Source organism: Macaca mulatta, chromosome 19 (genome assembly GCF_049350105.2).
Source record: "Macaca mulatta isolate MMU2019108-1 chromosome 19, T2T-MMU8v2.0, whole genome shotgun sequence".
Lineage (NCBI taxonomy): Eukaryota > Metazoa > Chordata > Mammalia > Primates > Cercopithecidae > Macaca > Macaca mulatta.
The window spans coordinates 45,982,523-46,115,443 of NC_133424.1; the positions used below are offsets into that span (position 1 = coordinate 45,982,523).

Here is a 132,921-nt window from a genome sequence, read left to right on the forward strand (position 1 = left end):
GGCCCCGAGGCTGCAGCACAGGATTCCTGTCTGGCCCTGGACGTGCCCTGGGCCCTGCTCTCTGCCACACCTCACAGGACAAACCCAAACAATTACTGTCCTCCCTCTGAAATGGTGGGTGTAGTGAAGGCCTTGCAACCCTCCTGTGCCTAGGCCCCTCACCCCCACACTCTGGCTGGCTGCATCTGCTGCCCAGAGCCCTTGCTCAGAAGGCGTGCAGCCCAGACCACGGTGATGGCAAGGGAGGCCCTTCCTAAACCTAGAGATGGTCTAAACCTTCATGGAACTGCTGGTGCCAGCCAGAGTCCCAGGTGAGGCTGAGATGGCTCAAAGTGGTGCATGGGAGATGTCTGATATCAACCCTCTCCTGGAGGTAGATGATGTCTCCAGCCTGGTGACTTCCCTGGCCTCCAGCTATCACCACCCCCAGTGTCCCTAAGGCTGAAGGTGCAAGCCTGCCCTGGCCCTAGCATAGAAAGTGCACGACCTGGTCATGTCGTGCAGGTGATGATACCTGTGTGCCAGGTAACTTCAGGTGGGCATGGTGGCGCATGTGGGGCAGTCCTGTAACCTGCAGTGTGGTGGGTGGGACGGATGTGTGTGACACAGGCAGGAACTTCCCCTGACGGCAGCTGAGGACCCACATGTGTATTGGGTGGGCGCCGATGGGAGTGGCTGGGCACGGGCAGGTGAATGAGTGACAGTTACACAAACTCCACCACTGAGCACGTCACTCCCAGGGCAAAGCACATCACAGCCACAGGCCCAGTCCTGGGAGGCCCAGAGGGGCCTGAGGTCCCCAGGAAGCCTCCTGGCCCTCTTTACCCTAGGAGGACCCCCACTCCTTCTAAAGAACCCCCGCCCCCGCAAGCCGGCTCCACCTGTAGCTGTGGGCATGGGAGGGGCACAGAGTGCTCTGTGGGCCAGAGAAGGAAGGAAGATGGACGGAGGGCGGACCTCTGCTCCCTGACTCTGCTGCTGGGCCCTCTGCGGCCCTCCTGGAGCCCACACCTTTCAGCTGCAGTCTCCCAGCCTTTGTCCCCAGGACGAAGCCCACTAGGCCAGTGCTCTTCCACTGCAGCTTTATGTTCCCCTTGGGGAGGGTTCCCAGATTGTGCAAAGTGAGGAAGGGTCCCCTATCCCTGTCCCCCAGGGCCCCCACTCCAGGCCTCCCCTATCTCTCCCTGTCTCTCTCAGAGGCAGAGGCAGCATTAAATTAAAATTTAATTTAAATATTAAAAAGAAAGTAAAAAATTCAAATATACACCAACAGTAGACTGCTCTGGCTTGCATACAAAGAGGTCCATTGCCCCTTTGGGTGGGCCGGGCAAGGTCAGGGTCTAAGAAGCGCCTCTGGTGAGAGAGGGGGTCAGGCTCGATGGCTGCGGGAGGAGTGACTCCTCCCAGGATGAGGGTCTGTGTCCTCCCAGCGCTCTCTCAAGTTCCGTATTTCCAAGTCCTTCCACGGAGCTTAACGCACATGAGAACGCCCATTTGTGTCACAGATACGTGGCCGCATGCATTTCCAAGAAATGTCCTTGGCGAACTACAGCTGGCACAGTCCAGCCCAGGGCGTTCTGTGAGCTGTAGTCTCCGGCAAGTGCATTCCAAAAAAACCTCAAATACCACAGAAGCTGGACAGCGTAGCAGCAGGGTTTGGCAAGAGAGGAGCTCTTTTGCTAGCAAAGGCGAGAGCTCGCGCGGTACCAGTAAGGTCTCCCCACGCCCCCGGAAAGAAATATTGGTGTGAGCCCACGCTGACCCAGAAAGAGTTTGCCATGGCCGCACGGTTTTCTGGGAAGTGTAGTTTCTTGGTCCTGGCGCTATTGTCCTCAAAAGTAGAGGGTAGCCCTTGGTTCCGAGGTGTATCTTTCACCACAGGATGACTGTGTGCCCCAGGACACTTTGCGCATGGTCCTAACTGGCCGGTTCTGGGACAACAGTCCCAGGCGGTTTAGTTTCTTAGGAAACCTAGACCGGTTTGCCCGCGGCGCGCCAGGTCCGCGCGGCCGCAGAGACTCCTGGGAAGCGTGGTCTTCCGGTGCCGGCGGTTCGCGGATGATTCTGGGAAATGTCGATCGGCTGTGGGCTGCGCACTGGGTCCGTCCCGCGGTAGCCTCAGGCCTGACGGCGACTCCTAGGCTCAGGGACGATTCTGGGCAGTGTCGTTCCCGGAGGTCGGCGGCCGTTGCCCGTTCACCAGCGACGCGGGGCGTCAGGTCCGCAGAGGTGCGGGCTCGGGGCGCCTGCGGGGACGGTGAGGCCCCGCTGAGGACTCCGGCTAGTGTGAGTCCCGGGGGCGGCGGCGGGGCTCAGGCCCTGGGTCTGCCCCGCGGTGTGACCCCGGCCGGTGCCTTGGCTTTTCCTGGCCGCCTTGTCCTCCTGTGTAAACGCGGGGTGATGACGGCGCCGACATCTTGGCGCTGTTGTGAGAGCGAAGTGGGCGCGTGAGCAGACGCCAGCCACAGTTGTCTTTGGGTTATGTCGTCATGAAGCCGGCGCTTTGCAGTTGTGTAACCTTGAACAAATGGGTTCGGTATCTTGGAATTTCAGTTTTGTCATTGTTTAAAAAGAAATCTGGAATAATGTGAATGCCGACCATGCATAGTAATGAAGATCGAACGAGCTGATAGTTGTTACCGTTGTTTTATGAGGCTTTTATGTACAGAATAATTGATTTTCCCCGCAGGTGGCACCTGGTAAACGGTTAGCCCTTGCGGAGAAACAACCTGTTAGTTCCCAGGGAGAGATTGACGCCCTGGAGAGTGATTACCAGTGTGCTTTTCCATTATGGTGTGTCACAGGTGCCGCAAGATAAACCTGATTTTTCATGACTGCTTTTCCCTGCCCTTCTGTGCCCTCAGGACACTGCCCATCTCTAAGATAAGAGCCTGGCAAGAGGACTCTGTTGGCTGTTGGGAAATTGCAGAGTAATGTCTCAGGTAAGTCAGTGTGTCCCCAAATCTTCCTGAAACACTTTATCAGGACTGTGTGTTTGCTTCTCCTGCCTGTTCCCACCTAATTAAGTCTATTTAAGGGATTGAATCTATGGTTCCATCCATATATATAGGAAAGATGGAGCCCACAAGGTATTGTCCTCCTCACCCAGTGGTCCTCTATTCTACAGTTTTCTGCTAGAAGACTTTCTAGTCTTGCCAACGTTTTAAAACTACAATTCACAATGCAGCTTTGGAATGTAAGGTTATTTGCTTTATGATTGTCAAAACTGTACCATGTAGTCTCAAGTGAAGAGATGTTTGCCGACATCCTTGATTCTCCCTTTGACTTATAACTCTCAGATCCTCTAGTTGGAACTAAGTTATACGCTGTATACAGAATCTGACCCTTAGTTACCCCATCACTACCACCACCACTACCACCCCGGTAGTGCTAGCGATAAAGCCACCTGGATTATTGCGGAATCCTAGCTGGATTCCCTCCATCTGCCCTTAACCCTCATCGGTCTGTTCTTAGTACAGCTGTTATTGTGACCCTACTGTTATATCAATTCCTATCATTCCTCAACCTAAAAGTTTTCAGTGGCTCTGAGTTACTTCTGCAATGACCTGTTTGTACAATTAGGCCATTACCTCTCTGATCCCACCTTCCTTCTCTGCTTCCTCATTCCTGTGAGCTCCAGCCACTGTCACCAGTTGCTGTGCCATCCACGTGGAATATTCTTCCCCGACATAGGCACAAGCTTGCATTCTTATCTTCTTCCTGTGTTTGCTCCGTGGTTACTTTCTCAGAAAAGCGTCCCTGAACGCCTATTTGCAATTGCGGTCATCTTCTCTCGCCTAGCACTTCCACTTCTCCATCACTGCTTTGTTGTTTTCCACGGCACGTGTCACTCACTAGCTGATGTACTGTATATTCAGTATACGCACATGCTCATTGTTTGCCTCTTCCTGGTGGGAGAAATGTTTTTTCTTTTTTGTTGTCTGTTATAGCTTCAGTACCCAGAGTGGTACCTGGCACCAAATAGATGCTTAGTAAGTAATTGTTGAGTGAATAAGATGAGTAATGAAGAACTGATGGGGCAGAATCATGGCATGGAACGTGAAGCTTGCACAGGAGAGAACATGAATAGCAGATGTACATGTTGGGTGAAGTCTGTTTTCTTGGAGAAATTAGATAATTAGAATCGAAAAACTGGTGTGGTGGCACATGCCTCTTTTTCCAGCTATTCGAGAGGCCGATGAGTTGAGAAAATTTCTTGAACCCTGTGGTATGAGGCTTCATGAACTATGTTTATGTCACTGCACTCCAGCCTGGCGACAGCAAGAAAAAAGTAACAGCTAAAGTGAACTCATGCCAAAATTATTAATTGGTTCATCTTCTAAACACTTGTGAAGTACCTGTTAGGAAAAGTTGTAGATGAATTTCGGTGTACACCGACACACAGGACTTCATGTTCTAATACAGTATTGTCTAAGAGAACTTTTTGCAGTGGTGGAAGTGTTCTGCACATGTGCTGGTCAGTACGGTAGCCACCAGCCCTGTATGACTATTGAGTCCTTGAACTGTGGCTTAAGCAACTGAGGAACTGAATTTTAAATTTTATTTATTTTATTTTTACATTTTAATTAATTTAAATGTATGTAGCCAAATTGCCTAGTGGCTACTGTATTGAGGATTGCAGCACTGGTAGAAAAGTAAGAAAGCATAAGAAGTTAAAATAAGTGCTAGGATAGATATCCTATGTTCTTTTGGGGACAGAGATGAGTGAACACCCCAGGCTGCCCAGGCAACTGAAGGGGAAGAACTTGTAATCCCTGGCTCTAACTTGTAATAACCTGTTCATCATAAAGCTATGATAAATGTTTTTTTGATTTGGGATAAAGGGAATTAACTAACACAGTGGCAACTACAATTAACAGATGAATTTAGGATAAATTATGTGTAGCAAATTGAACTGTCAGGTCTTACTTGATTATTTGGAAAATGTATGTATTGGATTGTATCTGCTTGGCTATAAAAAAGATGAGATTTCTTCCTGTCCTTTTAATCTCATTAGTGGATTGCCTGTGAAGTACATCACAATTGATTTAATGCTTATTAAGTAATAAAACTGTGTTTTTTTCTACATTTGTGGAGAGGATTTTCTGCCATTGGCAGGAGATTTGAATTTTAATTATTTTCCCAACACCTGGGAAAAGTAAATTCTGCCTTTAAAACCAAAGACCAGTATCACTGGTGAATATGCATGCAAAATATCCAAATAATGTAATACAATACTGAATTAACTGTCAGACCTAAAAAATTACCACAGGCAAGCAATTTGTTTCACAAATCAAAGACAGTAATAATGCTGTATTAAATGGATATATTTTTTGTACATAATATAATTTAACTAGCCAATAAACTACTATTGAATATTGAAGCTTCCAAAGTTTTACTATTTTAAGTAATATTGTGAAATGAGTACTATTGAAAGGAATTTCTAAGCACATCTGTGAGCATTTCCTTAGAGTATTTTCTTTGAAATGTACCCTTTTATTTTTTTCCCTTTCCTTTCAGGTCCTATTTAAGGACTATCTAAGACAGTGGTCCCCAACCTTTTTGGCACCAGAGATCAGTTTTGTGGAAGACAGTTTTCCCACAGAAGTGGGAGGTGGTGTTCTGAGGATAAAACTGTTCCACCTCAGATCATCAGGCATTAGTTTAGTTCACATAAGGGGTGTGAATTGATCCCTTGCACGCGCAATTCACAGTAGCGATTGTGCTCCTATGAGAGTCTAATGCCATAGCTGATCTGACAGGAGGTGGAGCTCAGGTGATAATAGTCATTTGCCTCCCAATCATCTCCTGCTCTATGGCCCAATTCCTAACAGGCCACAGACCGGTACCAGTCTGTGGCCCAGGGGGTTAGAGACACCTGATCTATGATATGAAACCATCCTTCAGTCTTTTCACTCAGAGGTCTCATATTTTAATTATTAAATGTCTGTCAGTACAAAGTTTAAGTATACACCATAAATATATTTTTCTTTTTTGTTTATGAATCAGTTATATGTATGTTTTAGTCCATTGGTGCTGCTGTAACAGAATACCACAGACTGAGCAATTTATGAACAATAGAAATTGACCTCTCATGGTTTTGTAGCCTGGGAAGTCCAAGATCAAGGGGCAGGCATCTGGCAAGGGCCTTCTTGCTGTGTCCTTTTATGGTGGAAGGGTGAAGAGAAGAGAGAGAACCAAAAAGGGGCTCAAATGCATTTATTAAATAAGCCAGTCCTAATGATGATGACATTAATCCATTCATGAGGGCAAAGCCCTCAAGGCATAATCATCTCCTAAGGTCTTACCTCTCAAAACTGTTACAATGGCGATTAAGTTCAATACATGCTTTTTGGGGGTCACAATCAAACCATAACAGTGTATGTCTATCAGTCTTTAATATAAAGATTTTTTTTTATTTTTGAGACAGAGTCTTGCTCTGTTACCCAGGCTGGAGTGCAGTGGCACAACCTCCGTCTCTTGAGTTCAAGCCATTCTCCTGCCTCAGCCTCCTAAGTAGTTGGGATTACAGGTGTGAGCCACCACACCTGGTTGCCCATTTTTTGTGAGCCTTAGTGGATCATCCTGAGTATCCCATTTGAGAGACAATCGCTTTAGCCTCATTTTTTAAATTACTTACCTAGCACTTAAGCTGTAAAAGATATAACTAAATACTTGACCCTGTGCTGTCAAATGTCAAATACTGATTTTTAAAAATTCGTGTATTTCTGTAACTTTTAGCAAAATTAACTCTCCTGAAGCAAAGCTCTCATATTTGTTTCTCACCCTTATTGTATAATAATTCTAATCACATACCTGTCCCCCTTATGGTTTAGTAATTCCAACTACATACTGTCCTATTATTACTTAACTGAGATCACATTCCCAATCATTGCCACAATTCCTGAATCTTATTCCATTTCTCCCACAACCAGGCTAATTTTACCCTTTCTTCAGTGACAGAAGAGGCCTGGGCTATGCATGAGCCTAAATATATTTGCTATTTCAGGTGACATTTAGTGATGTGGCTATAGACTTCTCTCATGAAGAGTGGGGATGGCTCGATTCTGCTCAGAGGGACTTATACAAGGATGTGATGGTCCAGAATTATGAGAACCTGGTCTCTGTAGGTAAGGATATCACCCCTTCCACTCCATTAGGGGCTCTTTTGCCACTCTGAATTGCTGGAGATCCTCCTAAGTAAATGGCTGAATTTCTGTAGCATGTTCCCAAAGAAATGTGCGGCTCTGTTGTGCCCCTGAAGCTTATCTTTCCATTTCAGTGAACACCCTTCATCCCTTCCTGTGGTCCCTCATGTGATGCCTCTCATAATAGAGGACCACAGCTTAAACAATTCTATATTCTTCCTGTAAGCAGGTCTTTCCGTAACTAAGCCATATGTGATCATGTTATTGGAGGATGGAAAAGAGCCCTGGATGGTGGAGAAAAAACTGTCAAAAGGTATGATTCCAGGTGAGTCATGGTGAACGAGACTAAGGAAGATTTTGTTAAAGATGTTTATAGAGAGTGTGGAAGCATTTTAGGGATACTGTCTTCAAAGATCTCAGATAGAAATGAAAAATTGAGGGATATTTAGCTTAGATTTTCAAAACAATTGTTCCTCTATCCCAAATTATTATCTGTGTTACTCATGTCATCTAATCAGGGTTAGAGGTTTTTGCCATCATAATAATTCAATTGTTACTCTGTTCATGACAAAGTAAGGCAAATTATTCTTTCTTAAATCTACTTAAAGAAAAACCTACTGATAGTTTTAGGCTAAGAAAAGCTGTCAATTAGATGAGAAATCACTTTTCTAAAGCTGAGCCTTATAGATGAAATATGAACATATTAGAGGAAAAAACGAACATATATAAAGATGTTTCTAGGAATAATATTTTCTAATGTCCGGTAAATGACATGATTCACACAGTTTCTTCATAACCTCGGAAAGCCTAAATCTTTGTCACATATAAAGAGCATTTAGATTATTTTGTTTTTACTGAAACTGTTTAAAGTAGAAATATCAATTCTGTATTTTAAGTGTGTTAATCTGGCAGCAAATTGAGATTAATTGAATGTTGGAGAAAAAGGCTATGAGACAAAATGCAGTCTTTCACACATGAATATAGGCACAAAATGATGGCTTGGAATCCAGAATGCCTTCCACATTTTATTTTGATAATTTCCTTTTTTTCCATACTATTTCATTCATTACATGTATTTTTCCCATTTCTGTTATCACACTCTGTTCCTACTTCTGTGAACTTTGTATTCTCTGCTCCATTTGAGCATTGTTCAGAAATCATTGAAATATTTGAGTTGTCAGAGCTATGTGTTTTGTGGGGGCTTCATTTCTAATCCAGTTCTCCTAATTCCACTATAGAAGTTACTTTTCAAGAAGTAAAAAAAAAAAAAAAAAAAAAAAAAAAGCAGTGCTTTACTTTCTTGATGTATTTCAGATTGGGAATCAAGATGGGAAAGCAAGGAATTATCAACAAAGAAGGATATTTATGATGAAGATTCACCCCAAACAGTAATAATAGAAAAAGTTGTAAAACAAAGTTATGAATTTTCAAATTCTAAGAAGAATTTGGAATATATAGAGAAGTTGGAAGGGAAGCATGGAAGTCAGGTAGAGCATTTCAGACCAGCAACTCTCACCTTTAGAGAAAGCCCCACTCCAGACAGTATTTACACCTTTCATTCAAAGTCTACTCTTTTTGAAACACAAAAAATTTCTGCTGAAGGGAATTCACACAAATATGCTATATTAAAGAAGAACTTACCAAAAAAGTCAGTTGTAAAAAATGAGAAAATCAGTGGTGGAAAGAAACTTTTGAATTCTAGTATAAGTGGGGCAGCCTTCCACCAGAGCAAATCTCTTACCCTTCACCAAACTTGTAATAGAGAGAAAATCTATATATGCAGTGAATGTGGGAAAGCCTTTGGCAAACAGTCAATCCTCAATCGCCATTGGAGAATTCACACAGGAGAGAAGCCCTATGAATGTCGTGAATGTGGGAAGACTTTTAGCCATGGCTCATCCCTTACACGACATCTGATAAGCCATAGTGGAGAGAAACCTTACAAATGTGTTGAATGTGGGAAGGCCTTTAGCCATGTGTCATCACTTACTAACCATCAGAGCACTCACACTGGAGAGAAACCATACGAATGTATGAACTGTGGAAAGTCTTTTAGTCGTGTGTCGCATCTTATTGAACATCTAAGAATTCATACGCAAGAAAAACTCTATGAGTGTCGTATATGTGGAAAGGCCTTCATTCATAGGTCATCTCTCATTCACCATCAGAAAATCCATACTGGAGAGAAGCCTTATGAATGTAGAGAATGTGGGAAAGCTTTTTGCTGTAGCTCACACCTTACTCGACATCAAAGAATTCACACTATGGAGAAACAATATGAATGCAACAAATGTCTCAAAGTCTTTAGTAGCCTCTCATTTCTTGTTCAGCATCAGAGTATTCATACTGAAGAAAAACCCTTTGAATGTCAGAAATGCAGGAAATCCTTCAACCAGCTTGAATCACTGAATATGCATTTGAGAAATCACATTAGATTGAAACCCTATGAATGCAGTATATGTGGGAAAGCCTTCAGTCATAGGTCATCCCTGCTTCAACATCACAGAATTCATACTGGAGAGAAACCCTATGAATGTATTAAATGTGGGAAAACCTTCAGCTGTAGTTCAAACCTTACTGTACATCAGAGAATTCATACTGGAGAAAAGCCATATAAATGTAATGAGTGTGGGAAAGCTTTTAGCAAAGGCTCAAATCTTACTGCCCATCAAAGAGTACATAATGGAGGGAAACCCAATAATGTGGTAAGTGTGGAAAAGCCTTTAGACCATATGAATCACTATACATGTGAGAAACCTTACAGAAGAGAAACCATATGAAGCAGTGTTTATCATGGTAATTTTCATTCCTAGATTCTCCCTTATTTAACATTAGAAAAATTTATACTGGGGAAAGTCGTATGAATGTGGTGACTGTAGGAAGACTTTTTAGCAAAGATGTAGGCCTGTTTGTTTATCAGACGTTATACTGTAGGGAAATCATATGAAGACCATACATGTGGGAAAATCTTTGTCAGTGTTAATCCCTTAATTGACATAAGTGTACTTACACTAGGAAAAAAACCCTGTACATGTAGCAAATGTGGGAAAGACTAGGCAATAGGAATCTTTTACAAACTCCTACAGGAGAGAAGCTGTATGAATGTAGAAAATTTAGAAATTGAGGGAAGTCTTCAGTTCCAAGTGTATCCCTTATTCTACAGCAGAGAACTCAAAATGGAGAGAAATCTCATTTAAGAGATGTAGCAAAGTGTTCACTAAGAGTGTTTTATCTTGCTACACATCAGAAGATTAATGGTAGAACAACCTGAAGGATTTAGGAATTATGTGTAAATCTTTGCAGTCATGCTATTTGTAAACTGGATTCTACAGGAGAGCAAATAAACATTATAATATGCATTTCTTAGAGCAGTAGCTTTCAGTTTCAGTTGAGTTATACTTAGAAATTCTTTTTAGCTAGTGGACATGTGAAGATATTTAGTCACCCAGAGGAGCCAGTGTTATAATGTTGAAAATTAAAGCTGCAAAAGAAATAAAGTGATGTTAATAAAAGTTTTGGCATCTAATAAAATCATTTTGTATACCACAAACTCTTTTACTGTGACTATTTCTTGTAAAAAAATTTCACTAAGATTAGCCTTAGCATAGCCTTTAGTTGGAGACTAGCAAACCTAGAGAAAAATCACCTGCTCTTTGTACTAAGAATAGCAGTATTTTGGGCCGGGCGCGGTGGCTCAAGCCTGTAATCCCAGCACTTTGGGAGGCCGAGACGGGCGGATCACGAGGTCAGGAGATCGAGACCATCCTGGCTAATATGGTGAAACCCCGTCTCTACTAAAAATACAAAAAACTAGCCGGGCGAGGTGGTGGGCGCCTGTAGTCCCAGCTACTGGGGAGGCTGAGGCAGGAGAATGGCGTAAACCCGGGAGGCAGAGCTTGCAGTGAGCTGAGATCCGGCCACTGCACTCCAGCCTGGGCAACAGAGCAAGACTCCATCTCAAAAAAAAAAAAATAGTATTTTGATGAGGATAATTCAGAGTCAATTTCCAGTAGGCTTAATTAAATACATTTCAAGAAAATTTACTGAGCATCACTCATGTGTATTACACAGGGATGGAATACAGGAATTCAGTAGTTCTGAGCTTAGTGATGTGTCAAAATCACTAGGAGGGTTTATTAAAGCACAGATTGCTAAGTCTGAATCTTAGAGTTTCTGTATGAGTTGATTTGAATTTGCATTTTTCATGTGTTCTCGCCGTCCAGAAAGCACATTTTGATAAGCATTGTAATAATGAACAAAACAAATGTGATATTTTTCTCACAGGGATGTTATCTGACAAGAAAGATGGATAGCAAGTAAATTTGAAATAATTGTTTACAAGTGCTATGAGGACATAACCAAGAAACAACATACTATAAGAGATCAGAGCAGGCTTAGCTGGATGTGATTTTTGAAATGAATCCTAAATGATGAACACTAATTATGTAATGAGTACTACTCATGTAGCTATGTGCATCCCTGCTTGTGCCTTTGCATGTGTGTATGTGGTGTACTGGGTGTTATTCTAGGTAAAGTGGACAGTCGAGTTCTGTCATGCTTGCTGCAGCTGGACTCCATGTTCCCATGTCTAGTTTCAGATTCTGTGGCTTTGAGGTAGTACTGCTGGCAGCATCATTGGTTTCAGCAACCATTATTTCTCTATCCCTGGATCATAGTTATGGGAGTTTACGTTGAAGTCACTAGTCCAGAAGTGTTCTCATTACTTTTACAGCCTACCTACCAATTTTGAAAGCACTAATTTACAGCAATATATGCCTTGAAATAGTTAAGAGAGTTTTTGTTCTGTGCACTGAACCTTGACAGACAATTATGGTTTGTAAGGAGGGAGGATGGCTTCAGATATTCTAACTTCTAGATAAGAAATGGAACAGTCTCACTGGCCCTGTGATTAGAATCCTATCTTGTGATTAAAAAGGTAATACAGATCAATTTGATTTGGAGTGTATGGACACTGATGCAAGTGAAGGGCTGTGATATGGATTGTGCTTCAGATTTTGTTCTATATCTTGGGTGAGTAGTAAGATACGTTGTTGTTTTAAAAAGGAACATTATAGATATAATTCTGGTGTGGAATGAGTGATAAGGTTTCTGACTTGCAACAAAATATATCTCCTCTGATATATGTGCGACCTTAACTGAAAGCCAAAGCACAGAGGCATATCCCAATAGCAATTTGCAACAGAAAGTAGGTTTGGAATGGGGTGGTAAATTTTTACTATTTTGCAGGGATTTTATCTTTCATTTGATTTATTTTTAATCGTGAAATTTATATTGAAATTCTGTGGAACATTGAAGGATCTTTGGAAGATTTATAATTAAGGAAGGGCCAGATGTAGTGGCTCATGTCTGTATTCCCAGCACTTTGGGAGGCAGAGGCAAGAGGATTGCTTGAGGCCAGGAGTTCGAGACCAGCCTGGGCAACACAGCAAAACTCATTAGTCTGTTTAAAAAAAAAAAAAAAAAATTACCCAGGTGTAGGCACACACCTGCAGTCCTAGCTATTCAGGAGGCTGAGTGGGGAGGGACTGCTTGAGTACAGGAGTTTTAAGGTCACAGTGAGCTGTCATCACACCACTGCTTTCCAGCCTGGACCGAAGAACAACACAAGAAGAACAACGTCATGCTTAAGGAAGCATGACGTGGTATCAAACAGTTGTGTATGGATAGACTGGCTACCACATATATACTTATGGGATAATGAGAGTAGCTTTCTTTTCTCCCATTCTGTGTCCTTTCTCTGCTCTCCCAAGCAACTGGTACCACAAAGATGAAGTAGCCCTATAATGCCCAGATTTTGTTTCCACTACACGTAGTTTACTGCTACCATGTCACTTTGTTATGAGAGGATTCATCGAAATACCTGTGCTTTGTCATTTAAAAAGCATGAGCATACATATGATAATGCTTTACATTTCTGGATTTAAAGTGCCTTCACAATACAGAACTAGGAAAAAGAAGGCCATCTTTTTAAATGAAGATGGTTTTAAGAAAGCAATAAGAGACTTACTTTGCTATGATAGAAAGTTTGGCTGATGTCATGATGATGTTATGATGTCGCTGACATTGTTTCCTCAGTTATACCTATTAACCATTTCTTGAGCATCCACTGTGGGCCTAATAGATAAGAAACACTCCATATCCTTTAAGAGCCCCAAGGTGTGTGTGTGTGTGAAGAGCATTAAGCTTTGGAGTCATGCTACCTGGGTTTAAATCCAAGTTGCGTGTATACTGGCTTTGTGTGACCTTGGACAAACTATTTCACTGTGTCATGCCTCAGTTTCTCCATCTGTAAAATGGTAATAAAGCTATCTCACAGCATTATTATGAAGATTAAATGTATCAATTGGTGCAAAGTGTTTATAACAATGCCTGGCCTCTCAATAGCATTCAATATGTATTAGCTGTTGATTTCATCATCATTGTCTTCTCATGGTTGCTTCATCATTCTGGTCTCAAATGTCACATCTAATCACTTGTCATTCTTACATGTTTGCTGTTTAACATTTTTAGGGGAGAGCTCTTACAAAACCCCCTGGTTTCCTTCCAACAAATTCTTGAGTATCTGAGCCATTTTGAGGGAGAGAATGTTTCTTGCCCTAAATAATCTGAGGAGAAACAAAGAGACCAGGTAGGAGATGAGATGGGAACCTAGCAGGTCTATGGGAAGGAAGGAGGGTGCCCTACAGATTTGGAAAATGGGCCGAGTGAAGGAGGCATCAGGCTTCCACATGAAGGAAAGGGGAGGCTTTACCGAGAGACCAGAAGCCTACAGTTCTTTATCATCATCTCTCAATACAGAGTCCTGTGGGCTGGGTGCCACTGTTCTCACTCTTCCTAAATGGAGGTTACAGCCTGTCATTGAAGGTCACTGATGCCTGGAAAGTCAAACAGTTTCCTTGTTAGCCTTGGGCCAGTCAGATGTGATTAGAGCTCAGTTGTTGGTAAACACCTAGAAAGAAGCAAGGCACATATCACTGAGCACTTCCTGGGAACTTAATTTTTTGCTGCTGAGGGGGAGTCAGTCTTTAAACAAATTGCAATTGTGTTAGAGAAAAAAGCTTTATATGCAGAAGTAATTGATGCAAGAAATAAGACAATGACAAGGCCATATGGCCTGAGAGGTGCAGAGTGTAAGCACTCTGGCATGAAAGATAAATAGGGAAAAATTAAAATGATCATAACACAATATTGTTAATAGCAGCATAAACTGAGCATTGTGTTTGCACTATGTGCTGCATTGAGACAATTAAATGTTCTCAGCTCTGGACCCAAATTCCTAAGTGTATTGGGACTGTCACTTGCTTACTCTATAAACTTGGGAAAGTCACTTCATTTCCTGATTTTTCCATCAAAACAAAAATAATTCCCATCTTACCAGGTGGTTGTGAGAATTAAAAGACTTACAAAGCAAGCAACAAAGTGCCTCTACATGGAAGTTTGTTGCTGTGGTTTTCCTGCTTTTAATAGTCTTCCCATATACTGTAAAGTAAATGCTGTAATTATGTTCATGCTAGTGACCTGAGCTCAGAGTCACACATCTTAGGAATATAGGCTAAATTTGAACATTCAGTAAAAGACCACACCATACTGCCCTCCTAGGACAGATCTCAGAAACGGGTTTCTTTTGGCAAATAAACAGGCTCTCTTGCCTCCTTGAACAAAAAATGTTGCCTTTGGCCATGCTGTTCCTTCTGCCTAGAATATGTCCCATACCCCATTTATTACCATGCTTGCCTGCCGAGGGAGGCCTGCCGACCTTGCAAAGCTCACTAGGTGTGTCAAAGATGAACAAAGCTGGACATTAATGACGGTGGTGAGAACAGACTTTAATTGGTAGTAACTATTGCAATGGGGAAAGGAATTTGGCATGAACTGAACCCAGCTTTGATTTGTACAGAGGTGAATGAGTATGTTAAAGGGAGGGTGAGGAAATAGGGAGGGAGTGGAGAACGGGCTCAGTAGAGTAAGAAAACTGAAAAATTACAAAACACAGGAAGGGAGGTGGCTGATCTGTGTGCAGTCTATCTGGGTTTGCTACTGGCACTTTGAGGCTCCTATCCTCCCACAGAGGCTGGGAGACAAGGGCCTTATCTTCAGTGTTGGCTGGAAGAAATTCTGTGGACAGCTTTGAGTTTTTCAGGCTGGCACTTTAACAGTCATTAGAAAGTGTTAGTGTTGTTCAAGTCTTAATAGGCAAAAGTTGACAGGCCTATTGAAGAAGGCTCAGAGGGGCCTGGCTAGAGTTTGGTCAAAGAAAGAGAAATCTTTGTCAGGTGTCACCTTAGGCTTCCCCAACCCACTGAGGAAGAATGGAGGTGAAGAAGAAAGAACATAGCCTCAAGGGATCAACATACAGGGTGTGAGTTTCTGCCAAGAGTTGTGTGACCCTGAGAAGGTAACTTAAGTTATCCAAACCTCAGGTTCCTTTTCTGTAAAGCAGGAATAATAGAACCTAACTCTGAGGAAACTGGGATTAAATGAACTGTTACATAACCAGGTACCCTCAGAGCTCAATAAATGTAGCTATTATTATTATTTAGCCTCTTTGCTTCCACACCACCCTGGAAAACCCAAACAAGTCCTGATCTCTACTTTTGTAAGTGTGTCACATTCCCTGCACAAAGATTCCAGAAGATGAGAAATACTTAATCTAGAACTAGCAAGGCCAAAGGGGGAGGAGGGGGAAGACTCTCCTAGTAGGTGACATTTGTGCAGAACAGGGAAGGATGCAAGGGAGGAGAGGAGAGGGAGAGGCACTGCGGTGATCTGGACTCAGTGTCACAGGCAGAGAGAAACCCTGGGAAGTGGGAAGGAGCTTAGAATGATCAGCACAGCTTGGCAGGAGAGCAGTAAGCAAAGGAAGATGGAGTAGAGGACAGATTTATAGGCCTAAGGATGTATCTCCCTAGAAATAGCATCTAGAGGGATGTTCCTTGCACAATGTTGGGCACTGGGAACACACATCACACATTTAGCCATCTCTGATACTCTCATCTAGAATTAAGATGGTTAATATTTCCCCTTTAAGCCTTCCTTGAGGAAAATGGAGGTGAAGGGTAGCAAGGTAGCTTGCACAAGGCCACAGCCCTGAGATAGGGCACAGCATGATCCAATCATGTCTCTGGATTCTGTAGGCCATGCTCTCCTGAGGATCTGCACATGCCACTGTACATGAATGGGGGATACTAAGAAGTTATAGTTCATACTTCTCCACTACATACCACCGATTGCCAGAAAGAGGAACTTTCTCTTGTAATACCTCATGTAAGTCTAGGACTCTGGACTGAGAGTGACCCTATCAGCAGGAAGAGAAGGCCTGAAGAATCCCAGGATGCCACGATCCTCCATGTCAGTGTGCCACAGCCATGTGGCTGAGGGTCCAAGAATATGAGAGTAGTTAACACACCTGTGCTAGGACGGAGGTGATGGCATCAGTACTTCAGACTCAGCTGAACTCTCTCGCAGGCCCTACAAAGGTGTCTAGATGGATCCTATCCTCCTTACTGGCCTTCCTAGCTTGGTCCCAAAGAGCCACCTGCTCCCCCAGGGTGGTGTGGTCAGACAGGTCATGTGACAAATGAAAGTCCACCATAGCAGTGCCAATAATGCAACCCATAATAATGCAGGCTGCAGGAAGCACTTCTGTCCTAGGGTCTCACTTGGGCATATGAAGCACATCCTTCTAGGTAATGTAGCTTTTCACATTCTTTGAGGCAATGGCTAAGTAGCACCCAGAAGACCACTAGGAAGGAGCATCAAAAGACTCATGAAGAGAGCGGTACTTCATTTCTTAAAGGTGAGTACCCAGTTTTCCATATTTTACTGTCTGCAACAGATCACATAAATATTTAGAGAGAGATTATTTCAGATACTATGAAATACTACAAAACCAAATATGTGGAGTATGATTTCAGGGAAAATGACCAAATAGAAAGTGCTACAAATCTGCTACTATACCTGAAAAACTATTCTGGCATCTCTCTGAAGTGACAATTTTGGAACTCCAGAGTTTCTTTGAATGCTTGTAATTTCCAGCTTGCCTAATAAATTACAATTTGTGTTGATTGCAGCCATCAGAGTGGTATTGTCTACACATTCCTCACTCCCAGCTCCATGGCAAGCAGCTTTGTGGATGGGAATGTCATTCTGGTGCAGATTTCTGGAGCCAGGGTGGGCAATAAGTACCTTATCCCACAGGTACTGAGGTTCTGTGTTCTTACTGTGGATTGGTGCTTCTGATCTTGTGGGCTTGTAGGCTAGTCATCATTGTTTCAACCCCTACTGGATGAAGTGACTCTCACGAGATATAAAAGAATTGCACCTATTTTTTTGTGTCTGTTCAAAAATAACTACATATATGGAAGAATTCAGAAAGCCACCTCACATGCCCAAGGAAAGATACAAGCACTGAAGAGACTTTCTTCAGCTTTCACTTTAGGCTGATCTCTGGCACATAGTTATCCCATAATAATAAAAACAAAGGCAAAAATGCAGCAAATCCAGGGAAAGGTGGGGGGAAATATTATTTCCAGAGTTATCACATGGTAAGATTCAAATGTCCAGTTTTCTACAACAACAAAAAAAAACCTGAAGGCATGCCAAAAAACAGAAAAGTATGGCCCAATTAAAGGAACAAAATGAATGGAGACAAAAAATACTTGAGGAAACCCAGATGTCAGTCTCACTAGAAAAAGACAACTGTCTTAAAGATGCTTAAAAAGCTAAAGACATGAACAAAGGAAAAAGATGTATGAGCAAACTAAGGATAGAACTAAAGAGAGAAAATTATTTTAAAAAAAACTAAAAAGAAATTCTGGATCAAAATTTACAGTAATGGAAACAAAAAATATGAATACAACAAAGGGATTAAAAAGACATGCAATCAGAGGAGAGATTCAGCAAACTTAAAAATAGGAAAATATAAATTATCAATATAAAAAAGAATGAGGAAGAGTGAACATAGCTTATTGGAACTTAACACAACAACAATTTGGGAATCCCTGAAGGGGAAGAGAAAGAAAGAGGCAGAGAAAATATTTGAAGACATAATGGCTGAAAAATCTCCAGATTTGATAAAAGACATGAATTTGCAAATCCAGCAAGAGCTCACCATGAATGAACTCTAAGTAGGAGAATTGCAAAGAGACCCACACTGAGATACATCATCAAATGTCAAAAGCCAAAGACAGATAATCTTGAAAATAGGAAGAGAGAAGCAACTCCTCTCATACAGGGGATCCTCAAGACTATTAACCAGTGTCTCATCAGACCTTGGAAGCTAGAAGGAAGTGGGTCAATAAACGTAAAGGGTGAAGAAAAAAAAGCTGTCAATAGAGAAGTTTATATTCAGCAAAATGTTCTTGAAAAAATATGTAGAAATTCACATATTTCCAGATAAACAAAAGTGGAAGGAGTTATCACTAGACCTGCTCTGCAAAAAAAAAAAAAAAAAAAAAAAAGTAAAGGAAGTCTATCAGGTTGAAATTAAAAGAAGCTAAAATGTACCCAATGACAAAACTCCATGGACATAATCAGTACTGGAGTTCAAATTACATTTATACTGGGGGATCCCATTAAATTTAAGCATTGTGCCTCTCCTATAATCTTGAAGTCACTATATATAAAATAGAGAAAAAGTAGCAATGCCTCACTTTAAATGTAGCCTTGCCTATATTTCCCAAGTCATAATACCCATTGCCCTAAAATATCCCATATTGGAGCATAGATGCTCTAACATAAATAATAAATTAAGGTAGGTCTTTTACAAACTGGCTTGATAAAATGGGACCCCATGAATACCCAGTTAAAATAGTTAATCTGGTCCAATATAGGGTACAACAGGGCCTTCAAGAGTTAAAACCTAATTAATAAAAAGGCAGTTACCCCAACTGCTTTTCTATTTGATATCCCAATCTTGCCAGTTAAACCTGGGGGATAAAAAAGGTAAAGTGCCTCATGGTGTATTACTACAACCTTAATGTGTTCCCACCAATTAGGCTCCCCATATAAAATAGCTAATATTATTAAAATTACTGATTCTATTAAATCAATAACCAGCTCTTATAGATTTGGAGAATGTGTTCTGTTCCAGGCCTATTTCAATAGTCTGTCAACTACAGTTCACCTTCATTTCTGAAGGGACATAATCCTCCTGTTTCAGGCTACCTGTGGGGTACTTCAGCAGCTCTGCCATCACACACATTCTTTGCAAGATAGATCATAGCTGCATCCATTTTTCTCCAGGAGCACGGGGCGGAAGGCTGGATTGAGGGTGCTTATTTCCCTTGGACTCAGTGACCATAGAGACTGTCCCATGGTTCAGGCAGCTACTCATCTGCTATGGCACCCATTTGAGCCTAGACTTCCACAAAGAAAAACAGAAGATCTGTTAAGTGCACTGCACACCATTCTGGTAACTATTGGTCTCCTTACTGCTGGTTGGGATGATTCACTGGTTTTCAATTCAGAGGTCTAAACTCCCCAAATAAGCCTCAACCAAACATGGCAAATGCTGAGTTGCACATCACCCTGACAGGGTACCCATTTAAAAAGGACACCCAAGTTCCATATCTCAGATGATTTCACCCTTGCCCAGAAGCTCACTGCTGGAGATGACATTGTCCCAGCCCATGTCTTTGCCATTGTAGATGACTTTACCTCTTGTGCCAGGGACAGCTTCACCCCAGATATGAAAACCTCTGTCCCCGTGGTGCCTATGGAGTGCCTCTCCTAAGGCATGCATTAAACATGGGATATTTATGCTTTTCTCCCTTGGATGTTAAAGGTTCTACTATGTTTCTGAACTTGCTGTCTGTCTAACCTGTGATTCTGGTATATTCCTTGCTCTCTGCCAAAATGTACACCCTACACTTCCATGTCTAACAGTAAATCTAGTAGAGGTTACTACTATCTATGCCATTCTAAAAATTAGTGGAAATTATTACTTTCCTCAGGAGGCATCTGCCTCAAATCAGTCAACCCCTTCTCCCCCTAGAAAGAGTACAGTTTACTCCCCGATGCCTTTTCCTACTCTCGCCCTGTATCTCCTACTATGATCACTCTTTCCCCTTGATCACACACAAATACCACTAACCTTTACATATACCTTACTATCATTTCATACCCTCCAACATTACAACTGCCAAACCTGTCACTTTGACCTGAACGTGTTTCTAATGCACTTAAAACACTACCAAGATATTGTTAGTGACCCTAAAGATTTCAGAACTACTGTCTTGAATAATGCCATATAAATAAATAAACTCCCAAAGCGCTATTTGCTTAAATCCACCACCTGCCTTCATCCTCACCAGGGATGACTACATGTTATGACCAAGTCAACCTATGGGCTTACTATTTGTGCCCAGGAGCCAGCCACCAGTGGCCAATTCCCTACCCTGAGGCCTTCACCCTCCTTACAGTATTCTCATGGGTACAGTACACTCTGAATAATGGCACATTTGGGTTTTTTGGTGCCTCGAAATCACAGGCACAGCACCTTATGTATTTTTCCTTGCCAATCACCCTGCATGTTTTCCCTGATAAAATCTGGTAAACAGTGGTTACACTGGGGATTGCCATGGTTCAAAGACACAAGGCAAAATGGGCAGTGTTTATCCCTATCTTAATAGGACTTGCCATAGGCACAGGACCCACCATTGCTGACACCAATACAGCAGCCTTTGTCGAATAAGATCATAACTGCCAAGCAGCATCATTAGGTGGCCCTTTCAGATCATATTCAAAGGCTGTACAAAGTACTGTCCTTAATACAACAAGCCTATTAGTCTCTAGCTCAAATGGCAATAGATAACAGGCTGGCTCTTGACTATTAGCCAGGGAAGGAGGAGTTTGTGCCATTCAGGATACCTCCTACTGTATGTACATTAATAACTCTGGACAGGTACAGGCCAACTATGAGGAATAGGTCAAGAGGTAAAGGTTTTTCATGACTTAGCCAAATATTCCAACAGATTCCCTTAATCCAAGGGTGCCTGGCCTGTTCTCTTGGCTTTCTTCCACAAAGTGGGATGCCTCGTTACAAACTGGATACCAAACCCTCATCATATGCCTAATAGAACTCTTCTGAACTGTTACTTTTATTAAAGTTCACCTTCAGTGGCTAAGTCATGTTGTCCCGGGCACCTTTAACATCTCCGCAACCCACGTGGCAAGTGTTATCCATCTGATTAGTATTGTAATGATGTTGAGGGACCACAGGGCAAACTGTAATGTAAATTTTAAAGCACTGTACTTTCCTGCTGCCTTGGTATTCCCATAAACAGGCTGTGAGCCCCCAGCCAGCTATACCAGTGTGATTAGGCTGGCCCTGCCACAAGTTCTGTTGTGCTGTTTGTGTACTCCATCCTGGCTGCCAATAAAGGCACTTCCGCATAGGTCTTCATTCTCTTGGCTCCCTAACAGCTCAGTTTAGCCAGCCTCCCTGATGCTGTCTGTGCCCCCTTGGTTCCCTTGGTGTGCAATGACTGTCTCTCTAGGACCTGTTAGTATTATAAACTTTGTTCTTTGACAACCCTCTCATGTGTTTCCTCCTTTGCCTACACCTGACTGACAGTCCTATGAGCACACAATTTAAATAGTTCTAACAACACAGGAATCATGCAAAATATTCAATCCAAAGGCAGGAGTGGGGTCAGGGGAGAAAATAAAGAGTACAGATTAAACAAAGAGAAAAACCAATAGCAAAATGATAAATTGAAACCCAGCAATCACACTAAATTAAATGAGCTAATTAAAAGGCAGAGATGTTCAAAGTAGATAAAATGCAAGATCCAATAATGTTTCATACAAGAAAACATTTTCAATATAATGACAAAAATTATTTAAAACTGAAAGGACATGGTTGGGCATGGTGGCTCATGCCTGTAATTCCAGCACTTTGGGAGGCCAAGACAGGCGGATCACCTGAGGTCGGGAGTTCAAGACCAGCCTGACCAACATGGAGCAACCCTATCTCTACTAAAAATATAAAATTAGCTGGGTGTAGTGATGGGCACCCATAATCCCAGGTACTTGGGAGGCTGAGGCAGGAGAATCGCTTGAACCTGGGAGGTGGAGGTTGCGGTGAGCCGAGATTGTGCCATTGCACTCCAGCCTGGGCAACAAAAGCAAAACTCCATCTCAAAAAAAAAAAAAAAAAAATCAAAGGACACAGATACACCATTGTAATAGTAAGCAAAAGAGCACTAGAGAGGCTGTATTAATATCACACACAGTTAACTTCAGAACAAAGACTATTACCTAAATATTTATATACCTAATAAAAGAACTTAAAAATGATAGATATGCAAAGAGAAATAGACAAATCCATAATTACAGTAGTTTTTTTTTTTAAAAAAAGAAAACACCATTCTCTACATAAGTGACAGAACAAGTAGAAAATCAGGACTCAGAAGACATGAGCAACACTCTCAACTATTTGACTTACTTGACATTTATAGAAGACTCCACCCAACAAGATCAGAATGCACATTATTTTCAGTAATAATGTGTAAACATTCCTCCAAGATAGACCACATTCTGGATCATAAAACAAACCTCAATAAATAGAAAAGGGTTCAAGTCATGCAACGTATGTTCTCAGACCATAATCAAACTTCATAGATCAAAAAAGAAAAGGGAAATTAAAAATTATTAGAACTGATTGAAAATTATGTCAGAATTTATGGAATGCTACTAAACCATATTTGGAGTGAAATTTATAGCATTAAAGGCCTATATTAGAAAAAGAATGAAAGGTCTCAAATGAATGACTTCAGCTTTAGAAGGTTGAGAAATTCTGACCCAAGTGTAAAACATACAACTGTTAAATTTTTAGAAAAAAGGAAAAAAAAATATTTTGTGTATCTGCTAAAATTGTCCCATGACTTCACATAACAATTAGAATTAAATCAAAATTTCATGGTGCCCTGTCTGTGCATATGGCCTGCTACTCCACTCCATCATTAATTTCTATTCTCCCTGTCAAGCCACACTACCATCGAGCTGTATCCTCAAGCTCTTGCCACCCTTGAGGTCTTAGATATGTGGTTCTCTCTTCTGGGCTCCTGCATGCTTCCTGGGTCTGCATATCACCTAACATACTGTACATTCATTTTCCCATGTGTTTAATGTCCACCTTCCTTCTCTTACAGAGAGTAACACAGCTCCACGGAGAAGTGCATGACCAAGGTCACCCAATGGGTCATGAAAACACCGAATGATCTGAAATTACAATCTATCATCTAGGCTCTTAGCCACCAGGTCACTTTGCGGGAGGATGAGGTCTTCAGCTCTTTCCAGTGAGTACAAAACTAAACTGCTGTCTGTATATATGAATGTGAATTCTGTATTTGAGAACTCACCTACTGAAATTTTGTTATAACTCTCAAATCAATACTTTGAGGTTTTTGCATTTTTGCAGTCATTTGCAGATTATGTGCAGAGTGATGAAAAAAATGATTCATCAAGCCTGCATGTCACCAGCTGAGGTCAAAGGTGATGCTTACTTTCTTGTTTTGGCATTCATAATATAGTGTCATTTTCAGTCATTTAGTGCACAATGGCTCACGCCTGTAATCCCAGCACTTTGGGAGGCTGAGGTGGGTGAATCACTTGAGGTCAGGAGTTTGAGACCAACCACATGGTGAAACCCCGTGTCTACTAAAAATACAAAAATTAGCCAGGTGTGGTCGCAGGCACCTGTAATCCCAGGTACTTGGGAAGCTGAGGCAGCAGAATCGCTTGAATGGGTGGAGGTTGCAGTGAGCCAAGATCACACCATTGCACTCAGCCTGGGCAAGAACAGTGAAACTCTGTTTCAAAAAAAAAAAAAAAGATTCATTCAGTCATGAGTTATATGCTGTTGTCTGTGAGTTCAATGTTTACAAATCAACAATACAATACAACCAGAAATAGGAGGAAATTCACCTGTCTGTACATGAGGCAGCTCCTAGAAGTATAAAAAGGAACATCTAAAATGCATGATGAAGTTATAGAAAACATGAAAAAAAGGCTAAATTTATGGGTGAATCAGATGATGACCAATAAAAAATAGAGGACAGCATTATTATGAGGCTTAAAGCCAAAGAAATTTATGGTCATGACACCTAAGTAAGGAAAATGCTAACCCTGCTTAGCTAGTGCTGGCTACTCACACATTTCCAAAGGCACTACAACATAAAAGGTATTAAACTTGCAGGCAAATTCTTCTGAGGGCTGTAGAAGAATTTAAATAATATCCACTAAATGTTATCCAGGAAAAGGGTTATGAGAAAAGACAGGTTTCAACACTGATGAGAGTGGCTTGTTTTAGAAGGCAATGAATCTATATAGCACAAATGGCCTCCAAAGTCCCTTACTTTAAATCAAAGATCCTGCAACCTTGCTACTGTGCATCAGTACCAATGGTAACTATAAGTGCAAACCACTAATGGTGTACAGAACCCCAAATCCATAGGAACTTAAAGAGAAAAACCTGAGCCATATTCCAGTCCACTGTAGGTGGAAAGAAAAGCATGGGTGACTTCCGAAATATTCTGGGATTGGTTTTACAACTGCTTCATCCAAGAAGTTGAATGCTATCTCCAAGGCAAAAACTTTGCCTTCTAAGTTTAATTACTTTGAAATAATGCTCCAGTTCATTGCCATAAAGAACCTGAAAATTCCCACTGCAACCTAGATATAATTTTTATGGCCACTAACACATCTGTCATACAACCCTTCAATCAGAGCGTACTTAAAAGCTTTCAAGGTGCACAACATGAAGGACCTTTATAGCAAGGCTTGTGAGGCTCTCAACAAGGAAACCACGATTTTGGACTACTGGAAGCCAGTCACTGTAAGCAACGTTATTGAGGCATCAAAGTCAGTGATGATTAAAGATTGTGATGAAGGTCAGCCTAAGATTCCAAGAATTGTCCTTACAGCAGCAAAAATATCAAACTGAAATCCTGCCTTGGAAACATTTTCAATTACATGGAAGAATATGACCCTATACCCGAATGTAGCCTCAAATTTAAGCCCCTAACCTCCACTGCACTCCTTTATACTGGGACACTCAGGTGGGGCCGGGCACAGTGGCTCATGCCTGTAATCCCAACACTTTGGAGGCTGAGGAAGGAGGATCACTTGAGTCCAGGAGTTTGAGACCACCCTGCGCAATATAGTGAAACCCCCACCTCTACAAAAAACAAATGAGCTGGGCATTATGGCACATACCTGTGATCCCAGCTACTCAGGAAGCTCAGTTGGGAGGATTGCTTCAGCCCAGGAGGCAAGGCTGCAGTCAGCTGTGATCACTCCACTGCACTCTAGCCTGGGCAACAGAGTGAGACCCTGTCTCAAAAAAAGATAAAAACACTTTAGGTGAAAAGCCAGACAAGGCTGATGCAATTTTTCATGCCAGTTCAGGAGGGAAAACTGCTGATGCTGTCAACAAGTGGCAAAAGTCAAACTCCTGAAGTAAAAATTGCCAGATGTTGATATGGCACCCTCAGAAATACCTTCCTCTTCTGCAGAGTAAGTTGCATCAACCTCTTCCTTAGTTTTCTGGGGGTAAGTCAAAGTCAAGAAGTTTAACCATACAGTGTGCTGTCCCATCTTGCAGCTCCATCAAAAGTACATTTTTAATCTTTTTTTTAATCTTTAATGTTTTTCCCCCAGGACTATCTTTATTGGCATGACTGTACTGTATCATATAGGTGTTCACAGTACCATTTACCATATGAGTACTGTACAGTTTACTATGTTTATTGTATATGAATACTGTATATGTGTACTGTGTGTACATAATTAAGAGGTAAGGCAGTATAATATACTGAGTACATTACACAAACATGCTATAATTAAAATATTTTTATTATAAAGAATAGTAATTATAATTATTCAAGAAACACTGATAAGGTGTCTTTAAACAAACAGACAAACAAACAAACAAATACCCATAGAAGAAAGTTATATGTTGACTGCTTGATAAAAATGTTTGGATCCAAGGCTTATAGAAGCTAATCCTGTATTTCCTCTAGCAACAATCATTCAGCATTCACTAATTCAGTGTGCACAGAAAATTCACAGAACCTAACTACCACGAGTAACAATTCACTGCATATATATATATAAATGAATGTGTGTACATGTGCACATGTGTTACATATTTCATGACTCAAGCCTTTATATTTCTCACAAAGACTTACACTCCCTCAAGGGTAGAGATGGCAGTTTTGGAACAATGAATACTTCTAATAAATGTTGGCAGAGCTGCCCTCAATGGTCCAATTCTCCTTAGAGAGAGATATATATATATCAGACATATAAAGGGGATGAGACTTTTTCAATGTCTTATTCCCTGTTCCATCCCCCAACCCGCCAAATGACAAACTGTCATAAACAGGGAAATTGGAAACAAGTTATGCACGTCTTTTTCTTTTCTCTTCTAGATTGTTTCTTCCATCTCTCATTATTTTAAAATATGCTTGAGATGGATTTATAGTATTAATAAGAGGAAAGTTGTTGCTGACATTTTACCTAAATGCATGTTAACCACCAGGTCTCTCCTCTCTATTATTCTCAGGTACAGTGTAAGGCTCTAAACTGGGTCAATCTTTAATATAATTCTTTGGATGATAAGTGATTACCTGCCATAAAAAGATTTCACAGGGACAATTTTGTTTCTCGTTAGTATAAATTCTCAGATACTAAGACATTTCTCTAGCCAAAAGATTTCCCTCAATAGTTACATTCAAAAGGAAAGGTATGTCACCACTATGAGTTCACTAAAGGCGAACACACTTGTAAAAGTCCTTCCTGTATCTTTTAAACTCTGGTATGAATCTTTCGATGGTGAGTGAACGATGAACTGTGGCTGAAGGTCTTTCCACATTCATTGCACTCAAAGGGTTTCTCTCCAGTATGAGTTCTCATGTGCTGAGTTAAAGCAAAGTTGTCACAGAAGGCTTTCTCACATTCTTTGCATTCAAAGGGTTTTTCTCCAGTGTGGATCCTCTTATGCCGAACAAAATTTGCAGGTTGGGTAAAAGCCTTCCCACATTCTCTACAAACATAGGGTTTCTCTCCAGTGTGAATCCTCATGTGTCGAGTGAAGGAAGAGCTATAGTAAAAGGCTTTTGCACATTCTTTGCACTCCAAGGGTTTTTGTCCACTGTGGGTCCTGTTGTGTCGAATAAAAACAGAATGGTGTGTAAAGGCCTTTCCACATTTACTGCACTCATAAGGCTTCTCACCAGTGTGAATCCTCATGTGTTGAATTAAGGAAGAGCTGTCACAAAAGGCCTTCCCACATTCTTTGCACTCAAAGGGCTTCTCTCCGGTATGGGTCCTCTTATGTCGGATGAAAGTGGAGCGATGAGTAAAGGCCTTTCCACATTCACTGCACTCATAGGGTTTCTCTCCAGTGTGAATCCTCATGTGCTGAGTGAAGGATGAGTTGAGGCAAAAGGCTTTTCCACATTCTTTACATAAAAATGGTTTTTCTCCCGTGTGGGTCATATTGTGCTGGATAAATGTGGAGCGGTGCGTGAAGGCCTTTCCACATTTACTGCACTCATAGAGTTTCTTTCCAGTATGAATCCTCATGTGTTGAGCAAATGAGGAACTGTAGTAAAAAGCTTTCCCACATTCTTTGCATAAAAAGGGTTTTTCTCGAGTGTGAGTCATATTATGCTGGATAAAAGAAGAGCGGTGGGTGAATGCTTTGCCACATTCTTTGCACTCATAGGGCTTATCTCCGGTGTGAATACGCTGGTGCTCTGTGAGGTGAAACCTGCGTTTGAAGGCTTTCCCACACTCAATACACTTATATGGCTTTTCCCCAGTATGAAGCCTCATATGTCGAATGACATCAGCCATATAACGACAGGCTTTCCCACACTCATTGCACTCATAGGGCTTCACTCCAGCATGAATCTGTTGATGCCGAACAAGGGCCCACTTCTTGCTAAAGCCTTTCCCACATTCCATGCATGTGTAAGGGTTATTCCTTGCATCAATTATGGGGTCTTTTTCTGGTCGTTGAGAGTCATGTTCATGGACAGCATCTTGTGGAGTGACTCGTTCCTGTAAAACCCTTAAGCCCAGACTATCATCTGGCTCCAAATCGTCATGTTTATAGCTCAACTTCCCAGGGCATATCTCTTTGTGCGGGTTTGTTCCTGGCCTCAAGTTCCCTTCCTGAATTTCTATTAGCTTTTCCTCATCTCTAGCTTGCCCAAACCTGGAATCTCTTGAGGATCTCTGTGCCAGAAATTCCTGGAAAGAGAATTCCTCAGAGAAGGCCAGCTGAGAAACAGTAGGCTCTGTAGTCTTGGGTTTTGCTTTTTCACCTGAAGGAAATCCAATATAAAAAAAACATTAGTGATGTCAACATAGAACAAACAAAATCACTATTTTAGCAGAAGAATGAAGGTGACAACAGTGTCTCTGATGTCTACTGCATTTTTTTTTTTTGAGTCTCGTTCTGTCGCTCAGGCTCGAGTGCCGTGGCACGATCTTGGCTCACTGCAAGCTCTGCCTCACGGGTTCACACCATTCTCCTGCCTCAGCCTCCAGAGTAGCTGGGACTACAGGCGCCTGCCACCACACCCAGCTAATTTTTTTATTTGTAGTAGAGATGGGGTTTCACCATGTTAGCCAGGATGGTCTCGATCTCCTGACCTTGTGATCCGCCCACCTTGGCCTCCCAAAGTGCTGGGATTACAGGCGTAAGCCACCACACCTGGCCGCCTACTGCATTTTTACATCTCTCAAAACCAGGCTTGCAAATTCTTTCTTAATTCTTGGACTCTTGAGATCTTTAAAAGGAAACCCAAAGGAAAAGCAAGGGCAGAGGACAGAGAATCTGGAATGGAGACAGCTCCTCACTCTCCCAAATGAGGGAGATTGGGCAGACTAATAATTACAATGTGTGTGATGAATGTGCTCTGACAGAGGCAGTCTCATGGCACTATGGCAATGCAGGGAAGGTATACTTAACATGGCCCAGAAGAGAGACAGAGAGGGATCAGAGGATGTCTTGGATCACAGCACCAAGAAAAGGTGCTATGTGAGCTTTCTTTAAAAAGAGGAGTAGGAGTTCCCAGACAGAGGAATTAGGAGGGAAACTTTGGCAGATGAAAACAGAATGTACAAGGGTTGAAAGTCTTGAGAGAATGCTGATTGCTGAATAATGTAAATGGAATGAGATGATGGAGATGAGGATGGAAAGGCAGGCAGAGACAGAGAAGAAACATATTCTCAGGATCCTTGCCTGTAAAAGTGAGGAGGGTGAGAAGCATCTGGATGAACATAATGAGTCCACAATGTCTGAGTAAAGACTAAGTGAACATACACAAAATAGGTAAGATCTACATGAAGAAAATTATAAAACTTAATGCACTAAAGATCTATATGAAAAGAGATTAATCAATATAAAGTTGTCACTTCTCCCTAAATTCACTTCTAAATTCAGTACAACATCAGATAAAATCTCAATAGGGTTTTTCATAGATATTGACAAGCTGACTGTGGATAGAGACCAGTCAGCTAATACAGAGACTAGGATAACTCTGAAGAATAAAGCAGGGGACTTATCCTATGAGGAATTAGTATTATGATGAAACTATATGCATTCAGGCAGTGTGGTTAGGCATAGATATAAGACAAACGGTGAAAGGGAAAAATGAAATGGAGAACTCAGAAATGTATATATGTAACTTTGATATATGATAGAAGCAGCAGAGAAGGCCATTGGGAAAAGGAGGAACCATTCAATAAATGGATTTAGAACAATTATTTGCCACATGGAGAAAAATGAAATAATATTCCTACCTCATACCACATACAGAATTACCTCCAGAGTGATTAAGATCCAACTGTCAGAAGCTAAACATTAAACACAAAATAAAAATGAGTATCTTTTGAGAAAGATTTCTAGAACAAGATATAAAAGCATTAATCATAAATGAAAAATTTGACTACAGTAAATATAATAAACAAAAAAGCAAACAAACAAAAAAGGTAACGTTAGTATCAGATAGCAAAGACCTAAGAAAATGAGACAAAGAGGGGCATCACAAGATAAAGAGAAGACCATGGCACTAGGAAGACAAAATCATCTTAAATCTGTATGCACCAAACACCAGAGCCTCAAAATACATGAACCAAAAACTGAGTTGAAAGGGGAAATAAACTCACAATTATGGTTGGGAACTTCACTCCACCCCAAAATGAAAAATGAACATATTATGCACTGATATTCCACAGAAGATATACATTGACCAATCAACATGTGTTCAACTTTCTTGGTAATGGGGGAAAAACAAATTAGGACCACAATGAGATGCCCCATTTTATACTCACTAGGTTGAAAAAACTAAAGGACCTGACAGCATCAACTATTGAAGAGTATGGTGTTCTATGAAATCGTTCAGATACGGCAAGGGAAGTGAAATGGGTATAACCATTTTAGGAAACAACAGAGCATTATCTAGTAAAATTCTTCTTTTGCTTATCTTATAATCCAGAAATGCCAGTCCAAGGAACTTTACTAAGAGAAACTCCTATAGATGTGTCTGAGGTCACATATATGAATTTATGGCAGCATTGTTTATGAGAACAAAAAACAATAAGCAAACATTTTTAAGCTCTCCCTGAAAATGAATACATTGTGTTATATTCATGCAACTGACTATAGCAGGAAAAAAATGAGTGAACTACAGCTATATGCATCATGAATGTTAGTAACTTACTGTTGAGTAAGAGTGAAAACCCTAGAAGACAATATAAACCACAATACACTTTTTATAATGTTCAAAAAAAGCAAAATACACACACACAAGAATACAATGTAACAACCTTTTATTTTTTTAGAAGGTTTATCAGTTTTAAATGGCATTATAAAAAGATATATAGATATGTTAAATTTATTTTTCTGACTTTTATTGTGATAAAATATAAAATTCACCATTTTGAGATGAAACAATCTTAAAAAGTAATGGGAAGACAAAGATAAAGTGGGCAAATATTTTAAATCACTCAAATTACCAAAACTGACAAGCAAAATCAGAATATCTGAATAGCCTATATTTATGGAAAAAACCTGAATTTTCCTACAGAATAAGCAATGGAATAACAAATCTTAAATTGGCCATGTATGCAAGGGAGGCAGCACAGGAATGGGAAAGGAAAGAAACACATCAACAGATGCAGGAAGCAGGTAATGTTCTTGTACTTGGCGAAAGTTTGTAGGTGTTCATTGCGATCTTTTTAAAGGAGGATGAATAAATAATAAAATGCAATGAAAGAAAATAAAACAAAAAACCAGGACACGCATTGACTAATGACCACAATGTGTCATAAATCACTATTTATCATTTTTCTAATTCTGCACACCTAGGGACAATTATGAAAGTCAGAGGGGGGTCCAGGTGTGGTAGCTCATGCCTGTAATCCCAGCACTTTGGAAGGCCAAGACAGGCAGATCACTGAAGGTCGGGAGTTCGAGACCAGCCTGGCCAACATGGTAAACCTCTTGTAAGAAGAGACACTAGAGAGCTTCCACTGTGTGTGAAGGCACCGAGGGAAGGCCATGTGAGCACAAAGTGAGAAGACAGCTGTCTGCAAGCTGGGAAGACAAACCTTATCAGAACTCAACCATGCTGGTACCTTGCCCTTAGACTTGCGGCCTCTAGACCTGAGAGAAAATACATTTCTGCTATATAAGCCATGCAGTCTATAGTATTTTATTACAGCAGCCAGAGCAGACTAACATACTTTTCTAAGACTCACTTTCCTCATCTGAAAAACTGGGATGTTCTGTTCCTGCCTACAAGCTGTTAGGAGAAAAAGCATATAAAACATTTGTTTGTGGCTGGGTGTGGGGGCTCACACCTGTAATCCCAGTGCTTTGGGAGGCTGAGGCAGGAAGATCACTTGAGGCCAGGAATTACCAGCCTGGCCAACATAGCAAAACCCCATCTCTACTAAAAATACAAAAAAATCAGCCAAGTGTGGTGGTGTATGCCTGTAATCGCAATTAGGAGGCTGAGGCACAAGAATCACTTGAACCCAAGAGGCAGAGGCTGCAATGAGCTGAGATTGTGCCACTGCACACTAGCCTAGGCGACAGAGTGAGACCCTGTCTGAAAAAAAAACAAAAACCAAACCAAAGTTCATTTGCGTGACAAAGGGTAAATGTTTGGTAAACTGTAGACCACTGTCTATTATCATTATTATAGTTGAATTTAGCAATCAGGATGGCAACAGTGACCTGGGTAAGAACATATTAAGTGCTGTGGTGCTGAGCAACACCACTACCAGGCATCAAGGAATAAAGGGAAAGACACCAACTGCTCAGGCGTATGTGGAACAATGAAGGCTCTCATACATGGCTGGTGGAAATGTGAAATGGTGAGTTACTCTGAAACTGGTGGTTTCGATTAAAGCTAATCTATGCCCACACTTGATCTGGCCAGTCCACTTGTATGTATATTCCCCACAGAAATATGAGTTTATATCCAACAAAAAATAAAATCAAGAATATTCGTAAGAGTAGTCTTCATAATATTCCAAAAATGGAGACCAAATCAAATGTCCATCAATAGGAAAATGGGTCTATGTAGTCTATTCATTCAATGATGGTAATGAACTAACTCCAACGATATGCAACCACATGAATGAATCTGAGTCATAAAGATTATCGAAAGAAGTCAGGACAGAGTATATACTGGAAGGTTCTACGTATATGCCTTCAAAACTAATGTATGGTGATAGAGTGTAAACACTGGCTACTTTTGTAGAAGGGGATACTGACAAAGAATGAGCACAAGGAGCCTGTTAAGTGCTGAAAACACTGTATTTCTTGAACTGTGAGGTGGTTTCTCTGACTTGTACATATATAAAATTTTAAAGAAATGAAACTTTATGATTTGTACACTTATTATGTATAAATTGCACCTCAGTACAAACATAAGGGAAAAAATAAAGGAAGGTCTTGTGTAGATGTCTCTTCAAAGAATGAGAAGACTCCTCCAACAAGCTTGGCTATTCAGGTGAAATAGAGTCAGCAATATTTAGATGCTGCTGGAGACGTAAGAGCATTAAAAAAAAAAGTTTCCCCCAGGTATCAGAAACATCATCATTTTTTTAAATGTTGAGTACAGCGGGGATGAAAATATAGAAGAGGCAGGAAATAAGTGAAGAAGCATGTTCCCTGATGCAGCAGAGAGATTCATGTATGGCTTCTCATGATCCCCAAGTCATGGTGTTCACACCCTTTTGTAGTCCCCCTTTAGAATATTGGCAGGACCTCAATTTGCTTCTAAAGAATAGAATATGGCAAAGATGATGGAATGTGCATGATAAAATATATGTAATTTTATAAGACTGAAGCATCAGTTTTGCTGGAGTCTCACATAGTGGCTTGATTTGAAGAAGTGAGCTGACTGTGATGAGCTATGAGCTGCCTATGACAGTCCTGAGAGGACCTGGCTAAGCTGTGCCCGGACTCCCAATCCATAGGTGGGAGATAATAAATGAGTGATGTTTCCAGCTGCAGGGTTTGTGGTAATATTGTTACATATGAATAGCAGTAGATGGCTAATACACCTGAGAAGGCAGAAAGTGTAATCTAGATTATGCTGGAGAAATTAGCCATGGCTAGGATGAGAACTCTTCCACGGAAGTGAGAAGGAAGTTGCAGGATGAGTCAGATGCACGTGACTCAGTAAGTGTCAAAAAACAAGAAAATCAAGTGTGTAGGCTTTATTCATAAAGTAGGTCAGATGCTCTGACATCAGTGGCAAGGGAGGCGGTGATACATGGAATATGTGAGTGGATGCAGATATAACACACAGGGCTGACCAGAGGCACAGAGCACATGTGGGGAAAACAGTGAGGAATATGGCAGCATTATGCAGGCAAGAGATAATCACTTGGCCTAGAGTACTAATGCTGGAGCTGATGGAACTGGTGAAGGTGAGGGATTCAGGAGACATGGATGATGTAAAGCGGTCAAGATTCGGGGATGGCTGGATATTGGGTATGAGGGAGATGGAGGTATTGAGGGGTTGTCCACGTTTGTTTTTAGCCTTCTCCACTCACTGAAAGGGGCATTAGCTGAAAATGGGGAGATCATGAGGTCCTTTTGAAGCATGATGAGTGTGAGGTGTCTCTGAGACATTCAAGTGAAGATGTGGAACTGGGGAGAGGGGTGAAAGCTGGCTGAGCAGGCAAGAAGGACATTAGAGGGGCGAGATGGTGAATCTGCAGTGTCACAAATCCAGCTGCTTGATGGCTCCAGCTCCCTTTGGCAGCCCAGATGTGGGACTGACAAAGGCAATCATCACCTTGAGGTTTTAGAAGACAGGAGGGCCAGAAAACAATAGGGCTAGGGAGTGCTTCTGGGTATCTGATACACAAATGAAAGGATGGATGGATGGATGGATCAATAAATGACGGGCTGGAGAAGGTGAAAAATGGTGGGATGCAGAGTGTAGTTTGAAATAGTAATCTGCAGGAAAAGAAAGGACTGTCTTCTGAATGCAGAAGAACGTCCGAGCTATCACTATTCCTTATGACTAACACTACATGAATATTACTAACAGGTAACTTCTGTTGAGCCACTCTGGGTCAGGCAGTGTGTTAGGCAGTTTCCTGTTATGCAGTCACATTCCCAAACAACCCAGTCATGCAGAAACTATCATCACTATCTTTCAAATGTAGGCTAAGTTTATCAGATAAGTGTATGTTCACTATACCCATGGGCTCTTCTCCTTGGGCATAAAAAAGCTAAACCACATTTCCCAGCCTGATAAAACGTGTATCCTAATACCTAGTTCTTGTCAATGAAATGTGAATGGAAGTGATGTGTGTGTGCAAGTGGAAGTGACTACTGCCCACCTCTCCCATTCCTCTTGGCCGGGGCAACCTTAAAGCTGCATATTGACAACAGAATGCATGTGATCCCTAAATAAATACAGGTACACGGCTTTCCCGCTGACCCACACTGGACTATGGCATGGATGAAAAAACTAAACTAAACTAAATCTGTTGAGTCGCCAGGATTTTGGAGTTTATTTTTCAGAGAAGGTAAATAACTCAGCCTAACTTATATACCAAAGGCACAGTGACATCACACAACTTCTCCAGAGTCATGAGGCTAGTGAGTGGCAAATCATTAAAGCCTAGAATCTGTCTCCTACTGAGCATATTCCAACCTGAATAAAGATGAAGAGTGTGTGATGGAGTGGGAAGATGGGGAACCATGGGGTCAAGGGCTCCATGACCACTCAAGACCACAAAATAGCTGCCCATGGCATTTCAGACACAGTGATGCCTGGGTGGTCTGCAAGCTGCCCTGATACTCGCTGCCAGACTCTCAAAGTCACCAACCTGCACAAGTGCTTTGGGAGAGGCCTCTCTTCACTGTCCACAGGTCCTGTCCATGTTCCAGTAGGTAGATCAGCTCTGGTTTGGGAACAGGATGCCCTGTGCATGGAGAAACAACTGGAGTATGGTATATAGGTAAAGACAAAAAGAAAAGTCTGAGGTGGAAAGGAGTATATACATTTAACATACTGCAACGAAACCCCAGAAGGGGCCCTCCCCCACCTCACCAAAACTATTTCCTAATTAACCTAAGCTAGTAGGATTCAACCACCCTGTGCATCAAAACTACCTAGCAACACCCAGTTCCAAAAACAGAATAAATTAAAACAACTCTCTGAGCAGAAGGACTGAGCACTGGTAGTTTTTAAAGCTCCCCAGGTGATTTTGGTGCCCATGATGGTTGAAAAACACAGGACTAAATCGCCTGATGAATGGCATCTATTGATAGTTGTGTAAGGCAGGCCAGGGACTGAAGCTGAACATGGAGGCCTACTGCCCCACAAGGGTACTGGCCAGGGCCCTAGACTGAGGAGAGAAAGCAGATAGAGAACTGGGTTAGCATGGATTGGCATCGACCAAGCCAGGAGCCAGCAGCACCTCAGGGCTTCTCATCAGGTGAAGTAATAAATTATTTTCAGGGTGAAACTGGCAGGAGGTGGTCTTCTTCCACATGCAGCCACACACATTTTGCCAACTGGGAAGGCTAAAAGACAGAAGACTCTGGAGAGAAGTCAGTGACTGACGCACCAGGACCCAGAAGCATCAACTGGAAAATCTTGTCCTGGCATGCATCCAGCTGTCACTTAGCAAATGTTCACCACAGGATTATGCACACTTCCATGCCACACGCACACTCAGCAAACGTTCTGCCATATGCCTGGCACTGAGCTGGGTGATGAGCAGTGTTAAAGGGGAATCAGGCCTGCCTTCATCTCTGTTAAGGAATCAAGCACCCTGCTCCCACACGGATGCTGCTCATGTCGGTCCCTCCTCCTGGAATGCTGTTCCCCATACATCTCCTTTTCACAGCTAATCACAGTTGTCATAAAATAACACCGCGTTTACTTCATTAATGACTCATCCCTTGTGGGGACGCAGGGCTGGGAGAGCCCAGTGACGGTAACCATTTGAACATCTGAACGAAGCGAGACCTTGGGCCTCCATTAATTTCTACTCAGACCAACTTCTGGGCAAACTGGCTATTAGACGTTTAGGTGGCAGAGCATTTGGTATTTATTAATTTGTTAAATGTAGCAAACACATGTGGAAGTTATTTTGTTTCCAGCTCTATTCTAAGCACTTTATGGGTATTAGTTAACTTGCTGTGACAGGTTACTATAAAAATGGCAAAATCAAAACGGTATCAGGTCCCAGCAAGTTCCTGCTGCCTGCTCGAGGCTGGGAGTTTGAGGCTACTCTTTCTACTGAGGAAGAAATTCACCAACAGCTACCGGAGTGTTAAAGATTCAGCCCTAAGCCAACACTCAACATTCAAGAGGCAGGAAAGAGAAAAGAAACAAAGAACAGCTTTCTCAGATAGCATACACCCATGCCATTTGAGAATGTGTCTATGCCCCCTTTACATAATCATCTGTAGCAGCAGAGGAGCAAGGCACAGGCCTTAGGAAGTAAGGGTTACCTGTGCAGGTGCCAGGGGCCAAATAGACTTTTCAGCTGAGACTGTGTTGCTGAGAAAGATACCAGCAGCACTGATAACAAGCACCTTCTTAGTACCTGTGTCAATCACCCACTGCTTGCAGAACTTCCCATTATCCACAGGTCCTGCTAACTGGGCTGTGAGGACATTTGACTCAACCAAGCTGGGCCAATTACCTTTTGTGGCAGTCTGGGATAAGCATATCAGACTGAGGCCAGCTGTGTTAGACAGCGGGATGAAAGTGTTGAGGAGGACTATGTTCCTTACACAACAATCTTTGATGGAGACGAAAGGAAACCCAGGAAGAGGAGGTCAGACCACAACGTGCGGAGGCTGCAGGGATCAGGGAAGGGTGTGTCCTGAGGCTTCCAGACCAGCCAGGCCTAGAAAGGGTGGATTCAAAGAGGCTGTGGGTCCCCGACATGGGAAGGTAATGAGATCTTACCCAGTGAGACTAGGAGCCTGCAGGTCTCCAGCATCACCTCCTGGTACAGGGTCCTCTGGGCCAGGTCCAGGTGCCCCCATTCCTCTCCAGTGAAGGTCACAACCACGTCTTCAAATGATACTAATGCCTGGGAAGTCAAACAGAGGTGACAGGTGGCTGTGGAGCTATTAGGTGAAATTACAGCCCATTTCTTGGTTACTGGCAAAGGGTCCAGAGGCCCTGAATCACTGAGCAACTCCTGAGAAGCACTGAGCTCTGTGGAGGAAGATGGTGCCGCTGACAGAATACAAAGATGTGGGAGAGAAAAGCCTCCTAGGTTGGAAACCACTGGAAAATGATACAAGACAATGATAATCCCATATGACTGTGAAGAGCAGACAGTAACATCCTAGGACGTTAGAAGAATGGGGAAAAATAAGAATTCAAACAATAATCACAGCAGCAGTAGCTGAGCCTCACTGGTCTGCACCATTTGCCTGCACCCGAGGGCTTTACATGCTGTGTTCAAGCAACTAAATGTCTCCAGGTCTGGAATCAGGCTCCTGAAGTTTAGATCCAGCCTCTTGAACCAACCCATGCCAGATGTGTGACCTTGGAGAAGTCTCTTAATTTCTTGGAGCCCCAGTTTCCACATCAATACATTAATAGTTCCCACTTCAACAGACTGCTGTGAGAATTAATGAGAAAACATTCTAAAGCAAACATGGCAGTGCCCAGCACGTGTTACAATGTGTTTGTCAATTTCAGTAATCATCCTATAGCCCATGATGTAAATGCCATCATCATCTCCATTTCACAATCAGCAAATTGAGGCTCAGAGTCAAGTCACTCAGAGGTGTATGTCTAATAAGCAGAAGCAGGATTTGAAGCCACATCTCTCAGGTCCAGGATCTATGAGTGTGACCCCTGTACTCCTCCATCACCACAGTGAATCCACAGTGACAAGTGCTAAAAATATTTCCTATAATTTTTACAATGAAAACAATTTCAGCCACTCCTGAAAATACTTCCATAGATATGGAAGGAAGAGCAGAGCCTTTCTTTGCCTCATAGAAGAGGTACCTGAAGAGGTGCCAGCTGCCTAGGGCTTAGGAGGGCTCAAACAAGGTTTCCCTGCCTTCAGGCAGCTGGGGCTTGCAGACTCCCTGGAATATCCCACAATGAGCAGCAACCTGTTCTTTTTCTTCCTGAGCCACGATTAGCACATTTCCCTTAGGTACCAGGTAACACTAGTGGCCAAGGGCAATGCAGGCTGTGGCTCTAAGAACCTGGGCAGTTGCCTTAAGCACCTTGTCTGTCCTGGGTGAGAATGAGATGTTGGCACGATGATCATGAGATGATCACACAAGATACATGTCAGCAGGTGACAAGCCCTGGTGTCATTCTACGTCTCCTCATGCCTCTGCCTTTGTCCATACAGTTCCCCTTGCCAGAAAGGTTCCCCTAAGACCCCTTCATTCCAATGCCCACCTACTAGAGAGAGGCCTGCACCTTCCCCTTGCAAAGTGTACTTTAGCTGTCGCCCCAAGGGATCTCCAATCCACTGTGGGTGAAATACTGGTTAAAAATGTAAGCTTTGGCAGGGCGCGGTGGCTCAAGCCTGTAATCCCAGCACTTTGGGAGGCCGAGACGGGCGGATCACGAGGTCAGGAGATCGAGACCATCCTGGCTAACACGGTGAAACCCCGTCTCTACTAAAAAAATACAAAAAAAATAAGCCGGGCGAGGTGGCGGGCGCCTGTAGTCCCAGCTGCTCGGGAGGCTGAGGCAGGAGAATTGCGCGAACCTGGGAGGCGGAGCTTGCAGTGAGCGGAGATCTGGCCACTACACTCCAGCCTGGGCGACAGAGCAAGACTCCGTCTCAAAAAAAAAAAAAAAAAAAAAAATGTAAGCTTTTGGCTGGGCACGTTGACTCATGCCAGTAAGTACTTTGAGAGGCCAAAGTGGGAGGATTGTTTGAGTTCAGGAGTTCGAAGACAGCCTGGGCAACACAGTGAGCCCCTGTCTCTACAAAAAAAATTAAAAAATTAGCTGGGTGTAGTGGCACACACGGGTAATCCTAGCTACTCGGGAGGCTTAGTGGGGAGGACTGCTAGTGAGCTGTGATGCGGCCACTGCACTCCAGCCTGAGCAACAGAGCTAGACCCTCTTTCAAAAAATAAATAAATAAATAAATAATGTAGGCCTTTGTGCTCGACATACTGGATTGTTTCTGTTACTTGTGACCTATGCAACCTTCGGTAGTTAATCTGAGTCTCCAGTTCCTCTTCTGTAAAGAAAGGAAAATGAAAGAATTTTACTCTGACAAGAAGGGCATTAAATAAGATAATACGCAGAAACTGCCTCTCAGCACATAATGAGTGTGCTCAGTGAAGACCAGCTATTATTTGTTGCTGTTAGTATTTTTCCTATTTGCTCCGGTAGCACCCTAGGAGAGATCAATGCAGCACACATCCAGGAGAAGGCTTGCAGAGATCTGGGGACAATGTGACAGGGAAAATTGTACGAGCTTGGCATGTGCAGGAGAGAAGAATGGGAGGGCAAGTGTCCTGGTGGACTGGGCAGTGACTCTGCAGCCATGGTGGGGTGTGGGGTGGGGTTGGGTTAGATTAAATCTAAGTAGGATGGGAGCCCCAGAGGGTAGAATCTCATTCATTAATCACTTATGGACTAAGTGGTACAGGCCCAGAACAGAACAGTTTTGGGGCTGGGGATGGAAAACAGAAGCTCACCTTCCGGGGTTAGGGGACAGATCCTCAGCAATAAAGCAATAAATTTATCCTCAAAAATAAAATCAAGATAAAGTCAGAAGACTCTAGAAAACAACACAAGAGTGAGAAGACCACAAAGACTGGGAGTGATGATGAAACCAGGGAAGCTCTCTCTGAAGAGACCCTGGAACAAGGTTAGATTGAGGTTAGAGAACAGGCCAGGTGAGGAAAAATGAATAGACAACTCTTGAAGGTGATCAGTTATGAGGAGTAAACAGTGTGACATGCTGGAGAGTAACTTGGGGCCTGTTATGTGCTCACATTCCAAGAGACACACATTCACGTACACTGTCATTAATGAATATTGAACTGGATTTGCTTTTTAAATACAAGAGCATGTGTTAAACAGGAGCACGGATTCACTGCTGTTAGGCGGCATGCCAGATTCATTTGTAATAAACAAAGCATCCACAAAGACAAATCCAATGAGCTTCTTGCCTTCTAGCCTCCTGCCAAAAATGCTGCTCCCGCCTCACCTCTTGCCCTCGAGGCTCTCATTCCCTCTCCTAGCTTTTGGTAGGGCCAGACTTCCGCTGGAATGATTCCCTAAAACAACAGCAGGACCTGGGAAGTCCTTCTTCAAAGACGGCACCTAGAGTGATGCTCTCCGAGCACTGAAAGGGGACCACGTCACAAGCGTACCAGCTCCAGTTCCCTCCACAGAGAAAATTATTGAGACTCGCATTTTAGACCCGAGGGAATGGAGGCCGAGGGCAGCGAGGCGACAGCTCAAGGTTAGAGCCAGAAACAGGGACCTGTCCTTCCAACTCCTGTCCTGGATTCAGGACCCTGGGTAGGAAGTGATTAGACCTGCCCTCTCACTTCACCCTCTCCCGGGATCTCCATATACTAGGGCATCAAAAGCGAGAAGCGCAGAGTCCCGAAATCCGCCGTATTACAGAGGATAGGTGCGTGCGGGCGGTGACTCCAGCGCGCGCGGGCTGCGGAACCCTCCACTCACCAACGCCGGCGCCGCCATAGGCCCAGGGGGCGGGGTGAGGCCGTGAGAGTCGGCGAGGAAGCCGGTCCTGCTGGCTCGGCCGACCCCGGGCTCCGGCTCTGGGCTGCGAGGGACCTCAGTCCTCGCCGCCGTGTAAAATGCGCACAAGGTTCGCGGCGCCGCCTCTGCGCGCCGTGGGGACACAGGGCTGGCGCCAAGGCCCCAGGAAGCGTTTTGCAGACACTTGTGGGGGTGAGATCGCGGCTGACATAAAAGCGTGTAAGTGGGTCCTATCCTCCTCACTGTCCGTCTCTACTTGGTCTCGAAAAGTGACCCCTGTCTGGCGTTGTGGCCGGTGTAGCGTCGGTAACAACAGCATCCTCAACCTCACGGCGTCACGCCGGAAGTCCCGCCCACGCCGCTACGGGAAACGCCCCTCTGCGCTTTCCGTCTATGGCTTGGGGTTGGCTTCCGTCCCTTGTAGCACTGCCTTCTGGGTAATGTAGTTTGACAGAATCCGAGTGGTACCTGGAGCGCACTCTGTTCTCGGTGACGCGGCTTCTCAAGGTTCCCAAGAAAGGGATTGGCTTCACCTCCTCGTAAAGGATAGGCACACAGATTTCCGTGGAAATCATCTGGAAATTATCTGAGGCAATGACCCACTCTCATTGGGTAGCCCTGCTCTGCAGAGGCAGTCACAGAGCTGTAACACTGCCTTTTCAATAAAGCTGTTTTCTTCTACCACCGGCTTGCCCTTGAATCCTTTCCTGGGTAAAGCCAAGAACCTTCACAGGCTGAGCCCCACTTTGGGACTCACCTGTCCTGCATCAGTTTTATATTTTATACTTCAGTCTGTGATCCACTTTGAGTTAACTTTTGTAAAAGATATTAGGTCTAGGTGGGGGTTGTTTTGTTTGGTAGAATAGGACGAATGTGTAAATATAATAATTACAAACAGCTATAAATTATCCTACTAATAATCTGAGGAATTTGGTTAGTTGTGATTTCCTGTTTTGCAATCATTTATTAGAATCACAGGAATGGCAGTGAATTAATCAATAGAAACAACGTCTGCCTTGCTAATTAGGTTATACAACTTCAGAACTTTTTTTTTTTTTTTTTTTTTTTTTTAGTTTTTGAAGAGATGAGGATCTCGTTGTGTTGTCCAGGCTGGTCTCGAACTTCCAGCCTTAAGCAATCCTCCTGCCTTGGCCTCCCTAACTGCTGGGATAACAGGTGTGAGCCACCGTGCCCAGCCTAGACCTTTTCCCATATTCACTACACTCATGAGAACTTTTATCCGAGTGAACTCTCTGATGTTTACTGAGGTTGGGGCTTTGGATAATTTCTCATATTTGCTGTACTCATAAGGTTTTTCTGTGGTGTGAACTCTTTGGTGTTGAAAGAGATCAGAGTAGTAGCTGTCAAATTTAACCACTGCTCCAGATGGAAAGTCAGGATCTCCAACTCACATCTCTTAGGAGATGCACTCATAAGACCTTTCTCCACCGTGGATTTGCTGATGTTGAATAAATCTCACTTGCTGTTGAAAGGGTTTAATTTTCTCTCAGACTTTTCTTTAGTGTGAACTCAGATGCATATTGAGAGTAGAGGCTTGTCTAAAGAATTCCCCATATTCTCTACACCCATAAGGCCTTTCCCCAGTGTGGACTCTCTGGTGCTATACAACTGTGAAATTGTGGCTGAAGGCATTTCCAAGTTGACTGTATTGGTAATGCCTTTGCACAATGAGAAAGGCCGCTGCACATGGTATGCTCTTGTGTGGCTCCCCCATTCTAGGAGTGACCTGATGCTGGAGAAAGCCTGCTGTGGCTAGAAAGTCCCCATCCTCCCTGCGTGGGAAAGGCTCTTCTGATGTGTGGTTGCTTCGAGTCTTCACAAGCAAGGTCCTCCCCTACTCCTTTCTGATGGACTTCTCTATATTCTCTGCACCTGTTGCTGGGGAAGGTTTACACTCACTCAGAATCTTCTCCACATACCACATGTGTATGATGATTTCTGCCCTGGGTGTGTTACTTGGTATCCAGCCAGGTGCAAAGTGTCTTTCAAGAGTAGACCACATGGCCAGGTGCAGTGGCTTATGCCTGTAATTCCAGCACTTTGGGAGGCTGAGGTGGGAGAATTACTTCAGGCCAGGAGTTTGAGACTAGTCTGGGCAACATGGTGAGACCCTGTCTCTAAAAAAAATTTTTTTAAATAAGCTAGGTGTGGTGGTGTGCACTTGTAGTCTCAGCTACTTGGGAGGCTGAGGTGGGAGGATTGCTTGAGCCCAAGAGGTTGAGGCTGCAGCTGTACCAATGTACTCCAGCCTTGGTGACAGAGTGACACCCTGTGCAAGAAAGAGAAGAGAAGAGAAGAAATTAAGGAAGGAAAGAAGGAAGGAGAGGGACAGACAGAAAGAAAGAAAGAAAGAAAGAAAGAAAGAAAGAAAGAAAGAGAGAAAGAGAGAGAAAGAAAGAGAAAGAAAGAGAAAGAAAGAGAAAGAAAGAAAAAGAAAGAAAGGAAGGAAGGAGAAAAAAACAGGGAAAAAGAAAAGAAAAAAGAAAAAGAGGAAGGAAGGGGAAAGAAGGAAGGGAGAGAAAGAGAAAGAAAGAAAAATAAAGAAAAGAAAGAAAAAAGAAAGAAAGGAAAGAAGGAAATGAAAGAAAAGAGAGAAAGAGAAACGAAGGAAGGGAGAGAAAGAAAGAAAGAGAAAGGAAGGAAGGAAACGAAAGAAAAGACAGAAAGAGAAAGGCAGAAAGAAGGAAAGAGAAAGAAAGAAAAGAAAGAGAAAGAAAGAAAGAAAAAGAGAAGGAAGGAAGGAGAAAAAGAAAAAATAAAACCACACACATGGCAGGTGTAGGTTCTGGGTGAAAGGACTTGCCTGGGATTCTTGACACGTGACACTTTCTCAACATTATGGTCAGAGAGAGAGCTCTTCCTTACCTTCCAATCCATGCCAAAAAGCTGAAAGCAATGAAATGCTGGTACAATTCTTGTTAGCTTTAGTGGGAGAAAACAGCCCCATCACAAAGTCTGACCCAGGAATGAGCCTGTGGAATTGTCAGTAAGACAAAAGTGCTGAGGAAGCGGGAGGAACCATCTGCTGGGCAGTAGTAAGACTCTCAAGGTGACAGAATAGAGGAGGCTTTAACAGTACCACGATCTTCCCAGAGCCAAGAATACCAGGATGCAGTGCAGACGTGATAGAGGCAGGGTCTCCAGCTCACTTCTCCATAAGCACCCTCCAGCAGGGCTTTGGCTGCTGGTAAAACATGAGCCCTAAAGGTGTGTCCAGGCCCAAGAAAAATGCAACTGCACCTGAGTTGCTGGTGTTGAGGGACTGTTAATGGAAACGCACATCTCACAACCCATGAATTGTAGGCCAGTGTTGGAGAGCACTCCAGAGTGAGCAGTGGAGAGGGTGAGACGTGGAGACCAGGATGTGGGGGGCATCCTGGGGCCCAGTGTCAGAATAGAAATGACAAGTGGATAAAGTTTCAAGAATGGGGAAGGAGTGATATGGATGAGGTATGGCCATTAGCTTTGGAACCCAAACAATGGTGAACAGGGACAGGTTACTGATAATGTGAACCTAGTCCTGATGTCACACTCTCCTCTTCCTACTTCCCAAGGCCAAGACCCCTCTAACCACCTCTTGTCATGGTTGTCACGGTGTCTGCTCTGTTCAGGCACCCAGGCCTATTCCTCCATCTCCAGTTGGGCAACTAAATGGTTGAGGCCACAGGTTCCGCATCCATGGATTCGACTAACTGTGGATTAAAAATACTTGGAAAAAAATGGTTGCCTTTGTACTAAATAAGCATAGGCCTTTTTTTCTTATTATTCCCTGAACAATACAGCAGCACAACTATTTACACAGCACTTACATTGTCCTGGGTATTGTAAGGAAGCTAGAGATGAGTTAAAATATATGGGAGGAGTCAATGTGTAGGCTATATGCAAATTCTATGGCACTTTATATTAGGGACTTGAGCATCTGTGGATGCAGTATCTGTGCAGGATCCTGGAACCAATGCCCCATGGATCCCAAAGGGCGACTGTGTATGATTTCTCCTCCACACTCAATACTCTCACCTCCTCTTTTATGTGACAATCCCATCCAGTCACTGTCCCCATCTCAATGTTAGAATTTTGGTTCATATCCTAACCTAAGATCTGAAGGCTATGAACAAAATGGTAAGTTATTTGTCACCACTCACTCCCAAAATATAATTGTGACAAACAGGATACCAAGTGAAAGACCCTAGACAAAAAGCCATGCACACCATGTGAATCCATACATGTAACCTTCAAGAAGAGGCCAATCCAATGTATGGGGAAGGAAATCAGAACAGTGATGCCTTTTGGGGGAACTGACTGGGAGATGCAGAGGGAACCTGCTAGGGATTGAGAATGCCTGATAGCTTGATCTAGTGGAAGTTACTATAAGTGGGGACACAGATTAAATATGAATTGAAATGAACACTTAGGACTGAACATTTTGCTGAGGTATGCCTTATGGTATACCTCAAATTAACAAGCATATTAAAACAATAAGTCATGCTCAAAAATGTTATTGTTCTCTTTGGGCAGCAGCTTCCTAGAGGGAAGCCAATTGGGTCTAGAGTCAGCAGCTTTGGGGAAAAGTCCACACTTTACCAGGGATGTTGTGAGGACTATCAGTGGAGCAGGGAGAGTGCCTGGAACAGGGCCTGGCACAGGGTCAGTGCTCAGGGGACGTTGGCTGTGACCATTCGTATAAACTGCTATTCTTTAAGTTGACATGCATTTTGTTTACTTAAATTGATTTCTTCATAAAGGGAATCTTGTATTACTTATAAAAGAAAAAACTAGTTTCACTTTTCACAAATCAGTTTCCATCAAAATACAACATTGAAATAAAAAGAGTGCTGTAAGTTCTGGTAAGCTTATGTGGCCTACCTTGTGCATCTGATGTAGGTGAACCTCAAAATTGGGGCTCAGCCCAGGAGGGTTCTTGGTTTTGCTCTGGAAAGAATTCAAGAGCAAGCTGACAGAGCAAAGTGAAAGCAAGTTTATTGGGGCCACAGAGGGCAGGAAAATGGCTGCTCCGTAGTAGAGTAGTAACAGGAGCCCACGTGGATCACTGGCTAGCTATATTTACGGCTATTCCTGCATTGTATGCTAAATAAGAGCTGGGTTATTCACGAGTTTTCTGAAAAAGGGATGGAGGTTCCAGTAACTGAGGGTTCCTCCCTTTTTAAAATCATATGTATTAGTCAGTTTTCACGCTGCAGATAAAGACATATCCAAGACCAGGCAATTTACAAAAGAAAGAGGCTTATTGGACTTACAGTTCCACATGACTGGGGAGGCCTCACAATCATGGCAGAAGGCAAGGAGGGGCAAGTCACATCGTATGTGGATGGCAGCAGGCAAAAAGGGAGCTTGTGCTGAGAAACTCCCGTTTTTAAAACCATCAGATCTTGTGAGACCCATTCACTATCACAAGGAACACAGGAAAGACCCCTCCCCACCGCCCCATGATTCAGTCATCTCCTACTGGGCCCCTCCCACAACATGTGGGAATTATAGGAGCTACAAGATGAGATGTAGGTAGGGACACAGAGCCAAACCATATCACCACATAAGGTGGCTTCTGGGAGTTGCATGGCATTTGTAAACTGTCACGGCACTGGTGGGAGTTTCTTTTAGCATGTTAATGAGTTATAATTAATGTATAATGAGCAATGAGGGCAACATCTTGGTTTTAGCTGGCTTTGGCCAGTCTCTTTGCTACATCCTGTTTTGCTCAGATCCTGTTTTGATCAGCGGGGCCTTGTGACAGGTGCTCAGAAAACAAGTCCCACTGATCTTCACCTCATTCCTCCCTCAGAGATTATATACTCCTCCTTAATCTTTTTTTTCTTTTCTTTTTTTCTTTTTTTTTGAGGCAGAGTCTTGCTGTGTCACCCAGGCTGGAGTGCAGTGGTGCAATCTTGGCTCACTGCAACCTCCGCCTCCTGGGTTCAAGCGATCCTCCTACCTCAGCCTCCCAAGTAGCTGGGATTATTACAAGTATATGCCACCATGCCTGGCTAATTTTTATATTTTTAGTAGAGACAGAATCTCACCATGTTGGCCAGGCTAGTCTCAAACTCCTGATCTCAAGTGAGCTGCCTGCTTCAGCCTCCCAAAGTACTGAAATTACAGGTGTGAGCCACCGTGCCCAATCTTTCCAAGTTTTTAAGAGGGCTAAATATCTTGGGTGAACAGGGGAGCCATTCTTTTCCTCTGTGGGAAAGGGTAATACTTTATTTCCTTATTCTTGGAGAGCTTTTTGAACCTGGCCCAAGTTGATAGTAGGAGTAAGCATTTTATGCCTCCTCATCAAACAGGAGGTCTGAAGTTAAAAAGGACCTCCCATAGGTCATATCAAATGGGCTAAGATTTAAGGTTCCCTTTGGAACTATCATATGCACAAAATGGCTATGGGTAGGAGAGGACCCCAGGGTCTCTGGACAAAGTTTTGCTAGTGTCCTTCTGAAAACATGGTTGGCTTTTTCTACCTTACCAGAGGATTGAGGCCTCTAGGAGGAGGGAAGGTGATAGCTAATGCCTAAGGCTGAGGAAACCTACTGAGTTGCCTTAGCTGTGGAGAAAATCCATTATCACTTAGCAAACTTTTTTGTAATCCAAACTTTGGGAGGATTTCTTTAAGTAAGAATCTGACTTGGCAGGCTGAGGCAGAAGGATCACCTGAGCCCAGGAAGTTGAGGCTGCAGCAAGCCATGACTGCATCACTGCCCTCCAGCCTGGCCAACAGAGCAAGACTCTTTTCTACCTGGTGATAGTTCCTATAAGTACTAGCAAATATTTGAGTCCCCTCTAAAATGGCATCTGGGTGCAATCTGTTTGCCAGTCTTCCCCAGAGTATGTTCCTTGGTGTTGTACAGGTTTGAGGAGGAGAGAGGTACAGGGTTGCTCCCTGGATCATCTTGGGCACAGAGTTCACAGGCCCTGGTGACCCTTTTACAGTCTGGGACAGTCGCTTCCTTAAGAATATTTGGGAAACCGATTTGAAGAGAGACTGTCACCCAAATGTGAGAAGTCATGGAAATGCCAAATTGTTTTCCATGGCTCAGTCTTGGGGAGAAAGTTTGTTGTTTCCTAGTAACTGCCCTGAGGGGTTCTTTTTCAAGCCTTTTTTATTCAGCCCATTTATTATAATTTCCTTAGCTGTATAGTATGGGACCACTGACGTGGGTGGAGCATTAGATATTAGTGTAGTGGCCTGTAGTATCCATCTTCCTTTAGCTGTGGCCTTGTTGTTCTGTCTGCCAGGGCATTTCCCTTAATAATGGAGGGGTCTCCCTTTAGGTATCCCCTGCAATGATTAACCACTATTTCCTTTGAGAGTTGATCATCTTTACATAAAGCCAAATCTGACATAGAAAAAGGCACATGTACTCTGATTGTCCCCCATCTCTGTCTGCTGCCTAATGGACATAGGTTTGAATTTAGGGGCTGCTGTGGGGTCCCAATCCTGGCAGTACTGATAAGGCTTACTTCCTCAGGCAGCAGGGATATAGGTGGATAATGGGGAGGGATGCCTGATGACCATGAGGAGGGATTTCGCACTGGAGAACTGGTGGGAGTCCCTCCCAGATCAGAGCTGGGGCACTGAGGAAGCTCTGGGGGTGGGGAGGTAAGGCCTCCTAGGGCGATTAGCTTGGAGGGGTCATCTAGGGTGTCTGGAGTGGCTTCTTGGTGCCTTAAAGTGACATGACCCAGGCACATTCTATAACTATCCCTTAAGTCAGGATCCTCATAGAGGGCCATGAAAGCCTATACATAGGGGATTTCTCCCCATTTTCCTTCCCTTTTACAGAATAAATACAATTGTAACAGTATTATAGTGCAAAGAACCATTTTTAGAGAGACTAAAATGGTCTCTCTAGACCTAGAAATTTTGGGGGAGAACAATTTTCTTGGTCTCCCAATTTGTGTTGGTCCCAAATGGTGTTGCAATATAAAATTAATTTCCTTTCTTTAAGCTGTCTAATTTGAATTTGCTCCAATTGCCTAAAAAGCACCCTGGCATCAAGTCCTCCAGGAGTCCTCTGTAGAGGAAAACTACAGACAGAAGTTTTTCTAAGTCTAGCGAGAGCCCAGTTATTTTTTTTCTTTCAAATTCTCATCTCCCTTTTTCCTCAAGAAAGGGCAATTGCCACCAATCCCTTCAAAGAGGGCACGATTACAGTCAGCAAGGGTGCCGCAAAGCTGAATTGTGAGATATGGGTGGGCAGCAGAGTGATGACTGTATCCACTAGTAAATGGATGCGACGAGGTGTTTTCACAGGCAAGAAGTAGAGAAGGAGAAGGGAGAAGTGAAAACAGGGTGACAGAATTCTAGTACTCTGAATTCCACAAAAAGTTAAGAAATCATCTTGGTTTTGGGCAAAAGAAGGATTAGAAGAGGTTACCCAAAACGGGCGGTATGACAAAGGCTAACAAGGTGCCAAAAGCCAAAACCCCGGAGCATCTGGGTATTGGTCAATGAGAATGCCTCCAAACCAAATGCCAAAAACCCCCAGAGCATCTAGAGGGTGACCAACAGTGAACTCCAAAGGCACAAGATCGAACACAATTAGGACCACAGAACAATGTGACTCTCGTGTCCCAGAGTCAGCACAATGGGAGAACCTCTTAAAATAACAACAAAAAAGAAAGAATTCATAACAAACAAGGAAAGTGTCCTGCCGTACACAGAATAGAAACAATTGCCCAAATAAATAGCCAAGGCAAAAACTACAAATGCAACCACAAAATAAATGTCAGCATGCATTTTGGCACTAAAAGTGGAAAAGAAAAATGGCCAGTCCTTAGAAAGTAAAGAGAAAAGGTCTGAGAGAAAGGGCAGCAAGGCAGGTTACAAAAGACATGGCTGGCCAGGCATGCTGTCATCTGAGACCCCATTCCCATTTCCTGGTCCACTCTAAAAGGTAAAGGGAGAGAGAAGAGAGTGAAAGGGAAAGTAAATCAGTTAAAGGAAAGAGCATGATATTGAGGGGAAACAAAGGGGACATTCACCCATCTGTGGAGGCCAAATGGTGCCCGTTGGTCTTTAATTTGGGGTCTGGGTGAAAACCTCCCTCAGGTCCCTTCAGTTTGTTAGTCCCTTTGTGGTCACCAGGAAGGATGATGCAGGTGAACCCCAGAGCTGGAGCTCAGTCCAGTAAGGTTCCTGGCTTCACACTGGAAACAATTCAAGAGCAAGCTGCTGGAGCAAAGCGAAAGAAGTTTATTAGTCCCACAGAGGGCAGGAAAATGGATGCTTCATAGCAGCATAGTAGCAGCAGCTCTCATGGAATTTTGGCTTGCTATATTTATGGCTGTTCCTGGATGATATGCTAAATAAAGGGCAGGTTATTAATGAGTTTTCTGAAAAAGGGGTGGGAGTTCCTGGGAATAAGGGTTTCTCCCCATTTTAAACCATATAAGGTAACTTCCAGGAGTTGCCATGGCATTTGCAAAGTGTCATGGCACTGGCAGGAGTTTCTTTTGGCACGCTGATGCATTACAATTAATGTATAATGAGCAATGAAGGCAGCCAGAGGTCATTTTCATCATGGTCTTGGTTCTAGTTTTTTTTTTTTTGTTTTTTTTTTTCTGCATTCTGTTTTGATCAGATCCTGTTTTGATCAGCAGGGTCCAGTGCTTGGAGAACAAGTCCTACCTTACTATGAGTTGGGGACTACTCGCTCTGCTTAAAAGTGAAATTTTTAAAATTAGGAGAGGTTGCCTGTAATCCCAGCACTTTGGGAGACTGAGGCAGGCAGATCACGAGGTCAGGAGATCGAGACCATCCTGGCTAACATGGTGAAACCTCGTCTCTACTAAAAATACAAAAACTTAGCTGGGCATGGTGGTGGGCGCCTGTAGTCCCAGCTACTCGGGAGGCTGAGGCAGGAGAATGGCGTTAAACTAGGAGGCAGAGCTTAAAGTAAGCCGAGATCATGCCACTGCACTCCAGCCTGGGCAACAGAACGAGACTCCGTCTAATTAAAAAAAAAAAAAAATTAGGAGAGGCATCAAAGACTCATCAAACCAAGACTGACAACAAGCAGAAAGCAGGAAAGGGAAGGAAAAAAGGAATTGCTTTCTCAGGATATCCATTCAATATAATGTCCTGTCCCATGGGGGATTGTGACCCTGGCTTTATGAAGCAAGGGATGATGCGTAGGTATTGGGGAAAAAATAAGCCTTTTAATGGAGACTGGGTAGTATAGAAAGTTGCCAGATGGCCTGTTTGACTCATGGATTTTTTAGAGAATGGCCTATCATTCACAGCCCCTGCTAACTGGGTTGTAGGAACACCTAATTCATCAAATCTTAACCATTAAGATTTTATCTGGGAATAAGGAACTGACATTGAAGCCAGCCTGTGCTAGGTATTAAAATGAGAGTGTGGGCTTGGTTTAATTCTTGGCTTAGTTCTTGAATTCAGTTCCTGTATTTGGACCCTCATGGTGCCTGGCTAGACACATGGAGACCAGGAAAGAGGAAGTAAGACAGAATCACAGAGGGAATTATGGGTAGAAGTCAGGGTGGTATCCAGAGGCCTTCTCTATCAGTGAGACCTGGAGTGAGAGGGTAAAAGAAGGCTCTCCCCACATGAGAGAGAGGTGAGCCTTACTCAGTGAGACCAGGAGCCCACAGGTCTCCACAAATATCTCCCCATACAGGGTCTTCTGGGCCTCATCAAGTTGCTCCCTTTCCTCCCAGGTTGCAATCATGGCCAAGTACTTGAGGATCAACAACACCTGGAAAATCAAACAGAGATGGACACATTAGCCTTGTGGTTGTTGGATGAGATTAGAGCCTGCAGCCTGGTCACTGGTAAAGATGCAGAGATACCCAAGGCCTGAATCACCTAAGTGATTACTGAGCACCTCTAGTAAGCTGAGTTCTGTGCTGTGCTCATTATAGAGGCAGATGTTGCCTTTAGAACTAGTACAATTGATCCAAAGAGAAAAGCCTTCAATGGGGAAGACACTGGAGAATGACACACGGTTAGAACAAGCCCATAGGCACTGCAAGGTGTAGACAGTCAGTGCTCTAGTATGCCAGAGAATGGGGAAATAATGATTAAATTTCCAACAATAATAGCAGCAGTAGCATCTCAGCCTAACTGGTCCTCATTATGTGTTGGCACCTTGCTGAGGGCTTCACGGGTTGTGGTTAAGTGTTTGAAAGTCCTAGCTCTGGATCCAAACCTCCAGGCTTCAGTCCAGCTTCTAGAAACTCAGACCTGCAGAGTGCATGATCTTGGGGAGGTCACTTCATTCCTTTTAGCGTCAGCTTCCCCACTGATACAATAATAGTTCCTACTTCACCAGGTTGTTGTGAGAATTAAAATGTTTCAAAAGCAAACACTGGAGTGACTGGCTTATGTAAGGACTGTGTGTGTGTGTGTGTGTGTGTGTGTGTGTTGTGTTGTGGTGTGTGTGTTTCTCTTATTTGTAATCAGAAGACATTTTTTAGAACAGTTTCAGATTTACAGAGGAATTCAGCAAACACAGAGTTCACGTATTAGCACCCTCCCACACATACAGTATCACCCATTATTATTAATAGCTTACATTAGTATGGTACATTTGTTACAACTAATGAGCCAATCCTGATACATTATTAACAATTAAAGTCCATAGTTTATTCATATTTTCTTTGTATTTATCTTATGCAATTTTTCTATTTTATGATCCCATCTGGGATACCACAGTGAATTAATTACATCTTCATAGGATGATTTTAGCTGTGATGGTTTCCCAGACTTAGCTTATTTTTTTTAAGATTTATTATATATACTTAAGTTGTACAACATGATCTTTTGATATATTGATACATATAGATAGTGAAATGTTATCTATTCTTTTGCTACTTTTTCTTTTGCTTACTATAGTCAAGCAAATTAAAATATCCATCATTGCACATAGTTGCCCTTTCATTGTGTGTGGCAAGAGTATCTAAAATCCATACTTTTAGCAAAAATCCCAAAACACAACACGGTATTAACTATAGTCCTCATGTTGTACATTAGATCTCTAGACTTCTTCATCCTACATATCTTCTACTTTATATTCTTTGACTTACATCTCCCCATTTTCTTCTTTACTGAATTCAACATAGACTGGGGCAGCTACTGTGGAAAGCAGTTTGGAAGAAATTAAAAATAGAACTACCATAGGACCCAGCAATTCCTCTTCTGGGTATTTAGCCAAAGAAACGAAACCACCACCTTGTAAAGATCTCTACACTCCCATGTTCATATGCAAACAACTAAATTGTCTGTTGATGGACAAATAAACTGTGGTTTACACACACACACACACACACACACACACACACACACAGAGAGAGAGAGAGAGAGACAGAGAGAAATATTACTCAATCTTAAAAAGAAAATCCTTCCATTTGCCACAACGTGGATGAACCTGAAGGACATTATGCTAAGTGAAATAAGCCAGGCACAGCAAGAAAAGTACTCCAAGATATCACTTAAATGTGGACTCTAAAAGAGGTAAGTCAAATAGAGAATAAAACAGAGATAGAGAATAAAACAGTGGTTACCAAGGGTGAAGCGTGGACATGGGGATATGTGGTGTTTGCTTGTTTTTGATGATCTTAACAGTTTTGAAGAGTATTGATCAGGGATATTGTAGGATGCCTTCTACTGGAACTTGTTAACGGTTTTTCCTCATGATTATAGGTTTTTCTCATGGGGTTATGGGTTCAGGAGAGGTAGTTGAGAGAAGAAGAATAGAGTACCATTTTCATCACATGATATTAAGGGTACATACCATCAACATGATTTATGACTACTGATGTTGAATGATCACCTGGTTGAAGCAGTGTTTGTCAGACTTCTCCACTGTAAAGTTAGTCTTTTCCCCAATTATCCATATTGTGCTCTTGGAAAGGAAGTCACTATGCGCAGTCCACATTTAAGGAGTGTGAGGTATACTCCTATCTACCTAATTTACTTGGAATTCTTCAGCACAGAAGACTTGTCTCTTCTTCCCCACTGATTAACTTATTTGATCATTTATTTTTATCAGTATGTACTCATATACTTTTATATTTTATACTTTGGATTATAATGCAATACATATGTTAATATACTTTGGCTCTGTGTCCCCACCCAAATCTCATCTCAAATTGTAATCCCCACGTGTTGCGGGGAAGGGCTTGGTGGAAGGTAATTGAATCATGGGGCAAACTTCCCCCTTGCTATTCTCGTGACAGTGAGTGACTTCTGATGAAATCTGGTTGTTTGAAAGAGTGTGGCTCTTCTCCCTACGCTCTCTCTCTCCTGCCAACATGTAAACCATGCTTTGCTTCCCTTTTGCCTTCCACCATGATTTTAAGTTACCTGAGGCCTCCCCAACCATGTGGAACTATGAGTCAGTTAAACCTCTTGTCTTTATAAATTACCAATCTCAGGTAGTTCTTTATAGCAGTGTGAAAATGGACTAATACAATGTATAGATACATACTTATGTATCTATACATTATACTATACACACAAACACACATTTATTTTTCTCAAACGACTCTATTTTTGGCCATTGGGAGCCCTTTCGGTTGGCTCCTGTGTCCCTTTGATATGCCCCCATCATTGTGGTTTTCTTTATTTATTTGCAGCACTTCCTTATTTTCTGGCATTACTAGTTGCTCCAAGCTCATGTTGTGTATTTTCTTTCCCAGTCCTAGAATAGCAATTTCTCCAAGGGACCCTGGTTTATTTTATATTGTGGGATCTGGCCAGGAGCTCGCAATGCAATGGGGCTCTTTGTTTGTTCCCAGGTGGATCAGCAGGTCAAGAAATAAAAGGCACACACAAGATAGTGAAAGCTGGGTCCAGGGGATCACCACCTTCTGGTCCTGCGATGCCACCAATGCACTGGATATACCAGCATTTATTATTAAGTTTAGTCAGGGTGGGGGTAGGTTAGTGAGGAATTTAGGATCATTTGATTATGAGGTGAGATGGTCACATGGGGATGAACATAACATAATGTCGGTATGCAGAAGTACAGTATACAGAGATAAGAATTTACAATATAGTGTGTGCATCAGCAATTTCTAACAGAGCCTTAAAACAGAAACACAGTCTATCCATAACCTATGTTTAGTAAGATACTAATCAGTAGTAATAATTGCAGCAAAAGCTGGTTGCAAACAATCAACAGAAGCAGGATGTGAAACCAGACAACCAGTTAGACCACACATTCTCAGAAGGGAGTATGTCTTAACCCTAAAGAGTCCTAGAAGAGCCATGGCAAGATAAGGGTGTTTATAGCCGTATCTCATCCATATGAACAGGTGCCCCTCATGCATCTGTTTATAGGCTCTCCACAAGGGTCACATCTCATTCCCAGAGCTATGAACATCTGCTTTGCTGGAATAGGAATCTTGGTGATGTGAAACCTCCCTGACTCCACGTCCATTTTTAGGCTCTCTGCAGGGGGAAGCACATCACATGCTGTTGGCTAATTCTGGCAGCCCAACCTTGCATTGTCTTTACACAATCCTGCATGCAATTTTGTTTTTACAATAATCAGGAGCATTTCATCTTTTATTCCGTAGCAATAGTTTCAGTGGGTCTCCCTACAATTTTATTAGATAAATGCATTACAATCAAGATTTAGGCATCAGATGTGCTCATTGCTACTGGGGTACAATTTCTTTGAGGTCTTCTCGGCGACAGAGCAAAGAAATGTATGTGTATATACTAACCATGTATATGCCATCTGTAGCTATATTAACTTAAACATGTATTCTTACTGATGATTCCAACTCTAATCTGGTACCACATAGATCATTCTAGCATCCTCCCCTTGCTAATCTGTAAATTCCTACTCCAACAGTGAAAACCTGGCTCCCACTGTCCAGCATCCATTTATTTAATAGTTCAATTCCAGTATACATGTATAGCAGTATCAGAATTGTTAATCTGTACCCTCATTTGAAAAACTTTATCAACTAGTGTACACTGCATATTTGTAATTTATTTTGCCTTTAGTCTTACAGACTCCATTCATTTCTAAAGTTACTTAGGTCAGCACCTTTCCCTCTACTCCCTCTGTGAAGTTGCCTCATACATTTGTAATACAGATAGATTCTCGTGTGACAGCCTAAATTATTTTCTGGGATCCCCTCAACGTCTGAATTTATTACATTAATTTGCATGCATTAAGATTCACTCTGTGTTGGGCAGGTCTATGAGTTCTGACAAATGCAAACAGTATCATAGGGAGTAGCCTCATGGTGATAAAAATTCCTTGAATTTCACCCATTCAACCCTCCCCCAAACTCCTGGCAACTATTGATCTTCTTACTGTATCTACAGTTTGTCTTTTCCAGAATGTCACATAATTGGAATCATAGCACTATACATAGCACTATTTTTTTTTGGAACAGGGTCTCACTCTGTCACCCAGGCTGGAGTTGCAGTGGCATGATCTCAGCTCACTGCAACCTCCACCTCCCAGGCTCAAGTGATCCTCCGACCTCAGCCTCCTGAGTAGCTGGGACCACAGGCATGCACCACCCCATCCTCCTAATTTTTGTGTTTTTGGTAGAGACGGGGTTTTGCCACGTTGCCCAGGCCAGTCTTGAAGTCCAGAGCCCCAGTGATCCTCTCACAGAGCTCAAGTGATCCTCTCGCTTCCGCTTCCCAAAGTGCTGGGATTACCAGTGTGAGCCACCATGCCCAGCCTCATACTATACATAGCATTTTCAGACTGGCTTATTTCACTTAGCAATATGTGTGTAAGAATTCTCTGTCTTTTGGTGCCTTGATAGCCCATTTTGTTTTATCGCTGAATTATATTCCATTGTGTGGATGTGCAGCCAGTTTTTATTTCCTTTTTATCCTTTTATCCATTCACATACAGAATGACATTTTGGTTGCTTTCAGTTTGGGGAAATTATGAATAAATTGGCAATCATCATCCATATGCAAGTTTCTCCGTGATCTTAAGTTCAAAATACAAAGCCCTAATCCCAATGTGACTATATTTGGAGAAAGGGCCTTTAAGGAGCTAATTAAGGTTAAATGAAATCATAAGTGTGGTGTTCTAACCTGCTAGGACTCATGTCCATATAAGAAAAGGAAGAGACATCAAAGATTGAGGCCTACCCGTTTACTTTCTCTTCCCTGTCTACCCTACAGAACCATGTGAAGTCACAGCAAGAAGGCAACTATCTGCAAGCCAGAAAAAGAGGATGGAGGGCCAAAAGAACAGAGCCACTGTTATCTACTGAACTGGGGGAGACACAATTCAGTTGGTAACAATGGCTATACTACTTTGCATTCCCAGTATCAATTATAGAGTTCCTTCACTCTACATACTTGTCAGCATTTGGTATTGTCAATTTTTAAGATTTTAGCCACTTTAATAGATGTGTAGGCTAATGTCTTGTTAATGTCTTCATTGTATTCCCTAATGACATATGATGTGCATCTTTACATATTTATTTGCCCTTTGTACATCTTCTCTGGTATTTGTTCAGATCTTTTGACCACGCCTTGGGTTGTTTTGTTTTCTCACTGGTGAGTTTAAGTGTTCACTTCACATATTTTGATGCTCTGTTATGTACATAAACATTAAGGATTATTATATCTTCTTGGAGAATTGACCACTTTATCATTATGTACTGCCCCTCTTTACCCCTGAAATTTTCCTTGCTCTGAAGTCTGATACTAATATAGTTACTCTTGCTTTAGTTTTTATTTTTATTTTTTGAGACAGAGTATCACTCTGTCACCCAGGCTGGTTGTGCAGTGGCACAATCTCAGCTCACTGCAAGCTCCTCCTCCCAGGTTCACGCCATTCTCCTGCCTCAGCCTCCCCAGCAGCTAGGAATATAGATGCATGCCGCTACGCCTGGCTAATTTTTTTTTTTTTTTGTATTTTTAGTAGAAATGGGGTTTCAACATGATAGCCACGATGGTCTTGATCTCCTGACCTTGTGATCCACCCACCTCGACCTCCCAAAGTGCTGGGATTGCAGGTGTGAGCCACCGCACCCGGCCTACTCCTGCTTTTTTTTTTTGATTAATGTTAGCAAGGCATATCTTTCTCTGCCCCTTAACTTTTAACCTACCAGTATCTTTATATTTAAAGTGAATTTCTTGAAGATTGTTGGGTCTTATTTTTTATTCAATCTGATAGTTCATATCTTTAATTTGTACTAAGTTTCTACTTACATATCTTCAAGCTCATTGATTCTTTTCTCCACTATCTCCAGTCTACTGATGAGCCTTTCAAAGGCATTCATTTATGTTAACAATGTTTTTTATTTCTAGCATTTCCTTTTTTTTTTTTTTTTTTTTTTTTTTGAGACAGAGTGTTGCTCTGTCACCCAGACCGCAGTGCAGTGGCACGATCTTGGCTCACTGCAAACTCTGTCTCCCAGGTCCAAGCAATTCTCCTGCCTCAGCCTCCGGAGCAGCTGGGATGACAGGCATGCACTACTGCGCCCTACTAATTTTGCGCTTTTAGTAGAGATGGGGTTGGCCAGGCTGGTCTTGCACTCCTGACCTCAAGTGATCTGCCTGCCTCAGCCTCCTAAAGTGCTGGGATTACAGGCATAAGCCACCACACACCTGGCTTCTAGCATTTCCTTTTGAGCTTTTCTTAGCAGTTCTACTTATATTACCCACCTGTTCTTAAATGTTGTTTACCTTTTTCCAGTAGAGCCCTAAATAGAGCACTTGATGTATATTAATCAGTTATTTTGACCCAATGTGTTTTTGCTACTTTTATCAATCCTTCCACATCTGTGCGGTAAACATGAGCACCTTCTCCATATCACAGTCAGTGATCTGAGGACGTTGTTGTTGTCCAGAGTATCTTAATCTAACAAGCAGGGGCAGGATTTGAACGCAGGTCTCTCTGGTCCATGGTTTATGTGGGTAAACCTCATACCCTTCCACTATCACAGTAACAAGGATGTGAAGCATTTCTAATATCTGTTGCTCCTAAATTCATTTAATCCATCCCTGAATATACTTCTGTGTCCATGGACAAAGAATTTTCCATTTTTGCTGCATTCATAAGGCCTTTCTTTGTTGTTCAGTAAAACTGGAACTTTGGCTAAAGGATTTCCCGTGTTCCCTGCACTAATAAGGTCTTTCTCCAATGTGAATTGACTGGTGAGGAACGAGTCCATATTTGCGGCTGAAGGTTTTCCCTACATTCACAGAACTCATAAGTCCTTTCCCCGATGTGGACTCTTTGGTGTTTGACAAGTAAGGGTTTGTATTTGATAGCTTTCACATATGTCATACACTCATAAAGCCCTTCTCCACTGTGGACTCTTTGGTGCTGAACAAGTGTGTGTTTGCAGTTCATGGATTTCCTGAATTCGCTGCACTTCTCATGACTTTTTCACTGTGAATGGCTGCCCCACACTCAGTGGTGCTGTGTGGCTTTTCCTGTTATGTGTGGCCTGGTGCTGGAGAAGTCCTGAGCCAACCAGAAAGTACCTTCCAACCTTCTCAAAGTAAAGGACTTCTTTGGCACAAGAAATCTGCAGCCGTTCACGAACAAGCTCCTATCTACATCTCTTTACTGAAAGGATCATCTCCCACATGCCCCTAAGTGTACGATTTCTTCCTGGGATATTTTCCCCTGTCCTCAGCAAAAGGCAAAATGTCTTTCAAGATCAAGACATACATATCACAGAAGTGGGCTTTCTGAGGAAAGGGCCTCGGGGTGCTCTGACCTGTGACAATTCTTTTACAGAAAATATCAGCCGAGAAGGTGCTTCCTCATCTTTCACTTCACGCCAATAACCTGAAAGCAATGACATGCCAGTGAAGTGCACATGGACTTTGGTGAGAAGGGGCACTGCCATCACAAATGTGTATCTGCACACCAATGCATGAGTCTGTGTGAGTTCCCAGGACTGTTTTCAGGAGGAGAGAGTTTGGGTCGGATTGAGGAAGCAGCTGTTATGAACTCATAGTTTTCAAAAGGTCACAGCATGGGGGAAGCCTCACTAGGCAAAGGACACAAGGATGAGGTGCAGCACAAAGAGGAGAGGTGGGGTCTACAACTCCCCCCTCTGCCAATGGTTTTTGGTACTTATCTTTGCTGATGACACGAGAGGTGTGCAGAAAGGTATGTCCAGGCCCAAGAAAATCCAACTGCAACAGAGTGGCTCACGTTCAAAGACTACTTAAGAATATGTGTGCATCTCATAACACAGTATATGTGGGCCAGTGTTGGAGAACACTTTGAGAGGGAGCAGTGGACAGGACTGGGTAAAATGTGCAATACAGAGATTTGGGGATTAGCCCTGGGACAAAAGTCTGACTAGAAATGGCAAGCTGCTAGTGTCAAGAATGGGAAAAGAAAGGTAGAAATGAGGTGTGACCACTGGCATTGGCGCCAAAATAGTAGTGGGAACAGGCCTGGTTCATGGTATGATTTGAACACAGCTCTGATGTCATGCCCTCTCACCTGCCACTTAATAGGGCCCCAGCTGAGAACAGTACTCTTCCCCCAGCTGAGAATAGTACCTGGATGATGCAAGAACTAAAGGAAAAGACTGAAGAAGGGAGGAGCCAGCACTGGCCCAGGGCAACTTGGAGCAACAGACTACAGGTAAGAAAACCAAATGTCACAAAAACAACCTCAGAGGAGGACATAAATAGTGACCGTGTCAGTAACTGCAATTCCTGGCATAGGAAGACATGGGGATATATTAACTAGAGAAAGAGGGGAGAACCTGGGGCAGAGACGTCACCTGGCCAGGGAAAGGGAAAAGTGGGCTTAAAACGGCTGACGGTAAGACTCCTGATCCCCTTCCAAGTAAGGCTTTGGGGCAGCAGGTATTGAGGCTGGTTGGGAAGAGGATAGGACAGTACAATGGCTCAGCCCCACCAACCAGTGAACCTACCCAGGAAACTGAGGAAAGAAGTAGAGTCCATTGTCCTAATGTGAGAAGGATGGATCCGTCCTTGGGGAAAAGGAAAGGCAGAGTCTAGTCTAAAGCATCTGGGTGGGTGTGAGGGTCTCACCTATAGAAGTGAAAAGTTCTCCAGCATCACATTGCAGTATAGGACTTTCTGAACATCATCAAGGAGACTCCATTCCTCCCAGGAGAAGTGCACGGCCACTTCCTCAAAGGTCACACTGCTCTGCTATGATAGGGATGGATGAAACCATAAACAGCCTCTCTCTTGAGGACCCCCAGTGCATCTTTCTATAAATCCACCCCATATTCATACTCCTCCCAAGCTCCACAACCCAGAGGATATATCAGACCTTGGTGTCATTTGTGCTTGCTCCCTCCTATCACCCATTAATCGCTGTGTCTGTGCTCAACAAGAAGAAGCAGGTGGGCAGATAGACACCATTTAAGTTCCAGGCCTGCCACACCGGGCCCCACACCCTCTTGCCAAGAAATTACCAGGAAGTCCCCTAGATGGTACCTTCCAAATACAACCAAACTTGGGCTCACTCTTCATCCTTAAGTCCCCAATACCAAGGCCCTAGGGCACACTCCCTCTCCATGTGCACATCATTCTTTAGGCTGTACCTCTCTCATATCTCCAGATCCCATGGATATTGCTATCTTCCTGTCCCAAACTATAGATCCCTCCCTAGCCTCCCCACATGCTACTCACCACATGGCAACAAGAACGTGCCTGGCAATTCAAACAGAATCTAGTACTTCCCCAGACCTCCAATGGCTTTCACCGCCAGGGGCAACCCTTAATCCTGCTATGAAAGCTCTTCTGGCTCTGTTTCATTAATCTCAGTCATCCAGAAAAATATGCAGGTTTTAGATACCTCCCCGCAAACCGCTGCCCTCCTAGTGCCTCTACCAGACAACTACATTTGCCCCTGTACTAATCCACTAGCTTGGTGAGTCTGTAGAGCTGTGAAGTAAAGGCCCTGGCCTCAGTATCATCTTTCTTCAATTACTCCTATGCTTCTGTATCCACATGAATGTCTATTCTTCCCTTAGAAGCCCTGGCCTCCTGCCAGACCCTCATTTCCCCAAACCTGCCCTTCAGGCTCAGTTCTCTCCCTTCAGATGTGCCTGTGATGCCCATAACACCCAACCAGGTGCTCAAGCAAGAGATCTAGTCCTCGGCCCTCACTCTCTCCTTCTTGGCCAGCTGAAAGCTGAAGATCATGACCTGAATATTTCTTCTTCTAAATGTGATGCACAGCTTCACCTCAAGTCTACAAAGTGGCCACCACCTTCTGGAGGTCTCTATTCTGAATGACTCCCTAGAGTTTCAGACCTTTGTGTCTACGAGTCCACTTGATGTCTTCACTCAGTGTTCTCTGAAATATCTCACTCTTCACATGGCCAAAACAAAACTCACATATACCCACTGAAAATTACTTTTACTACTAACTTCCCCTTCATTCCTGTGGAGTCTTAATTAGGCAAAAGGAGTCAGGCTGGTGGGACTAGGAGAAACCAAAAAGAGAAAGCAGATAAGCTCTAAGTCTACCTTTCTTCATGGTCCAGGACACACAGCCCTCCTGCACAAATAACTCACAATCTTCCGTGCCCAACTATCACCAAACACTTGCATGCTAGCTCACTGCAACCATAGCGTTATCAGTATTACACAAAACCTTCTTCAGCACACAGCATAAACACTATCCTATAGAATCTCAAGCAAACCTTTGTTTCTTGGCAGTCAGCTTCTCTTCTGCTGATCCTGCCTATTCCCTCCCTGGCAACGTATCTTCCTACTTTCTCTAATAAATCTGCCTTTATTTACCTACAACTGTCTTGGTAAGTTCTTTTACTCCCACACCACTGGCCCAGATAGTCACTGCTCACCTATGACACTTCCTTCCAAAACTCTGGAGTAATCCCTAAGTGCTACCTTTTTCTTTTTCTTTTCTTTTTTTTTTTTTTTTTTTGAGATAGGAGTCTCAATCTGTTGCCAGGCTGGACTGCAGCGGCACAATCTCGGCCCGCTGCAACCTCTGCCTCCTGGGTTCAAGCAATTCTCCTGCCTCAGCCTCCCGAGTACCTGGGACTACAGGCATGTGCCACCACACCCAGCTAATTTTTATGTTTAGTAGAGACAGGGTTTCACCATGTTGGCCAGGATGGCCTCAATCTCTTGACCTTGTGATCCACCTGCCTTGGCCTCCCAAAGTTCTAGAACTACAGGCATGAACTACCGTGTCTAGCTGCTGCCTTTTTTTCTCTCACCCTCAACATTAGAAAATCCGGCATTCAGCCCTATTTTAAAAAAAGATCTGGAATCCGGATACCACCAACACTTACCTAGACTATTGCAGTAGCCTCATCCCTGATCTTTCTGCTTCCTCCCTCACTCTCAAAATGTGTTCAGTCTGCAGCCAGAGGGAGCCTATTAAGACCTGAGTCATGTCACCTCATTGTTCCCATGCCATTGCTCCCATCATCTCCAGAAACCACCCAACTTCCCAGATTGCCATTCCAGATCTGGCCCCTACTCTCCTGCTAGCGACAAAGAGAGGAGATCTGTGATTTTCTGAACACTCCCTTCTAATCCTTACCTTCAAGCATTTGGAGATGGTGGTACCTGTGCTTAGGATAACCTTCCACACCTCATTCTATCAGTTGCTAGATATACACAAGGAACTATTATGTATACTCCCTCTGGCCCAGGACCCTGGGCTTGGGGTTTCTCAAGCATCCCCAGGCTCAAGGGCTAGAAGAGTCACACACAGGCTGAGTCTCAAGGCACCACAATCCCATAGACACGTGGATGGAAGGTTGGGACCAGTGAGGGCTCACTCACCTGTGTATGATCCATAAGCACTTCTGTGGCCACAGGAACCTGTGGGAAGAGGTAGACCTCGAGAAGCAGGCAACTATGGGAGGGCTCCATGGGCTTAGGCCTCTCTTGAACATCCGCCCAGTGGTGGAAACACTGGACTGACGGTACAATCTCTGTATTTTAGTCCTCAATAATGCCTTTTACCTGTTTTTAACTTTGAACAAGTACTCAATCTCCCTGTACCTCACTGTCCTCCTTGCGCCTCATCCAGTCTTCTTCCTCCAAGCAACTTTTGGGAAACTTTAAAACCCTTAACTTAGACTGTGTTCCTCCTCTGTTCGCAACCCTGCATGGCTCCAAGCACCATCAGAAAGTGAAACCGTGCCCCAGGGGTAGAGAATTGGTTAACCAGCAAAATTTCCTGAGCTTGTTTTGCAGAACAGTGGAGAAGTAAATCATTTGTTACAGTCCCCTCTGTTTGCAATAAAGTTGGCTGATGAGCTGAGACTGCCTGGGACCAATATGGCTGACTGGAGTCCGCACAGAATAGACTTACTCATCAGATGAGTGACCTTTTGAGGTTAGAGGACTGAAAACACCTCCAGATCATGCTACCACCATTTTCTGAACATATGACCCGTAAAGCAGCATGTAGGGGCAACAGTGCATGCCCAAGGGACTCTCCAAACCTCTTTTTCTTCCAGCCAATCACTGTCCAGCCCAAAACCCCACCGCAAAATCTCTCCCTCATGTGTATGGCGGCCAAGCTAGTACGAGGAGACAGACTGGCCTCCTGTCTCCTTGACTCTTAATAAACCTTTATTGCTGCAAAAACCCAGTGCTTTGGTGTTTGGGTTTCTGGTGTTTGGCTTTCCTTTGTATATGGGCAAACGGGCCCAGTTTGGTTCTGTGACAAATCAAGGTACACCTTCTTGTCACTGTAGGTGTGACTTCTCTTCACGCTCTACTCTGTGTACACACAGCCCCCAGGCCAGCCCAGTTGCCCCTCCAAGCCTTTGCACATCCTGATCCCTCAGTCTGTAACAATCTTCTGTGACTCACCACACTGCCTTTCAGAAATGGCTTCATCACCCATGAGCTCTCCCGTTTCCCCCAAGCCTAAACACCAGGGCCTAGACTGAAGTGACCTGAACAGGCTCTCATAATGTGGGGCTTAAGTTTTGAAAGTAGGAGTCGGGCGGGTGAGGGCCCAAGGGACACAGCACCAACTTGAAGCCACAGTGATGCGAGCCTGTGGGTGAATGGTGCCAGAAACTGCAGGTGACTAGGATGGGGACAGCCACATGGCAGCCTCCAGCCCAGCACTGACACGAGATCACAATGGGTGGCACCTTGGCCTAGCTTCAGAGCTTCAGTCTTACCTCTGTGTGGTAGGGACAAGGCTTCCTGTTGCCTTCGCCTCCTTTTTCCTCAGACCTGACCCAGTCCTCCGCAGTTTCTGAAAGGGTGAAACAGCCGCAAGGCAGCCAAAATGACCGCCACAAAGCAAGACAGGAAACCCTGCCCCCATCTTCACCCCTAAACCCGGAATCACCCATCTTTCTGTGCTTTCATTGGATAAGCGCTGCTTCCACTCAGCAGAGCATTCTGGGTAAGGGTGACATAGATCTCACACCTCCATGCCGTGAAGAGCTTTCCCCCTGCAGCCACACCCTCTTGAATAACCCTCATTCTCAGGCTCCGAGGTGGGGAAGTAGCTACATCTCTAGACGTATCCAGCAATGATCACCAAAGTTTTGAGACATTATTTCAGACTCTGTGAAGCTCAGCATGCTCCCAGGGCCATATTTCTGATGTTCCCAAAGATTACAAATCCAAATGGAATGATCATTCCGTAGTGTTACTGACACCCAAAGTATGGCCACACATAGCTGGAAACTAATTACCTTACTGACCTTCAAGTGACTGTGGCCTGAACAGTTAGAGTCCGTTCTGTGAATTTCAGTATGCTCCATTAGGGAGAAGAGAAAAAAGCCTCCAGATAGGGCCACGATAGGGAAGGCAGAAGAGTGATATTGGGCTGCCCAGAATCAAGTGGACAAGGGTGGCGCTAAAATTTTCTGGTTTTCTTGGGGAGTTGCCCAGCGAGATCCTCTGCTCTCCAACCTTTAGAGTGAGAATCTGCTGGAGAAGCCATGGGTGGAAATCTCCCAGGTTAGTGAAACCACTCCTATAAACTTTAAAAACTGTATCAGGGAAGAAGGGAGAAACGAAAATAAGCCAAGGTTGCAGCACATTCAACATTAATCATTCCATCATCTTGCTCTCTGACCCACTTTCTTATAGTTGTTTTGTGCTGATTGTCTTCAAACAATGTGGGTTCAACCTTTTGGCTTCCTGGGCCACATTGGAAGAAGAATTGTCTTGGGCAACATGTAAAATACACTAACACTAATGATAGCCGATGAGCAAAAAAAGAAAAGGAAAAAGGTCCTTGCATGATTTTCGTGATATCTGCCACCATAGATAAGCTAAAAATTCCTTGCATTCAAAGACTCAGACACCTGTGAACCCTGTTACAAGATTATAATTCCCCTTAACTACTCCATAGATAACAACTTGAACATTAAGAAACATTAAGTTTTCCCCTTTGAGATATTCCTTGAGGTCCTGCATACCAATGAAGCTACTGACTCAGCTGGTCTGAAGGATGCCATAGGAGCTGACTCACCAAAGAATGCAATTTCCACATCCTGATGATTTTGTCTCCCTAACCCCAACCAATCAGTGGCCCCAATTCTCCAGCCCCTTGCACTCCACAGTCTTAAAAATCCCAGCCCAGAACTTCTAGGGAGGTGGTGCCCTGTAATTGATAAACTCTTTCTCTGCTGCAAACGCTGCTGTCTCAGGGTAATGGGGCTGTTACTGCCCAGCAAGCACATGAAAACCTCTTTGTCCTATAACACTAGTGAGCCTGCAAGTTCATGGCAGCTGCTTCCAAAAGTTCTCCTTGGCCAAGAGAGTACACAGCCTGTGAAGGGAATAGTGGAAACCCAACCTATGGAGTGAAAGATCAAGACTTAGTCCTCTGGGCTGAGATCCTGAATGACTTCCTGAGTAAATGGTAGGGACTAGACTTTTGGGCAGGAAGTTGGGGGCTCAAGTCCAGCCTGGGTCAGCACCAGATCTCTGCAGTGTTGTGGATAGACATGCATTGGTGAGAGCATAGGGGCCCCTAGGCTATACCCTGAGCATAGGGCTATGCCTTGAGCATAGGGCTACCTGGGCCACCCTGCCCTCACTGTGGGCTGCCATCAGTTGTCTGGGCATGTGTAGTCATCAAGGGTGTTGTATCTCTCCTCACCACCATTTCCAGCCAGACTCACACTTCCTCTCTTTCTTTCTCTCTCATGGTCCCCTATGAGGTGTGACCTCAGATCAGATGTGGATAGAACCTAATGGTCAACACCAGAGTCATGTAACTCCCCATTTTGCATGTGCTTTCTTTAAACTAGCCAATTCACAACCCCCACAAGAAAGCATAGGGATAATGGACCTGATAGGGTTTGGATTTGTGTCCCTCCCTGACCAAATCTCATGTCAAATTGTAATCCCCAGTGTTGGAGGAGGGGCCTGGTGGGAGGTGATTGGATCATGTGTTGGGGGGAACTTCCCCCTTGCTGTTGTGAGTGCTCATGAGACCTGGGTGTTTCAAAGTGTGTGGCACCTTCCCCTTTGCTCTCTTCCTCCTTTTCCAGCAATGTAAGGCAGACCTGCTTCCCCTCCACCTCCTGCCATGATTGTAAGTTTCCTGAGGCCTTCCAGCCATGCTTCCTGTACAGCTACAGAACTGTGGGTCAATGAAACCTCTTTTCTTTATAAATTACCTAATCTCAGGTAGTTCTTTAAAGCAATGTAAGAATGGACTAATACATGACCTTAAGGCCCATGCACCTTGGCAGAGGTCTAATCCCACAGGTCCTTCTCCCCTCCATCACCCCCTCCCCACCCCCTGCACCTGGTAGTTGAGCTCCTTTTGCCTCCAGACATCCTGTTGCCTCTCCCTCCCCTGCCATTGGCAAACCTAATGTTTCTGGGACTTGTGCATAATAAATTTATTCTGTTTCATGCATCTTGGTTTCACTTCCTCATTGTGTCTCACCTGACACACACCTGAATGTAACTTCCACCTGGTCAGGGTTCTCCTGGAGAGTGGCTATCTTGGCCAATAGCCACTCCAACAGAGGGAACTCGAGACCAAATAGAAATAAACCATAACAAAAATCATAACAGAGGTAAAGATGTTGGATCTGTAATGTCTACTAGACATCTAAAAATAGGTCACAAATACAATATTCTTTCCCTTTTAAATTTTTTTATTTCTACACAAATACAAAGAGAAGACAAGAAGAAATACAATATTAGATATATGACCATGGAGTTTGGAAGACAAGCCTGGGATGGAGATATACATATAATTTTTGGGCTTGTAGTGGTATTTGCAGCCATGACCTTGGATGAGATCACCAATAGAATATTTGTAGATTGAGAAATAGATCAATTTGGAGGGAATTGGTATTTATGCATGGCGTCTACTATCTCTACTAAAAATACAAAAATTAGCCATATACAGTGGCACACACCTGTAATCCCAGCTACTCAGGAGGCTGAGGCATGAGAATTGTTTGAACCAGGAGGCAGAGGTCAGTGAGCCGAGATCATGCCACTACACTCTAGTCTGGGCAACTGTGTCTCAAAAAAAAAAAAAGGTTCTATCTCACATTCTGAGATAGAATGTGGTCTATCTCAGAAAAAAGGTGGTCACATTCTGAGGTGCTGGGGGCTAGGACTTCAACATATACATTTTGGGGAGACACAATTCATTTCCTAGCATTAGGAAATATAGCATACATATAGAAAATTATTATTTATGTAGATTTTAATAAATTTTTCTTAAGTTGATACTGATGTAACTACCACTGAAGGCAATACAGAGTATTAGTGTGCTCAGAGTCCTGAGTGCTCTGTCTGGATCACAATGTGCTCCTCCCTCAACACTCAGATGAATTCAACATCCCGATTTTTAAAATCAGTATTATCTTTTTAAATAGTTTTTTCTATTGTGTATGAATCTCCAAACTATAGTTTATATGTGGCTGTTACTGACCTTTACATGAATGGAATAATATGTGCTCTGTTTGGTTTGATATCTTCCACAAAATAAATGTAAGATTAACTCAGGGTATTCCATGTATCCAGGTATCTCTGTAACATCCATTTTCATTGCCATTGAAGGAACAATTTATCTGTCCAATCTTTTGCTGATGTGCCTTTGTATTGCTTTCAGTTATTTGCAATAATGATGCTGCTGTGAAAGTTTTTGTCCATATATTCTGATGTACATAAGAATGGCTTTCGTTTTTTACACTTTTCTTTAGCATCTCTCGGGAAGATATAAATATCTTAAATGTTTATGTTTTAATAGCAGAATTTCAATAGGCAAATACTGACCAAACTTAAAGATAACAGTCAAATTACAATCACAATTGGAGATATTAACACTTCTTTCTCACTTATTGTTAGAACAAGCAGGCAAAAAACAAGAGTGCAAAAGATTTATCTTGATTTAATGGCATTTGTATAACACTATATCCAACATTATTTGAACACACGTTCTTTTTCTAGTGAATATGGAATGTTCATGAGGGCAAACATACACTGGGTCAAAAAATAAGTCTCAAGAAATTTCAAAAAGATTCAACACATACAGTGTATTTTCTCTGCCCACAATAAAATTAAAGTAGTAATAAATAATTGAGATATCTAGAAAGTCTTCACATAGTTAGAAATAAAGCAAAATGTACCATTATATAACCAATGGGTCAAAGAAGAAATGACAAGGAGCATTAGAAGTATTTTGAACTGAATAGTAATTAAAACATGACAAATAAAAACTTGTGGAATGCAGTCAAAACAGTGCCTAACATAATATTGCAACTTTAAGTGTTTATATTTAAAAATAAAAATATCTAAAAATAATGCTTGAATTTTAAATCCTAAAATTAGACAAATAGAAAAATGGGCTAAATTCAAAGTAGAAATAAATAGTAATCATAAGAGTAGAAATGAAAAGTATATAATAGAGAAGATTAACAAAGCTAAATATGGATTTTTAAAAGAGATTAATAAAATTGATAAATGTCTGCCAAAACTGATCAAGAAATAAGGGAAAATTTAAATTACTAATAGCAGAAAAGCACTGCCACAGATCTGGCAGACAATGAAACGATAATAAGTGATTACTAACATCTTTCCAGGAAAGAACTTGTAGGTACAAATAATTTTCCCGGTGAATAATGTCAAACATATACAGAAAATATTTTACCAGTGCCACACAAACTCAGAAAATAGAGAAGGAGGAAACTTTTCCTAATTCATTCTGTGAGACTAGCATTACCATTACACCAGAAAATAGTAATAAAAATGTACAGATTAATATCCCTCACAGACATAGATATGAACATCTTTAGCACACTTCAGGAAATCAAATCTAACCAAATACAAAAGGTTGTTCTAGCATGACCAAATGGAGTTTGTTCCTGGAATTCAAGGTTGGTTTAATATTTAAAGTCAATCAATGTAATTTACCATACTAAGAGAATAAAGGAGAAAAGCCAGGTAAATATCTCAGAGAGGTGGGAAAAGTGATTGACAAGATTTAATTAACATCCTTTTCAAAAAACAATATCTCAGCAAAGTAGGAATTGAAGGAAATTTCTTTTGTCTCAAGGCAAAAGCAGAGCTATGAAATAATCATAAGGAATTATGCCTTGAGACACACAGCTTTTATACTAGAGTGGATCCTGCAACTGATGAGCAACTTGTGTTCTTGCATCTGGGAGTAGATAGGTTATAGACAGTTGTGTGGTTTGCTGCAAGGCTCAGTGAGAAGACAAATGCCTAATGGGGTTCTGCTGACAATTGTTGATCTCTGTCCCAGATCTTTTAAGGAGACTGGAGCCCAGTGTGGCCTGTGGGTCCCTTATGAGTTGAACTTTTATACCTCCCTGTAGGCAGTGGCTGTACTTATTACAGATGTGCATGGTGCTAAGTACTCTGAGAACTATAAAAATGATAATACTTGATGCACATGTGATGAGGAGGCACCACAGTCAGGTGGTTAATGCATGAGCTCTGGAATCAGACAGAATGGGTTCAGATCCTGGCTTCTCCACGACCTTATGACTGACCTGAGAAAGGTTATAAAGTTGCAAAAGGAAGTGAAACCAAATTTGCCAAAGGAATTTAAGAGAAACCTGTCTGCCAGGAAGAGATGTTGTGGAGTATGGGATCTGGGCAGGAAGGCACTCTGCCTCCACCTCAGAACACTTTGCATCCCAGGTGATGCTGAGGACTCAGGCCTTTCCAAGGTGGCCACAAAGAAGGCTCATTTTGCTTCAAGGTTTGGAAAGGTGATAGACAGATCCTGTTTTGTTGTTTTTTTTTTAATTTTAAAAAACGGTATCCCCAGACTATATCTACCAGCATGGAGGTGGGGTAGGGTATGGGGGTAAAGAGATATCCTCTGTGGTGGCTGCCTAAAAGGAAGAGGCTGGGATAAGTTGCACCCATGCCACTTAGTCACTCCTTCCCCACTTTAGCACATGCCTTGCTGCTGCCATCCTGGGCCTCCTGAGTGCCTCAGTATCTGCAAGAGACAGAGCAAAACCCTGTCTCTTTCCATCCCTGACTTTCTTACTCTGACCTCCAGTGAGCTGGGCCCTCACTCTGGCACAATCCAGGTTGCTCCAGCCCTCTGACTTTGAGCAGATTCTGCCCTCAAGTGACTCAGAGAGAAAGGGCTAGTGGACTCCCAGGCACTGGTTGCTGAAGCTGCCCCTCCAGGCCAGAAGTTGAGAAGCCTGCAGACCTGGTGCCCTGGTGGAGCCAACTCTGCTGGAACTAAGTACCCACAGTCCTGAACAGTTCCCACATAGCACGGGGCCCCATCCAGTGGCAAACATCTGCAACTAGCAGGTGGAAGTTCCAAAGGAACAGCCAGAAAGTCTCACTGGGGAAAGGCCCCTGGGCTTCCACCTTTGCCTGCTGGTGACTTTTCTTCACTTCCTTTGCAGTGCACCCTCTATAATGTAGCCCAGTGGTGCATCACAAACACCAGGCTGAAGAGTGCATAGTTTTCCTTGGAAGAGTAGGTAGCTAGGAAGCATCTCCAAATTGCATTCTACATCCTCAGTATCAGATATGTATGCCCTGCTTTTCAACAGCAATGCTTTTAGCAAGCTTCTCCCCCAGCCTCACTGAATGCCAGTCCCCTGACTGTCACCCCACTGGTTCATCCAGACCACTGTGCTCCTCCCTCACTTCTACAGGTACCTCATTCTTCACTGACTAACTGACACGATTTGGCTCTATGTCCCCACCCAAATCTCATTTTGAATTGTAATCCCCACGTGTGGAGGGAGGGACCTGGTGGGAGGTGATTGGACTGTAGGGGTGGTTTCCCCCATGCTGTTCTCATGATAGTGAGGGAATTCTCATGAGATGTGGTGGTTTATAAGTGGCAGTTTCCCCTGCACTCTCTCTCCTGCCGCCAAGTAAGACTTGCCTTGCTTCCCCTTTGCCTTCTGCCATGATTGTAAGTTTCCTGTGGCCTCCAGCCATGCGGAACTGTGAGTTAATTAAACCTCTTTTGTTTATAAATTACTCAGCCCCACATAGTTCTTTATAGCAGTGTGTAGACAGATGAATATACCAACCCATCATTAACTGGCCAACCTTATCACTTCCACTGCCCAGTTAGCCCATCTGCAGACTTGACCTTCCAGCCTGCTTTGAACTTTGAGATGACCAACATGAACACCACTCGCTATTCTCTGGGTCTTATCTCCTGGTCCCCCCAAGATTCAGGGTTAGCCTGGAAGACTCAAGCTCTGGGTAGGTTTCCTTTGGTCTTGGAACTCCCATTTGAGCAGCTCATTGCAGTGTGGAGCGGACAGCCCCCTGCAAAAGGCAGTCTCCACTAACCCACCTATGTTTATGGTAAACATCCCTACCCCACTTTGAACCTTTCCTTTAGCCCAGAAGCCACCTCTCAGTCACATTCAGAGCTCCTAAAGGGCAGCAGCAGAGAGTCAGTCTTCCTAGGATCCCTGTCTGCACCAGCATACTTATCACTACTTCAGCAATTGTCTGTTTTCTAGTAGCTAGGACCTTGGCCAATGGGGCAGTCAAGCCTGCCTTTGACTCTGATGAAATCAATATGGCTACCATGTTGCCTTTCTAGCCTTCCCGTGGCAGGATCCCCTGACATATTTGATAACATTTACCCTTTGAGAAATGTAAAATCTCAGTACAAGCTCTAAACTGAGCCTCTACTGCAGCCCAGACACCCAATGGGAGCATAATGCCATCAGATTTTTGCATACATGGTACCCCCATGTCCATCTTTGATATCTCTGTTAGCACCCACCCAACGTTGGGTGGCACCTCAGGTCCTTTTCCCATTTGCACAACCACTACTTCTAGCTCTGGAGCCATCACTGGATGCGCAGCACCAGGCACAGTTCACCTTTTGCTAACTCCTCTCCCGACCCATTTCCATTCATGGACTCTGGGGCTTCTTTGGGTCATGACAGCTCTAGGACCAGTGTGTCTGCCCCAGGCCCAGCTGCACATCTGAAGCACTCAGCTTTACAACAGGGCCTAGAGGGGCATGCAGCACCTTAACTTATGTTGGGGAGGCTTACACATGAGCACCAGGGGTCCTGCAAGCTTATAGCACCTCTGGTATAGTTGGAGAGGGCAGTACTACTGAAAGCAAAAACTCCCGGGAAACACTTTCCTCCCTGCCTACAGTCAGAGCAGCTGGGGCCTGTCCTGCCAAAGCACACCTCTTAGAACATCACTGAGAAGAAACATGTTCCAGAAGGCACCTCTGTTCCTTCTTGTGTTCATAGCACCTGGAAACCATCTGGCCAAAGCACACCTGTTGTGGTTGGAGGAGCCCGCGCATACCAGTGCTTGGGACACTTCTGTCTTGCCCACAGACAGACCACCTGGAATACAGCTGGCCAGAGCACATCTGCATCCCTCAAAGGGAAGGTGAAAGCAGCACATCTATGCTTGGAGGCCCTTGTGTTTCCACCACAAGCAGAGCACCCTGTGTTCCATCTTTCCAAGCATCTATGTTGCAGTAGTGGGGGACAACACACTACCTGAGACTGAAAGTCTTCTCTTCCTGTGTCTGGTCAGAGCACTTGGGGCCCATATGGCCAAAGCAAACCTGTTACTACAGGAGAAACCTGCACAACAGAGAAGAAACATGTGCCCCAAGATACTTCTGTTCATGACTTCTGTCAAACACCTACGGGCCACTCAAGCTTGAGCACATCTGTTTCTGTTGGAGGAGCTGCTGCCATATCTGTGATGGAAGAAACTACTGTTTATGAATACAATCAGAGCATGTGGGGGCCATAAGTCCAGAGTATGGGCAGTGCAGTGCCTGCAATGGGAGGAGATGGCACCATACCTGTAATGGGAGGAGATGGCACCATATATGGGTTTGTTTGGTGGGGGACACCTCTATTCACGAACACAGCCAGAATGCCTGGGGTCCACAAGTCCAGAATTCAGGTGGACAATGGGAGGAAACAGCACCCTACCTGTGCCTGCAGAAACTTCTGTCCATGAATAGTCAGAGAGCCTGAGGTCCACAAGTCCAGATTAAAGATGGTGCAATGGCAGGACACAGCCCCACACCTATGCTTACTTGAGAATACAGCCAGAGTGCCTGGGGTCCACAAGTGAGGAATCAGGTGGCAAGTGGAGGGTACAGTACCATTCAAGTGTTTGGATACCCTTTTCACCATCATTCAGAGCAGCTGGGACACTGGTGGCTGGAGCGCACTTGTTGCTCAGATGGGAGAACACATTGAAGAAGATACTTCTATTCTCACCTTCAATTGGAACCTTCCCCCTTTAATTTTGGAGAAAACAACATCACTGAGAAAATATCTGTGCTTCAGGACCTTTTCCACCTGCTTTTGATCGGGTCAAATGTGCTTCTGTGGTGGGCACAGCAAGCACAGCCTTGTCTTCGGGGCACCCTCGGCACCTGCACAGGGATTCTTTGGGGACAGAAGCACGCGGCATCACCCTATTTGTTTTCTTCTCATGTAAGACTTAGGGTCCTCAGTGACCAAAAGCAAAAGCTTCCTCTAGAAACGGCAGGTGACCACTGTTCCCTTTAATTTGATCTTGTTCTGCTGGGAGCACGTTCCGTGCCTTCTAGTTACAGCAAACAAGCTTCACCTGCTCTTTGTCCTTCTAGGGCAAACTCGAAACCCAACACCCTGGGGTGTTTGTGAATGTGTCCAAGGTCTTGGGTTCAGATGAGCCAAGTCAGAAGTTGACACACTGGCCTAAGATGTTCCCCTGTGGAGAGAAGAGAGAGGTCAGTGAGTATCAGCCGTGCAACACTGCACTCTGCTTTCAGTGTTACACTCTGGTTTCAGTGTTATCCTGGAAGACCTGAGCTCTGGGCAGGTTTCCTCTGGTCTTGGAACTGTCAGTACACCCACTGCTATCTATGTCTGCCACGTTTCCTCTGCTCATGTGTTTTTGCTCTAACTCAATGATGGAGAAAATACTGACTTGTATAAGCCATGATTGTTGAGCCAGGCTTAACTGTGCAAAGTTTCTGTGGCCCAGGGCCCAGGGTCTAGAACATGGAGTTGAAATGTCTTTTTTGTTTGTTTGTTTAATTTAGTTGTATACCAGTAATTCACACACGTTCACAACTTTTTTTGGTTGCAGGGGATTGTGGGGGAGACACGGGGTCTCATCATGTTGCCCAGCCTGGTCTCAAACTTGGCTCAAGTGATCCTCCTGCCTTGGCCTCCCAAAGAGTTGGGATAACAGGTGTGAGCCACCACGTCCAGCCACATTCACACTTTCACCTGTGGATGATTGGCTTGGCAATCAGGCTTTTGGGCCTGGAGGAAAAAAGGAAGAAAAAACTCATGTACGACTGCTCCATAATTTTTTAAAAAATTAAGTCTGTTAGAGTGTAATAGACTACATAGATATTAGTATCATGTTGCTTTGACAAATTACAAATGATTATCTTTTAAGATAAATAGTATGATAGGTTCTATTTGGAAAAATAACTGGTCTATCTTGAGTCCTAACTACAAAAATATCATCACAAGATTTCTAATTTCACAGAGACTTGGCTGACCTTGGAGTTGTACTGTGCTGAAAATACAATCTTCTTAAAGGTATTTTACAACTTATAAAGGTATCTTAAGATAGTGGAAAGAAAAATAAAGTACAAGCATTTCCTTCAGCTGCCTACAGATTACAGTTGTCCCTTGAACAATGTGTGGGGGTAAGGGGCTCTGCTTCCCCCACGCAGTCCAAAATGTCTGCATGACTTGTGACTTCCCCAAAACTTAACCACTAATAGCCTACTGTTGACTGGAGATCTCACTGATAACATGAACAGTTAACACATTCTGTATGTTATATGTATTATATATGGCATATTTATAATATAATAAGCTAGAGAAAAGAAAATGGATGAGTGGATCATCATAAAGGTTTCATCCTTGTCATTTTCGTGTTGAGCAGGCTGAGGAGGAGGAGGAGGAGGATGAAAGGGAGGGATTGGTCTTGCTGTCTCAGGAGTGGCTGCAGTGGAAGAAAATCCATATGTAAGTGGATCTGTGCAGTTCAGACCCGTGTTGTTCAAGAGTCAATGAATTATATTAAACAGTGCTAGGTCTTGGTGATATAGAATTCAAAGATTTATCTCTTGCATCCCAGTAATTTACAGTATAGCAGAGAGAGACAGATAAATAAACCAAATATTACACCTGGAAAGACAGTGGTGGTGATACGGGAGTAGGTAAGAAGGATGTAAAACTAGGTGTGAGACCAGTTAGAATGGTGATCATTAAAAAGTCAGGAAACAACAGGTGCTGGAGAGGATGTGGAAAAATAGGAACACTTTTACACTGTTGGTGGGGCTATAAACTAGTTCAACTATTGTGGAAGATAGTGTGGCGATTCCTCAAGGATCTAGAACTAGAAATACCATTTGACCCAGCGATCCCATTACTGGGTAGATACCCAAAGGATTATAAATCATGCTACTACAAAGACACATGCACACGTATGTTTATTGCGGCACCATTCACAATAGCAAAGACTTGGAACCAACCCAAATGTCCATCAATGATAGATTGGATTAAGAAAATGTGGCACATATACACCATGGAATACTATGCAGCCATAAAAAAGGATGAGTTCATGTCCTTTGTAGGGACATGGATGAAGCTGGAAACCATCATTCTGAGCAAACTATCGCAAGGACAGAAAATCAAACACCGCAGGTTCTCACTCATAGGTGGGAATTGAACAATGAGAACACTTGGACACAGGAAGGGGAACATCACACACAGAGGCCTGTCGTGGGGTGGGAGGAGGGGGAGGGATAGCATTAGGAGATATACCTAATGTAAATGATAAGTTAATGGGTGCAGCACACCAACATGGCACACGTATACATAGGTAACAAACCTGCACACTGTGACCATGTACCCTAGAACTTAAAGTATAATAAAAAAAAAAAAAAAAGAAAGAAAGAAAGAAAGAAAGGAAAGGAAGCTTAGATTGGACCTTGAAAGATGGACAGAAATTGAATAGGAGGGAGGAAAGAAGGCATTTTAGGCAGCTTGAGCACTAAAGTAATAATAATAATGCTTTTTGAAAAGAAAGGAGGAAACCAGCTTATCTAGAATAATAAGGAAATATGATTTGTGATGGAGAAACTTGCTTTATTGCTAAGTTTATTTCATAAGATATCTTTGATATATTACAAACTATATTTTTGTATACTTGAGCAGATCCCAGAAAAATATTTTGTAATTATTCTGAATATTGACTCTAAAGTGATATAAAAACTATGATTACTATGAAAATTTCATTATTTTAGTGTATTGAGGGTGGAAGATTTCAGTACATATGCTCTGTAATACTATCATCTCTGTGCACAAGCTTGTTCTCAAGTCAGCCAGTGGCTTTTTGTATAGTCTTATAATTTATGGTTAATATGTTCCTATACCTTTCTTCTTCTATTAAAAAAGTCAAATTAGCCAAAAAAAAAAAAAAAGCAAAAACAAAAAAACTTTTTGAACACGTAGTGCCTTGGCTTCCACATTGTTTTGGAGTCTTCCAAGCTATGCAGCTAATATTGTTAGAAGTAAGGTTTTAAATATAACTCCATTTTATAACAACAACAACCAAAAAAAACTAGGTGTGAGAGAGATGGAAAAAGATAAAATAAAATAAATAATAAAAAAAAGAAGAAGGAGGAAGTGACCAGGCAGAGAAAGGTTATTTGGGAGTCAAAGAAATAGCATGTTAAAAGGCAGGGAAGACTAATCTGTATAACAAACCTGCACATGTATCCTGGAACTTTAAATTAAATTAAAAGTCAGGGAACAAAGAGATCATGACCCTGTGGGACACTAGGCAAGTAGTCAAATGTGGTTGGACAGTGAAACCCAAGCTGGGAGATGTGGCTGCTGTGTTCAGCAAGTGCAGATCATGGACAAACAGACATGCCATGAGGGGGCATTTGTCCGTTATCCACAAAGTATGAGGAATCATGAAAGGATAAGCAAAGAAGTTACATGATATATAGAGATTTTAGAAACACTCCATGCGTCTCGGAAAGGAAGAATTAAATAGATGCCAGAATAGAAGCAGATAAGGCTTAAGAAATTTTTTTGCAGTGACCCAATGCAAAAATGAGCCACTGAGCTCCCAGTCTAGAGGAATTGACAGTGGGATAGTTGAAGAGATAAGGCAGGAGGCAAGGGAAGTAGGCGATGCCAACAAGACCAGGGCTATTTTAGCCATCTGGTTTAGATAAACCAACATTAGTTGTTTTGGAAAACATACAGTAAGTTAACTTTCTAATAGTTTGACATGGCTGTGGAAGACCCAGGTGATATGCATAAAGCTGTTCATTAGTCATCAGTTGGGCATACATATTATTATTTGAGACAAAATGAGTAGTCTAAGGAATACTTTAGGTAATAGCATCAATTTTTAAAAAACAAGGATAAAAATCTTATGAAAGCTAATTCTAGTTGGAGAAAATAAAATAAACAACAAATGTAATAAATTAGTAAATTATTTGATAGGTTCCAGCAGCAACTTCAGGGAGACGAAGGGCAGCCAACGTAGGATTGAGTTTGGGGCTAGGGAGAAGTGTGAGTTTCTATTTAAATAGACTGGAAATGGTAAACCTCATTGGGAAGGTGGAATCTGAGCAAAGTCTAGAAGGCAACAATTAAGCAAACCACACAGTTACCTGAGGGAAAGGCATTCCAATTAGTGGGACTAGCCACTGTAAAGGCTCAGAGGAAGGACGTCTCTTGCCCACAGGGAGGAGTGAGTAACTCAACAGGGGGCCAGAATGAAGTTCGCACTTTGCAGAGTGGGAAGAGGGGAGAACAGAGATGGAGAGGGATGAAGAGACTAAGTGGGGCCTTGGAGGATGTGATAAGAACATTGCTGCCAGGCGCGGTGGCTCAAGCCTGTAATCCCAGCACTTTGGGAGGCCGAGACGGGCGGATCACGAGGTCAGGAGATCGAGACCATCCTGGCTAACACGGTGAAACCCCACCTCTACTAAAAAATACAAAAAACTAGCTGGGCGAGGTAACGGGTGCCTGTAGTCCCAGCTACACGGGAGGCTGAGGCAGGAGAATGGCGAAAATCTGGGAGGCAGAGCTTGCAGTGAGCTGAGATCTGGCCACTGCACTCCAGCCCCGGCGACAGAGCAAGACTCCGTCTCAAAAAAAAAGAACATTGCCTTTTACTCACAGATGGAAATCATGGAGGGTTTGGAGCAAAGGATGATATGATCTGACTGAGGTTTAATAGGATCATTCTGATTTCTGGGGATGAGAGACAATTTAGGTGGCTATGGCCATAGTCATGAAGGCTTGGACACAGTGGTGGTGGTGCAGGTGATGAGAAGTAAAATTTGTATATATTTTGAAGCATTTTCTGTTGGCTTGAATGGCAGGAGCATGTGTGGAAAAGGAAGAAGGAATCTATAGACTTATAGACTTGCTATTTGAGTTTAGAAAAGGTTTTGGCCTCATCAAGGTATACTCGGTCACTAGGTGTATGAAAAAAGATGGCTGAGGGAGAATTCCTAGAAGGGGAAAATAGGGAGTGAGGACATGCGAGGATAACAGACTCCTAAATACATGTGGTTGAGTTCATTGCTTGTGCTTATGGAAATTACCCCAACCTCAAACCATCACACAAATGATGAATTGAAGATATCAGATAACAAGAAACATGAAAAAAACTAAATCCAGGTACATCATAATCAAACCGCTTAGTCACTAGAAGAAAATCAAAAGACATCCCAACAAAAAGCACGCATTACGTGTTCCAAACACATGCATTGTTCTAATGAGAAACAAAGAAAAGAAAGAGTAAGATGTAGCTACAGATGAATGAACAAAATTTGAATATATTATTATCAAAAGTTCCCCCCAAACAGAATATGGCACACTTCTCATTGGAAATATACAAGCTAGAACTTAATGGGTTAGTATTTTTTTAAACTCGAAAGAAAACAATACTGTGAACCTATACCCTGTGAGCCTGCCAGAATGTGGAGAAACAGGTGCTAACACTACACCCAGTGAAACTCTTTTAAAAGTGAAGGTACACACACACATACACACACACACAACTCAACCTTTTTATACACATAAGTGCTTCAATAATTTATCGCTAGCATACCTTTCATTTAAAAAAAAGTTAAAGGAAGTCCTCCAGGCAAGAGAAAAATAGTGCAAGTTAGAAATCTGGATCTACACAAGCGAATGAGTAGCAATGGAAAAATATAAAAATATATGCATATACATACATATGTGTGTGTGTATGGGTGTATGTGTGTGAGAATGTCAAACACTTTTTGTAAAAGCAAAATGTATGGCACAATAACACAAATGGTAAGACGAGAGAAATGGAAGTGTACTGTTCTTATTGTATAATTCTTATACTGTATGTGAAACAATATAATATTACTTGGAGGTAGACTATATATGTTACTCTATATAGTTTATACTATAGCAAGTAGTATATCCTATATAATATAAAGAATCACTTTTAAAACACTTAAGAATTATATCTAGTAGGCAAACAAGAGAGATAAAATGGAATCACGAAAATAATCCAAAAGAAGGTATACAAAAAGGAAAAGGAAACAAAGACCAGATGAAACAAACAGGAAACAGCAGCAAAACTGTCAGTGTAGACACAACGACATCTAACTATATTAGATTTAATGGTCTAAATGTATGATTTGAAAGGCAGAGATTGTGAGATTGGATTAAAAATACAAAACTATATGCTATGTATTAAAAAAAAAGCCACTTGAGGCTGGGCGCAGTGGCTCATGCCTGTAATCCTAGCACTTTGGGAGGCCGAGGCAGGCGGATCATGAGGCCGGGAGATGGAGACCATCCTGGCCAACACGGTGAAACCCCATCTCTACTAAAAATACAAAATATTAGCTGGGTGTGGTGGCAGGCACCTGTAGTCCCAGCTACTTGGGAAGCTGAGGCAGGAGAATGGCATGAACCTGGGAGGCGGAGCTTGCAGTGAGCCGAGATCACGCCACTGCACTCTAGCCTGGGCGACAGAGCAAGACTCTGTCTCAAAACAAAAACAAAAACAAAAACAAAAACAAAACAAAACAAAACAAAAAAAAATGACTTGAAACATAACAACGAATATAACTGAAAGGATAAGGATGGAAAAAGATATGCTATGTTAACACCAATGTAAAGAAATCTGGAATAGTTATATCAAATGGAGTAGATTTCAGACAAAGAATATAATAAGGAATGAAAAGAGTTATTTGATAATGATAAAAGGATTAATTCAACAATAGGTCATAACAATGCTAAATGTTTTTGCACCCAATACTAGAGCTTCACATTATATGAAACAAGGCTGACAAAACTCAAAAGAGAAGTAGCATATGAGTCAAAGAAATCTCAAGAAAAATTTAAAAATATTTTGAATCAAATTAAAGTGAAAACACAACTTACCAAAATTTGTGGCACACAGAGCATGTAGTTCTTAGAAGAAATTTATAGAAATGGATGCATATATTAGAATGGAAGAAATCTAAAATCAATCTCAACCCTTACCTTAGGAAACTACAAAAAGAAGAGCAATTTAAGTCCAAAGTAAGTGAAATAAAAAATAATTAGAGCAGAAATCAGTGAAATTGAAAACAGGAAAACAATAGAGAAAATCAATAAAACCAAAATTAGCTCTTTGAAAATATCAATAAAACTGATAAATGTCTAAATAAAATAACCAAGAAAAGGTAGAGAAGACAGAAAAAGGAATATCACTATTGAATCACAGATATTAAAAGCATAATAAAAAATATTAGAATGCCACAAACTTGATAATGTAGATTAAATGGTCAATTCCTTGAAAGACACAGTCTGCCAAAAGGATAAATAGAGAATATAAATAAGCCTATATCTATCAAAGTAATTGAATCAACAATCAATAACCTTCCAAAACAGAAAGCACTAGGTCCTGGTGCTTTTACTGGTGAATTCTAAATATTTGAGAAAGAAATTAAGCTCTTTACAAGCAGCTCTAGAAAACTGAGGCAGAGGGAAAACTTCCTCACTCATTCTATGAGAATAGCATTATCCTAGTACCAAAATCAGACAAATCCATTGCAGAAAAAAAAAACTACAGACCAATATCTTTCATTAATATAAATGGAAAAAGCCTCAATAAAATATTAACAAATCAAAACCAAAAATGTATAAAAATAATTATACATTATGGCCAAGTGGAATTTAATCCAGGTACGCAAGTCTGATTCAACATTTGAAAATCAATTAATGCAATCTATCATATCAACAGGCTAAAGAAAAAAAGTATATAATCATATCAATAGATGCAAAAAAAGCATCGGAGAAAAATCCAACATCTATTTGTGATAAAAAGCTTTCAGCAAACTAAGAATAAAGAGTAGAACATTCTCAACTTGATAAAATATCTACCAAAAAACCTACATCATATTTAATGGTAATAAACTAGATGCTTTCTTCTAATACTGGGAACAAGACAAGGACTTCTACTCAACATGGTAATGAAGTAAGATAAGCAAAGGACACAAAACATATACAGACTGGGAAGGAAGAAATAAAACTGTCATTTTTGGCAGATACATAATTGTCTGTATAAAAAAACCCCAAAGAATCAATAACAACAACAAATGACCTCTAACAACTAATAAGTGATTATAGTAAGGTTGCAGGATACAAGATTAATACACAAAAGACAAGTGTTTTCCTATGTAGTAGAAATGAATAATTGGAATTTCAAGTTAAAAACACATAATACCAATAATATCATTTACATTAGCTCCTAGAAATATGAAATATGTAGGTATAAATCTAACAAAATGTGCACAAGATTTATATGAGGAGAATTGTAAAACTCTGATGATAGAGATTAAAAATGTAATCAAATGGAAAGATATTCCATGTTCATTGATGGAGAGACTCAATATTGTTGAGATGTGATTTATTCTCAAATTGACTATATTTCAACAGAATCCAAATAGAAATACCAGCAAGTTGCTTTGTGGATATTAACAAACTGATTCTAAAGTTCATAAGGAAAGTCTAAAGGACCAGAATATCCAGCGCAGTATTAAAGAATGAAGCATATTGACACTACCCAACTTCAAGACTTACTATAAGGCTACAGTAGTCAAGACAGTGTGGTATTGAAGAAAAAGCAGATAAACTGATTAACAGAACAGAATAAATAACCCAGAAATAGATCCATACACATATAGTTAACTGATACTTGACCAAGGAGACAGGCAGGCAATTCAGTGGAGAAATGATAGCCTTTCCAACAAATGGTGCTGGAACAACTGGATTTACACGTGTTAAAAAACTTAACTTGGATACTGACCTTACACCTTTCACATAAATTAACTCAAAATTTACCACAGACCCAGATGTAAAAATTATAAAACTTTTAGGAGATAACATAGGAGAAAAATCTAAGTGACCTTGGGTTTGGCAATAACTTTTTAGATACAACACAAAAAGCTTGATCCATGAAAGAAAAAAAAAAAAAGATCAACTGGACCTCATTAATGTTAAAAACTACTGCTCACTAAAAACTATTAAGAGAATGAAAAAATGAGCCACTGACTAGGGAAAATTATTTGTAAAATACATCTCTGATAAAGGACTGGTAATTGAAATATAAAAAGACCTCTTAAAACTCAACAGTAAGAAAATGAACAACCAATTAAAAAGTGGCCAAAAATCTGAACAGACACCTCAACAACAAAAATATACAGATGACAAATAAGATATGAAAATATGCTTAACATCCTGTGTTTAGGTAAGAGCAAATTAAAATAATGAGATACCACTACTCACCTGTTAGAGTGGCTGAAATCCAAAACACTGACAACATCAAATGCTGGTAACGATGTAGAGAAATGGTATATCCACTTGGAAGACACTTTGGTGGTTTCTTACAAAGCTAATCATACTCTTACCATATGATTCAGCTATTGTGCTCCTAAGTATTTACCTAAATGAATTGAAATCTGTATCCACGTAAAAACTTGTACAAGAGGGCTGGGTGCAGTGGCTCACGCCTGTGATGGCTTGAGCCCGGATGCTCAAGACCAGCCTAGGGCAACATAGCCAGACCTTCATCTCTACAAAAATTTTAAAAATTGGCTGGGCATGGTGGCATGTGCCTGTAGTCACAGCTACTTGGAAGGCTGAGGCAGAAGGATCACTCAAGCCCAGGAGTTCAAGGATGCAGTGAGCTGTGATAGTGCTACTGCACTACAGCCTGGGAGACAGAGCAGGACCCAGGCTCAAGAAAAAAAAATGGCAACATGGTTTCTCTATGGTCCCCACCAGCCGCCAGCACCGGAAGCAGCTGCGAAGCCAGCCTTCCCCAGTTTCTCCCCAGCAGCGCTGGGTTGGTGCTTCCCCGCCGGGAAGAGTGTCCATAAGGAGAGCTCCACTTCCTTGAGGATTAAAGCCTAACAGTACTGAGGTATTTGCCAGTCAAAATGTCTGCAAAATTGGGAAAGTCATTATCACTCCTAACACAATTTAGAGGAGTGTGATGGGATTCTGACAGTGAAGACAGAAGAGCAGACCGGTGATCTGGACTCTAGCCTCCATTGGAGCAGCAGCTACAGCCCAGAGACCTTCCGCTGGCAGACCTTCTGCAGTCAGTTTGACTACCAGGATTCACCGGGGCCCCTGGAGGCTCTGAGCCAGCTCTGGGAACTTTGTCATCTCTGACTGAGGCCAGAGGTGCACACCAAGGAGCAGATCCTGGAGCTGCTGGTGCTGGAGCAGTTCCTGGCCATCCTCCCAAAAAACCTGCAGCCCTGGATGCAGAGGCATCATCCAGAAAATGGAGAGGAAGCTGTGGCTATGCTGGAGGATGTGCAGAGAGAGCTTGATGGACCAGGGCAGGTCTTTTTTGGACAAAGAAAGGACATGGTTGCAGAGAAGCTAGCACCTTCAGAAATCACTGAGCAATTACCAGCTAGCCAGCGCATGCCCGTGAAAAAGCAGCTCCAGGGAGCATCATGGGAGCTGCAGTCCTTAAGACCACATGATGAAGACATCAAAACTATAAATGTGAAATCCGCTTCAAGGCAAAAGACTTCTTCAGGCATAGAACTGCATCACGATGTTTCCAACATCCTCTGTATGAATGCCTCCCAGAGTTCCACATATAGAGGAATCTATGAACAAGATGATTCAAAATATGAGCATAGGATTGTAGAGTCCCAAAAGAATATGTACTTCAAGCCTAGGCTGAAGTGTCCCAGGTCACTGTCAGGAGGCAGATAAATAAAGGGCCTTAATTTCTTATGAAAGCTCACAAGACCCTCTATACTATTGATGATATCAAATTAATTTCCTGTGTTGGAAAAAAATAATCTCCTTTGCAATGTATTTTGGAAATAACTCATTGGAAACATTAAAATGACTGCATGTCTACAAGAAGTCACCTAAACATAAGGAATGTTTTCATAATAAGCAACATTATTCTATGGGTGCTTCTGTAAGGTGGATGATCATCTTAATATAAAGGAAAAAGGGAGATGAACAAAATTGTCAAACAAGACTGGTGTACCACAAGTGTTGGCAAGTGCAGTGTGTGATAGAGAAATGTACCACAGCTTAACTGGAAGAGGAAGCCCTTAACTGCTGATCACAATGCCTCAGTGTCCCCTTTTCCAGCATAAATCAGCCATGAATATGTTTCAAACATCACAAGACAACCTTTTCAGAGTCTCCTGCATTCTTAGTAAGATGAGTTTCTAGACATGCTGTCATGAAATGAGACCCTGGATTTTGATGTTCTTGTACATACGAACAAATCACTGAAGTTCAATTTAAAGGGTCCACTGCAGTCCCTTATAAACAATTGTTGAACCTAACCTTTATAGTTAATAAGTTTTAAAACAACATTTTTGGGATATCTTATTTGACTTATCTATGAGATATGAGTAGCTATAAGTTTTACCTGTATTTAATTCAGTCAGATTTCCTGTTTAAAAACAAAATTACTGACTCGTGCGTTATTAAAGTTATTTTGACAGTATACGCACAGCATAATGATCTCTTTTCCAGAGATTCTTGATAAAATTCTGTAATGTTATTACAAGAATACATGTATTGTGTTTCCCATGGTGCTACAGTTAACCAATATGGAGGCAAACATCAGAAATCAAAGCCCTTGAAAAAACAGAAGAGGATCTTAGTCAATTTCTTTGTCTGGTTGAGTTAAGAGGATCTTAGTCAATTTCTTTGTCTGGTTGAGTTCCTCATAGAGTGTAAAACATTTCATTCTCAGAAAATCCAACCATATCTTAGAGTAGCTCCAGAAACTGGTTTAGAGGAACTCCAGAAACATGGAGTGACCACACTCTGCTTAGTTAGTATGCTAATAAATGTAAGATCAGTAGGAGGAGAAATGAATGTGAATTTTATTACAGAATTTTCTGATAGTGATTATGCTTTATAGCTCTACTGAATATGAATATGCATCGAGTTGTATTTTCAGTCATTAAAAATGTAGGATACTTTTTATTTGGGCCTCATTCTCTTTGTAATTAAAGAGAGGAACAAGCCCATCTATTGAAACAACAAATGCCTCAGAGATATGTGTATTGTGAATTACTGCTTAATTATGGGAAAAGTTTTTTAGGTTCTATGCCATCAGCTTTATAAGATTGCATTCTCTTTATTGTGAATAATTTGAATGTCTCCACCAGAAAGTGGTGCGAATCATATCATCTAAGTATATGATGAATCTTTAAGGGGTGTTGCTGTGTAATTTGAATTATTTTGCAGTTATGTAGGTATCCTAATGAGTGGATGGTACTAGTTTACATATAAGGAGAATTACTTGATCTAACCTTGATTTTTAAAAATTAACATTTTATTAACACCCCCATTACATTGATTAATTTTCAGGGATAGTAAATACTCCAAAATGAAAACAAACAAAAATAACAACAACAAAAAACACCTTGCACATGAATGTTTTAGCAGTTTTAATCATAACTGCCTCAAATTAGAAGCAACCAAAATGTCCTTCAAAAAGTGAATAGATAAACCAACCGTGGTATATCTGTGCAATGGAATATTATTCAGCAATATGAAGAAATGAGCTGTTGAGCCATGAAAAGAGATGGAAGAACATTAAATTCATGCTGCAAAGTGAAAGAAGACTGTCTGAATAGGTTAAATACTGTATGATTCCAACTATATGACATTTGGAAAGGCAAAACTAGAGACAATAAAAAGATCAGTGGTTGTTAGGAGTTTGGGGGAGGAAGGGATTACATGGAGCACAGGAGATTTTTAGGGTAGTGAAACTATTATGTATGATACTACAATACGGGTACATGATATTATGCAATTGTCAAAATCTGCAGAACTGTATAACAGGGAGAGTTAACCATAATGTGTACTATAGACTTTAGTTAACATATTAATATTGGACCATTAATTGTAACAAATGTAGCACATGAATCCAAGTGGTTAATAACAGGATAAACTGTGTATGTACGGGTAGAGAAGATACATGAGAACACACTGTACTTCCTCCTCAATTTCTCTGTGAAATTAATAGTGTTCTAAAATAAGGTTTGTTAATTTAATAAAAAGATTACAGAAGTTGTAACTTGACTTTATTGGTATTTGTAAAACATATAACCCAACACCAGCTGAACACATGTTTCTTTTCAAGAGCACATGGAATGTTCATTAAGATTGGGCCAAAAAATAAGTCTTAATAATTTTGAGATTAAAATACATTTTCTTTGATCACAATAGAATTAAAGTAGAAACAATAACAATATGATGTCTACAAAATCCTCAAATTTACAGATTAAATATTAAATAAATACTATAATAAATATTAAATTTAAATCATTAAATATTTAAAAATATATTCATATCTAGAATGAAAACAAGACACACTTTTATACGACCAATATATTAAAAAACAAGGAAAAATACAAAATATTTTGGACTGAGTAAGCAAAACACAGCAAATCAAAATTTGTGACAGACAGCTAAAGTGTGGCAGCTTTAAGTGTTTATATTTAAAACAGAAACATTTTAAGAAACAATGATTTAAGTTTCTATCCTGAGTAGAAGAATCAAAGAATAAATTAAATACAAAATGAGTAGAAAAGAAGAAATAATAAAAATAGAAGTGGAAATAGAAATGATAGGCATTACATTAATTCTATTAATTTATATTTATAGACATTTCTATATATAATATAGAAATGATAAAGTGTGATAAAATAGAGAAAGCTCTATCAAGATTGACAAAGAAATAACAAAGAGAAAACTCAAATTACCAATATTAGGAATAAAAAGGGAAGGACATGAGTCAGATCTGAAAGATGCTAAAAGGATAATGGGGAATCATAAACATCCTCTGAGAAAAAACATGCAAGTCCAGATAGTTTTTCTGGTGAATTCGATCAAATGTGTGAGAACAATATTTTACCTGTGTCACACAAACTCTTTCAGAAAGTGGAGAAAGGGGCAACTTTTCCTAACTCATTCTATAAGGCCAGTATTACCCAAATATCAAAATCTAACAAGAAGAGAAAATTACAGATTAATATCACTCATAACATAGACACAAAAGTCTTTAGCAACACTTTAGGAAATCAAACCCAACCAAATATAAAAAGATGATATTTTGTGACTAAGAAAAGTTGTCCCCAGGAAGGCAAAGATTCGTTCGACATCTAAAAATCAATCAATGTAATTCACCATATTAAGAGAATAAAGGAGAAACGTCCTATGGTGATCTCAATAGCTGCGAGTCTCACATCACTTTTCAAAAATATTCTAAGTAAAGCAGGAATTGGAGAGAATTCATTTCTGTGATAAAGCACATCTACAAAAACTCTTCAGTTAATACCATATTGAATACTCTTAACCTATGATTAGGAACTGGGAAAGAATGTCCATTGTCTCTGCTTGTATTTGATAGTTTCCTGGATGTTGCAGCAAATGTGAAAGATAAGAAAAATTAATAAAAGGCATAGAGATAAACAGAGAAGAAGGAAAAGTGCGTTTATGCACAAAAAAAAGTATGTGTACGTAGAAAATCCAAAAGAGGGCTGGGCACAGTAACTCACACCTGTAATCACAGCACTTTGGGAGGCCCAAGTGGGCAGATCACCTGAGGTCAGGAGTTCAAGACCAGCCTGGCCAACATGGTGAAACCCCGTTTCTACTGAAAATATAAAAATTAGCCAGGCATGGTGGTACATGCCTAGAATCTCAGCTACTCGGGAGGCTGAGGCAGGACAATCACTTGAACCCAGAAGGCAGAGGATGCAGTGAGCCGGGATCACGCCACCGCACTCCAGCCTAGGGGGACAGACCAAGACTCTGTCAAAAAAAAAAAAAATTCCTAAAGAATCTACAGAGGAACTACAAAATGTGAATAGGAGTTGAGCAAGGTTTCAATATAAAAGTAAATATATCAAAAGCAGTTATTTTGTCCGTATACTATATATGCCCATATATGTATATAGTACATGAGTACACACACACACAGACACACACACACACACATCATTTTCAAGGGCTAGGGAAGTTGATATTGGTCAATTATCAATTTCAGCCAGAGCCCTGACAGCTGGCCTATGGAATTATTGCAAGTGATATTGGTGCCCTTGGGGCATAAAGCTTTTAAGCTAGCATGAATCTTGTACCTACCTGATGTACATCTTACGTCCTTGCTCCTGGGAGAGGACAGCTCACAGACAGCTGAGTTTTAGGTTACACATCCTACTTAGAAGAGAAATGCCTCATCATGCCATGCTGACAACTGTTGGTCCTGGCAAATACAGAAGGAAATAAAGAGAAATAAAAGGCCTGTAGATTACAACGGAAGGAAAACTAGCTTTATTCACAGAAACATGATTCCTAGAAACATTATTGTGTATGTAGAAAATCCTAAGGAATTTGCAAAGAAACTACCCGAAATCAAAAGCGATTTTAGCGAGGTTCAATATACAAACTCAATATGTACCCATATATACATTTAGGTACATATATAGTCATGTACCTCGTAACAATGTTTTGGTCAGCAATGAACTGTAAATATGACAGTGTTCTCATAAGATAACATGACATTGCTACTGTTTCTCTTCTGTGTTTAGATATATTTAGATACACAAATACTTACCGTTGTGTTACAATTGCCTCAAATTCAGTATATGCTGTACAGGTTTGTAGCTACAGGCTATACCATATGGCCTAGATGTATAGTCAGTTACACCATCTAGGTTTGTGTAGGTACGGTCTATGATGTTTGCGCAATTACGAAAATCACCTAATGATGCATTTCTCAGAAGGTATTCCCATCATTAAAGCGACACCGGACTGTGTATGTATTACCTGTATTCTACCACTGAACTATCAAAAATTAAAATTTAAAAGATTGCATTTACAATAGCACTTACAAACCCCGTAGAATACTTAGAAATAAATTAGCAAAAGCTGTGGAAGATCTATGCACAGACAACTACAAAACAGTGGTTGCAAATTTTCTCTTAAAAAGTCAGAGATTATTAGGTTGGTGCAAAAGTAATTGCGATTTGAAAGTAATGGCAAAAACCGCAATTACTTTCGCACCAACCTAATAAGTAGCATAGGCTTTGTGGGTCACATTGTCTGTGACACAGACTCTTTGTGTTTTTGTGTTTTCTGCAACTCTTTAAAATTGTTAATATGATCCTTCACTCACTGGCCTTACATAAACAGGCTACGGGCTAAATTTGTTGGCCCATACGCTGCAGTGCTGATCCTTGCTATGAAATATTTCTAGGAGAAAATATTCAAGACCTAAATCTATGGAGATACATACCATCCTTGTGACCTGGAAAAGTTAATATTGGCAAGTTGTCCATCTTGGCCAGGACCCTGAAAGATGGTCTATGTTATTGTAAGAAAGATTGGTGTCCTTGGCGGCATAGGCTTTTAAGCTAGGGTGGAATCTGCAGAAGTCTGAGGTGCCATTTCCTGTCCCTATACCTGGGAGAAAATAGCTCTCAGACAGCTGTGTGGTTTTCTGCAAAGCTCAATTAGAAGAGAAATTATCAGGCGTGCTGGTGCATGCCTGCAGTCTCAGCTACTTGAGAAGCTGAGGCGGAAGGATTGCTTGAGCACAGGAGTTCGAGGTTGCGATGAGCTGTGACTCCAGTCTGCGTGACAGAGTGAGACACTGTCTGGAGAAATTCATCATGGGGATATGCTGATAATTGGTGGCCCCTGCCTACATCCTCCCAGGAGACTGAGCCAGGCCCGGTGTGGCCAATGGTCCACTTATAAATGGAACCAAGTTAGACCTCCTAACAGTGAAGGTACTCATTACAGCTCTGCCATGGTGCTAAGCACCCCAAGTATTATTAAAAAAAAAAAATGTAATCCATCATGTACACACGGTGAGACTACACCAAAGTCTGGTGGTTAAATGCATGATCTATGGAATCAGACAGCATGGGTTCAAACCCTGGCTGGGGTGAGATGGGGAACTTTCTAAGACTTAAATGCTGTTTTACCAAATCTTTTAAAAGACGTGAAAATACACTGCCTGTTAGAAAGGGAAGTTTTGGGGTGAAGTTTGCAGGCAGTTTAGAATACCTGGTCCCCACTGCAGAAACCATGGCAGCCCAGATATTATAGGTTCAGGTCTTTCCAGGGTGACCACATAGAATGTCCTTGCCTCCAAGATTTGAAGAGCTGCGCTATAAAGGTTCTTGGAGGTGGCGTCCTGAGCCCAGAGCTACTTGCAGGCGGGCAGCAGTTGTGGGGGTGTTGGCATGACCTGATGTCCTCTGTGGCAGTTGCCTGAAAAGAAGAGGCCGAGGGTTCTTTGTCCTGTGTCTCTCCCAATCTTAGTACCTGCCCTGCAGCAGCCTCCCTGGCTGCCGGGGCACACCTGTCACCCCGGGAGACAGTGCTGGCCCGCCCTCGCCAACCCCTTATCCCAACTCCCACGTCCAGACTTCCAGGAAGCCCGATCCCCACCATGTGGGCTGCTCCTCTACTCCGCGGAGGGGAGGCTCTGCCTCCGGTGACCTCGAGGGAAAGAGCTAGAGCACCCACAGGTGCTGACTGCCGCGGCGCTGAGGACGCTGCACACCCGTTCCCCGGCGGTCCCAGTGCTGCTGACAACCAGCGTCCGCGGCCCCCAACCGTCGAACAGAGCGCGTGGGGCCATCTGGTGCCAAACGCCCGCAACGGAGTGCGGAAGGTCACGAGGCGCTAGAGTCCGGTTGGGGGCAGGCGGTTGGGCCTTGTCACTCTTTGCGAGGCGTCGTTTTTTCTTCTCTTCCGCTTCGCTCCTGTGCACTTGGTGCTGAAGCCCTGGGCTCACACACCCTTTCTCTGTCCCGTGTTCCAACAGCATCTCACCTGCATCGGGCTGAACAGGAGACCTGAATTTTCTACCCTACTCCAAGGATTCGCCGGCTCACAAACTGCTCTTCCTATCTTCAGCGAGCTTTGTCTGTGCCCTGCTCCTCTGTCCCCCATTGGCTACCACACCCGCTCCCACCAAGCCTACATCACCTCGCTGTCTCTGTTCCTCTCCCGGGCCCCCTTCCAGGCCCTTCTTCCACAATTTCCGGTCTTTGCTCCTGGGTGTTCCGTCGACCCTAAGAGGCGGTATCTGATCTGGCAGGCTCAATGCCTTTCTCTGGCGCTGTCTGCACCTCCAGTATATTCAGTGACTCAGAAAGGATCCATCCTGCAGGGCGCAAATAGACTCTCCTGTTCGCCACCTGAGCAGAAAGGCACCTCTATGAGGTCTTTGCCACCCAGTCACCCTACCAGACCCAATCAGCACGTGGGAGACGTGGAGGAGAGGAGGACAGATGGAGAGAGACCAAAAGACTACATGGGGCTTTGAAGGATGTCATAAGAACCTTGCCTTTTACTGAGAGATGGGAACCATGGAGGGTTTCAAACTGAGCCTGGCATGATATGACTTAGGCTTTTGTTTTTGTTTTTGTTTTTGAGACAGAGTCTCAGAGTCTAGCTGCCTTATCCAGGCTGGAGTGCAGTGGCATGATCTCAGTTCACTGGAACCTCCATCTCCTGAGTTCAAGCCATTCTCCTGCCTCAGCATCCCGAGTAGCTGGGATTACAGGTTCCCACCACCACACCCGGCTAATTTTTGTCTTTTTAGTAGAGGCGGGGTTTCACCATGTTGGTTAGGCTGGTCTATAACTCCTGACCTCAAGTGATCTGCCAACCTTGGCCTCCCAAAGTGCTGGGATTACAGGCGTTAGCCACTGTGCCCAGCATGACTTAGGTTTTAACAGGATCATGCAGCTTGCTAGGGGCACAACATAGAAGCGGGGACGCCCATCATGAGGCTACAGCCCTAGTCCAGATGGCAGTGCAGGGGGCGAGAGGAGGATTTTGTATAGATTTCAAAGTATTATTTGCTGTTGGATTCAGTAATACATACACGGATGAGAGAGAAAAAGGGGCCTATGGAGTTACCATTCTAGGCTAGAGAAAGGTTTTAGTCATCATCAATGTGTACTTGTCACTGTAGTCATAGAAAAGGACTGCTTGTGGGGAATTCCAAAAAGGGGAAAATAAGAAAGGAAAACAAAAGGTATAACAGACCCCTTGGAACATGTATTTGGGATTATTGGCTGTGCATGTGGAAAACAAATGCTGAGACCCTGTCTTCGTCCATTTTGTGTTGCTATAAAGGAATATCTGAGGCTGGGCAATTTATAAAGGGGTTTATTTGGCTCACAATTCTGCTGTCTGGAGAGTTCAAGATTGGGCTCCTGGGCTAGGCGAGGTGATTCATTCTGTAATCCCAGCACTTTGGGAGGCCGAGGTGGGCGAACCACTTGAGGTTAGGATTTCGAGACCAGCCTGGCCAACATGGCGAAACCCCACCTCTACTAAAAATACAAAAATTATCCGGGTGTGGTGGTGTGTACCTGTAATTCCAGCTACTCGGGAGGCTGAGGCAGGAGAATCACTTGAACCCAGGAGGCGGAGGTTGCAGTGAGCCAAGATTGTGCCACTGCACTCCAGCCTAGGTGACAGAGCAAGACTGTCTCAAAACAAACAAACAACAAACAAACAAACAAAAAAGATTGGGCTTCTGATGAGGGCCTCAAGCTGCTCCCACTCATGGCATAAGGCAAAGAGAAGCCTGCATCACATGGAGAGAGAGGAAGCAAGAGAGAGTGTGGAAGTGCCAGGCTTTTTTGGTACAAATTTAGGGAGTGTAAGTGCAGTTTTGTTACACAGACACATTGCACAGTGGTGAGGTCTAGGCTTTTAGTGTAGCCATCACCTGAATAGGGTGCATTGTACTCATTAAGTAATTTCTTATCCCTTACTCCCTTGCCACCCTCCCACTCTTCGAAGTCTCCAATGTCTATTATTCTACACTCTGTCCATGTGTACCCATTATTTAGCTCCCGGTTTTTAGAAAATGTGGTATTTGACTTTCTGATTCTGTTTCACTGGAGATTAGTGGCCTCCAATTCCATCCATGTTGCTGCAAAAGACATGATTTCTATTTTTTTTTTTTTTTTGGCTGAGTAGTATTCTGTTGATATACACACACACACACACACACACACACACACACACACACACACACACACATATATTTTCTTTATCCAGTCATCCACTGATAGACACTGAAGTTGGTTCCCTATCTTTGCTATTGTGAATAGTCCTGTAATATGAGTGCAGGCATCCTTTCGATATGATTTCTTTTTTCTTTCTCTTTTTTTTTTTTTTGAGATGGAGTTTTGTTCTTGTTGCCTAGGCTGGAGTGCAATGGCGCAATCTCCGCTCACTGCAACCTCCGCCTCCTGGGTACAAGTGATTCTCCTGCCTCAACCTCCTGAGTAGCTGGGATTATAGGCATGTGCCACCACCCCCAATTAATTTTTTATTTTTAGTAGAGATGGGGTTTCTCCATGTTGGTCAGGCTGGTCTCAAACTCCCAACCTCAGGTGATCCACCCGCCTCAGCCTCCCAAAGGGCTAAGATTACAGGCGTGATTGTAATCAAGTGCCTGGCACTTTTTGATATGATTTCTTTTCCTTTGGGTAGATACTCAGTAGTGGGATTGCTGGATTGAATGCTATTTCTAGTTCTTTGGGAAATTTCCATATTGTTTTCCATAGATGCTGTGTTAATTTACATTCCCATGAACAGTGGCCCCTTTTACCACTATTTTTTGGTTTTACCAAAACCAACTTTTTGTGGGAGTAAATAGAGTGAGAACTCACTCACCCCTAAGGGAGGGCATTAATCTATTTATGAGGAATCTGCCTCCATGACCCAAACACTTTGAGAACTTTGGGATCAGATTATAACATGTGGTTTGGGATCAAATTATAACATGTGGTTTTGGAGGAAAACATCCAAGCCATAGCAGACACCCCAAACACTAAAACTCAGACACCAGATTTTTTAAAACAAAATTATGAATGCTTTAGAACAAAGTAGGATAAATTATGAGAATCTGTTATAGCTTTGGAATGTGAAGGCATTCTTAATATTGAAAGATCATAAGATAAAATATTGAGAAATTGAATGCCACTGAGTTTTAAAATCTTTTGAAAAACAAAATGCAGAGATAAAAGATAGATTTAGAACTTCTGTTCATCATAAGATACAATTCAGAAAATGAATACTCAAGCTGTCAACTGTGCAAAAACATTTGCAAACATATCTCTAACAACATAGTGTGAGATATATGAAGATATACGAAGAGTTCCGACAACTAAATAACAAAATCCCAAAGCCTCTAATAAAAGTGGGCAGAACATTTGAACAATGCCTTTACAAAAAGTGATTCATGAATGTTCCAACAACATTCTGGGAATCATGCTTGCAAACCTTTCAGACTAATGAAGCTGAGCATCTTTTCATGTGCTTATTGGCCATGTGCACATTATCTTTGAGGTCTCATTTTTAAGTGAATTTAGGTAACCTTTTCTATCACTTGCAGCCTAGAGTCCTAACTGATTCAGGAAGTATGTTTCATCTCAGAGAAAGAGTTTCCATGTTCTCTATCTCTTGTAAACAGGTATTCTTCAAGAAACTTTACAATATAACACTCATACACAGAAGTGTACAAATCATCTGTCTATTCCTCAATATATTTTTGCACAATGAACAAACCTATATAATCTAGATCAAGAAGAAAAACACAGACACCTCAGAATCAACCTCATGCTCACTCCTAGTCAATAGGCCCCCTCCCAAACTTTTAACATTATAGATGAGTTTTGCCTATTTAAAAACTTTATATAAATGGAACCCTACCATGTGTCCTGTGTGTGGCTGTGTCTTTTCATTCAGCAGTTTGTAAAATTCATCCATGCTGTTGCTTTTAGCAGCACTGTGTTCTTTTATACTGCTGTGTGATGTTCCATTGAACAAATATAATTTATCCATTCTATTATTGATGGATGTTTGAATGGACTTAGTTTTTGGCTATTAGAAATAATAATGCTGCTGTGGCTGGGTGTAGTGGCTCATGCCTGTGATCCTAGCAGTTTGAGAGACCGAGGAGGGAGGATTGCTTGAGACCAAGAGTTCAAGACTAACCTGGCCAACATAGTGAGACCCCCATCTCTATTCTTTTTTTAAAAAAGAAATAATGCTGCTGTGAACATTCATGTATATGTTTTCAACTACTTCTGAGGTAGGACGCAGGACTTGGCTCCAGAGGTGGGGCTTGGACACTGAAGCAAATTGAGGACTAGCTAAAACAGCGTCAGGGTAGAAGCAGCTTTCCATCAGACACACCCACCAGTGCGCCATGTCAGTTTACCATTGTCATGGCAACATGCAGGAATTGCTGCTCCTTTCCATGGCATTGACCCAATGACCCGGAAGTTACTACCCTTTTCCTAGAAATTTCAGCATAAACCACCCCTTAATCTGCATCCAATTAAAAGTAGATATAAATATGACTGCAGAACTGCCCCGAGCTGCTGCTCTCTGCCCACTGCCCATAGGGTAGCCCTGCTCTGCCGGAGCAGTCACAGAGCTGTAACACTGGCTCTTCAATAGAGCTGTCTTCCTCCACCACCAGCTCACCCTTGAATTCTTTGCTGGGTGAAGCAAAGAACCCTCCTAAGCGAAGCCCCAATTTGGGGCTTGCCTGCCCAGCATCACTTCCAATATCACGGAAATTTTCAGTGATGCCTACTATGAGGTTTATTGCTTAACTTTTCACATTTACGTCTGTAATCCTCCTGTTGATCTGCATGTCTTTTGTAGATTTATTTCATGTTTATTGATGCTACTATAAATCCTCCAAAGGATTTACCTTTGGATGTAGAAGGCAGCTAGGATGGGAAAGCATACTTTATTCTGAGATTAATGTAAGTCAGAGTCATGCTTCACTCTTTTTGAAGGCTGGATCTCTCCTGTTATCCTTATTTCTGGGATATTGGCTTTCAGACGTTTTACATGAAAGCCTGAATATTTATTGGGGACCCTCTTCACTGGCAGGTCCTGACTCTGAATTTTTTTCTCACCAGCCCCTGAAATTGCTGAAAAGCTTTTCTCAGCTTCTCTGCCTCAGAGCCACAGTTTTCTATCTAGTATTTCAGAAGCCACTTATGAATCAGTAACAGTTTAAAGGGGAAAAGAAGTACCTGAGTCAGGCTCATTTCTTAACACTTCCTCCTCTATCTCCCTAAGAAATTGGACCTTCAGTTCTTGGCTTCGTAGTTAACACTTGATGCTCGCAAACAGGTGTTTTAAAGAATATTTTATGCAGCTTTTCTAGATTTTCCTGCAGGAGAGTTGGTCTGATAACTAGCTTATCTGTCATTTCTGGAAGTGAAAATAGTGGCATACTGTAAAATTTATAATTGTTCCTTTAGGGAAAAATAAAATTTTAATTTGTAGTCTGTATTGATTTGCATGCTGTAAATGCTCTCACCATGGCTGATTTTGAGTAACCAATGTGACATCATTGAACACAAAGTGGAGACTATCACATGCTGGTACAGTCAAGCTCTGACACACCGAACAGTTGATATCCCATCCCGGGTGATTTTGTTCTATCTTCTTCAGTACATGTCAAGGTTATGGAAAATGGTTCCTATTCTATTCCATCAATATCCCCATGCCCAGGTGTTGAGGACCCCACCCTCTGCCTGAGTGTTTGTATATGAGGGCAGTTTATGAGTTAATGGGGTCATTGGAATGATGCCTGGCATTGACATTGTGAAGAAGTGAAAAGGTTGTATGAACTTGGAAGGAAAGGCAGAAAGCTGCAGTTTTGTACATTTTCTGCTGAAAACAAATTCCTGTTGACCTATAGGGAAAGGAAGGGGGAGAAGTACAAAGTTGAACTTCTAGATCTTAGCTTTTTTGGTTCTAATTTAGGTGACAGTTATAGTTATTGTTATATTTTTGTGAAATTTGTTCAATCAGCAAGCACACAAAAAAGTATTAAAGAAGATAAAACTTCATTATCCAATATCCAATTAGCCAGGTGTGGTGGTGCACCACCTGTATCCCAGCTACTTGGGAGGCTGAGGCAGGAGGATCACTTGAACCCAGGAGGCAGAGGTTGCTGTGAGTTGAGATCGCGCCACTGCACTCCAGCCTGGGCAACAGAGCGAGACTCCATCTCAAACAAACAAACAAAAAAGGAAACAGTTTTGAAAGACAGGATTCTTCGGATGTTTTAAAGAATATTTTATGCAGCTTTTCTAGATTTTCCTGCAGGAGAGTAAATATTCATTTTAGATACATACACCATGGAAGGTTGAGTTATAAGCTGACCCCCATATCTCTGTTTTCTGCTGCACAAGTCCTGTATCAAGCCCTCCCCTTTAGTAAGTCATGTCACAGGTGAGCAGCAACTATCTGGGCCAGTGGCACAGGCGTAAAAGAATATACCAAGACAGTTGTAGGTAAAGAAAGGCAGATTTATTAGAGAAAGTAGGAAAATGTGTTACCAGGTTGCAATGGCCAGAATCAGCAAAAGAGGTGCTGACTTCCAGGAGACAAAGGCTTGCTGAGGATTCTATAGAGGGGAACTTGGGCTGACTGAAAACAAGGTGACAGGCTAACTTGCATTTTTCTGTCAACTGAGGTGTCTGATAAATTGAGGGTTTGATGGCAAGCAAGAAGTTTGTGAGTTATGCACATTATCTGTGCAGGAGGACAATATGTCCTGGGCTATAAAGAAAAGCAGACCTGTAGCTTATCTGCTTCCTCTTTCTGTTCCTACGTCCTGGACCATGAAGGAAGGCAGACCTGTAGCTTATCTTGCTTCTCTGCTTTATCTCTTTGCTTGCCCCTGGTCCTGCCAGCCTGAATCCTTTTCCCTAATTACGACTCCACTAGAATTAGGGAGAGATAATACTCATTTTCATAATGTACTGGAGAAGACAGAACAAAACCACCCGGGATGAGATATCAACTGTTTGGTGCGTCAGAGCTTGACTGTACCAGCATGTGATATTCTCAACGTTGTGTTCAATGATGTCACATTGGTTACTCAAAATCAGCCATGGTGAGAGCATTTACAGCATGCAAATCAATAAAGGCTACAAATTAAAAATTTATTTTCCCTAAAGGAACAGTTACAAATTTCACAGCATACCACTGCTTTCACTTCTGGAAATGACAGGCTAGTTATCAGACCGACTCTCCTGCAGGAAAATCTAGAAAAACTGCATAAAATATTATTTAAAACATCTGAAGAATCCTATCTTTTAAAACTGTTTCCATTTTTTGTTTGTTTGTTTTTGTTTTTGTTTTTTTTGAGATGGAGTCTCGCTCTGTCGCCCAGGCTGGAGTGCAGTGGCGCGATCCCAGCTCACTGCAACCTCTGCCTCCCAGTTCAAGTGATCCTCCTGCCTCAGCCTCCCAAGTAGCTGGGATACAGGTGGTGCACCACCACACCTGGCTAATTTTATATTTTCAGTAGAGACGGGGTTTCACCATGTTGGTCAAGCTGGTCTCGAATTTCTGACCTCAGGTGATCCACCCACCTCGGCCTCCCAAAGTGCTGTGATTACAGGTGTGAGTCACCACACCCAGCCTAAAAACTGTTTTCTATACCACTCCAGATACTCATTTTGGGATGAGCATTTCACTGGGCAAAGTGAAGCTGAATCTGGAGGACCCATGCTGGAGGCGGTGTGAGTTAGGACTGGCATCATCTAAAGCTGTTCCTAAATTTGGAGTCTGTGATTCAGGTGAGCAAGTGCAGTCTACTCCCCATTGAAAATATGAATTGAGGGCCAGGCACGGTGGCTCACGCCTGTAATCCCAGCACTTTGGGAGGCCGAGGCGGGTGGATCACGAGGTCAGGAGATCGAGACCATCCTGGCTAACACGGTGAAACCCCGTCTCCACTAAAAATACAAAAAATTAGCTGGGCGTGTTGACAGGTGCCTGTAGTCCCAGCTACTCGGGAGGCTGAGGCAGGAGAATCGCTTGAACGTGGGAGGCGGAGGTTGCAGTGAGCCGAGATCGCACCACTGCACTCCAGCCTGGGTGACAGAGCAAGACTCTGTCTCAAAAAAAAAAAAAAAGAAAATACGAATTGAGCTTGAGAAAAAAAAATGGATTATACTGGACTATGTAAATTGCCTGTGTCAGAATTTAACAAGTCTAGTGAAACAAAATTAAACAAGGACATAGAGAATGTGAGTAACTCAAGACCAATGTAATATATGTGTAGATACTCTGGTCTATATATCAGGTTATGCACTCACTGAGTCTCAGGAACATACAAAGTTCAGGTATATCCATTGCCCAAAGTAAATACTTAATGAAGTTACAAAGTAGAGACTATAATTTATATCCCCTCATCACAATTCAGTAAATAGTAGCAGATAATGAAAAAAATTTCCAAAAAGCTTCACTCACTTGGAAATTTTTTAACATTTATGAATAACTTCCAGATAGAAGAGGAAACTCCTAAATGAGTTTGCAAAGTAAATTGCAAAAGAAAACAGCTCACCAAAATAAACAAACAAACAAACAAAACCCCACGGTTACAGGAAATAGCTAAAGTTGCACATCATGTTGAAAACTTACGTATTGTCACTGGACCCCCAAGATTCTATAATCTGCTTTGTGATGCTGGGGCAGCCTCCTCTGCCAGTTGACCCCTCCCCGCCAGCAAAATGGGTAAACAGACACTGGCATATCCATACAATGGGTTACCACTAAAAAGTAAGATGGAACGAACCATGGATTTATGCAACGACACAGATTAATCTAAAAGTCAGCATGCTGACCAAAAAGAGAGCATGGTCACACACACACATGCAAGACTACATGAGTCAATTTACATGAAATTCTAGAAATGGCAAAATTAATCTATAATGTTTCTTTTTGTTTGTTTGTTTTGTTTTGTTTTGTTTTGTTTGAGACGGAGTCGCTCAGACTGGAGTGCAACGGTACGATCTCGGCTCATTGCAACCTCTGCCTCCCGGGTTCAAGCGATTCTCCTGCCTCAGCCTCCTGAGTAGCTGGGACTACAGGTGTCTGCCACCATGCCTGGCTAATTTTTTGTATTTTTAGTTGAGACGGAGTTTCACCATATTAGCCAGAATGGTATCAGTCTCCTGACCTCATGATCCGCCCGCCTCGGCCTCCCAAAGTGCTGGGATTACAGGTGTGAGTCACCGTGCCTGACCATAATTTATAATGTTTAATAGATAAGTGGTTGTTTGATCTATTGATCAATGGTCATAGATCAATGTTTGTTTGGGGCTAGATATATGGAGGGATTGAGAGGGAAGGGGCAAAAGGAAATTTTGAGGAGATCGAATATTCTTATATCTGTATCTTAATTACCTTGTTAGGTGCTTATGAGCATGCATTTGTCAAAACTTACTGAATGAATACATTTTATTTTACTTGAATTTTACCTCCAAAACTTGATTTGAAAAAAACAAAGCAAAGGTAGAAAGAATATCATTCTAAAATCATTGTTTTACAAAAAGGTTTTGCTACACAGATGAAATTGGCCATAATAATGGCAGAGAAGGCCAGATTTTCTTTATAACTGTTGTAACAGTTTTTAAACATGAAAAAGGTTCATTTAAAAAACAATATTAAGATAGGGGCATGGCAGAGAACGGGAAGATGGTCAGCGGGGAGGAGCAGAGTAAGAAGAGAGCAAAGACACAAGCACTCTTGTGTGCAGAAAAGGCATGGTGAACACAGGGGTAAAAATCACTAGCCCTTCTCAGAGCAATTCCACCATTCTCTGAAGGAAAGTCCATGGACCATGAGAACCCTCCACCTTCTGGGACATATACCTGGACTGTGGGACTTTGACCCATGTTGGATCAGCCAGATCCCCTTTCCCTGGAGCAGTTTTGTCAGCACAGGAAGAGAACAGCTCAGCCCTTGGAGAGAGAGTCATTTATGGGTAGGATGCCCTGGCTTCCTGCAGCTGGCAAGTATGAAAGTTGATTATATAAATTGAGCCATTCTTGTTATACCCAACTAAAACAGAATTGGAAGGCCATGAGGAGAAAACACACTCAGGGCATGCCAAGCAGGTAATTCTATGCCAGCCTAGCTGCTGAAATTGCCTGCTGTAACCCAAAAACAGTTTTATGTAGTAGTTTCTGAAACAACCTGCTGGACTCTATGACTACTTTCACCCACTGCTATCACTTACCAATCCTAGCTTGCCAGCTCCCCAAAACTTTACTAGTGCCTTTGCAAAACAAATTGTCTTTGCTCTTTTTAATGAAACCTCTAACCTTCTATTTGTTCTTCTAAAAGGCTGCCCAGCTGTATGCCCTGAATTGCAATTTTCACTTCCCAAATAAAATGGTTTATATTTAGAGATGTAGCTCTGTATTTTGACTTCGACCCAAGGCCCTGATTTGCTCACTGCTGTGATCCAGTTGCACCTCTAGGTTCAGTCAATCCTCTCCAATTCTTCAGGGATTGTCCCAGGATAGGTTAGTTTTGGTTGTCCTAGCTTCTCATATAAATAGGGACATGCAGTATGCATTCCTGTGCAAGGATTCTTTTCACTTAGCAGAATGTTGTAGTTTTTGACTTTTCTTGTCTGTCATCAGGGGTTATTTTCTTTGATAGCTGAGTAATACGAATACTTCATAATTTCTTTTTCTCTTCTCATGTGGATTGGTATCAGGGATATTTCCAGATTGTGCTTATTATGAATAAGGCTTTTATGAATTTTGCCTACTATGCAAGGCTTTTTGTGTCATGCAAGCCTTATTGTGTACATATGTTTTCATTTCTCTTGAGGAAATAACTCAGAATGGAAGTGCTGAGTAAGAATAAGTGTATGTTTAGTTTTATAGTAAGTTTTATGATATTTTTTCAATGTGATTCAACCATTTCATATTATCATTGCAATGAGAAATGTTCCATGTTTTCATTTCTCTTGAGGAAATAATTCAGAATGGAAGCACTGAGTAAGAATAAGTATATGTTTAGTTTTACAGTAAGTTTTATGACATTTTTTCAATGTGGTTGTACCATTTCATATTATCATTACAATGAGAAGTGTTCCACATTTTCATTTCTCTCAAGGAAATAATTCTGAATGGAAGTGCTGAGTAAGAATAAGTGTATTTTTACTTTTATAATAAGTTTTATGACATTTTCTCAATGTGATTGTACCATTTTATATTATTGTAAAGTAAGAAGTGTTCCAGGTGCTTCACACCCCTACAGGCATTCTGGTGGATGAGCAATGGCATCTCAGTGTGGTTTTCACTTAAACTTCCCTGATGATTAATAATGTTGAGCATTTTTGATGGGCTTATTGAACATTTCTGAATCAACTTTTGGAAAGGGATTATTGTCCAAATGTTTTGCCCAGTTTTTTTAATTGGGTGGTTTGCCTTATTGTTATTCTATCATTTTTATTGTTAGGTTTTGAAGGGAGGGAGAGAGAGAGAGAGTTGGTGGCTCTACAGCAACACAGGTTTATTGCCAGTACGACTTGCAGAGAGGGGACCAGCTTAGTGCCAGAGCTCACTGCCGCTTACAGGCTGGGGTAATTACAGGCCTGGGCAGGAGGGGTCTGGGCCGTATGGCTTGCTGCCCGGGAGGATATTGATAAAGATGTTCCTTGGGCCTTTGCCCAGCAGGATGTGATAAGGAAGTCATGTGGCTGGGCAGGATGTTTCTCACAGCCCAGGGCCCCATGGAATGTTTCACTCTGACCAGGGTCTGTAAAATGGCAGGGGCTTGCAAAATAATGCAACTTGGACTAACAATTGTTATTAATCCTAAAGGGAGAAGGAGATTCAGCAAGAATGGTGAAAGGAGAATTATAATTTGGGCATCTCATTTCATGATCAATATCTCATGGTGGGGTAAGAACAGGGGCAGTCAGGATCGGAGGGTCTGGCAGACAGGTCAGCTGAATCCGTGTCTACTAATGAAGCAGGAGCCAGGATCCACATGATGAAAGTGGCCACAGTCAGGAAGTCTGAAATTTTCTCAGCAGAAAAGAAGAAAGAGCAGACGGGCTGAGTGGCCCTGCTGTCTGAAGGGGCCTCAGTTTTATCCTCCAACACCTTGGGGCTCCACTGGTGCTCACCTTTCTTCTCCAAGCCTAGGTCTTCAGCAGTGAGTACACAGGGAAGGTAGGGGGCAGGGGCAGCTCTCCTCCACCCAACAATAGTGGCAGTGGCAGCAGCAGGAGTACTGGAATTTGGGGTTACAGAGCTTACAGCTGTCAGATGTGTTTGGAAAGTTCCTTCTTGACAGAGAGTGTCTGGAAACTTTTTCTCCCTGTGTCTTGCCTGGCTTTAGTGAGGCTGAAGATCTGGGTGAATGGCCTCCATCAACATTTTCCTTCCTCCACCTCTCCAGTAGCAGAGCGCAGATAAGACTGGACGGGACAGCCCTGCTGAACCCACAGCAGACCTCCAAAGAGGTCTGTATAAGCTGGCGATGCCACTGCCTTTGGCAAATGGGCTCAGAGAAGATGTTTGGGCTTTCTTACTCAAGGTGTCTTCTGGGTGTTTCGAACAGAGGCTTCCTTTCAGGGGTCCAGGACTGCACTGGAAGGAAGTGACCACAAGATGATACCGTTGTTCTTCCAGACACTCCCGCTGTTATGAGGGTGAGGGGGCAGCGCTTCTCTAATCATCCTTCCTTTGCTACTTTTTCCCTCTGCCTTAGCTTTTCCTTTCCTGCACTTTCCTGGGGACTTCAACTCAGTCTTCCTGAGACAAGGATGGAGGGGAGGACGGGATAGGCCAGCCTCGTAGAGGTCACTAACTGCTCAAACCCCAAACAGAAAGGAGTCATTTGCAGCCTGGAGGAGGACTCTACCATTCCAAGATATTCAGCTGACCACCCAAGCAGTGGCTCCTGAGACCTCCACACTCGACAGAGTCCCGCACACATTCAAGGTAAGAACCCTAGAGAGGAGCCCAGAGCCTGCGGAATCAGACACCGCCTCCTAGCGGTGATGTCCGACCGAAACGGCGCGGGACTGCAGTAAACCTGGGCGAGCAAGGTCGAGGAGAGCTCTGTGCCGGGACCCCGAGGCGATCCAGACCAGATGGGGAACACTGGGGGCACTGGCGGGGGGCGAGGGGCGCGTATGAAGCTTGCAGAAGAGGTTGCCCGTGAAGAGCAGCCTGTGCTCTGCACACCCCGTTCAGCCCGATGCAGTTGAGCCGCCGTTAGAACGCGTGGAGAGGAAGGGTGCGCGAGGCCAGGGCTGGAAGAAATGCCGCAGAGGGCAAAGCGCGAGGTCCAACGGTCCAGCCCCAGCAGGGACTCTCGAGCTTCGGGATTCCGCTTACCGGGTATCGGCTGTTTAGACCCAGACCGGCCCCTGCGCGATGTGAGCACTGCTCAGGACTGCAGCTGCTGGGCACCAGCAGCCAGGTCTGCAGGCTCCGCGAAGCCTGGCCCAGACCGTAGCTTCTGCAAGCAGTGCGGATGTATCCTGGGGTCACTGGAAGGCAGCGCCTGCTCAGAGCCAGAGTACAGAAGCAGCCCAGGTCTTCCCAGCACCAGGTTCACTGGAAGTGCCAGGTGTGGGAGAGGGAGCTGGGGAGGGAAGAGGACTGTACTGGTTCCCAAGCTGAATGATGTACCCAAGAGGCCAGGTAGCTGCAGCAGGTGCTAAGGTGAGGAGGAGAGGCTATCATGGGGTGCAAATATGGAGCACACAAGGCCGGACCCTCTTCCTTTCAGGCAGCTGCTGCTGATGACATCAGATTCCCCTCTCCCCTCCTCAGGCCACCACCTCCTTCATGCTCCTTTCTGATCACCTCTCCAAGTCCTGGTGTCAGGAGCCTTCTCTGTGGCCGCCCTGGAGAGACTTGAGCCTGGGACGTGACCTGCTGGGCTGTGAAGGTTTCTGAGAAGGGAAACCTGTGGTCTGACCTGCCTGGATGCTGCACCCAACCTCATCTCTTCCTGGGAGGCAGGCTCTCTTCGCTTGTTTCTACAAATTTGGTAAAACAGCGTTTAAGTCCTAGTCCCTGGTAGTGACCCTGCCAGGATTTGACCCAGGCTGTCTGACTCTATTTATGCACACATCATATATTACCGTTTTCTATTGTCCTTAGGCCATGGCACACATGTAACGAACACTTAACGTGGCCCACCAGGAAGTCTTTCCTTTTTGGTTCAACTCAGATCTTGGCCATTGGCCACAATGGGGCCTTGGTCTCCTCTGAAGATGACCTGGGACTGCTGTTCACAGGCAAATCCCCATTGGGCATTTCTATTCTCATTGAGCTTGCAGCAAACCATGAAGGTGTCTGTGGCCTATCTTCTCCCAAAGCCAAGGACGGGAGATGGTACATCAGGTGGGCACAGGATTCATGCTGATTTAAAAGCTTTATGGCAGGGCACAGTGGCTCCTGCCTGTAATCTCAACACTTTGGGAGGCCGAGGCAGGAGAAATGCTTGAGACCAGGAGTTTGAGACCAACCTGAGCAACATAGTAAAACCCTGTCTCTACAAAAAAAAAAAAAAATTAAATTAGCTGGGCATGGTGGCATACGCCTATAGTCCCAGCTACTCAGGAGGCTGAGGTGGGAGGATCACTTGAGCCCAGGAGTATGAGGTTATAGTGATCTATGATCACACAACTGCACTACAGCCTGGGCAACAGAGCGAGACCCCGTCTTTTTTGTTTTGTTTTGTTTTGTTTTTGTGATGGAGTCTTACTCTGTTGCACAGGCTGAAGTGCAGTGGTACAATCACTGCAACCTCTGCCTCCTGGGTTCGAGCAATCCTCCTGCCTCAGCCTCCTGAGTAGCTGGGATTACAGGCACCCACCACACCGCCCAGCTAATTTTTGTATTTTTAGTCGAGATAGTGTTTCACAGTGTTGTCCAGGCTGGTCTTGAACTCCTGAACTCAGGTGATCCACCCACCTTGGCCTCCCAAAATGCTGGGATTACAGACATGAGCCACTGCACCTGGCCCTGTCTCTTTTTTTAGAAAGACTTTTCAGAATCCTAGTCAATATTGACAATTTATCAATATTAACTTTTCCAGTACAGGAGCATGATATATGTCTCCATATATTTAGGTCTTTTAAGATTTAAGATTTTCTCTCAACAATATTTTGTAGCAAGATCAACAAGCTAATTGGCCCCGGAACTATTTTTGTAAGGCCAGTGACTAAATACAGTGTTAACATTTTTGGCCAGGTGCAGTGCCTCATGCCTGTAATCCCAGCACTTTGGGAGGCCGAGGCGGGTGGATCACCTGAGGTCAGGTGTTCAACACCAGCCTGGCCAACATGATGAAACCCCATCTCTACTAAACATACAAAAAATTAGCTGGGTGTGGTGGCAGGCGCCTGTAATCCCAGCTACTCGAGAGGCTGAGGCAGGAGAATTGCTTGGACTGGGAGGCAGAGGTTATAGTGAGCCAAGACCGTGCCACTGCACTCCAGCCCTGGGCAACAAGAGCGAAACTCTGTCTCAAAGAAAAAGAAAAATTTGAGAAGCTAAAAATATAAAAACGAGAATATGTGGAAAAAACCATAAGCAACCCATAACGCCATATTTACTATCTGAATTTTTAAGAGAAAATTTGTAACCACGGTTTTGTAGTTTTCTGTGAATCGAACTTGCACAGCTTCTGTTAATTTATTCCTAAGTATTTTATGTGAGTTGTAAACACTACTGTAAATGGTTTCATCCCAATTTTAGTTTTCAATCATTCATCAATGGTATACAGAAAATACATTTTAAAAATACGTATTGACTTGTATACTGAGACCTTGGTAAATTCACTTTTGAATTCTGGTAGCATCTTTGTTTTCTATGAATCATGTTTATGTGAATAAAGCTACTTTAACTTCTGTTTTAATCTGCATGCCTTTTTCTTTCTCTTTCTTACCTTTACATTTGCAGAAACCAACAACTGTCAGCATTAACACCATCAGGCATTTCTCTTCTCATTTAACCTTGCAGCCAACCACACAGCTATCTGTGCGTGATCTCTCCCCAAGCGCAAGGACATGAGATACAGATCAGGTAGGTGCAAGATCCATGCTGTCTTAAAAAGTCATATAAGGCCAATATGTCTTGTAGCAATTCCAGACCAGTACTGGCTGTGGCCTGTTAGGAACTGGGTCGCACAGCAGGAGGTGATGGCAGGTGAGCGGGTATTACCGCTTAAGCTCCGCCGCCTGTCAGATCAGCAGCGGCATTAGATGCTTATAGGAGTGCGAACCCTACTGTGAACTGCGCATGCGAGGGATCCAGGTTTCACATTCCTTATGAGAATCTAATGCCTGAGAATAGTTTCATTCCAAAACCATCTCCCCACTACCCATGGAAAAATTTTCTTCCACGAAACCAGTTTCTGGTGCCAAAAAGGTTGGGGACTGCTGCCATAGACCAGCTTTCTGGATTCTGGCTGAAATGGACAACTTACCAATATTAATTCTTCACTCTACCAGCTGATACACACACACACACACAAACAAACACACACATTCATACATGTATTGGTATATGGTAGTTTACAGAAAAATAATTGTTTTATATATATTGATCTTGTATACTGGCACCTTGCTAAATTCACACCTTACTTTTTATAATTTCTTTGTAGATGGCATAGGATTTTCTGCATACACAATCATGATTTCTGCGCATTGAGTAATTTTATCTTTTCCTGTATGATTTTAATTTTTCTTATCCTCTACATTTGTTACAACCTCCAATACAATATTGAATCCAAGAGAAGTCAATGGACTTCATTTTCTACTTCCTGATCTTGGGGGGAAATATTCAGTATGCTGTTAACTGAAGGTTTTTTTTTCTTCAATGCATGCATTGTCACATAAAAGAAATAAGGAAATTCCGTCCACTTCCTACTTTACTGAAAGATTTTTTTGAACAGAATGTTAGCTTTTTTCAATTAGTTTGTTCACAACTTTTGGGACAAATTGTATCAGCTGATTCTTTTCTAATAGCTTTTTTGAGAGATAATTCATGTACAATACAATCCACATATTTAAAGTATAGAATTCGGCCGGGCGCGGTGGCTCACGCCTGTAATCCCAGCACTTTGGGAGGCCGAGGCGGGCGGATCACAAGGTCAGGAGATCGAGACCACGGTGAAACCCCGTCTCTACTAAAAATACAAAAAATTAGCTGGGCGCGGTTGTGGGCGCCTGTAGTCCCAGCTACTCGGGAGGCTGAGGCAGGAGAATGGCGTGAACCCGGGAGGCGGAGCTTGCAGTGAGCCGAGATCACGCCACTGCACTCCAGCCTGGGCGACAGAGCAAGACTCCGTCTCAAAAAAAAAAAAAAAAAAAGTATAGAATTCAATGGCTATTAGTGTATTCACAGAAATGTACAACCATCAACACAATTTGGTAAAATATTCATCACTCCAAAAAGAAATTTTGTACACCTTAGCCATCACCTTCTAATACCACCACACCTCCCAGTTCTAGGCAAGCATTAATCGACTTTCTCTCTCTACGAGTTTACCTACTCTGGATATTTCCTGTATGAAATCATAGACTATGTGGTTCTTTCTGGCTGGATTCATTCATGTATTATAATGGTATTATATGGTGTATACATAACACAAAATTTACCATTTTTACAATTTCTAAATGTATAGTTCACTGGCATTTACTACATTTATATTGTTATACAACCATCGCCACTATTCATATCCAGAACTTTTTCATTATCCTAAGTTGAAACTCTGTACCTGTTAAACAATAACTCTCCAGTGCACATTCCCCACAGCTCTGGTAACCTCTATTCTGTCTCTATGAATTTGCCTATTCCAGGTATATCATATAAGTAGAACGATACATTTGTCCTTCCATGTCCAGATTTTTTTACCTGGCATAGTTTTTTTTTCAGGTTTTATCCATATTGTAGCATGTATTAGAATTTCCTTCCTTTTAAGGCTGAATAATATGCCATTGGATGTTTTGTTTCCAGATTCCTACATTGCTGGTTACCTGGGTTGCTTCCAGCTTTTGGCTATTGTGGATGATGCCACTGTGAACACGGGGTACTACTGGGAAATAGAGTATACAATGAACTTGACGTTTATCCAACAACATAGACACATCTCAAAGCCATCATGCTTATCAACAAGCACCCACACCCGAAACTACATACTCTGATTCTGTGTATAACAAATTTTAGAAATAGCAAGATTAATATGAAATGTCAGAAAGCAGATAAATGGTTGTTTGTGGTTAGATATGTGGAGGAACTAACAACAAAGGAGCATAAGGGGATTTTTTAGGATGATGGAAATGGTCTATACCTGAATTATGGTGAGTCCTTGAGTGTACACATTTGTTAAAACTGAGCAAACATAAAACAGATGCATTTTTCACATAAATTTTACCTCCAAAAGGTTCATATGAAAAAAAAAACAAAAAACATTTGATGCAAAGGCAGTCACGTCATGCTAACGTCATTGATTGTTTTATAGGCAATTGCTATTGCACTAGATGAAATCGAAGATAATTGGGGCAGAGATAGACTATGTGGTTCTTTGTGGCTGGACTCACTTACATAACATAATGGTTTCACATTGTGTATACACAACATAAAATTTACCATTTTAACATTTTTAAATGTACAATTCACTGGCAATAAGTACATCTATATTGTTGTACATCTATCGCCACTCTCCATCTCCAAAACTTTTGTTCCTATTAGTTTGTAATATATTTTAGATAATTAATTTAGAAAAGATTAATGTTAAGGAAAGGGTATGGTGGATAATAGGAAGGCAAGCAGTGGGGGTGCTGGGCAGGGGGTAAGGCAGGAAGAAAGGCAAAGCAGCAAGTAAGCTTAGATGCAGAGAAGGCTCGATAACATGCAGACCTTGTCAGAGCATCTGCTGCAATATACCCTGATGAGAAGTTCATGTGCGATGAAACTCCAACTCCTGGGACTCATGTGTGGGACAGTGGGACCCTGATGCTGTCAGATCAGTCAGATCCCCCTTCTCCAGAGCAGATTGGTCAGCACAGGGAGACAACAGCTCAGATCTTTGCCCTGTGAGGTCACTTATGGGAGGGGCTGCCCTGACCCCCCACATCCGACTCCCCCGTGCTATAGTTTGGTTTGTGTGACCCCTCCAAATCTCATGTTGCAATGTGATCCCCAGTGTTAGAGGTGGAGCCTGATGGGAAGTGTTTAGGTCATGGGGTTGGAGCCCCCATGATGTCTTGGAGCTTTCCTCACAGTGATGAGTGAGTCCTCACTCTATTAAGCCCTGCAAGAGCTGATCGTTAAAAACAGCCTGGCACCTTCCTCCCCTCCTCTCTCATTTCTTCTCTTGCCAAGCGATCTTTGCACATGCCAGCTCCTCTTCACCAGAAGCAGATCCTGGCATCATCCTTCTTATATAGCCTGCAGGACTGTGAGCCAAAGAAACCTCTTTTCTTTATAAATTACCCAGTCTCAGGTATTCTTTTATAGCAACACAAAAATGAATGAAGACATCCCTCTCTTCAATGCTGCAGGAACTGTTTTCATTACAGGTTTGAGCTGCTCTATAATTTCACATAAATGGGAGCATACATTATGCACTGTTCTTAAGCCTTAAGGTGTCTTTCATTCAGCATCATGTTTCTGTGATCCATCCGTGTTGTTGCCTGTTATCAGGAATTCATTCATCTTGATATCCGAGTATGAATGCACCATGGTTTGTTTTTGCTTTCTATATAAATAGACATCTGAGATACTTCCAAGTTTTACATATTATGAATAAGGCTCCTGTGAACTTTTCTGGTACAAGTGATTCTGTGTCCATGTGTTTTTATTTCTCTCAGGTTAATACTTAGGAATGAAATTGCTCAGTCAGACTAGATATATGTGTGTTTTCTGAGAAACCATATGAACTTTTTTCCAAAGTGGTTTTACAATTTTATATTCTCTCCAGAAATGAAGAAGAGTTCCAGGTACTCCATATGCCTGCCAACATTTGGATACCTGGGTTGGATACCTTTTAAACTTTATCCATTTTGGTGGCTGTGTAGTGGTGTTTTAAATTTTCATTTCTCTAATGACGAATGATGTTGAATACTTTTACATGTGCTTGTTTTATGATGTTTCTTTATAGGAGAATTGTTCAAGTATTTTGCCCATTTATTATGTGACTGGGCATTTTGTAGTTGACTTGTAGGAGTTCTTTATAGATCTTGCACACTTGTCCTTTGCTAGATAAATGTTTTGCCAATAATTTTCCCAGTTTATAGCTTATGGTTTGCCTATTTATTTTCTGAATTAAATACATTTGGGGCAAACATTTTAAATCTATGGGTTTTTTGTTAATCTCGTTATGGTTTCCAGATAACAAATTTTCTTTTGATGCAATCTCATTTCTCAGTATCTTATTTTATAATCGTTTTATTCTTAAAAACTCCTTTGTAGCCCAAGGGATTAATCAGGGTCTCTTACATTTTGTTCTAAGACATTTATAATTTTTTGAAAATCTTGTTCTTTGAATCCATCTGGAATTTGTTTTCATAATAGCCTGAGGTGAGGATGTCAGCATTTCTCCCATACACACAACCAATGATCTTAGATCTCGACTGCATGTTTGAGGAGGAGAAAGAGGAGGAGTCCATCCATCATTCCTCTGTTTTCTCCCTTCTTATTTTTTTTGAGACAGGGTCTTGCTGTCACTCAGGCTGGAGTGCAGTGGCACAATCATGGCTCACTACAACCTCCAACTCCTGGGCTCAAATGATCCTCCTGCCTCAGCCTGAGTAGCTGGAACTATAGGCGCATGCCTGGCTAATTTTTTGTATCTTCTTATAGAGATGGAGTTGTGCCATGTTGCCCAGAATGGTCTTAAACTCCTGGGCTCAAGCGATCCGCCGCCTTGGCCTCCCAAAGTGCTGGGATTACAGGCATGAGCCACTGAGCCCAACCTTCCCTTCTTATTTTTGGATGCCATCTGTGTGATTTGCTTCCATAGTCCCTGTGATCAAGTATTCATTAATGAGAAAAAATCTCCCCCTGCCCAGAACAGCAAATTCCTGGACCCTTTCTCTCACACACACTCCCATCATTCAATTCCACAATACTTTGCTACATGTACACAATCTAAAGTGAATGTGCAAATCCACTTCTCATGCCCCCCACTGGTGTTGCTGTGTCCAAGCCATCATTACCCTCCATCTTAGGGGCTCAGCCTCCTGACTGGTCTCTCAGCCTCCGTGCTCATCCAAGCAACCAAAATCATCTGCTTAAAACCTATGGCAGATGATGCTGTCCTTTGCTTTAAGCCCTCCAGTCATTCCCATCTCTGAGGATGTCATCAGTTTATGATGACAACCTACAAGGCCCTCCCTATTTTGTGTGTCCCCATCCCTCTCTGGTCTCCTTGCCCCTACTCTCTCTCGTGCTGACCACAGCCCCATCAGCTTACTGACTGCTCCACGAGGATGCCACCCATCCTCCCTTCGATCCTTTGCAGTGGCTACTTCCGCTATTTCCAGTGTTCTTCCCTCACACGTCTGCGTCGGTCACTTGATGGCCCCCTTCTAGACCTTGCTCAAAACTCACCTTCCTAGTGAGGTTGTCCTGTCTTCCACGTGAACATTGAGACTGCTGCTTCTCCTTACTTCAAGTGTCAAACCTCCATCGGCAATTTTATTCTTCATAACGTGTTACCAGCTAAACTGCCACATGATTTACGTGTCATTGCGATTGTTGCTTATTTTCTCCGCCCCCCTCAACTCGAATGTAAGCTCTACTACTTATAATAGGTCCCAGTTCATCCCAGATGCTCAATAAATATGGCAAATTGACACATAAATGAGTCAACTGCCTTCTGAATATTACTGATTCATCCACAGGGTTTCACACTATTAAAAACTGAACACTATTAAAAGCTGAACTCACCCTACCAAAACAACACATGTCCATTTGTCTAAGCCAAGTGGCTAGAGTCGCCCTGGTCGTGTGTGGCAGTTACTCATCTCACTGCCTTCCCTCTTCTGTTACTTCCTCTCCAGCCACTCTCAGCTCCTCTGGAACAGGAGCTCATTGTCTCGTCTTTGCTTTGATCATGCAAAGAACCCCCGAAGCCCCTTTACCTCTGTTCTGCCACCCATTGGATTCTTCCTTCCGAGGAAGTACAAGAATGTTTCTAAAATCTACATATCATCATTTCACTTCTTTGCTTTCACTGCTTTCATGACTCTGCATACCTTCAGCATGACTGACAAGTGCCCATCATGATACATTAATTTGTCCGTTATCTGGCCCCTGCTGATCATTACAGCTGTATACCCAGGCTTGACTTCATTCTCCAGCTGCACCTGACTACCTTCCTGGTGTCCCACAGGCTCACAGCCTCTCTGGCTTCCTTGACTTTTCACATAATATTTCCTTGATGTGAAAAAAGCCTTGCTCTACCTAGAGGCTTCCTACTACTTCTTGAGGTACAATTAAAGTTCCTTCTCTCCCGTATTTAATACTATGTCTTTCTTACCTGCTCTCCGATCCCTAGCACGAAGTCCTGTTTAAATTTTTGGTTTGCGTCTGTCTCTCCTACTAGACTATAAGTTCTTGTAGGTCACGATATGTCTTTGAACCGCATCTCACCAGTGACTAGCACAGTGTCTAGTGCAGGTTCATCACTAAGTAAATGTTTAATAAAATAATACGTAAGAAGCTGGCAGAAATTCTTGGGTTTTCCCTCTTTCCTCCATCTGAAGGTGGTTTTCCTGGGTTATAAAATGCCTTAGAAAGTATTGAGTTTTCAACAATGAAATCTAGTTTAGACTCAGCCTGGCTCTATGATCAGCCATGAGTTGGGTGGAGCGGCAACTTTTGCAATTTGAGATTTTAGTGGTTTAAATAGGGACAAACTGTATCTTTTCCCACATAGGCCCAATCCAGGTACTTACTTGAAAATAATTTATTTTTCTTTCTTTTTTTTCTTTTTGGGATGGAGTTTCACTCTTCTTGCCCAGGCTATAATGCGGTGGCGCGATCGTGGCTCTCTGCAACCTCTGCCTCCCGGGTTCAAGCAATTTTCCTGCCTCAGACACCTGAGTAGGTGGGATTACAGGCACCCACCAACACACCCAGCTAATTTTTTGTATTTTTAGTAGAGATAGGATTTCACCATGTTGGTCAGGCTGGTCTTGAACTCCTGACCTCAGGTGATCCACCCTCCTTGGCCTCCCAAAGTGCTGGGATTACAGGCATGGGCTACTGCGCCCGGCCTGAAAATAATTTTTTGTAGGACTTTTTAAAGGAGTATGATAACTTTTGAGTCATATATTTTATCCTAGTCTTAAAATGTTTCCATAATTACCCAGTGGCATGAGCTCTTTCTTTCATTGTTCTTGCAGGCCCAAGAGCCTGGATGCCAAGCCTATCCTCTCCATGTGAAGCACCAACTTGAGGGTGTCAACTTAAAATATGAGACCCGTAAACTTGGAAAGGAGGACTTTATTTCTTGAGAAGCGTTGCAAACTGCAGGCTCTGGAAAGTGACACCTCCAGCAGAGACCACAAACAGGTACTCTGAGGGAGAAAGGGTGGGATAGGAGTTTTATGCCAAACAGGTTGGCTAAATAGACATATCCAACAGGTCACTGGGGGAACTATGAATATTCATGAAAGGGGGTCATATATGTGCTTGATAAGCAAACATATGTGTTACATACATCCCATGTTTACCTTCGCATGGAGATATAACATTAAATGCAGTAAAATTAGGCTCTGTATGTTAAAAGGTGAAACACGGCCGGGCGCGGTGGCTCACGCCTGTAATCCCAGCACTTTGGGAGGCCGAGGCGGGCGGATCACAAGGTCAGGAGATCGAGACCACGGTGAAACCCCGTCTCTACTAAAAATACAAAAAATTAGCCGGGCGCGGTTGTGGGCGCCTGTGGTCCCAGCTACTCGGGAGGCTGAGGCAGGAGAATGGCGTGAACCCGGGAGGCGGAGCTTGCAGTGAGCCGAGATCGCGCCACTGCACTCCAGCCTGGGCGACAGAGCGAGACTCCGTCTCAAAAAAAAAAAAAAAAAAAAAAAAAAAAAAGGTGAAACACAGGGCACGAAGGCACTTTGTACACAGCCTTGGTGAACCAGCCAGAACCAGTCCATGGTTGAATACTTTGTAGGCTGGTCAGTTTGTCACGTCAAAATAGCAAAAAGGGTTGGGAGTCAGGCCGCAGCAGCAGGCAGTTGGTTGAAGTCAGCGGTGGGGTGTTCCATTCTTTGTTTTTCCAGGGCTGGTTTCTGTTTAATTTAGGAAAAACAAACAAACAAACAAACAAACAAAAAACCTGGTAACAGTTAGTAAGGAAGTGGTATACGGAGGCGCAATTTCTCGTCTCCTTATGGCCGGGAAACTTAGTTTTTAGTTTTTCTGGGGTCGCCTTGGCCAAGAGGGGTCCTTTCAGTCAATCAGAGGGCTCAGGGTTTTATTATTGATTTGTTTATTTATTTTTCTAAGATGGAGTCTTGCTCTGTCACTCAGGCTGGAGTGCAGTGGCAAGATCTTGGTTCACTGCAACCTCCGCCTCCCGGGTTCAAGCAATTCTGCCTCAGCCTCCCGAGCAGCTGCGATTATAAGCACATGCCACCATGCCCGGGTAATTTTTGCATTTTTGTAGAGATGGGGTTTCACCATGTTGGCCAGACTGGTCTCAAACTCCTGACCTCAGGTGATCCACCTCCCTCGGCCTTCCAAAGTGCTGAGATTACTAGCGTGAGCCACCTCACCTGGACTCAGGGTTTTATTTTTATTTCACGGTGGAATTCCTGGCTCCAATCTAATTTTTTTTTTTAAAAAAAGACACAGAAAAGATAATTCAAACATTTTTAAAAGACTAAAACCATAAAGTGTGGTTTCCTGTCACACAGCAGGGAGGATCTGACCTTCGGGGAGGTCAGATGGTGCAGAGGAAGCACAGAGGGAGGTGGCAAGGGCATTTCCTGGTCTCTCTTTCTCTAGACCTCGCCTCCTCCTGGGCTGATATCCTCACACTCTCCATGGAGACGTCAGAAGTTAGCACAAACAGTCCTAGAGCGTGCTACTTCCATATCACATTAGCTGAGCCACAGAAAATTTGGAAATGTCAAGTCTGGCTCAACCTGTCACCATTTATAGAAGGCATCATCCCTCCTTCTAGACTGGCCTAAAAGTGAAGACCCAGAGCAGACGACTCATTAACATGAAGGCAGCTTTAGATATTTAATCCGGAAAAGCAAGTAAAAGGACCATGGAGACAAATGGGTTAAGAGAAAAGGAACAGCTTGCCAGCCGCGGGGTGGGAGTTGCCAGAGGTGCTACCAGTCCCAAGACTAGAAGGAAACTGTCCCAGAGCTTGGGTCTTCAGGCTTACAGACAAAACCAGAGTGGAGCACAGTTGGTACTTACAAGTCTCTCTTTCCTCCCCACAGTGGACCTTCTCAAACCGGGGTATTGACCTCTGATGAACCCCCATCCAAACCCGTGCCTTCCATCATAAAAAGAAGCACTTTGAGGTGCTCAACTTCAAGCTTGCTAGAGAAGGAGGAAAAGCGGGTTGAGTTTGACATAATTAGAATGGGTTGAGCAGAGTAAGTTTCTTTCATGGTGGACGGCGACCACCCACTGCCATTTCTACAAGAAGATTTTGCTTCCTAGGCACTGAGTTCCTGGTTCTTTCACTAGAAAAAAATGAGTATGTTGGCAATCCAGTACTTCCAACTTCTGTGAAGACCTGGGCAGGCGACGGGAGCTTGGGGACGGGGGCGGGGCCCAAAGACAAGGCTGCCATTTGCTGTGCCCACCACAGAGGGACATTTACTCTACCTGAAGCACAAGTATTTTCTCAGTGATGTTGGCTCCTACAAAGTCGAAAGGGGTAGGCTCCCTGGCTTACGCCCCAGGAGTTTGGACTGAAAGGGAGACTAAAAGGGTCTTCCTCTAAGTTTATGATGTTGCCCTCCCCTGGCTACAACAGATGTGCTCTGGCCATAAGCATCCCAGGTTCTCTGAGTGATGGGGTGGGTATGGAAATGTTCCCAAACACAGGTATGGGGGTGTCCCCTCCCACTGTACCAATCCATGCCCAGGGCTGGAAGGTCCCTGGTGCTCTGAACTGGATTCATAAGCAGTAGCATCTCCAACCACAAGTATGGTGTCAGCCCCTCCAACAGTACCACATGTGTTCCCATGCCTGATAGAAAGTGGGAACATGTGTTTATTAGCCAGGTGGGCCCCAAATGCTCTGATAAGGTGCAGAAAGAGGACTCTTTGTCACTGTTGTGCTGTGCCCTCCTATTGCAACACATGTGCTCTGAACAGGTGGAGCCCAGGTGCTTTGCATGTAGGCAGACACAAGAGGGCCTCTAAGCACAAGTGTGGTGTTGGAACCCTCAAGGCTACAGATGCATTCTGGCCAGGTGTGTCCCGGGTGGTCTGACTATAGACAGCAATAGAATTCTCTCCAGCACAATTATAGAGAGGCCCGTCCAACTGATGTGCTCTAGCAGGATGAAACCTGGGTGATCCCAACACAAGGAGGAACAGAAGTTTCTTCTGAGACATGCTCCTTCTTAGCGATGCTGTCTCCTTGAATAGTAACAGGTATGCTTTGGCTGGGTGGGCCTCAGGCACTCTGACTGTAGCCAGGAAGGAAAGGTCTCCCAGAACAGATTTCTGCTCTGTAGCGCTGATCTTCCCTCATTGCAACAGGGATGCTATAGGCTGGCAGGACCTCGTGCTCAGGTCTAAGCCCCTCCTAGAATAAGCTGTGGTTCTGGGTGTTCTCCTCAGCTCTTCTGTAGATTTCAGTGCCCCCTGACAAGGAGCCAGGGTTTGGGACAGACACAATGGCTGCAAAGCTGCCACTACCCAAAGGGGCTTAGATATTAATGGTGCATGCCACTGCTGCGGTGACCCTTTCTCGGACGGTCATCCTTTGATCCCTATTTTTTTTTATCATCCTCCTCCTGTGCTATCCCTTTTCTGTGAGCTCCTGGAAAAGGAGTAGTCTCTTAATTTTTTTTTTTTTAACTTTTTTGAGACGGAGTCTTACTCTTATCGCCCAGGCTGGAGTGCAGTGGCATGATCTCAGCTCACTGCAACCTCCATCTCCTGGGTTCAAGCGATTCTCCTGTCTCAGGCCTCCACCTCTCAGGTTCAAGTGATTTTCCTGCCCCTGCCTCTGCCTCCTGGGTTCAAGCAAACCTCCGTCTCCTGGATTCAAGTGATTCTCCTGCCTCAGGCTCCCAAGTAGGTGGGACTACAGGTGTGCGCAAGCACGCCCAGCTAATTTTTGTATTTTTAGTAGAGATGGGGGTTTCACCATGTTGGCCAGGCTGGTCTCAAACTCCTGACCTCAGGTGATCTGCCCGCCTCAGCCTCCCAAAGTGCTGGGATTACAGGCGTGAGCCACCATGCCCGGCCCGCAGTCTCTTTTAAGCAAGGATCAGGGGAGCAATCGGATGGCCCAGATAGTGCTCCTGCTATTGAAGGAGCCCAGATGTTGCTCAGATAGCAACAGGAAAAGAAGTCACTTTCCCCCTGCAGGTTGGATCAGTACTTTTCCTAAGTGGCTGCACTTCTTCGAGGTGCAAGCATACAGTGCTGTCTTTCTGAGAGCCCCGGCGTGACACCAAGGGGAGGCCCCCTTCTGATGTAAACACTGAGCTTACTGGGTTGCATAAGGCCTCTCATATATCAGGGGTGATATAAACTGAGGGGGTAAAGGTGGCCGTATTGCTCCCAGGAACTGTGTTCAGAAGATGCACAGGTGCAGCAGGAGGATTCCTGCCAGAAGCAGGAACGGAGAGGACGGGGACAAAAAGGAGGATGGTGGCCCGGGGGCCGGGCAGGGTGAGGCTTACTGAGGAAGTTGTCCGTGAAGAGCAGTTTGTGTGCTGTCTGACACTGAGAGTCTAGTAAGAAATTTGGAGAGAGAGGTCTCCTAGCTGCGTGTTCCTCCAAGGCAAACCATGCTAGATGCTTGTGACATGTCACTGGAACACACACCAGAGAAAGGGTGTGCTAGAGCAGAGAGGAAAGACAAGTCACCGAAGGGCAAAGGGGAGTCCCAGCAGGACTTTTGAGAGCTTGAGACAGCTCATGCTCTTCGCAGGTGCTTGGCACCAGGCATGCCCAATGACATGGAAAAGCATTCAGGACTGTGTATTATAGGACCCCACATAGCCGTCACCCCCAGATCGCCAGGTGCGCAGGCTCCTCAGCACCTAACCTAGGGGCAGCAACTAGGTTAGGGCTAGGTTGTGAGTCTCCTAGCCCTTTTCTCTGGGGTTATTGGAGGTCAGAGGTCAGAGTGTCCTAGATCCTGCCAGGATGGGGCCCTGGCTCACAAGAGATCAGGGTAGGAGAGGTGGGGCTGTGGCCAGCAGGGATCAACTCTGTCTTATGCCATTACTGGTGCACCCAGGTGGCCCAGCAGGGCTGCAGCTGCAAAACACATGCTCTAATGCGGAGGAGAGACCAAGCAGTGTGGGGCATGATTTGTCCTGACCTCTTCCTTTCAGACAACCTCTGCAGAGGACACCAGTTTGCTCCCACAACATCCCCTTCCCATATTGTAGCTCAGGGCTACCACACACTGTTTCCTCCAGGGATCCCTCTAGGGCCCCCAAGTCCTGGAGCGGGCATATCTTCTCTGTGGCCACCTAGGAAGGTGTGGGTCCATGGGCATGAGGTATGAGTCCAGTTGGGCTGTGAAGGTTTCTGAGATGGGTACTTGGCACCTCGATCCTCCCACATCCTGCACCCCTTACCATCCCTTCCAGGCAAGCAGGTATCCTTCCCTCTTTTAACAAATTTTTCAAATTGAAAACAGCATTTAGGACTTAGCACCTTCCTCAGGTCACCCATGTGGGCATAAGGGAGAGTCAGGATTTGAACTCAGACTGTCTGATTCCAGAGTTTATCCACTGACCACCTGACAGTGGTGATGCCTCATCATATGTGTCATGTATTTACATTTTTAAATAGTCCTTAGGGTACTTAGCACCATGGTACGCCTGTCATGAGAGTATTCACTGCCTGCATCAGAAGATGCAGGGTGGAGAGCACCAATTGTCAGCACAACCATATTGGGCATTTGCTAGATGAGTCTTGCACAAACCACATAGCTGTCTGTGAACTGTCTTCTCCCAGGTACAGGACAGGAGACCACTTAGGTGCAAGATACACCCTGTCTTAAGAGGCTTATGCTCCAAGGACACCAACATCTCTTATGACAATTCCATAGACCTACTTTTCAGGATCCTGGGTGAAATTGGCAATTTACTGATATCAAATAGTGCACTGTATCAGGATGGTAAACAGTTCCTTATATTTAGAACTCTTTTTCTTTTTCTTTTTCTTTTTTTTGACAGAGTTTCACTCTTGTTTCCCAGGCCGGACTGCAATAGTATAATCTCAGCTCCCTATAGCCTCCACCTCCCAGGTTCAAGTGATTCCCCTGCCTCAGCCACTGGAGTAGCTGGGACTACAGGCATGCACCACTATGCCCAGCTAATTTTGTATTTTTAGTAGACATGGGGTTTCACCATGTTGGTCAGGCTGGTCTTGAACTCCTGACCTCAGGTGATCTACCTACCTTGGTTTCCCAAAGGTGTGAGCCACCGTGCCCAGTCTTTAGAATGCTGTAATTTTCTCTCAGAGACTATTTTGTGGTTGGGGTTGACAAATTACAGTTCATGAGCTGAATTTTTTCCAGCCTGTTTCTGTAATACCAATAACCTTAGAATGGTGATAAGAGTTTCCAAAGTTTATAGAAAAGAGGAAAGGGAAAAAGAAAGAAAAAAAGAAAGAAAAACAGAGGAAAATATGCAACAGGGACCATATGCAATCTGCAGAGCCTGTAATATTTACTATCCTTTGTATTTCTGTCCTTTGTATTTCTGGCAAATACAGAAAAATTTGCCAACACTTCTTTTGTGATTTTCAGTGTATAAGTCTTCTACAGTATTTACTAATTTATCCTTATGTATTTTATAAGTTTTTTGTATACTATTGTAAATGGTATCTTTTACATTTTAGTTTTCAGTATTCACTACTGGAAAATACAGTTGATTTTTATATATGCACCTTGTATGCTGGAACTTTGCTAAATTCACTCTTTACTTTTAGTAGTTTCTTTGTAAATTCCTTAGGATATTCTATGTACACAATCATGTTTTCTATGAATAGAGTTTTGCTTCTTCCTTTTAATTCTGTATGCCTTTTATATTTGTTTCTTACCCTTATATTTGCTACAACCTCCAGTAAAATGTTGAGAAAAAGTAGAGATATAGACATAGTTTTACAGTCCCTGATCTTAGGGGAAAAGTATTCAAGACGCTATTGAGTGAAAGTTTGTGTCATATGCACTTAATCACTCAAAAGAAACATTCTCTAATTCCTAGTTTGCTAAAAGATGTCAAATTGTGTTAATTTCTTTGCCCATTTTGTTAATTTATTTTAGTTCCCACATCTGAGGCAGAACATGTGGTATTTATCTCTCTGTTCTTGGTTTATTTCACTTAACATAATGTTCTCCAGGCTCATTCATTTGCCACAAATGACATGGTTTTATTTTTTTAATGACTGAATAGTATTCTATTGTGTATATATAATGCATTTTCTTTATCCATTATCTGTTGGTGGACATTTAGATTGATTCCATATCTTAGCTATTGTGATTAGTGTTTCAATAAAGATTGGGGTGCTAACCAACCACACAAGGCTTAATTAGCTTGACAATTCTTACACAAAGTGGAGATTTCCAAAAGATACCGCATTCATTGAGTAAATTAGGAAAACTAAAACCTGCCTGGCAAGAATGATGAAGAGGCATACCTGTGGAGGCTTTGGATCTTGTTGGAAAAGATTAAAAGGAAAGAAATCTCTCCTTGAAATTCTTAACCAAAGTCTCTACCTTCTGGAGTTAGACATCATATTATCCAAGCAATTCCATATCAATCATTTTGTGTAAAGTAGTACTGAGTTGGTAGTGGCCCCATATATTACATCTATACCCACAAAAGAATTTTTTAAGGACTTAAACAGCTCAACTAGCAAAAACCAAATAATCCCATTTTAAAAAATGGGCAAAGGACATGAACAGACACTTCTCAAAAGAGGATATACAAGTGGCCAACAAACATATGAAAAAATATTCGTCATCACTAATCATCAGAGAAATGCAAATCAAAACCACAACAAGGTATCATCTCACATCAGTCCGAACGGCTACTACTAAAAAGTCAAAAAGCCTTTATTTAAATAATTTTTATTTAAAATCTTGTAATCACAGTGTACTTTGTATTTTGCCTTCTAATATCAGTAATTTTGAAATTTTAAAAAGGTAACTATTTTGTCAGCATATTTGAAAAGTCAACTTGGTTGGGCGTGGTGGCTCAAGCCTGTAATCCCAGCACTTTGGGAGGCCGAGACGGGTGGATCACGAGGTCAGGAGATCGAGACCATCCTGGCTAACACGGTGAAACACCGTCTCTACTAAAAAATACAAAAAACTAGCCGGGCGAGGTGGTGGGCGTCTGTAGTCCCAGCTACTCGGGAGGCTGAGGCAGGAGAATGGCGTAAACCTGGGAGGCGGAGCTTGCAGTGAGCTGAGATCCGGCCACTGCACTCCAGCCTGGGCGACAGAGCGAGACTCCGTCTCAAAAAAAAAAAAAAAGAAAAGAAAAAGAAAAGTCAACTTAATTTCCAAGTTCTACATTTCATTCAGATTTTTTATTAAAAAAAAATACAAAAAACTAGCCGGGCGAGGTGGCGGGCACCTGTAGTCCCAGCTACTTGGGAGGCTGAGGCAGGAGAATGGCGTAAACCTGGGAGGAGGAGCTTGCAGTGAGCTGAGATCCGGCCACTGCACTCCACCCTGGGTGACAGAGCGAGACTCCGCCTCAAAAAAAAAAAAAAAAAAAAATTAAACTCTTTGCACTTTAGATTGTTTCTGCTAATAGAACACATTTTATATAAAATCCTGATTATAACACAATTGATAATTTTTCTTGAAATGAGGCAGGATAAATGTATACTAGAAAGTAAATATAGGATAATAATTTTTAGTAGAGACGGGGCTTCACCATGTTAGCCAGGATGGTCTTGATCTCCTGACCTTGTGATCTGCCCACCTTGGTCTCCCAAAGTGCTGGGATTACAGGCGTGAGCCACCGCGCCCGGCCTGTGTGAGGTACTTAACTGTGAAGTGTAAAAGCTTAAATCTTTAGGATAAAGTAGACAAAAAATATTTTATGACCTCAAGGGAAGGAAGGATTTCTTAAATAAAACAAAAAAGCATATATGATAAAGAAAAATACAGGTAAATTCAAGGATTCTGTTCATCAAAGAAGTAAAACAAAACAAAAAAAAAAAACATACCACAAACTGGAAGAAGATATTTGCATCACGTATAACTGGAAAATGTTATTGTGAGGAATGCTAATGAATCAATAAGAGAAAGATACATGGCCAAATAGAAATACGGGTAAAATACATTATTAGGCATTTCACAGAAAAAGAAACTCAAGGCCAGGCGCAGTGGCTCACGCCTCTAATCCCAGCACTTTGGGAGGCCGAGGTGGTGGATCACAAGGTCAAGAGATCGAGACCATCCTGGACAACATGGTGAAACCCTGTCTCTACTAGAATACAAAAAATTAGCTGAATGTGTATTCCCATGCCTGTAGTCCCAGCTACTTGAGACGCTGAGGCAGGGGAATCACTTGAACCCGGGAGGCAGAGGTTGCAGTGAGCTGAGATTGTGCCACTGCACTCCAGCCTGGCAACAGAACAAGAGTCCATCTCAAAAAAAAAAAAAAAAAAAAAAAAAAAAAAAAAAAAAAAAAACAAGAAAAGAAAAGAAAAGAAAAAAGAAAACTCAACTAGTCAACTAGTCAACTCAACTTAAAAATATATATAATTTCATTAGCATTTCCAGACATGCAAATTAAAACCATAAGGAGTTACTAGTTCAAATCCACAAGATTGTCAAAAATTTGAAAGTTGAGAAATAAAGCCATGTAGCATTATCTAATAAAGTTGAATATGTACATATGATATATTCTAATAATTTAACTCCTAAAAGTCTATACCCTAAATAAATTGAGTGAGTGTGTGAAGCAGGCAGCTCTATTCATAATATCAAACACTTCAAAAGAGTGAATAAAGAAATTGTGATATGAATTACTTCATATAAGTAAAAATGAATAAACTACAACTAATGTGGTTGTATCCTGTAAAAAAGCAGAGCAAAAGAAAAATGTTGCAGATAAATGCATACAGTATGATTCTGTTTACTGAAAGAGAAAAATAGATAAAATTAAGCCAACTTTTGTGCACTAGTTTGGCCAATGGCCAAGGCAGGCCCTTGCGAGACTGTGTCACAGGAAGCAGGAGATTATGAGTCCAGGAGCCGCATCTTTGTTCTGAAATAGATCTCATTTCTGATCCCTTATATGCAAGGACAGGCTGAGACTACACATTATATCCACCCTGAGGGGATTTAGGAGAAGCTTAAGGTTGTGACAACAAACTTGTGCCTGGGCCCAGGATTAGGCCTGCCTAAATGTGTGTGTCGGAAGGAGAGGTGCTAGGCCTAACTAAATGAGGGATGGTGGTGGTGGTGTTGAAACTGGCCCAATTTTATTTTATTTATTTTTTTAATCTCACTTTAAGTTCTGGGATACATGTGCAGAACATGCAGGTTTGTTACATAGGTATACATGTGCCATGGTGGTTTGCTGCACCTATCAACCTGTCATCTAGGTTTTAAGCCCCACATGCATTAGGTATTTGTCCTAATGTTCTCCCACCCCTTGCCCCCCACCCCCCAACAGGCCCCAGTGTGTGATGTTCCCCTCCCTGTATCCATGTGTTTTCATAAAACTGGCCCAATTTTAAACTTACATCCTTTCCAGGAAAATGATCGCCAGGTGTCCTGGCTAATATCAGGAAACTGAGGCTTTCTGGATCACCAAGCACAGAAAATGAGATGCACCTGCTGCCTGTTGACCAACCGCTCTTCTTTACCCCTCCCTAATTCCTATTTTTTCCCCTACATGGTTACCATGAGATGCTAGACCCCTCATTCAACCACCTGCTGCCTGTTGATCAATTCCTCTTTTTTTTTTTTTTTTTTTTGAGCTTCCTATTTTCCTTCCCCATTATATGTACCCCTAACTTAAGTCAGAAAGGAAGGACAGATTTGAGGTTTGACTCTTGTCTCTCTGGCTGATGTCACCCATGAAATAATGAAAGCTCTCTTCCCTGGCAATACTCATCACCTCAGTGTTTGGCTCTCTGAGTGACAAGCCACAGGACCTGGACTGTACCCCTAGTGTTTGGTAACAGTGAGTGTGCTAGGCCTCAGAAAATTTTCTCAATGAGACAGGAAAAAGAAGCAAAGAGTTGTACCCTTTCTACTAAAACTGGTTTCAATTTAGGATAGCATGCCAGGAGGAAGACTCAGAAGAGCTGTCTGTTGTCCCTCCCCAGCCCTTCCTAAAAGCCTCAATCATCAGTTGTGGATTGCTTGGTGATCCTCTGGAGCAGCCACAGATACTCACGTGCCATCCTGCCGCTGATGGTGGGCAGTCAGCAGCTGCTTATCCCACATGTATGCAGGGGAGAGGACCTTGGTGGGTTTTAGGTGAAGCAGGTACTTGTTCAAGTAGCTCTCATCAGGGCACCTGGCCTCAATGTGGTTGGCTTGGTCGATCATCATCCCCTGGTAACAGGCTGTGGTGAGCCTATAAACCTCCAGCACTGACCCACCGAATAAGGCCCCTGTGTAGTAAAACTCCCCCTTCACCCTCAGGAATATGAGCTGGGACTGAGGCCGGCGTTCATAGATAAAGGTGTCCCGATGGAACCCATAGAAGCCAGGATGGGTGGTGGCAAACAGGGAAGAGAGGATCTCCACACCCACATGGTCACCAAACTTCATGTCCACATCCGCGCACACAAGATGATCCACCTCCCCGAGGAAGCGCTGCTGGGGAAAGTTTCTGATCACCTCCATGCGGTGCCTGGTGATGTCCTGCCAGCGGGCATAGCTCCGGACCTGGAGGATGACCATCCGCTGTCCCTCTCGGAGCTTGATGAGCAGAACGAGATCTGGCCGGTTGGTGAAGATGTAATACTTCACCCTGAATCCCACCATGAAGCAACAGCTTCAGGAAGACTACGTGTTTTCCAAAGGCAAACACGGACAAATACCTAATGTATGTGGGGCTTAAAACCCAGATGACAGGTTGATAGGTTCAGCAAACCACCACGGCACACGTATACCTATGTAATCCAATGGTGGTGTACCCGAACCAGAACTGCTCATTCAGTATGTCAATGTCGAAGGTCCCCTCCCACACAATGGGAGCCATCCAAGGGGTCATAACAAGGACATCCATCCTAGCGGCCAGTAGTAGATTCACCTGGGAATGCGACATCCTAGACATATTCACCACTGGCAGGCAGTCCATTTCTCTCACTGCCATGCTTGCTCCAGCCAGAGCACTTTCTAGCTTCTGGCTCCTCAGGTTCAGGAAACTATACCCAAAGAAGGCCAAGATGATAGTTAGCGGGAAAAGAAATGTTACACGACAAAGAGAGTAATATTTTGATTTCCCAGGTAGCTTCTGTAGTGGGTTGGCCATGGTTCTGTGTGTCTCCTGAAGGCTGTGAAGGCGACCTCTCCTGGGTGGGGTGAGGCTGCATCTGAGGTCCTAAGGCCTCCAAGCCCCTACATGCAGTCTACTAGTCCAGCAAATTGCCCAGCCCACCGAGGCTTACTCTGGTGCCACGGGCTGTGCTGGAGTCACAGCAGAACTCTGATAAATTCAGTTATAGTCTGTCTCAGTCAACAGACAACTAGACCTCAAGGACCAGCATATGGGAGAGAAGTCAGGGCTCCTGAAACAGACTTAGGAAACTGACTCAAGGGAGGCCACTGAGCAAGCCCAGGACAGGGATTCTGATGAAAGCAGAGCTGGGCAGGAGCTATCAGGGGACCTGGCCTGGTGGGTAAGGGGCTTGTGATCTCACCTGCCCTTGACACTTCCTAGCTGTGAGACATTTAGCAGAGAATGAAGTTTCCTGGAAAATGAATAAAATTAAAACCAGACTGTCTTCAAGATCAAACCTCCAGACAGGCTGGTGTGAGCCATCCCTCGGGAGGCCCAATTTGGTACCACAGTGGATGGGACAGATAACAGATTAATGTTCATTTTCTTTATTCTCCCAATAATCACGTCAAATCTACTGAGCGTTTACTTTTCAAGTATCAGGCTTGTTCTGCTGGGATTAGGCTGCTAAGCTGAATGTGCATTATGTTGTTCAATCTTCACAATAAGCCTGGGCTGCCTGTTATGTTCCATTGGGTTGTGTATCTGTTTTTAATGCCAGTTTCATATTGTTTTGATTACTAGAGCTTTATAATATAATTTGAAATCAGGACGTGTGATGTGTTCAACTTTATTTTTCTTTCTCCTTATTACTTGGGCTGTTACGAGTCTTTTGTGGTTCCATGTTCAACAAATTGTGCTGGGATAACTGGATGTCCACATGCAAAACCTGAAGTTGGGTCTTTAGTTTATTTCATAGGCAAAAATTAACTCAAAATGGATCAAAGACCTAAACCTAAGGGCTAAATCTCTTAGAAGGAAATAGGGTGAAACTTCATGGCATTGGATTAGGCTATGATTTCTTAGATGATACCAAAGGCACAGACCACAAAACTAAAAATTGACAAGTTGGGCTACATCAAAATTAAAAACTTTCCTCCATCAAAGGACACTTTCAAGACAGTGAAAAGGCAACCTACTGAACAGGATAAAATATTTGCAAATTATATATCTGATAAGGATTTATATACAGAACATATGAAGAACCCCTACAACTATATATACACACACACACATATATATACAACCCCAACCCCTACACACACACACACACACACACACACACACACACACACACAAGCAGCCCATTGAAAAAAATGGGCAACGCAATTAGCGGACATTTCACCAAAGAAGATGTATAAATGGCCAAGAAGCGAATGAAAAGATGCTCAATATCACTAATCATTAGGTAAATGAAAATCAAAAGCACAATGAGACCGGGCACAGTGGCTCATGCCTGTAATCCCAGCACTTTGGGAGGCCAAGGTGGGAGGATCACTTAAGGTCAGGAGTTTGAGACCAGCCTGGCCAAAACATAGCAAAACCCCGTTTCTACTAAAAATACAAAATTTAGCTGGCCACGGTGGTGCATGCCTGTAGTCCTAGCTATTTGGGAGGCTGAGGCAGGAGAATCACTTGAACTCGGGAAGCGGAGGTTGCAGTGAGCTGAGATGTGCCATTGCACTCCATCCTGGATGACAGAGCAAGACTGTCTCAAAAAAAAAAAAAAAAAAGAAAGAAAAGAAAATAGAAAAGAAAAAAGCACAGTGAGATATCACTTTATACCCATCAGGATGGTTATTACAAAAAGAAAAAAAAAACCCTCAACAACAATGGAAAGTAACAAGTAATGGCAATGTGGAGAAATTGTCACTGTTGGCAGGAATGTAAAATGCTACCACTGTTGTGGAAGGCAATGCAGCAGTCTGTCAAAATTAGCATAGTTACCATATGTTCCGACACTTCCACTTCTAGATCTATACCCAAAAGAATTGAAAGCCAAGTCTCAAACAGATGTCTGTACATTCATGTTCATTGCAGCATTATTCACAATAGCCAGAAGGTGGAATCAATGCAAATATCCATCAACTGATGAATGGAAAAACAAGATGTATTATGTACAACTCATTATTAAAAGTGAAGAAAGTTTTGATACATGGAGCGACCTTGAAAACATCATGCTAAATGAAATGAGTCAGATATATAAGGGCAAATGTTGCATTGTAAACCAAAAAGTATCTGAGACAGGTCTCATCAACCTAGAGGTTAATTTAGCTAAGGTTAAGGACATGCCCAGGGTTGGTGGGGGCGGGGGGGGGGGTGGTGAAAAAAAAAGGAACACAAAACCACATGGACACTCTGTGGGTCTCTGCCTTTTTCTAAAGACGATTTTGAGGGCTTCGGTATTTAACGGGGCAAAGCAGACTGGAGGGGAAAGAGGGAGGGTATGGTCACATTACTGAATCCTCATGTCATAAGAGAAAAGGAGCAGGTAAGGGAATAGTCAATTACGTATTTGTTTCATGCTCAGTAAATTGGCACTTTACATAAGATAAGGTGAACGTAGAGTAGCTACCTGTGAAGATATCTGGCCTTATATCCATAGCTCCATACTTAGGAACAAAAGGGAAAGCAGCTTTTTGCATGACTCAGCTCCCAGTTTAATTTTTTTCCTTTTGGCAGAGTGAATTGGGGCCCTGACATTTTATTTCCCTTCCACAATATGCTGTACCTTCTATAAGGTACCTAGAAGGGCCACATTCATAGAAACAGTTACCATATACATTGGACGATAGGTTCCTCTTTAGTCCTCTAGTGGATTCTGCTGCACTCTTAGTACATACCTTTATCCCCATGAAAATGACTGGCCCATTGAACACTAAAAATATAAATTTAAAAAACAAAAATGTGGCTAATGTTCAGGCCAGTGAAGTTTATAGGCTCATTTTACATTGCCATTAATTTTGTTTGCCGAAACTTTGTGTTTCGACCTCATGATCTGGGCTTGTGGCTATGTAGTCCCTGTACTCTATGCACAAGCAGTAAGCACATTTGCAGCAACAACCTCTCCTTCATCCTTCCCAGAAAGCCAGAGCCACACACCCCGTCCCAATCCTGGTGGACAACTTTGTCTTCTCTCTCTCCCTTTCATGTTGATACTTTGCATAACATTAATCGCACATCTAAGTCAGTGGTTGATGGATATCATCGTGCTCATGGATTTGTATTTCCCAACATTTCACCCCTTTGAGCTCATAAGTTGTGACATCTAAGTCTCTAAATTATGTTTTGCCTGCTGGGCCAGAAAAATGTGTTGTTTTCCTCCCTTAATCTGGTAGTAATACAGCTATGAATCTTGTGATCTGTGCAGGGAAGTCTATTATTTATTTCACCCTTTGTTAATATGTTGGTGACTATGAGGTGCTAGTTATAATTCTAGGAATTTGGTATACTCATTGATTAAGAGTGGCAATACCCAGCTTTCATAAAGCTCATTGTAGACCCCAAATATGAAATTATTTACAAAATTTACAAGGGTGACTCAATCTAGTCATGTGTTATTCATTGATGCAGAATTTCGGAGTCTTTCGAGGAAGTATAATTGAGAGAGACTACCAAATTAGGGAATGTAAAAGTATTTGGCACTATGCCTGTGTCTTAACCATTTTCATGTTTTCTAAGCACAGATATGCCACACAGCTGCAATTGGAAGCGAAAAAAATCATCTAAAATGACCCACGTAGGCAATGCACATATAACGTAACTGAACCAAAAATAAGCTATCCAGTGTGTCCCAGAGAATACAGATTAGACAAGAATTCTAAGCTTTGTCCTAAAAGTAAAAGCCAATCAATGAAAGGGTTCAGTCATATGTGTGAATCATCAGCTCTGTTAATTATAAAGCACATACTATGTAGTCAATTAA

At 42.7% G+C, this 132,921-nt stretch overlaps 2 protein-coding genes, 2 long non-coding RNA genes and 1 pseudogene across 32 annotated transcripts; 2 read left to right on the forward strand and 3 right to left on the reverse strand.

The window, feature by feature from the left end:
• The first annotated feature begins 2,060 nt into the window (after positions 1 to 2,060).
• ZNF181 (zinc finger protein 181) lies at positions 2,061 to 105,771 on the forward strand. Of its 28 annotated transcripts, XR_013410462.1 has the most exons (10): positions 2,061 to 2,942; positions 7,010 to 7,130; positions 7,375 to 7,473; positions 23,324 to 23,470; positions 57,585 to 57,700; positions 60,163 to 60,254; positions 60,897 to 61,026; positions 75,478 to 75,600; positions 76,374 to 76,426; positions 105,704 to 105,771. XR_013410462.1 is itself a non-coding variant. In XM_015123530.3 (5 exons), exons 2-5 carry the CDS (start codon positions 2,934 to 2,936, stop codon positions 9,926 to 9,928), a joined length of 1,695 nt encoding a protein of 564 aa, XP_014979016.1. In that variant the 5' UTR covers positions 2,061 to 2,536; positions 2,865 to 2,933; the 3' UTR covers positions 9,929 to 10,698. The 28 variants fall into 28 exon arrangements, 21 of the variants coding, with proteins under 21 accessions (XP_014979016.1, XP_077838229.1, XP_077838224.1 ...); XR_013410463.1 differs by lacking the exons at positions 57,585 to 57,700; positions 60,163 to 60,254; positions 60,897 to 61,026; ... (1 more) ...; positions 76,374 to 76,426; positions 105,704 to 105,771 and adding an exon at positions 31,558 to 31,886 and having other exon boundaries at positions 2,061 to 2,219; positions 2,865 to 2,942; XR_013410467.1 differs by lacking the exons at positions 57,585 to 57,700; positions 60,163 to 60,254; positions 60,897 to 61,026; ... (1 more) ...; positions 76,374 to 76,426; positions 105,704 to 105,771 and adding an exon at positions 31,558 to 31,886 and having other exon boundaries at positions 2,061 to 2,219; positions 2,865 to 2,942; positions 7,378 to 7,473.
• On the reverse strand, positions 12,303 to 19,525 carry LOC144337406 (uncharacterized). Its single transcript, XR_013410479.1, has 2 exons — positions 19,335 to 19,525; positions 12,303 to 14,118 (listed from the first exon to the last, which is right to left on the reverse strand). It is a non-coding gene; the product is annotated as an uncharacterized LOC144337406 (long non-coding RNA).
• Positions 26,587 to 41,808, reverse strand: ZNF599 (zinc finger protein 599). Its single transcript, XM_001092675.5, has 4 exons — positions 41,384 to 41,808; positions 37,652 to 37,778; positions 35,553 to 35,648; positions 26,587 to 28,507 (listed from the first exon to the last, which is right to left on the reverse strand). Exons 1-4 carry the CDS (start codon positions 41,399 to 41,401, stop codon positions 26,982 to 26,984), a joined length of 1,767 nt encoding a protein of 588 aa, XP_001092675.3. The 5' UTR covers positions 41,402 to 41,808; the 3' UTR covers positions 26,587 to 26,981.
• A 12-nt stretch (positions 105,772 to 105,783) lies between the features above and the next one.
• On the forward strand, positions 105,784 to 118,967 carry LOC100425381 (uncharacterized). Of its 2 annotated transcripts, XR_001441365.3 has the most exons (6): positions 105,784 to 105,956; positions 106,134 to 106,248; positions 107,089 to 107,308; positions 109,228 to 109,350; positions 116,682 to 116,850; positions 118,743 to 118,967. It is a non-coding gene; the product is annotated as an uncharacterized LOC100425381 (long non-coding RNA). The 2 variants fall into 2 exon arrangements; XR_013410471.1 differs by lacking the exons at positions 105,784 to 105,956; positions 106,134 to 106,248; positions 116,682 to 116,850; positions 118,743 to 118,967 and adding an exon at positions 110,641 to 111,755 and having other exon boundaries at positions 107,045 to 107,308; positions 109,228 to 110,340.
• An 8,802-nt stretch (positions 118,968 to 127,769) lies between these two features.
• LOC144337397 (histo-blood group ABO system transferase 2 pseudogene) lies at positions 127,770 to 128,583 on the reverse strand (annotated as a pseudogene).
• Positions 128,584 to 132,921: the final 4,338 nt, after the last annotated feature.

Excerpts from the sequence above, each read along its gene's own strand:
- ZNF181 (XM_015123530.3), top strand. Across the intron at positions 7,131-7,374 it reads TGAGAACCTGGTCTCTGTAG|CAGGTCTTTCCGTAACTAAG; the intron begins GTAAGGATATCA and ends TCTTCCTGTAAG. Across the intron at positions 7,474-8,462 it reads GTCAAAAGGTATGATTCCAG|ATTGGGAATCAAGATGGGAA; the intron begins GTGAGTCATGGT and ends GATGTATTTCAG.
- ZNF599 (XM_001092675.5), bottom strand. Across the intron at positions 35,649-37,651 it reads CAGGCTCCTAGTCTCACTGG|GGCATCCTGTTCCCAAACCA; the intron begins GTAAGATCTCAT and ends CTCCATGCACAG. Across the intron at positions 28,508-35,552 it reads CTCCCAAAGCACTTGTGCAG|GTGAAAAAGCAAAACCCAAG; the intron begins GTTGGTGACTTT and ends GATTTCCTTCAG.